The 121,073-nt window shown below is 37.7% G+C and overlaps 4 protein-coding genes and 1 long non-coding RNA gene across 13 annotated transcripts; 2 read left to right on the top strand and 3 right to left on the bottom strand.

Annotated features, from left to right (window-relative positions):
• Positions 1-19: 19 nt before the first annotated feature.
• On the top strand, positions 20-63,204 carry Ca-alpha1t (Ca[2+]-channel protein alpha[[1]] subunit T). Of its 7 annotated transcripts, none has more exons than XM_076445379.1 (28): positions 20-5,617; positions 23,517-23,620; positions 25,076-25,251; positions 25,837-25,929; positions 26,060-26,238; positions 27,531-27,703; positions 28,126-28,469; positions 29,559-29,780; positions 32,424-32,553; positions 32,922-33,226; positions 33,569-33,708; positions 34,149-34,352; positions 51,477-51,633; positions 54,259-54,414; positions 54,580-54,720; positions 55,312-55,653; positions 56,018-56,178; positions 56,263-56,412; positions 56,653-56,818; positions 57,054-57,415; positions 57,734-57,926; positions 58,131-58,280; positions 58,425-58,805; positions 59,100-59,292; positions 59,893-60,154; positions 60,350-60,480; positions 60,589-60,738; positions 60,963-63,204. In XM_076445379.1, exons 2-28 carry the CDS (start codon positions 23,584-23,586, stop codon positions 62,708-62,710), a joined length of 6,846 nt encoding a protein of 2,281 aa, XP_076301494.1. In that variant the 5' UTR covers positions 20-5,617; positions 23,517-23,583; the 3' UTR covers positions 62,711-63,204. The 7 variants fall into 7 exon arrangements, with proteins under 7 accessions (XP_076301494.1, XP_076301492.1, XP_076301493.1 ...); XM_076445377.1 differs by lacking the exon at positions 20-5,617 and adding an exon at positions 12,982-22,829; XM_076445378.1 differs by lacking the exon at positions 20-5,617 and adding an exon at positions 12,982-21,896.
• A 787-nt stretch (positions 63,205-63,991) lies between these two features.
• Positions 63,992-73,767, bottom strand: LOC143219350 (uncharacterized). Its single transcript, XM_076445353.1, has 4 exons — positions 73,325-73,767; positions 73,095-73,244; positions 72,834-73,001; positions 63,992-72,751 (listed from the first exon to the last, which is right to left on the bottom strand). Exons 1-4 carry the CDS (start codon positions 73,457-73,459, stop codon positions 72,041-72,043), a joined length of 1,164 nt encoding a protein of 387 aa, XP_076301468.1. The 5' UTR covers positions 73,460-73,767; the 3' UTR covers positions 63,992-72,040.
• A 13,240-nt stretch (positions 73,768-87,007) lies between these two features.
• On the bottom strand, positions 87,008-88,889 carry LOC143219365 (uncharacterized). The gene is made up of 3 exons (XR_013011303.1): positions 88,285-88,889; positions 87,580-87,670; positions 87,008-87,505 (listed from the first exon to the last, which is right to left on the bottom strand). It is a non-coding gene; the product is annotated as an uncharacterized LOC143219365 (long non-coding RNA).
• Positions 88,890-95,690: 6,801 nt separating this feature from the next.
• Not11 (CCR4-NOT transcription complex subunit 11) lies at positions 95,691-101,117 on the top strand. Its single transcript, XM_076445360.1, has one exon. The coding sequence runs from the start codon at positions 96,256-96,258 to the stop codon at positions 97,672-97,674; it is 1,419 nt and encodes a 472-aa protein (XP_076301475.1). The 5' UTR covers positions 95,691-96,255; the 3' UTR covers positions 97,675-101,117.
• LOC143219353 (carboxypeptidase D) lies at positions 99,721-116,003 on the bottom strand. 3 transcript variants are annotated; one of them, XM_076445358.1, is made up of 10 exons: positions 115,800-116,003; positions 110,783-111,027; positions 109,600-109,733; positions 107,545-107,681; positions 106,314-106,501; positions 105,329-105,358; positions 103,014-103,309; positions 102,489-102,665; positions 102,229-102,321; positions 99,721-101,529 (listed from the first exon to the last, which is right to left on the bottom strand). In XM_076445358.1, the coding sequence occupies exons 2-10, from the start codon at positions 111,024-111,026 to the stop codon at positions 101,344-101,346; spliced, it is 1,485 nt and encodes a 494-aa protein (XP_076301473.1). In that variant the 5' UTR covers position 111,027; positions 115,800-116,003; the 3' UTR covers positions 99,721-101,343. The 3 variants fall into 3 exon arrangements, with proteins under 3 accessions (XP_076301473.1, XP_076301472.1, XP_076301474.1); XM_076445357.1 differs by lacking the exon at positions 115,800-116,003 and adding an exon at positions 115,305-115,789; XM_076445359.1 differs by lacking the exons at positions 105,329-105,358; positions 115,800-116,003 and adding an exon at positions 115,305-115,789.
• Between the last annotated feature and the right edge of the window lie 5,070 nt (positions 116,004-121,073).

Below are 121,073 nucleotides of genomic sequence, written 5' to 3' on the forward strand. Positions count from 1 at the left end.
TCATAAGAACCATCGATATTTCAATATTTCAATATTTCAATATTTCAATAAAGGTCTACGATGAAATTCTTTTAATTATTGTCTAGCATTTGTAATTCCATATTACTTGAAGTTTATTCAATTATATTTATGGATGTAATTTGTCTATCTCTATTAATTTAATTTAACACTACGAGTGCAAAGAGTCGGTTTGTCTGATAATTTCAGTTTTCTGATTTCTAATTGGGCTGCAGCGTTTTCGAAGCTTTTTTCTTCAATTTTTCAGCGAATCGAACGCTTTTTCAATTTTCAAGATTCGACGAGCGTGTACGTCTAGTTTCTTCATCGCTGCATATCCTTTTTCCGATTTCCCTGTTTTATTTTCAGCTTCGCGTGTCGTTGGCATAGTATTTGTCTTCGCGCGGTTTCCCCGCGATTTTTTCGAACGTTCGACGTTTCTCTCTTTGTTATTTTATTTTTCTCCTCCCTCTCTTTCTCTCTTCTCCGTTGAACGCGTCTATTTCCGGGCGCAAAGTTTAAATAGCATCCGTGTATTTCTAGCACCACCTACATGTACCGGTAATTAAAACTTCTTTGCAGCAGCTAAGTGCTTCCACGATTTCCTGATTCTATTTCCAATGGCGCGGCGCTGGGATGCCGAAAAACCAAATATTTGTCTTATATGGTAGCTCCTCCATTATCCGAATGATTTACGGCGAGCCTGCTCTGCTTCCGGAGCATGATCTCGCGAATACTGTAACTGCTGTTCGCGGAACGTTTTTTCGATTTATTTTTCTCCGATAAAGTAGCGCTCGGAGTGGTCCCGCGAAAGTACGGATCTTTTAAACACCGAACCAACAAACGCAGCGGTCTGAAACGCGGTCTCAACTTATTTTGCAATATTTTCCAAGTATACAGGAATTTTTTTAGGCGGGCACAGCGGTTTTCTCCAACGTTGCAGTGATTTCTTCCAGGGAGTTTAACAGAGTTCAAGAGAAACTTGGTTGAATTGTGGTGCAAAAATTGCAAAATGAACATTTTTTTCAACAAAACTGACAAACATACCAACTTGAAAGTTTGCAGTCTTATTTAGTCTTATCTTTGGAGAATATACAGGAATTTTGTTGATGCAGATATGATTTCTTGACACGTCATCCGTTATAGCAATTTGAAACGGAGCACTTTTTCTTTTTTTGAAAAGAAATCTATCACCTCAAATAATCGAAAATCCGCCGCCGTTACGGTTGCACAAATCGACAAATGGGAAAATATTTTTCATTTGCAAGATTATACCAAAAAGCGCGTTCAACGATTTGAATATTAAAGGTTTCGGTGATTAAAGACGATAATGGAGGTTCTATCGGAATTATACAATTTAGCAACAAACAATTTAAATCCACAGCTTTCGCGCAACGCGTACAACAGTCTGTAGAAAATTATTTATCCGCCAGACTGCGGATTTTTATGCACTATCCTGTTTTGACAGTATATTTACAAAAAAAAAAATTGATTTGTGAACGAAAATTGAAGCGAAAATCTTTGTAAAATTATGTTTGGCGAATAAATTTGTTGATGAAAGGGTTCTCGTTTATGAGAAAATATTAACGATAATTTTGCAGCTAATTTTTTCAAGTGATCGATTGAGGGGAGGTACAGATTCAATGTTGCATGGTAGGATAAATAATTTTTTAAAGACCCTGCGCATGTTGCGCGTGCTGCAGCCAACATGGCCGCGGCTACTTAAAGAATGTTTACATATACGGTTCGTACACACGCAATATGCTCAAGTGCATGGTGAAGTAGTAGCTCGTATATGTGTACTCACGTATACGTATACACGAGAGAGAACTGCCGCAAAGTATACCGCTTCGAATAAATATTTATTTTGTCGTGTGTCCCTCCGCTCGGCTCTGTTCACTCAACCTTCCATGTTTCTCACACTGTGGCTATCTTCAATTTGCTGGAATTTTTCACGGAACATGGTTCGTCGATTGTCGATACGAAGCCATTTCGCTTCTATTATACTTATGTACTCTACTGACCCCTGGCAAAAACTGAATTATTGCGTTACATTCAATCATTACCGAATAATTGAATTGTATCGCGAACTGGAGTATCCGAGGTTGAATTGCGTTATCGGCAGACTGTAGATCTTCGGGCAAAATATAAAAATTCTTCAATTCAATGTAATACGAAATCGAAATGAACTATTGATATTTCATACATACATACATGTAGAATAGTAATACAACTTGGCAACAAGTAGGTACACATGTACATACATATTAACAAAGCTTTTACAATATTCGATATAATCATTTATTTATGCAGTCACTGCTTTTACCTCGTTGTATCATCGCCCGCGTTGTACCACGAACGATTTTCATAAGGGAAGTTCAGTCTCGTCGAGGAAATAACTTTTTGCCAGGGGCGAATAAGTATCTCGAGCTCATGAGGCGATAGCGAACTTGGCGACGCGACGCGCGACGCGAGAAGCTTCGCGGGAATTGTTGAGCATCGACGTGAAATTTCACAAGATACTAAATCCGAATGAGTTTGAATCGCCTTCGAATGTTTTTTCTAACCCTTAACTGCGCGCACAATTTTCTAATAGAATCGTGTGCTCTCTGGCGCGTACGGAGTATGTTTTCTTTCGTTTAAACGTTACATACTTGGGACTTGGGAAATATCGAAAAAGGATCATGGCGTGTCAGAGCGAAAAATATACGCTGTGCTGCTCGATCGAATTTTTATTCTGCTGCGTACAGTCGATAGCGGTTTTCGGTTTTCGTATTCTCCTGAATAAGAAGATGATACGCGATTTAACCTGAAATTATAAGTACGGGAATATGTTTAAACAATTTATTAAAAGGCCAAGCCAACTTTAGGCATATCTTTCTAATTTCTAATTGATTTAACAAACTAAATTTGGAAGCGATCATTTTTTTCATCATTATTTATGCAAGAATAGACATAGATCACGACAGTGTTCGATACTTATTTTCCATAAAAATTGCATAGAAATTTCTATTCTATACGACGTATAGTGAAGATTCGAAGATTCTATTGTATTTCAATCACTATAATCATGTAAAGATTAGATAGTCTTCTCTGAAATGTTCTCTTTTTACTTGTTTAATCTCGCATCAGCTTGTTAGCTAGCTAGTAGCAATCACTTGAAATTTTCATTGTGTAGTATACTAAACTATTTCTTACCAAATGTAACACATTCTCTCTTGTATATTCGTCAAGATCTAGTAATCGTGCTAGTATTTCAAAAACATGTGTATACATAAATTATACTTATACATATATCTCTAGACTTTAGGCAATGGTAATTATTATCAACTAGTTTGCGTTGCTATAGCGTGTAACGTAGTTTTGTCTGTTTTTTTTTAGTAGGTTGTGATTCTTCTAGAGTAATTATAGTAATTTGGGTACTCTGTCACGCTCTGTCACGCTTTTTTCGATTATCCGTCTTCTTTTCTCGCATCTTTATTATTTCAATACTTCTCTATCGCGTGTTTCAAAGATAGTTTCTTGATTCTTTGATGCAGCAATTTTCTATTGCTGGAGACAGTGGAGAGTGAAAATACAACAGAAATTCTTAAGCATCCGCAGTCATAACTAATTGGTCACTAAACAATTCTATCATCTTTTAGAAACCGACAAAGTAATTCTGCAAACATCGTTCCACCGTTTTGCGTGATTAGTATATATACAGTATGTACTACGCACGTTATGTGCGCGCAGTTAAGGGTTAATTTTCTTAAAAATAAACGCTCAAGCCTGGTAGAAATCCTTAGATTATGACTGAACGTCGAGAGCCGAGTTCAACTTGAAAACGAAATTTCAAGGAGAGTGATCTATTTGTATTATGGAAAACTCTTTTCGTTCGCTGTTCTCCGTTGCATTTCCGTCGAATCAATTCTCCAATAATAGAAAATCGAAGACAATTATCGCGGCAGCGATTTGAAAGTCGATAGAATAACAATGTACGTGTACATATGTATAGTTTCTAATCGCATCGTGCGCGAAGAAGCTCATTGATATCGAATTAATGTAAATGTTCGAACAGCGGACGCGTTAAAGCGCAACAAATCACGGGTGCCGGTTTCTAGTAAAAATAAACGGGCGAAATAACGGGTCGCATTGAAATCACCGTGATTGTTTGAGTTGATTGTCGGAGTCCGACCCGAGTTTGCCGATACCACGATCCACGATCCACGATCCACGATCCACGATATGTATATATGTACTGTGTACATACCAGCATTAACGACAAACTTGCTCGCTAGTGTACGGGCTGTATAAAAAGCAATGGTCATCCGTCCAAAAACCAACTCCGTGTAAAAAACAGCTTTACCAAAAATTTTCTTCGATAAGTATGGAGTGGGGTAAGTCCGTCTACGCGGGGCAAGTCCGTTAATTGGTTATTTTTATTATTGTATACATAATATCAACGAACTATTCTACATAGTCCAATATTTTATGTCGCCCAAGAATAAAGGCGTTCTCCTCGCTTAAATCAACCAATGTCAAACAATCACGTGCGAGGTACATACAACTCTCTTTCAGGTTACCCAACCCAGGGTTATTTTAAGTTTAGGTAAGTACAACAAATATCGATATGTAGGTTTACATTAAATAAATCGTTTTTATTGTATTTTTTTAAATTTATTGAGAAAAACACTGTGACGATCTTGCCCCCCGTAATTATATTACACACGTATGGGTAACTATAAAACTAAACAATATATTATATTTAATGCAATAAAGTGCTAAAATTTTGTAGCAGGCTTGATATGTAATATGTAATTCTTTTCCTGCCCCGTAGCACTTGAAACAAGGTTCGAGGGCAGGTTTTACATAACTCTCATTGTCAGAGACGGACTTGCCCCATTTTCGGGGCAAAAATAAAATGTCCTATCAAAATGATGATTTTCAAGCAAAATTGGAATCCTACATAATACTAATTTATCGGTAATAACTGTGGCAAGAGTTCGATGCCAAGAACGTTAAGTTTTTACATACCGGACTGAAAATACCCCACTTTACAAGCAATTTTGCGGCGAGTTTCTCTAAACAAATGTCCACCGATCCAGAGGTGTAGATTCACCCCTAGGACGGACGACCATTACTTTTTATACACCCTGTACACAAGTTTTACCACCCAAACGACAAAATATTTATACGTCTCGCATCTCTCGTTACATCGTTGACCCGTGTGTATGGATGGTATACTGTGTCGTGCATACAACGTATTCGACGAAACGACTGTCGATCATTCGCTCGAGCTAATTAAACTTTACTCGGCGGACACTGCGTCGCTTTCGTCCGTCTCTTATGCGCCAATAATGTCAATCACCGGTCCACTATTTTTCGCAATTTAACTTGCTCGTTTATTGGAAGCGTCAGACTAAAAATTATGCCGAATCAATGGCTAACTCTATCCTAAACGACACGTTTATCCGACTAGTCCCATATACTTATTCCCCCAAAGAAAAAACTCGCTAGACCGGCTAGACGATTAAAAATCTAGAAACTAGACGTAAGTACATGACTTTAGGGGGCAGTGACTATTGTTTCGCTGTTGCAGGTTACTCTCGGACGAGTACTCGGTTCGATCACGCATTTAGTAAGCTCTAGTAGAGAACAATGTGCAGTGCATATATATCTCTCTATATACATATATATATGTATATACATATATATCTAAATCTAAACTGCATAGACACAATAATATGGGATAGACGTGCATTCATGTGTGTGCATATTGTATATGTATATACATGCATAGGTCACGTGCGCATATGTATATATCTCTATCTATCTATCTATCTATCTATCTATCTATCCATCTATCTGAATCTGTCTATCTACTTCTATGTATACTTCCATCTATCTTCATTCTATTTCCGTTCGTACTTAATCCTTGGAAGGAGGACGCTTTCGACTAATGTACAGTCGCGGCGATGCCTGGGTCCATTTCGACTCGCTCACTCCTTCTCGAAAAACAGCAATAAATTAATATTATTGGCGCAACTGGTCGTTTTGCGATGGAGGTCTAAACGTGCCCAGGTTAAGCCGTTCGGGGGTTGATCATTGTCCGAGTGTACAAATATGTATTATATAGTGTGTCACGCAACATAGTAGCATGCCACCTTGCGAGAGGGATGATTAAAACTAAAACACCGTTTCGAATCAGGGGACATGTTTCGCAAGGTTCGATCAGTGTTTTAGCTGTCTCTGTGTTTCACCTGTCTCGCGTACTGCCGCACCGCGCTGTTTTCTATTGTATGTACATACCGCGCGCGGTGTCGTCCTCGTTGCCTATCGCGTGCATACATACAGGGTGTCGTCTTCTAAATCGCGATCCGACCCTGTACAGTTGAAAATGATCGCGTCGCAGAATGTTTGCGCTGACGAGTCGAGGATTTCGACGAGGATGTTGCGCAGACAGCCAGCGTTCTTACTCTTACAGAGAGTCTTCTTACACAGCGAACCTTTGATCTTCGCGGCCCCAAATTGGGTGACCTTGACGCGACGCGTACGGGCAGCGTTGCCGCGTCTTTCACACGCTGCTAGCCCCAATACAATTACATATATAACAAGGGGATTTTGATCTTTAATTTTGTCAAGTTGTTGTGTCGTGCAGCAGACGGAGGGATATACAATTATTAGGTAATTTTAGCAACAATACTATTTCCCTGTGTCTAGGATTTTCCGCGTTAACATTTTGCGCGTATGCGAAGCCACACACCAAAGCCAAACTTTGGTTCGTAATAACTAGAACACGGCTGTGTAAACACATTTACACCGTCGTAATCTGAATTTCGTGGTTGAGAGCTTTGGCAATCTGAAAATGAGATAAAAGCACGAAACTTTCGTTGCAACTTTTTAATTTAACATATTCACCCCGGCGCGCGGCGCAGTGCTCTGTCCCACCGCACCGGCGCGTTACATTATAATTTTAGAAATATTCACCCTCACCCTGTCGGAAAGAGAGAGAGAGAGAGAGAGAGAGAGAGAGAGAGCGCAACAGTTTCCTTCAAGACACACAACACATACAAATTTTAGATTTATCATTCCGGGAGAGAAGGGAATTAAACAGCAATGCGATGCGACCTGGAAATAGCAATCAGAAAATCCGGGGAATAAACGTTTTGACCATTATTATACCACCGTCAAACTAACGAGCCCCAATAACTTGAAACAAAATTAATTGCTCCGCGGTGTAAGGGAGATGGAGATGGCGATGAGGGGAGGGGTGGGGAGGGTGGGATGGAGGAATCTCCAAGTGTGATTAATGAATCACGAACGAATTTGTCAAGGTCGTTCGTGGCCCTCAGTTCGCTAATTAATGCGCCAGTTTTTGAGACGCGTAATCGGCTTTACGGATTTCTACCTTATGTGGACAAATACGCGTTCTCTCCTCTCCTATCCGTGCCCCCCTCCCGCCTTGCGCTTATCCACAAGGTAAATTAATATTTATCTCCCGCTGCGCAGTCCGGCATAAGCTCAGGGGGCTTAAGGAGATCCTCCGCAATGTCTCCGTTAAATGTCACGGCTATATCCAACCGATATAAACACGCGACATGTCGTGTATAGTCCGCGGACAAAGTGTCACGAATTCGACAAATCACCGCGCGCGTTCAGGGTTGATCGATCTTTAACCCATTAAAGCGGCAGCGTTCGACGATTTTATGGCTGGATTGCTTCAAACGGTTTTTTATATCTATTCAAATTTTTACGTGTATATCTTTTTGCTGGGTGTCTCAAATAAATGGGATCATCTAACTTCATCTCCCTTATTTATCGTAGTATGACAAAACTTGTGAATTTCTCTCTCTCTCTCTCTCTCTCTCTCTCTCTATCTCTATTCGCACAGCATAATCCAAGAAACAAACAATTCTCAAGCTCTTCAAATTTCAATACGCAACATGGCGACCTTTGCCTGCCTTCTTGAATCACTGCGCAAGCATCCTTGTCGAAATATGCAACTAACAATAAGCAGAGCGAATGCTCTCCGATGTCGAGTATAGATCTTGTGAAACGGTCGGTACAGTGGTGCTCACTTAAATTTCCAAAATTTAGGACACAGAAGTAAAATTCGAGCATCAACGAAGAAAATGTCAAATTTAGATGATATTTGTTCTAACTTTTCAAACACTGGGTACCAGTGGATCGTTGAGATTCTTCTGCTTAAACTGAGACACCAAACACGACGCAAATCGACCTACTTTCGTAGACTTCGTAGATAGCGATCATATGTACGTACATATGCCCTTAATTATGCTATCTGACCAAGTCCATAAAACTAGTCCGATATACGTCTTGTTTGGACTGATTTTATATAATCGGAAAAATCTCGACAATCCACTGGTACTATCATCGGAAGTTTGTCTCCTCTACTGGAAAGTAGTTTTATTCTATTCGCATAGCAGATGTAGCGAATTTAAGCGAGCACTACTGTGTAGAATGCGAGCGTATTATACATACATGCATAGTACGATGCGAACGGGAATTGAATGCGAATGACAGGAACCTTTAACCAGAGGATTGTTGGTCTGCACATGGCACGGTGACGAGCTCGAATGTCTTTCCTCGTGTCTTCGTCGGCATCTTCAGCTCTCTTCGAATCCTTTCGATGCACGAATCGATGTTCTATATTCTCAACATCTCGATATCGTGTTGCTCTCTTCTTGTGTGTCTTCGCATATCTCTCTCTCTCTCTCTCTCTCTTTTTCTTTTAATTTCTCTCTCTCTCTCCCTGACTGTCTCTTTCTATTTCTCTGTATCACCACTCTCTAGATCTACACGCTGATCTCGTTTGTCTCTTATTTGTTCCTGTTCATCAATAATATTCGATCATCCGCGATCTTGGTGCATACTTCGTGCGCACACTATGTGCGAGGTTCATGACTTCTGGACTATAGACTATAGACTATACATAAAGTATAGACTATATCACTATATGTAGACATAGACTATAGATTATAGATCAAGATACCTTGGAGAGAGTATTTTTAATAATAAATACTTACTATAAATACTTTTTAAAAGTTACAGTCATACATATCGTTCCAATTTGAAGGATTTCTACGAGTTGATAAATAATGAAATTTGGTTGTGATACAACAAAATAAAATGAATGAAACTCTATTAGGAAAACAATGGAAGATTGCATGAAGTAGCATATCAGAATTAGAACTTTTAACAGAAGCCATGGAGGAAAATAAAAAGTGAAAAGTATTCAATTTTGCTAGGGAGTTTGCTGGAAACAAAGAGTGTACAGTGTACGGCCCAGCGATGTTGTTTTTAGCGATGGATGTAAATTTAATCCTTTTGAATCGGAACGACGAAGAATAGCGAAGCGAAAGAAAAATGAAGAATTCAAAGTTAAAAGCACGTAGCTCGCACAAAGCCCAGAGACTGAAATATACATACATACATACATACATACATACATACATACATACATACATACATACATACATACATACATACATACATACATACATACATACATACATACATACATACATACATACATACATACATACATACATACATACATACATACATACATACATACATACATACATACATACATACATACATACATAACATACATACATACATACATACATACATACATACATACATACATACATACATACATACATACATACATACATACATACATACATACATACATACATACATACATAACATACATACATACATACATACATACATACATACATACATACATACATACATACATACATACATACATACATACATACATACATACATACATACATACATACATACATACATACATACATACATACATACATACATACATACATACATACATACATACATACATACATACATACATACATACATACATACATACATACATACATACATACATACATACATACATACATACATACATACATACATACATACATACATACATACATACATACATACATACATACATACATACATACATACATACATACATACATACATACATACATACATACATACATACATACATACATACATACATACATACATACATACATACATACATACATACATACATACATACATACATACATACATACATACATACATACATACATACATACATACATACATACATACATACATACATACATACATACATACATACATACATACATACATACATACATACATACATACATACATACATACATACATACATACATACATACATACATACATACATACATACATACATACATACATACATACATACATACATACATACATACATACATACATACATACATACATACATACATACATACATACATACATACATACATACATACATACATACATACATACATACATACATACATACATACATACATACATACATACATACATACATACATACATACATACATACATACATACATACATACATACATACATACATACATACATACATACATACATACATACATACATACATACATACATACATACATACATACATACATACATACATACATACATACATACATACATACATACATACATACATACATACATACATACATACATACATACATACATACATACATACATACATACATACATACATACATACATACATACATACATACATACATACATACATACATACATACATACATACATACATACATACATACATACATACATACATACATACATACATACATACATACATACATACATACATACATACATACATACATACATACATACATACATACATACATACATACATACATACATACATACATACATACATACATACATACATACATACATACATACATACATACATACATACATACATACATACATACATACATACATACATACATACATACATACATACATACATACATACATACATACATACATACATACATACATACATACATACATACATACATACATACATACATACATACATACATACATACATACATACATACATACATACATACATACATACATACATACATACATACATACATACATACATACATACATACATACATACATACATACATACATACATACATACATACATACATACATACATACATACATACATACATACATACATACATACATACATACATACATACATACATACATACATACATACATACATACATACATACATACATACATACATACATACATACATACATACATACATACATACATACATACATACATACATACATACATACATACATACATACATACATACATACATACATACATACATACATACATACATACATACATACATACATACATACATACATACATACATACATACATACATACATACATACATACATACATACATACATACATACATACATACATACATACATACATACATACATACATACATACATACATACATACATACATACATACATACATACATACATACATACATACATACATACATACATACATACATACATACATACATACATACATACATACATACATACATACATACATACATACATACATACATACATACATACATACATACATACATACATACATACATACATACATACATACATACATACATACATACATACATACATACATACATACATACATACATACATACATACATACATACATACATACATACATACATACATACATACATACATACATACATACATACATACATACATACATACATACATACATACATACATACATACATACATACATACATACATACATACATACATACATACATACATACATACATACATACATACATACATACATACATACATACATACATACATACATACATACATACATACATACATACATACATACATACATACATACATACATACATACATACATACATACATACATACATACATACATACATACATACATACATACATACATACATACATACATACATACATACATACATACATACATACATACATACATACATACATACATACATACATACATACATACATACATACATACATACATACATACATACATACATACATACATACATACATACATACATACATACATACATACATACATACATACATACATACATACATACATACATACATACATACATACATACATACATACATACATACATACATACATACATACATACATACATACATACATACATACATACATACATACATACATACATACATACATACATACATACATACATACATACATACATACATACATACATACATACATACATACATACATACATACATACATACATACATACATACATACATACATACATACATACATACATACATACATACATACATACATACATACATACATACATACATACATACATACATACATACATACATACATACATACATACATACATACATACATACATACATACATACATACATACATACATACATACATACATACATACATACATACATACATACATACATACATACATACATACATACATACATACATACATACATACATACATACATACATACATACATACATACATACATACATACATACATACATACATACATACATACATACATACATACATACATACATACATACATACATACATACATACATACATACATACATACATACATACATACATACATACATACATACATACATACATACATACATACATACATACATACATACATACATACATACATACATACATACATACATACATACATACATACATACATACATACATACATACATACATACATACATACATACATACATACATACATACATACATACATACATACATACATACATACATACATACATACATACATACATACATACATACATACATACATACATACATACATACATACATACATACATACATACATACATACATACATACATACATACATACATACATACATACATACATACATACATACATACATACATACATACATACGTGCTCGCATGAGAACCTTTTTCGATATTTAGGAATGGAAAATTAGTTTCCAGCTCATTTTTTATCTCTAATGTTTTTTGACTTGTAAAGGACTAAACTTGATTTCTCAACGTAAAAAATAATTTTTCAAACTGCTGTCATTTTTGCGAATGATCGAATTTCTTAAAAATTCTACATTTTAGGTGATACCTTCCAGTTTCAAAATAAAAAAGAAAGATATTAAAGATAAGAGTAATGTTAACATCGCTGTAAAAAATCGAAATTTTTCACGTATCGAATATCCGAAAAAAGATTCCCGAAGATAGTATGGGGCCCCATGCTGCTTGCACCGATTTCTGCGCCACTGTTTATCGGTGAAAATTAATTGAATCGCAGTCACATGTCCGCGGAAGTCGCGAGTAGAAAAATTCTGGATCTTTTCAAATAAACTTGGTCCCACTCGCGTTTGCTATTGTTCGGTGGTTGAATGACCAGTGCGAATAGAGGACGGCGGGGAACAAAGCGCGCAGGAAAATAAATGGGATTTGGAATTCGCTTGCAGAGAGAGAGAGAGAGGGAGACTAGAGTCGACGTTGCACAGTGAATAACAAGTTTGAAACGTGACCGTGGGGCAATTTCATTATACGGCTAATAATCGAATCTTTTCGAAACTGGACTTCCTCTGTGCAACCTGTTACGTCCAATTTTCCTCAAAATTGATTTGTCCGTTTAGACCGATTCATCCAACTTGTAGATGCCGAAAGTGGGACGAGTATTTATTGTTTTACAAAGAAATAGCGATCTTTTATGGAAAAATCATTGGGTACGTTTTGGATTGTATACTTTTAACTGAGATTTCGCGAGACAGGATTGCTTGGTTCGCTCTTACGTGGAAATCTGACTTTATTTGTAAAGCGCTGTGGGAAATTCCCGACGACGCGACGCGACGGTCAAAATTCGTAGCAAGTACATTGTATGTAGTTTGACTGTTCTTTTGCACGATTGTGGCTTGGCTTCCGGTCAATAACTATGTTGTCTTGGCCGTCGCCAAACGAGGTGTCGCAAACTTTTGATCCGATTTGTTGCAGCGTGGGGAATTTCCACATTTGATTTATTGTATACATAGGGTATACTAGAGTATACAGTATACGCGAGATAGTAGAATACATTATATTTATTCGAGATAATCAATAGTTCGCATCTTCCAAACAATTTTCGAACCTGTGAAACGATAACTTACTCCCACCTTTCCACCCTCTTCCAATTTCACGAGCTGTACATCATATTTCATTTCGAACAAAATCCCAGACATTGACGTCAAAAAGTGATCGATTTAGTTTGAAATGACCCATTTCACCGTGCAGTACAATATTTCCTATTTTCTAATTAGGAGACAAGATTTATTTCGTTATTACTTCTCTCCCCACTCCCCAGTCGCGTTACTTTTGCTCAACTACTATACTTCTACATTTATGTATGTTTGTAGACAAATTTACTTTGCAAACGTTGATTTAGGTTGTCTTACGATTAAATGAAATTGTATTTTAGTATTTTCAAGTAGTACTCGATGCAAGCATCAAGTGATTGGTATTTCGTTCGAACATTTAAAGATTGAAAACATTATTTCAGATGTTGTGCCAATATGGATGGAAATAATTTTTGTGAGTGATGAATATTTTCTCAGAAACTATAGAAAATTTTCCGCGGCCGTGCCACTTCTTCCAGCACACGAATCCTACATGTATCCTTTCAGTTCCCCGTCGTCGTCGTCGTCGTCGTCGTCGTCGTCGTCGTCGTCGTTCACGGTGGCAATAAGTTAAGACGATTTATGATACCACACATCCAAAGAACGAAAGGACTCAGTTCTGCTTCTTCACTTTCTATCGATTTCACTGTCCACATCTGGCTTTTGTCACCAGGGAGGGCTGAATGTTTCAAGCGTCCTTGAATCATTTAAGGATTCTCGAAGCTAGGCTGTTAAGCTGGCGAATACGCTGGACTTGGACTTATCGTTAGACCGACTACTAGACTAGACACTGCGACGAACAAATAAAAGGAAATCCGCGGATCCGTTTACGAGCCTCGGACTTTCGAAATCATTTTTTGACTTTTACGGTGTCGCGCCAGTCCCTGCTCGTTTCGCTAGGTTTCGAATTTTGCCTTTTACGTACACATATGTACATATGTACATAGCTGCGGAAAGCGCCAACAGTGTAACAGAGGACCATTTGTGTGGAGGACCTCCGCGCCACGCCGCAGCTGCGGAGGGCGTGCCGTTTTCTATAAAATCAGCTTCATTTCGAAGTTGGAATTCTAAACATATTTTGGGATGCGTGAGAAGAGTGAGAATATGGTAATACGTTTGTTCCGTTCTGCGACACGTTATGCAGCGAAACCTGACATTTCCACCATTTCGCATCGTTTTTTATTCATTTGTTTCGAGTTGCGTCTACAGCAAGGTCATTAGCAACTTGTGCAACTTCCTGGTTACATTGTGTGTGACGTATAACCATGCTGTGCATTGCGTTATTTATATTACATACATGACACTTCGGAGAATGTGTTACACAGTGTTACTACCGCGTATTTTTGACCGCGAGTACAGACTGTTCAAAAAGTTTGTATATTCCATTTGAATTTTTTACTAGATTCCAAATATACATATATGTATGTATATTCGAGTTATTTTTACTAATTAATACATACTATTGCAGTAAAATATTAGTTGGAATTATTTTTATCAATGGACACTCGCCACTCGGTTAAATTGGTGTGTTAATTATTTCCAAAAACTATTTTCACGTATTAATTGTACGAAGTGTACATCGACTCGTTAAGTGCTAAATTTGATAAATTTTAACGAGCTGTTTCTTCAAGAATTCCGTTCGGTTTCAGCTTCGGTCGATAGGTCCTCAAAAATCTATATTTGCATAAACAACGGCGCTCTTTCAACATTGGTTTTTCGCATCCACACACACACACACACACACACACACACACACACACACACACGTGCATTTAGAGATACCCTATACGAGTTTATAGTCTGTCAATACTCTGTCATAATGATTAACACATACATACCCGGAACGAGTCTATACGTATAGTAGATTGAGGAAAACTCTGATCCGTCGAGAGTTTATATGCACATTGTGTTTGTGGGTTGGTGTGTTGGTAGGATGGTGGTTGTAAATTGTAAACAAAAAAATCTATAAAACGTATCTCTCTCTCTAGAGGCGTTCTGTGACCTATCTATCTATGTATATCTATCTATCTATCTATCTATCTATATCGAGTCCTTCGGCAGTACTGCAAAAAAGAAGATGGTAGTTGGTGACGTCATTGGGAACAGAGCGAAGTGACCTTGAACCGCCAACTAAATCGATGCTGAGAATAGTAACGTTTAAGGGACGCGTTGAATGAATGGAATTTAGAGAAGAGAGTCTCTCTCTCTCTCTCTTCCCCCCAACCCCCTTTCTCCCCACATCGGAATATCCTGGAGGTGCATGTTTTCACCTATGTAACGGCAGATATCATGATTCCTCGAAGCTGTCATGCCGGCGACGCGACGGTTTCTTGCTTACGTGACGACAAAAGTCATTTGCTTTTCTCCGTGTCACTTTACAAACGATTTACTGTCACGTGAAAACGTGATTTAAGGGGCTGTATTCACCACGGGAACAACACTATGCATATACATATGTATACGTTTCTCTTACATTTTTCTGCTTCTTCTTCTATTATGTATCATTATTATACGTTATTTTTGGCGATAGATCAAAACTTTATTAGCAACTCAGAAATTCAGTATAAAAAGGATTATAATTTAAGGCTTTTTTGTGGGTGGAATAGTTTCGAGGACTTTCAGATTACCTTCACTTTTTTTTAGAAGGGAAACTCTTTTTTTACACTAGCGTATCGTCATTAATATTTTTCATAAAGGAGGTATGTATTATGTATGTATGTACCTCGTATTCGATAAAATATTTGAACGAGGAAAGCGAAACAGGGGATTAATTGATATGTACATCGATGCGTCGAAAGAGTGTTAATTCATACATGATTTGTTACTTAAGATTGAGAGGTTGCTTAATTTGACCTGTGAGAACTGTGCTTTTGCCTATTGATTCCGGGCACTGACAACAAGTCGACGAGGGTCGACGACGCTGTCTTTCACGGCGCGGCAGTCAATTGACTTTCGGTGCCATTGATTTATGCGATGCGAACAGGTTCGCCAGAGCGTTGCGTGTCGTAGTGCTTGATTCGAAATACATACATACATACGCTACACACCACATACACACCCAAGGCGGTCGATGGTGTTGTGTCGCGGGCTGTGCGCAACGTGTGCAGACGAAGCTACAGTGAGAACTGTGTCAAGAGGGATGGGAAGGGGGTGGGGTGGGACCATGCCATGAGTCTCAATGGTAGCGGGTGTACACTCCATGCAAGAAACTGTTTGCACGAGCACACAAACACACACACGCACGCACGCACGCACACGCACGCACACGCACGCACGCACGCACACACACACACACACACACACACACACACACACACACACACACACACAAACACCGGGAACCTTCTACGTTTTCGTCCATTAGCATTATTGCGTCAAGCTCATTGGCGATTTTTCCTTCTACCGATGTTCTCCATGGAAAAAATTATATCAACACTTTTTAGGAACATGGTCGCCAACTATTTACCATTTACTTGTGTTATTTTTTAAAAATTAAATTGAGGGAGGTTTTACTAGTTACTACGAAGTAGAGACAGTGATTTGTAAGTGTACGTGATTTATTAAAGATGTTTTACCAATTGATTGGATCGAAATGTAATTCAGCGTTTCAGATTTCCACTCTTTTTATTCATCCATCGCATGACGAATTTCGGACCAAGGAATTTTTTCCTCGGCTTCGAGAAGTCGAAATTGTTGTACCTTGCGAGATACATATGTATTGTATTAGAATGAGCACTAATTCGCACGATTTCGCAATGATTGAGCACTCTCGCATTCCAACAAGAACCTTGTCCATGCGTTCGAGTACATAGATGTTTTACAAACGAGAAGCACGTGCAGCACATCACGAGCATAGAAATAGTCGTATCGCGTTATAGTACCGGGCACTAGTAGCAGTAAAGCAACCGGCAAACTTCACAAGCATTCGGGAGAGTAATTGTAATTCAAATGACAAAACACATTTTGGACGGACTTCTCGGAAAATGTAACAGTAATTAAGGCTAGATGATTAATGATTCACTTAAAATACCGAGCAACTTACAGATTGTCGGAATGAAAAATAACTGAAAAAGACAAATTGTATTACCAATTGAATGGGAAATCCATTGCTCGAATTGATGATAAGATTTGAGATTTTACCCAGCGCTACAACAAAGACGAGCGAAACGAAACGAAACAGAAATGTAAAATCATTATACAAATGCAGTAACGCGCGGTATCATAAAACAATAAAAGCGGTGTTGCAAAGGTGGAAAACTGCCAAGAGAAAGAAGAGGGAACCGTCGTCGTTCCCAGTGGAAAAGAAAAAGGGAATGGGAATGGGAAAAGGAAAGGAAACGGAAAATTGATCGATAAAGAGATTTTCCGAACACGTTTCTCTCGGAATGTTTTTCAAACTGGTAGCACACACGCGCACGCATACATCTGGGAAACCGTTAAACCGATTGACTTCCGCTTTTACACTCGTACGCGTTTTCACGCGCCTTTACACGCTCGGAACAGACGCGACACCGTTGTAGGTGTGTATGTATGTACTGTATGTATTACTACACATATACCGGCGACCATAACCATAAGCATTACGTTTGCATTGGGACGATTATGCATTAATACAAACTAAATTAAATGGATTTTTTCCATTATTATAATGTTACAAGTGTAATTACATACTAGAATGATATTTCACTGAATTATTTCTAATATACATATATTTGTCAATGATACATTTCTCAATAGTGACAAGTTTTAGTTATATTCGCAAAAGTCCTGTTCTCAATATGAAAATAATATTAAACTTTCAATTTGGAAATTTTTGAAGCGTCGCGCGTCGCGTCTCATCGTTCTGTACAGTTTCAAAGATGACCGCGATTGGTTTGCGAAATGGTCGAGAGGGAGAGGGAGAGGGAGAGGGAGAGGGAGAGGGAGAGAGAGAGAGATAGGATCATTAATAAATACTAAACAAGTTGCCACAATTGGACGTAGCCAATTAAGATGGTCGAAAGGTTTGCCCTTAGAGGTTTTTCCGGTGACCATCAGAAATCAGAACCATTCGAAAAACCCCTCCGAGTCAAATATTATCAGCCCTCGAGCTTTCCCGCGAGGGTAGATACAAGGTAAATTAGATTTTGCGGTTTCCGTGCATTTTCCGGTCTCTGCTGTGTTCTGAAATTCTGAAAAAATTTGACATATTTTGGATGTTGACGCCCATTTTAGAGAATTTTTTCAGATTTTTTTGTTGCATACTGTGCTCGTAAACAATGAAAAACTAGGCACATTATCAAACGTATGAAACGTCTCTATTGAAATAGCGCATCTATGTCCTCGGATTTTTTTCTTCTAGAAAATCTAAGGCATTTAGGCGTTCCCGTTCAAATGCCTCGGCCTCGCATAACAATTTCGCAGGCTTGTGTGAGTTAGGTGATATGTACACCGACGCGACGCGCGACGGTAGAGTCCGTGCAGCCATATCAAAATCCTTTGTATGTATCGGATTTTCTAATAAAGAGCAAGAATCCAGCAGAATATTTGCACATACCCAGAGGGAATCGTTGTTTATGTGCGGCCTTTTTGGCGGATATTCGCTGTGCATGTGCGAATATTCCGCACTGGATTCTCGCTGTCTATTAGAAACTCCGATACAAAGGGCTCTGATATGCCCTCTATACGTATATGTATAGGTCCCACTCACTCGGTATGTGGGTCATGCAAGAATTTACCTACGTTTCTTCGCCAAGTATTGCCAAAGTTCCCCTCAGTATGTATCACGGTGCGCGGCGAAATCTCTTGCGACGAGTTTCTACTTTTCTAGTATATGACACAGGACAATTTTCAGAAATAAGGGAATGGTTCAAACAATAATCTCGCATATGCGGGTTCATTTAATGAACCTTCCGTAGAGCATAGTGCAATGTGATATGCAATCGATGATAATAGCACACCAAATGCACACATTTCATTGATCGATAAACAGAATCGATGAACAGAAATAAACGTGTGTACGCGTATATGCACACGCACGTACGCGCACACATTAATATGTCTAATAAAAAAAAACGCAATATGTACATATAATGAATTTTAACGAATATATTACAATAAGAAAGAAAATTTGTGGTCGCAGGGGAAGAAAAATGGCTGCGGGAAGGGCGTCGAAATGACACGATAATTACGAGACAATGGAGGCTCGCGCGGTAACAAGCTGTGTAGAAATACGGGGGGCGTATCGGGCGCATCTCTCTATTAAATGTTTTTGTTACGGTAACCGACATTGTTTGGCGGCGGCACCACACGATGCGAATGAATAGCACGCCGATAAGAGCAGCCCTCGGAACAAAACAAGAGCGTTTACTTTCTTGCGTTCGCTAGAAACGCCGCGAACGTCGCAGCCCTAAACACTAAAGGGGCGTTAGCAGTTTCCTTTCTTATCGTTTCACTTGACTCGTTCGCGTCAACTATGTTCTCTCGAAAATATGTTAGTTATAGTGGATCGCGAAACTGTTCGAACGCTCGCTGTATTAAAACTTTGAACAATCAAAATACATGTACATGTTAGGTTAGACTTGAGAAATTTTAAGCAAATCCGATGAAATTTGTAGAAATTCTAAAATTTGTATTGTGCAAGGACGATAAAAATATTTTTGTATACGAAGCGAAAATTCGCGCGTGCTTTGTCATAAATAATATTAGTTTGTATACCGACTAATGTACGAACTACATACATATACATACTATCGCGCGTACTCGGTTTCGTCGTAAATGCATAAAATCCGCATTCTACTAACAGAGTGTAGAATTTTCCGCATCCGCGTTATACTCGAACAGCCCTATTAAATTGAGACGTGAATGCCAATGCGAGAAAGCATGATTGAACTGGAACCTTCTAGAGAAGCCAATTGACACGATCATGACAGCATAGATTGAAGTGGGTGCAGACACGCGTTCACGGCTGCATTTTGATCGACCAAAACGTGATCGCAAATATCCAACAAGGCCGTTGCTACGTACGGAGTACACGGAGTGTGTACAAGTGTTACGCGGAAGTCTGTCGGTTCAGAGGGCTGTTGTTCACCTCGCACGCCCGAGTTGCGCGCCAAGTATATGTACTACAATACGTATACATACAAGTATTATACAACTACAACTACAACTATACTATACCAATGCCATAGTAGTCGAAGCGCAGCGAGAAGGAGAAGAGGAGCGCACCATGTCGGACAGACAGAATACCGGCGTCGAGTGTCTGACTCGCATCACTTGCAATTAGAATGCAACGCGTGTGCGTATGCGTATGCGTACCATCTCTGTCCGCGTACCGACTTCCTTCGCTGACCAGTGCACCAACATCAAATTCGTATCTCGTATCTCGAACGAAAAAATTACATTAGTATAATTGAAGTGAAAACTTGTTTAGGCGCACCGCGTACACAATTGCTGGGCACTGGGCACTGGGCACCGAATCAGTCTGATTTGATCCAAGATTTGAAGGGCTGTGTAATAAGCTGACTCCCTAAAGGGCTTCTACGATAACCACACCACGTTGAACGATTCAATTTTATAAGGCAGTGTACGCGCGTTTCCACGTCTGTATAAACGACGGTAATCGAATATCGCAATGACTAACAAATAAGTTTAGTAAATTGAATAGCGAAGCAACGTTATGTAGAATGAACTACCATATATGTATACTGTAGAGCATTGTGTATTACTGGAAATAGGTCTCGATTGTCCCCCAGACAACAAATTTCCTCATCGTCAACGCGAATGTAGTAGGCTCATACTCTCTTCTGCATGACACGAATCAACCAAAACTCTGGATTCCAACAGCGAGATCGCCATTTTGGAGTTCGCGATGTATCGTATATATTGTATATTATACAATGACTCGCAATCGGCGGTACAATAAGTCGAAGAATCTTGATCCCTTGTAAGAAAGTTGGCGGAAAGGGTCTAGAGTGAGATTTTTTTCTGCTGTAATTTTCGCTTTCGAGACAATCGAATTTGAATATTCCTGTGTCGGGTACTTGCGCGCGCGCGCTATCGAACAGCAAAATGGCCGACGCACCTCATCGATCATCGTTTTCCCACTCGTTGTCAGCACGAATGCATGCGTGTCGAAGGAATTTGTCGAATTTGGTCTTTTCGACGAACGGAAACTCGTGCACGGAAATGTTATTTTGTGTTTTCCACGGACTTTCGCGTTTAGGATCTCGACAACTCTTCGACTTGTGCGACTGGCTGCGAGCTCTCAGGCGCACTATACATACATACGCATGTACACTTGCCAGATATTAGTACAATTCGGTCTACTCGCGAACGTCCACCAACATCGGAACAATTCTCGATCGTCACGGACAACGGTTTGCAACGGTATACCGTGCCTGTGTTCAAGTATAAATACATACTGTATACGCGTACGTCTTCGGACTCGCTGCATATACATATACATACACGGTGTGCGCATAAACGAAGCATGTGACGAGTGCATCCGTGCATCCGTGCATCCGTGCATACACACGCAACCACTTAACTGTAAGGAACGATATTGTACTCTGTTCGAGTCGCTTCACTGCACCACCTTTTACTCCTGAATTACTTGTACGCGCGTACGCACATACACACACGCGCGCGCGCGCGCACACTTGAAACGAAAGATGTTTGACATTAACCGGGACATACAATGTGATAATTGGTTTTTCCGTGTTTTGCTTTTTTATCGCGCGGAATACGAAGATGAACTTGAGTTTTTGTTCGATTATACAAATATGTAATACTATTGAAATATGTTATTCGAAAGAGTATCGCGAACTCTGAACAAGAAAGTATGTATTAATGTATACGCGAGGGGTCGAAAACTAACAAGTATCAAGATATTTTTTAGTTGATCTTAAGTGGAAGCACAATCGCATAATTAAATGTGACACATTACAATGAAAAAAGAAATCGATAAAAGTTAGAGGAGATCTCGCTGAATACTTTACGAAGACATGAAAAATCGAACGATCTCATTGCACGTCTTACAAGTTGATGTAAAGCAAGTTTTGTTCGAAGCTTTTTGTTATGCAACGAGTAAATCGGTAATATGTAAAAGGTTGTGCGGTTGAGTGACTCACCCCGTGCATACACGCACATTTTTACGTGAGGGGAGAATTGTGGATGCGGGGGCGTTTGAACGGTATTGTTTAAAGCGATATTAATCGTGGTCCATTGGTTTTCCAGCGATCTCGAGAAGTACTTCGAGTATCAGGGTCAGGACTACATTTGCTCGCGGCCGGACGACAACGGAATGCACTCTTGCAGTAACTTGCCGCCGCTCAAGTTCGGTGAGTGCGCACCTTCAACGCCCTTCACAATGGGCCGATTTCCCTTTTTTCCGCGTCTCCCATACACCTTTCTTTCTTCTTTTCTTTTTAACGCCCGCCTGTGCCCCCTGTGCCTACTGCCTACCCTCCCGGCCTCCCGGTTCCATTCGCGGAACGCTTTCGCGCCTATCTATCCATGGATGCTGGAATTCCATCGAAAGAATCGAAAAACATGGCATATCTTTTTTTTATGGTAAACATTAAAAATATGCAATGTTCGAGTCGAAAAGCTTGTCAACCGTTTGAAATATCGACGAAGCGCCGCGCCGCGCCGCGCCGCGCCACGACCATGACTTTAAACAAAATCTGTTAACGCTTATACAAACTACAAATGGATAATATAGCATGTTTATTTGTGTTATTATTTTTCTTATAACGTTTTACCAGAGAATGTGCTGCAAGATACTTGATAATATTTTTCGATGCAGTGGACACGTTTATTCCGTAAAAATTGTACGATACTTTTTAACCTGCACTGTACGACTCGAAAAAAATATTCGATACTTATTTTTCCAGTGACCATCATTCATATTCAGAGGATGAAAATAACCCTGAAAGTTCGACATGCAAACCATATTCTGCTTATATGTATTGGTGTGTGTAGAGAGAAATTTACATTGTAGAGAGCAAGTTTTCACGAACGGGAATTTTTCTCAACGATTACGCTCGCTCGAATCAATTTGTGACAAACTAATCTCATCTCATATCGTATACGGTATACTACGGGGTACACACGGTATACACTATACACTACAATACATCGAAAAATTTTATTAGTTTATCACTTTCGATTAAAACTTGTGTTAGTTTTATTCGTTTATTCTTTTATCACTTTTGGAGATTATGTACACAATTATGCTTTATTGTAATCTTTCTACTATAATTGCATAGTTACAAGTTATAATAGAAAATTGTATACCGATTCAGGTTAAACTACACGATATATTGCATTGTTTATTATAAAGTGTATTTGTCCATATTATTTGTTCGATAGAAATGGTAGTCGAAAGTACCTTTACGAAAATATTACGAACAGATTTCATCGCTGAAATAGATAGCATCGAAAGTAATTATGAGATTGTAACTTTGAAAGATACTGATAGAATATACTATATGTACATAGTTTTTGTTTCTTCGTATTTTTCGTGTCGGATGGAATTTTCAAATTTTCTTCTTACGATTAAAAGTGGATTTATTCGATTACTAGATATTGTGGAATAAAATTGATATTTAATAAATCGTATCGTTTATTTGAAATTGTTCGAAAAATGATTCCATCGAACGCATGTTCCAATAAACGATCGAGAATCTGTGTGTGTGCGTCGAACGATAGAAGAAATGAAATATGTTCGAGTAGTGGTACGAGAGCCTGTGTGGCAGGTGTTACACGCATATACGTTTCTCTCTGTGTTTTAGGGAACACGGTGTGCAACAATACCGCGCTGTCGAACAATAATGCAACGTTTATCACCAACGACACCTGCGTTAATTGGAATTACTATTATACGGAGTGCAAGGGTCAGGGTAACAATCCTTTCCAGGGAACGATATCGTTCGATAATATCGGTCTTGCCTGGGTCGCAATATTTCTTGTGAGTGTCCTACTTCTACCGCATTCAACGATTCCGACTCCATTGCTCGAGCCAAATTTTCAAGATAACGCCGCAGTTTCCAAAACATTTGTCAAACCAAAAACATGTTTTCGAATACGCGCGAGTAGTTGTCTGGATTTTTTTAGCGGAGTTGTTTTTGGCTTTTGGCTGGAAGTCGATTACAAACTATCTCCTGTGCGTGCGCGTGCGCGCGCGTGTGTGTGTGTGTGTTTGTAACATGGGAACGCGATTTTTCATTTAGTAGAGTTGTTGTTTCGAATGTGATAGAACGATGTTATTGCTTTTTGGTTAACGCAATAAAGCATATTATGATTTTTATCCATTTCTTTAACTGTTAACTGTATTAACTGTTAACTGTTCACTGGGAAATTGTTTACACTTGCTACATACCATAAAGACTAAACAAATAAAATTGATGTAAGCTAAAAATTCTGTGTCGCAGTTTTCAAAAGTTTCTCTAGTGATCTCTCGTCTTCCCCGGTTAGCAGGTTAACGAGAAATAATAATCGAAGGTGGTACGGTATACATATACGGTATACGCGTAACAATGAAATTCTGCCGTAGGTAATTAGCCTCGAGGGATGGACAGACATAATGTATTATGTTCAAGATGCTCATTCATTTTGGGACTGGATTTATTTCGTCCTTTTAATTGTGGTATGTTTAAATATACGCATAAACCGGTAGATAAATCCGGTACACTAATAACGAAATTTCGCCAGATACTAATCGAAGGATCTTCTCTGTTTAGCAGAATTTTGAATAGTAACACGTCGTGATTTTTCAGATTGGTTCGTTCTTCATGATTAACCTGTGCTTAGTCGTGATAGCAACTCAATTTTCCGAAACGAAAAAGAGGGAGATGGAACGAATGCGCTTGGAGCGGGCTCGGTTTCATTCCACGTCCACCCTCGCATCGTCAACTAATACGTCCGAACCAACCACGTGTTACGCAGAAATTGTCAAGTAAGTATTTAGTATGTATTTACAAAAATATTCGATTCCGTAAACCTATTCCAGACACATCTAAACATCCTAAACCTAAACGAACGAAAGTATTCCGGCGTGAATCGCATCTTTGTCAATTTTTTCAAATTTATTGTACAGTGGTACACAGTGATTAGAAATTTTTTCTATTCACAAATAATCACGTTTTTCTTTCATAACTAATTTCCGCGCTATTAGTTTTTCTAGACGAGCCCGGCAAAGTGCGAAATCAGACAAGGTATTCGAGTCACGCGTTTCACATTTTAATCGAAGAATTTCAATACAAAGGCTCACGGATAACCGGATATGTAGTTGGATAACACGACGCGTAGAAAATTCCATTGCACACTGCCGAGCGTATATGCACGTACATACTTGTACATACATACATACGTGTATATCGATATACTACATATGTATAGTATACATATGCACATATGTATACATATGCCATGCCCCCCGTGCTAAATGCGATGTTCACAGGTGAAAAGATAAAAGCGAACAAGTACGTAGCTAAAAATTGCACAATTTCCCGTCAATGGAACGGCATAATTTTAGCAAGCTATTGATTTTCTACGGCGTATTTTTACTTTTACACTCTTCTGGCAACGAACGCCAGTCGCGATACACCATTTTACCTTGCCTGTTTACATTTTTTGCTTCGGCTTGGACGATCCGGATCCGAGTGTTATGTTAGAGTTAGAACAGAGCTCGGAACGATTGACTCGCGACAACCGATTTTCGAAAGCCACTCCCCCCCCATCCTGCCGCCGCGTCTCGTTTCTCGTTTCTCGTGGCGGTCCTACTTAAGTCGTTAGTTCTCGAGCCAGTTGAGGTAGCCTTCGAAAATCGGCCGTCGCAAGTCAACAAATTCCGACCCCTGTCTTAGAATTGGAACATTCCATCTGATTATCTATTATCGCGCAATTTATGCGTTCTCCCTCTTCTTCCTCTTCTTCCTCTTCTTCTTGCGATGAAAACAGCTTTGGAATTGGAATTGTGTTTTTATTATACTTTTTCTATTTCCTTTTTTAGCCCAACTGTATTTCTATTAGCAAGGCTAAAGCTCATGCTGTCTCTTTTGTGTGTTGTGTGGTTGTATGTATATAGTGTAATATTTCGGAATTGAAAGTGAAATTAAAAGATGGAGTGTCTGTGTTGGAGCCGCAGTGTGCTCGTGGCTCGTGGGATCAAGTACCGAAGTACATACGTACATAGTTGCCGAGCGGCGCGGCTGATTTTCATGCATCCGAACCGCGTGTTTTCCCCAGATACATTGCACACCTGTGGCGGAGGGGCAAGAGGCGGCTAATGAAGAGGTACCGGCTGTATATATACAAAAGGCAGCAGAAACGCGAGCAAAACTTGCTTAAAGAACAGCAACAGCACGGGCATCCATTTCGAGGAAACGCGCCCACTTCTGCTTCGAATAGATTACCCGGAGGTAAGCAAGCTAGACCACGCTGCGGCCGACTTGGATATTATTTATAGTTATAGGTACGTCTTATCGCACAGTTTCGCGAGCGCAATATATAACAAACTAGCGTAGCGCGCAACGTAAATTCTGCCATGGCAAATACGAGACTTTGGCTTGTTCGCGAACGCGTCACTTACCCGCGATTATTTCCGAAATTTTGCTAAGCGGACACCCTTCGACAACAATGTAACTGTTATACAATTTACATATTTACATATTTACATATTCTTTTTGGAAAAAGATTCCAAGTGTTGATACTGTATAAATGCTGTAACGTGTGATTAGTATACGACGCGCGAACGCGACATACGACATACGAAATACAGAGGCAAAGATGTTCGGTACACGACGTAATGGGGGTAAGCTGTTTGTTGGAATTTTCTTGGTAGACAGAAGACTCCATCACGGGAGATGTCCAAGGCTGCTGGCAGCTCTAGAGTACGCGGAGCAGCATCAGCAACAAGGTGTCGGTGTTGTTAGCGGTGGTGGATCGTTAAACGACTTCGCGGTGAATGGTCCGCCGACTACGCAGGCAGCGATTCTCGGCAATTCGGTCGCCAGCAATGGCGGAAGCAATGGGAATTTGGCAATTGCACCACGCGCCAGCCCCGAAGTTTCCGAGGCGGATGTTTCGTCGAACATCTGCAACCGTTTGGGCATCCATCGGACGTCGTCGGTGTCCTGTAACGGCAGCGATAATGTCGTCTCCAACGCCACCGAAGCCAGCATACAGGTAAAACACTCGCACATTCTCAGCCATGTATACATATGGTATATGTATACATAATATTCAAATATTTAATCCCCGCTATCTCGACATTTCGATATCGCACCTAATGTCATCGATAGATAGAGCGGATCTTGAATAAACATTTTCTACCTGGATTCCAACGAACCGAAAACGCTTGAAAATAACATACCAATATTTTTCGATTCTTCTAATGTTTTTACTTACTGTTTGGGATTCTTATAAATGAATGAACTATCTTCAACAATTATTTTGGATATTTCTTAGAATATTTATTTGCTATAGAATAATTGTACATATGTAATACTGTTTTCAAAGAAAGAGATTCGATATTCGAATTTCGAATTTCTAACCTAACCCGAATACGTGTCGCTCGCTCGGAAAATTCGAAGTATCGATGAGAAAAAGGTGGCGAAGACATTTTCAATCTATGATAAACGAATACGCGAACCCAGCGGAGGTCGCGGCTGATCTGACAGACACATGCCAATATGCGATACAGTACATCTCTGCTACTGATGTTACGTAGGAAATGCTAACAGCGACTCGGACATGGATCGGACTGGACTACCAACGATAAGCGAAAAAAGAGAAATAAAGCTTGCGGTACTCGCTTCGTCTTTGAGAAATGAACGAAAATTTCGAAATATTCGAAAAATATTTTTCTGGATATTTCAGTGTGTACAGTACATACCTCTAATCGGTAATCATTCCAAAGTCTTACTTTAACAAATATTTCTGATAACAAAAGGTATTTTAGAATATTCTTCGATAAATACAAGCTACATTCGCGAGATACGCAAGTACTCGTATGTGTATCTGTATCTGTATCTGTATCTATCTGTAAAATGTTTGAAAAAATAAAAAGCTAAACAATTGTAATTTACAGCAAACCCAAAATGGGTGGTGTACAGTGTGTACGCGGCGTACGGCGTACGGGAAAGTACTCGAGATGACGTGAAATAATCTATAAAATCCGATTGATAGGCTTCAAGTTGAGAATAGAATCGAAAATGTCTGCAGTTTCGATCGATTTGAAACAAATGATTTGGTTTGGTTAATATAATTTTACAGACGAACAACGCGCTGCTCAGCCCACCGTGCATGCATTATAGAAGAAGGAGCAGCGTGATGTTTAGCGATGTCGTGCTGTTGCACGGCAGTCCTGGCGTTGGAAACACTTTGCAACAAAGTTCAACGGTGTCGCCCGGCGAACGTAACGTCTGCTCCAGCGAGAAAATGACACAGACCGGTGACGGCAATGTTTGGTCGAGTCCTCTGGTCGATCCCATACAGGTACATACATACATACATACATACATACATACATACTTACTCTCTACCGATCATACTAATTTCTCAAGATCGCACAGCAGCGATTCATTGGCATCAAATCATTTTCCTTATCGCACTCGCATCCGCTTTGCATTTTCCTGTTGCATACTGATTCTCAAAATACATACATATGTACTCTAATATCGATTTTCAACAAACAAACAAAATTATCATATTGCGAGCATTTTTCAAAATTCTGCATTTAGAAAATTCAATATTCTCGCTGATTTAAAATTGAAAAATATTTAATTGTAAGAGTTTGTTCGTTTCTTGACTAAAATTGATAAAAATCACCCGTTAAGGAAAGAAATTGCTGCGTGAAACGATAAGAATCGGGTGAGTAGTCGGGTGAGTAGAAAAATTGTTTCCGGGGTCGCGAAGAATTGGTGAAAGAGCGTCCCTCGGCATCGGAACATGAAAATTCACGGGATTCCCCGGTGCTGGGAACATGTTTCGAGAGGTAGAAGTACGCGGCGTTAATACGACCGGGTTCTGGGATCCGCGGCTTTGAGTTCTACTTTTTTATTAAATTATTAGGTCGCCCGGAAAGTTCGTGTCACGTTTCCAGAGCGGCGCAGCGCGCCGCGGCGTCTTTATTACCCTTTTTACCCTTTTTACCCTTTTTTCGCGAAGAAATAAAAGCTCGTCCGACCTAACCCCAGCGGTCCCGCAGTCTTCCACTTCCAGAAAGGTTTCACGCGCGAGCTAGATGTCACTTTTTAATTTTTCCTGGGGAATACCAATGCGGAAAACCGTGCATAAGTAAGTACAAAGCAGACTTCGGCCGCGCATTACGCTCAACGTGTTACGAAAAACTCCGCTACTTGGCGGAATCGTGTTGGAACGAGAACTATACTAGACTCGCTCGCGAAATAAAATTTTTTAGTAACTAGAGCTCGTGCGAAAATATTTTTCAGATTTTCACATAGAAACGAGTGTAATGATAAAAATATCGTTGAAAAGTACAATTGGTTGCCAAGTACGCGATGCACATTGTACCGCGAGTACCGAGTACAGTCTAGAGAAATCGCAATTCTACGCGTAGAAACGTCAAGAACTTTCCGCGCGGTGTGTGCCTAATGTACTACATACATTGTACGTATTCGCTGTGCGGGGACACGAAGAAAGCGTACGCCTTCATTTTCTTTTAATGTCCTCATTTTCCGCTTTCATTGTGCCATGTGTGTTCTCGTGTCTCGCTTGCTTAGCTGGTCGATTGTGTAAAGGGTATACGCCAATGTTTAACCGTATCATAAGCCAGGAAGTGTTTAAGTAAAATCTACGACACCTCTTGACTTTTGCGAAACTGCGATCTATCTTCAGCGACGAACGTAACGAGTCTGCTAAATAATCCATCTTATTTTAATGGTTTTATCGTTTAATCATTCTTAAATTTCGAGCTCCTCCACTTCTTGTTACATTGTGTACGTATAAAGTCTTTTGGAACTTTTCAGGGCTCGAGAGAAACCTGGAAAATTCTATACGTACCGTACTCGGTTCTACGTTATTCAGGATTATTCCCGAAGGTTTATTCCGGTTTATTCCGGTTACGGAAAAATTCGAAATCATAGAGAAAAATTGATAAATTTCGATCAATAAGAAAAGAAATCACAAAGATATCAAAGCGATATTTCGAGTATACCATATTGTATTAACAAAGTAAAAAAGAAACTTGTTCAAGTTGGCTTCTCGGGAACATTCCGAAGCTAATAACTTTTCGCCTGGTTTCGCTGCCAGTAAATCCATTTCCTTTCCACCCTATTTCATCACTCTAACGGATGAGTTACCGTTGGCAACGGTCTACACAGTCTACAGTCTACAATGAAACAGTTTGATCAGATCTCGCAGCGACTCGTGTGATAAATGACATCCTTAATGTCCCACCAAATGCACAATATCACCTTTTTGGCATGAACGGTTTCGTTGTCGATGTTTATGCTTGATTAATGTCTAGCCGTGACTTTCTCTGCTTAGGACTGTCGCGCAGACCCATTTCACTTGGGTGGATCGCGATCGTTCATGTATATGCAACATTCAAATGATGGCGCGTTCGATTAATACTTGATACATACGTAGATTTTGAAATTCTTCAAATGATTTCACTTTACTCTGCATTCGATCTACTTATTTTTCTCATAACTGCATAAAAATCCGCAGTCTAATTGTACACCTACTATAGTATAAATAATAACGATTAACATTGACAGTGAAGAAATAGACATTAAAAATAGGCCGATCGGGCAAGAATCATTTTTAAATTAGCGTTTGCCGTGTAGAAAAATTTATAAAAACGCGATGTATTATTTGTCGACATAGAAAGTAGACATTACCGGGCGAAATTCTCGATTTCATGGAAAGAAATACAATTCACTTGACAATGAATCTGCAAACACCTGTTGGACTGTATGGTATGGGGTATGGTATGCGGTATGGTATGATAGGGTAGGGTAGGGTAGGGTAGATACCGAACCGCACGGCACTGTTTGTCGCATCAGCTAATTTACAGCTAGACTATTTCTCTGCTGTCCGTAGTACTATAATGCTTTTGATAAAACGTGTCCAACGTTACACGGGCTATCTGTCATCGGGCACGTGTCGGCACAGTTGCAGGCGGAGCTGAGCAGAAGCGAAGCTATGACCTGTCAAGAGTTGCTGGCGCTGGGCGGTGCTCTAAGCGCTGCACTGCCAACGGGCCAACTAACACTGGACTCCTTCTTGAACTCGCTGACAAAAGGTAACACAGTCCTTGTCTGTTTACGCGATCCGAGCTAACCAGCCGTGGATTTACGACTCTACCGTGCCGCCAGTAGCCTGTGTCGTGTACAGTCTGCCAAAAGAGTTTCGGTACGTCCGCGCCCGCCCCCTAAACGCTGTCACCTCCAAAACAGAATAATTTGTTTAACATTGGTCCAAGTGACTACTCGCGAGCCTTTCGCCGTTTCCGAGATACTATATGTATGTACAGAGTTTATCAGCCACCGTATGCAAATATTGCATTGATTTTGGTCGGGATTGTACGGTGTGTAACGGGATAATCCGAAATCACAGCGGAACGATTACGATCACGATTACGATTACGATAGACGGGAGCATTTGTTTTAGGCATAAGGGATCGACACATTACTTTGGAGGATCGTACACAGTGGCTAACATCGGACATCGATAATTGCTCCTGTTGCTGCGAGCTGCAGGCAGCTGGTGATCAATGGCCGGACGAGGCTGACAAATGGGCGAAATCCTCGCGGGCGAAAAGGCTCCTCAGGTCCTGCGGAAGCTGCTGTATCTGCGTGATACGGTGCATCAGACAGTCGATCAAGAAGCTGGTCGAGCATAAATACTTTCAACAGGGTATACTAGTCGCGATTCTGATCAATACGCTGAGCATGGGCATCGAGTACCATAATCAGGTTAGCATGTCCCTTCTCGAAATGCAAACACGATCTACAGCGATGTCTCTCTCTCTCTCTCTCTCTCTCTCTCTCTCTCTCTGTCTCTGTCTGTCTTCACTGTACACAATACAAAAGTAATACATATTTCGGTCCTGATATATTCAGTCAGTCGGCACATATTCGAGACATTGCTGTATATACGGTACACAGGGTAAGTCACCTGACATTCAAATCACTTTGCGGCGACTTACCCTGCTTGCATTAATTATATCAGTGTAATTAGCATTAGGCTAGCAGGTACACTACGATTTTAAACACACGCACCAAACTTGCTATATTTTTCTGTTCGTCGGTCAACAGCCAGAGCAATTAACCATAGTGGTTGAAATAAGCAATATTGTGTTTTCGGCCGTTTTGTTACTCAAGATAATAGCGGAGGGCCCGTTTGGCTATATTAGCAACGGATTCAACGTGTTTGACGGGGTTGTCGTCGTGCTAAGGTATGTAGTACTCCATCAAATTAGATTCTTCGAGGATTTTCGAGTAACCTCCATACTTTCGTCCATACTATTTGAGAAAATTCGCTTGAACAACTACTACTTCAGAAACAACGTAATCGTCACATTTTTCTGATTAAAACGAATCGAAACACGAAATAATTCGGGGATTAATTATATTCGAATATGTACACACAGGACACAGGGTTTGGAATTATTGACTCGCGCGACGACTGATTTTCGAAGGCTATGGGCCCCTCGATCCGGTCGCGCGTATCGCGAGTCAATCATTCCGAGCCCTGTGTCCTGACACAGGTACATGCGATCGAAACACGCGACAGGAGGTATCGTCGCGGCACGCGGAACGCTACAAGCTACGATCAACCGAGCAGAACGTCACAGTTGACGAGACTAACGTGTTGTCCTATCATTGTTGTGTTCAGTGTGGTCGAGATCTTCCAAGCATTCGTGGAGGAACGAAGCGGAAGCTCAGGTCTGAGCGTGTTGCGCACCTTCCGCCTCCTGCGGATTCTGAAGCTGGTTCGATTCCTGCCGAACCTACGCCGCCAGCTGTTCGTCATGCTGCGCACCATGGATAACGTTGCCGTATTCTTTTCCCTTTTAGTACTATTCATCTTTATATTCAGGTAAGTCGTTCCCTTTCGTTGGACCAACAACGGTCAGCGTGTAACGCGGTCAATCGTGTGTGTGTGTGTTTTATACGTCGTCGTCGTCGTCGTCGTCGTCGTCGTCGTCGTCGTCGTCGTCGTCGTCGTCGTCGTCGTCGTCGTCGTCGTCGTCGTCGTCGTCGTCGTCGTCGTCGTCGTCGTCGTCGTCGTCGTCGTCGTCGTCGTCGTCGTCGTCGTCGTCGTCGTCGTCGTCGTCGTCGTCGTCGTCGTCGTCGTCGTCGTCGTCGTCGTCGTCGTCGTCGTCGTCGTCGTCGTCGTCGTCGTCGTCGTCGTCGTCGTCGTCGTCGTCGTCGTCGTCGTCGTCGTCGTCGTCGTCGTCGTCGTCGTCGTCGTCGTCGTCGTCGTCGTCGTCGTCGTCGTCGTCGTCGTCGTCGTCGTCGTCGTCGTCGTCGTCGTCGTCGTCGTCGTCGTCGTCGTCGTCGTCGTCGTCGTCGTCGTCGTCGTCGTCGTCGTCGTCGTCGTCGTCGTCGTCGTCGTCGTCGTCGTCGTCGTCGTCGTCGTCGTCGTCGTCGTCGTCGTCGTCGTCGTCGTCGTCGTCGTCGTCGTCGTCGTCGTCGTCGTCGTCGTCGTCGTCGTCGTCGTCGTCGTCGTCGTCGTCGTCGTCGTCGTCGTCGTCGTCGTCGTCGTCGTCGTCGTCGTCGTCGTCGTCGTCGTCGTCGTCGTCGTCGTCGTCGTCGTCGTCGTCGTCGTCGTCGTCGTCGTCGTCGTCGTCGTCGTCGTCGTCGTCGTCGTCGTCGTCGTCGTCGTCGTCGTCGTCGTCGTCGTCGTCGTCGTCGTCGTCGTCGTCGTCGTCGTCGTCGTCGTCGTCGTCGTCGTCGTCGTCGTCGTCGTCGTCGTCGTCGTCGTCGTCGATCGATATCGAACGGAGGTGCACGGTTTCCCGGTTCGCGATTTAGCCCTCCAAGGTACCATCGCACACGCGATCGCGTCGTGGATCAAACTCGGGTCCCGTAGATCGTTCGCTACCTCGGTTCAGATGATCACACCACGTCGCCCCCTCCCCCCCCCCCCCTCTTTGTCCTTCATCAGCCTAAACGTGCGTTTTGTATAATCGCCGAAGCAGTTCGAGTCGATCCTCCGCGGATGTCCTCACGCCGCCGTGGAAAGAAATCGTGATCTTGATCACGGCTGAACGATAGAAGATTTTCGTGAACAAGCGAGCTTCGATTGTTTCTCCATCCTAACCGTGTTTAATCCCTCGGAATCATTTGACATCCGTGGTCATTACCTTGGGAAAGAGCTTGTTGTTTTTCTATGCTTCCGAGCTTCCACAGGAGCCTGGAGCTTTCTCTCGTTTCGAAATTTTCACCGCCCCAACCAATCCACCCACTCTACCACTGACCAACCACCCGCCCGCCCCACCCCCCTCTTTTTCGAGCCGCGATATGCGCCATTTAGGTGACTACATCTTCCGTTTTGTATACCTCTTGTCTTTTCTTGTTTATGCGCTTGTCACTTTGTCTCACGGCATTTGGATCGTAACCGCGCGTGATTGCATCGTCACCATTTACATAGATGATCAAGTCGCAGCCAGTTCTACTGTCTACTACGCGTATGCGTACACGGGCCGAGTTGTAGATTCGATAATAGGGTGCGTTTGCGGGATTATGGTTGCCGGTACAGATGGAAAAGCTGAATACAAGCGTTCGAACTTGGAACGCGTGTTGACGATTTTTATGATTTTTACAAGGATAGAATTCAGTCATCTTAAGGTCACAGCTATAATTCTATGAACTGCAAAGTAAATATATTTTATCCTGTCATCAGGGTATAAATGAAATGATTTAGGATCATGACCTGGACAACGCATTCGAAGATCATTGAGATCAGTGAGATGCGTTCCGATTGACATAATCATCTATGTACAATATCGTAATCGGAAAGATCTATTTTCTTTTTACTATTTTGCTTTCTTTATGATTCGCCCGTTGTTTAATATGTATGTATTAACGAGAAACGTAACGGTTTGTTCAAATGTTTCGAAATGAATAGTTTTTGCTAAAAATAATAGTAACTCGAATGTCAAGTGAATCAAGTAGAAAATATTTGAATGTATGTATTAATTAAAAATGAATTGTTAATTGAAGAACTACTGTCATTAAATTAAAAAGAAATGTGATAAAATAATATAGAATACGGAAAGTTTTTGTCGCGCGCGCGATATTTCTCTCTGCAAAGATTTTCCAAGTTTGTCTAATTCGCAACCCCGTCTCGGTGACACGACCCAGCCCGTGTACGTGCTACCGGACTCTGTATATTATTTTGTTTTTGAAATATATATTGATTTTCTAAGCGTTCATCGGCAGCGTTCATCTGAACGTTGTTAATGGTAATGGCGATATGGGTGTTTTGTTGGCACGTCTACGAGGGATGTCTTGTTGGCTCTTTCTCATGGCTTGAGGCATCGAACGTGTATTACTTTGACCGTTTTCTTTAGAGGACACCTGTTATACATATATATATGAATTATCAATATAATATATCAATATATACATATATATATACGTATATATACCAGAAATTGTCTCATGTGTGCATGATGCTTTTTATCTAGCGACCAAGTATGAGAGCTATATGTATATATATATATCTCTATCTATTACCTATTGATTATATTCGTGTATTCGTACTTTCTCTCACTGTCGCTACCAATCTATTCTTCTATTATATTTCGTTTATTATTTTATTTACTTTCTGCTATACTACTTTTCCTTCTACTTTGTTTATCCTTTTTCGTTCAGAAGTTTCATTTCGGTTTTCTCTACTTTTACTTTTACTTTTACTACTACTTCTACTTCTACCACTTTTTCTTCTTCTTCTGGTTTTAGTTTTGTTCTCTGGTTCTTTCAAATACCTACAAAGTGCGTGCGCCTCGGTGTGGTCATCGATAGTCGTTAGTCAGCTTGCGAATGAACGATATGTGATCCTTTTCCGACCCCGGTTCTCTGATCATGCTGCGCACAAGGCCTCTCGCTAAACCGGGGTTCACCCAGAGTTCGATTCGATTGGCCGCTCGCCACAATCGCCCTTACCGCGTCGATCTTCTTGCGACCGATTTTCTATTGCTAACAGGGGATCCTGCGAGTAATGCCATGGTCCGCAACGGAATAGTAGAGAAAGAGTACTCTCCTTTAACCTTGCTCGAAAATATTGTGTCGTATCGTCGCGTAACATAAAATCATTCGATTACGTAGCATCCGATTGTAATCTGGTCGACTTGAATTGATAATAATTAGCGAATAAAAGCATTTGCAAACAAGTTTAAAAAAAGACAGCTGTCGCTCTGGAATATTTAAATGGACAAACTATCTATCTCGCATTGTGGCTGGCAATTTCTGCGCTTACCCAACACTTCTAGAAACTAATTGCCTGGATTTGACACGTGCACACAGCTTGCACTGTGAAGAGCTGCGCTAACTCGGCTAAAATCAAAGACCGTAACGCGCAGCTGTATCGAAAATGTTTCCAAGAAATACGTAGTCAATCGCAGAAACTCAATCGCGGAAAGTAAATATTTCATAAAAAGAAATCTCCGTGGCTTCAGGGTTAATTACAAAGCGTACAGAACAAATTGGTAGATTTATAATGAATATTCGTAGCCAGAGGCGTTTCAAAATAGAAATAGTAACTCTTTTTCTGTTTCGACCTTTGAACATTTTGGGGATACGTAGTAGCAGTTATGGTCCCTGATTGAAATTGATAAAACCACAGCCACTCGGATCATCCAATCGGTTAACTCGTATGGCGTTCTTCGACATAATTTGTCCTCGGCCGCGCAGTTCCTCAGCAAATCCAAATTCGGCTTCGAGAGCAGAAAGCGCTTATTCACCATATACATACAACCTGTTCTGGACACGTGTCTAGGATTATGTACTATGGATCCCGCTACGATCGAGGGGGGATACCGCTTGCTACAATCTGTCGCGACAGAGTGTGCTTTCGCGATATCTGGATAGAAAATTCAACATACAACATTTCGAGACATAATCAATTTCGAAAAATGTTTTAACGATAATACATACATGCACATATGATTTTCACGCTTTATATCCTTATTAACCGTGACTGGGGATTTTCAAATTGTTCGCATCGATAGATCTCGTTGACTATGTACCTTGAACCACGGTGCATTATACAGGTGTGCCGACTTAGCATCTCTGTAATGCTGAAATTTGGAGGCAGATGAGTCGTAATTCTCTGGCCGCCGCCAGACGGCGCATGGTTCCAGGTACCGTACTTGTGCGAATGAGTGTGATTGTGTGTATTCAGCGTATGTTCAACGTCTGAATACACACACAATCTCATTCGCACATGTACAGTACCTGGGACCATGCGCCGTTGGCGGCGGCCAGAGAATTACGACTCATCTGCCTCAGTTTTTTGAGGGAAGTCGGCACACCTGTATAATGCACCGTGCCTTGAACGTATGTATAAAGTTTTTTAGCCAACAGACTGTGGAATCGAACAATACTTATCAAATATAATCGAAGGAGAAAATTTTGTTGGAGAACGGAGCGCATAACCAAAAACGACATTACTTACAGGATAACCGCTGATATTCGCAATACTTGAATAATAGTCCGATGCTTATTGAAATTAGGCGATCTAAGCGCGGCTTTCCATAGGTTTCTGTTCAGAGTGTATTTCGCTTTATTTACAAACTCTTCTTTCAATCTATCCCTCTGTGATTTCTATTCTCTCATTGTTAGAAAAATATACCTAAATATACATATACAATAATAAATATACCCACAACGTCCAAAAAAAGACAAAAATAATAATTCCCAACATTTAGGCACCGCAAAATGAATAACAACTAATTACCGAAATATTTTTACCAATTCCATTTCCCATAAAATTTCTATAATATCTCTCTGTCCAAACCGAGTCATAAATTGCGCGCGCGCGTCACCATTTAAATAATAAATAGTGTCTGCTTTAATTCCCCGTTTTAATTAAATCACATATTGTTATTTACCAATCCCAATAAAACTGCCTGTATCCGCTAAACCGTGGATACGATTTTACGATTTTATATACCATAAAATTTCAATAATTTTTCTATCTAAATTGGACCATATCGCGCGTCATAGATTAAACAATAAATATTGAAATGATCCCACAGTTTAAATTGATAGGTGTATCTCGATGAATTCGTGGCCCTCGCAATCAATCGGTAGCCATTTTATTTTAAATCTAAATCGTTTATTCAACGAACCGAGGCGTCGCTACTGTGGCTCCATTTTGTTATCCGAAAGCACCGAAAGATTTTTGTTTTGAACGAAAGTTGTTCAATTCTCTGTACGAGTAACGAAGTCGTATTGACTTTGAAACGAAACTTGATTACGCGAGACCGTTCTGTTCCGTTCCGTTTCGTTTCGTTTCGTTCCCGAACGGAATCGATAACTATTTTATTCAAAACGTGCCCTCGGTGGTACACAGCGCCATTTTGTTCGATTGTGCACCGTCGAGCAGACAGTTTTTGTAAGCCATCGGTTTTTAAACAATTTCGAAACTTTGACTGCCGTTTGTGCGCGCGTACGCGCGTACATGTGTCATCTCCGCGGCCATTCGAACCGTAATCAACTCGACTAGACCCGCAGAAAATGGTCGAAAAAGTACGAAAAAAATATTCTCTTTGCAATTACGTTCGCGACAAAAATTCACTTTGCGGAGCTTTAATTTTGTGAGAAAAAAAACCGGCCTCGATTCGGTCGAACCCGCACGCGAGCTAGCTGGTAGTCAACTGGTGGTAACTTGTTATAACACGGTTAAATTTTTAGACTTACAATTCCTTTCAAAAACGTTTATTTTCGATGCTCCGAACAGAACGTCTAGGTTATTTGGTCATGTAATTATGGGGTTTCTCGAGAAGTCTTTTTGTTTTTGGAGAACTTTAGATGTGTGTGAGAATTGCATTTTGCCGTATATTCCATTCAATTCAAATTATAATGAATTTCAATTAAATTGTATGCGATGATCTTTCGATCTTCCGCCGGTATGACGAGACTCTTTTTGTCTCACTTTTACAAACTATCTATGCACATCGACTGAACACAGTCAACAAGCCTACGTAAATGTAACCCTTCGATTTTTCTTAATCTAAAAACCAAAAAATAATTCCAATTAAATTCCCAAAATTCAATTTCCCCACCTCTCTGTCTGTCGCTCTACATACATACACATTCCACAGCTCTGTCTCTCTGTCTCCTTTATCCTCTATCTAAAACTGTTCTCTGCTACCCACAAACACGGACACCCACACACTCCCCCCCCCCTACCACATACACACACACACGTATCTCTACCTATCTATCTACATATGTATTTACGGATAAGGAAGTACATTGCACGTTTCGTTGTGTTGTAGTATTCTCGGGATGAACCTGTTTGGTTGCAAATTCTGTGAAACGATGAAAGGCAGCTCTGACGTCGAGTGTGATAGAAAAAACTTTGACTCGTTACTCTGGGCTATTGTGACGGTGTTTCAGGTACCTAAAAAAAAAACAAACAAACAAACGCAAAAAAAAACTAAATACAGTAAAAGACAAATCCAAAAACCAAACCGATAAAATGAACAAAAGAGGAAAGCATTACAAAAATGATGAACACAGATTTACCTTTTTCATCTCTCTCTCGACGGTTTTTTTATGCTCCTACATATTACCGTAGTGCGTATATGTATATGCGTATACATATATGCGTTATTGGACGTTCGCACACGGCGTTATGTACGTTAACAAAATTGCTATACTATAGTCAAGGCAGCCAGACGCACCCTATATTACACGGTGACTCCAATTGTGTATACAGTATACAGTATACAGTACATATGTATACGCTTTGACTTACGACATCGCGAGACCGTTTCGCTCGCTATACGGTGGATCCTGACTTTAATCTCTTTTTATTCGTACCGTAGATGTTAAATGGTGAATTTATTAAAGTTACAAATAGTCTAGTCCGATGGCATAATTTAAGAATTTTCAGTTTATAAATATTCGCGAACGTCTAAACGGCTGAAAACGGTAAAGATGTATTCGAAAATTGAATAGCGACGTGAATTAATCGCGCGATTAGGATCAGAATGTAGAGAGTATAGTGTCTGCAAAAGTTGTCGTCGCAGGGTGCCGTCGCGCGTCGGCTGCCTCGAGAATTAGTATAGCGCGTACGATCAACGTTTGCCAACGTACGAGCGCAGACCCGTCTGTTTTTATGTGATTTCTTGAGGCCTGAAGGTAACGTATGACAGAAACGAAAAGAGAGTGTGTGGATGAATTAGACAGAGAGAGAGAAAGAGAGAAAGGTACATAATCTCGCTCCTATGGCATGTCGCCGTATCGAGGTAGGAGGAGGCCACGGGTCATTCGAATTGTTTCCTAATGTTTCTTCGCTTTTCTACACGCAGACCAACCGCAATTCGCTTGCCAGGAGCTAAGCGGATTAACCCCTTAACCGTGGACCGTGACCGTGCACATGCTCTATGAAATGTCTATGTATATAGTTTATAGTCTATAGTCTATGTATATGTAGACTATGGACTCTGCATAATAGCTGGACTAGAGGCTACGCGCTATACATTGTATATTCGGTGACCGGTGACCGGGTTCGATTCTCTTACTATTCTTCGAATGTTACACGGTTGCTCGAGTTCATGCGACTTGGCTGGTTAAGGTTAGTCAAGGAAAGAAATTTCCTGTGTATGAAAAGAAATCTTCTGGATAATTGAAGAGAAAGTTCAAGAATGAATATCTGGATTATGAATTTCTATTGGAACACTTATCATTTCCGGCATCAGATTATTGATTTATGTAAATCAGTTGCAATAGATGTGCCGCCGACACCTGCTGCAGATGATATACAGGCTGTTACGAATATTGTATGTACATAGTGGAATAGTCGGGGACTATGTATCGAGGACTAAACGTAAACATCTCTTAACACGACGCAGTATGTAATACAATAAAACTGTAATCATTTTGTTAACATGCGACGCATGAATACCAGCAGTCTAATCGTTTCAATCGACTCGATGCAGTTCACTGTAGCTATACACAGTACACAGTACACTGTGGACACTGTATACGCGTGAACTTTACTCTGTGAGACGGTTCTGGGGTGAGTGCCGTGGGGTCTGACACAGTCCTCTCGCCAAAAGGCATAATAATAAGCACCAGAAGCACCAGATCCTTTTCGTACAAAGTCCCACCACTCGTTACAACCTCATGAAACATGACCTTTCCGAACGATAGCTGAATAGCCCAAAGTGGCCCACCTGCCATCGCCCGACGACGGTTTTGTTCATTTTCATGCATCCCTATTCAAGACGCCACGTACGACCAGACGACCAGGTACCATAAATCTTTACAATCTTAGGGTCGTCTTTACAACAGCCTTTGACTCGGCTTAAACACGTGGACGCTAACATACGTAACGAGAACACGATAGAGATATAGGAAGTTAATGCTCGTTCACATTAGTGAAATTATCCGAATCTCCAGTCTAACTAGAAACTGCTCCGTCTGTATGTGTATGTAGTACATAGTATGTACCTCTTATTCGCTTCGCTTGAAAGTTGAAAGAAACTTGAGTGTATACTCTCCTGCTCCAGCTCCAGCTCCAGCTCCAGCGAATAACAGGTTCACGATGATGCTAAAACAGTTTCCAATTACTTACTAAAATCAAGTAACCGAACCAACGCAAACAAGACTTTCGGCGGCGAACTTTCGTAACACCGATTCAGGGCCAGTTTACTTCCGTTTTATTCCTTTCGAGTTTCGATATCTGCCTTGCGCAACATATTAACAAGAATAGTATAGATTAACAGAAGAATAGTATAGAGAATCGGGGAATGAAGACTGTCGATGAATGAGAGGATCAGGTGGATAGAGAGGATAGAAGCATCTAGGTCAGCAATAGTAGACAATAAAAAACAGATGGTAGAGGATAAACCAAAGCAACTAGAGCAAAGAGACAAAAGGAAGAAACTGCAATAAATGGAAAGCTAATCGATATCGCAGAGGAACAGGAGGAAAAAAATTTGGAGCTTTGTAGGATATCCTAGGAAATTGGAAAAACTGGGCACGGGCTAACGAAGAGTGGGGACAGGTTTATAGAGAAGGTGATAAAAAACAACGAAAAAGAGGAAAACGTCAAACTCTAAACAGAAAAGCGTTGATTCCAATTTGCCGAGACGCATCGAAATAGAGTACATAGACGCAAATATAATAATTTCCGATCGAAAGATCGGAAAGATTTTCTTTTTTTTGCTCACAATCAGCATTGATGGAGAATACAACATATGTACAACTGTTCACGAGCATAATACAAGACAGGGAAATTCGCGTGAATAGTATCCTGGGACTGTGATGACCCGAACAACTGGCTGGCGCAAACTCCATTGAAAAGTTAAGGGGATCCGCGTGAATCCGCAGCTTCGAAAGGCGGATGCAGGTAGATTGAAATAATTGATTCGCGAAATTCGATCGATATGGCGGCCCTTATCGCAAGAATTATACGTACTGGCGCTAGTGCCAGAGAATATGTAGTAAGCCGGATGGCTGAATTATATGTACACGGTAACGCAGGGATGATTCGAAATTCGAATAAGTGTAAGTGATTTTACTTCATTATGTTAAGCGGTCGTGAAATTATAATGGATGCGTTCGAATGGACAGAGCTTCACTGCATATTATACGATAATATGTATCTACATAATAGCGGGGGGGGGGGGGTTCGGAGGGGGTTTAACAGTCTAACCAGCCGAAACCGATGAACTCGAGTACGATACATAGTTGCACTATTTCAGACGAAATAGAGCAATGTCAGGTGTATACAATGTATGTATAAAGAAATTTCTAAGAAAAAAAGTATTTCCTTATCAAGAAAGATAGAAATGTGAAAGATCGACATTTGTGTAAGCCAACATATTTCTATAGAAGGTGTATGAACAGGAAATCGGAATTTATTTCACAAAAAATTAGTAAACTACGCACATGTGTACGCATATAATATACCAAGTATTAAATGATATATATTTGTCCTAAGTGAAATTAAGTTAAGGGGTTAAACAACCGCCCTTTTGCTACAATTTTTCTTGTATGTAATGTCTTTTGTGCTTTCCGTCGCCATTTTCCCCTCGGTTTCTACTTGTTCCTTATTATTTTAGAATGATTCTCCGATTAAATTTTACTGGTTCGACAATAATAACTATTACTATTATTATTCTACAATAACAATTACGTCCGAAGACATAATACATATACGTATTACGTATACAGTATACAGTATACAGACATATATGTGCAATAGTATTCCCGCGTTTCAAGTATACAATAGAGTAGCTCATTATGCTTTTCGTATTATTGATTGAAGGAAATCCATTGAAGGAAAAATTGAGTTAGGTGAATGGATTAAAGAATTTGTTGATTGGCAGTCACAATATGTACATACACATATGTATGTACGTATGTATTACGTTTGAAAAATCGAAATTCAATATATTACATTCTAAAAATTTAAACTTGATACATAGGTACACATTATATTGAAAAGAAAAAAACGATTAATACATATATGGGTTCGATACATCGTGTATGTTTTCCGTAGAACCAGTAAAATTGAACTCGAAACATATCTCGAAACAGTGTGGCACACACAATTCAATATTTCAATATTTCACGCCCTAATTCTTCTATTCCTAAAAGATCTTTTGAAATCGCGCGGAAAATGTGTCGCGAATGTAGATCCCCGAATAAGAAAGATCTTACATCACACACTGTTTAAAACTGTATATTTTCACCTCTTAACCCTCGGTCGGTCGAGATTCGGTCAGTTTTCTGACCTATTCTCAAACACCCTAAATTAAACCTAAAAACATGAAAAATTTCAAATATCGAATACATCGATATCTCTGATACTCGTAAATAGTAAAAATTAAATTATTTTACAACAATACTTGGCTATAGTTGATTGCGTTATATTGACCGTTAATTACTCGACAGTACGAGGATTAAGAAACGAAATCACAGTACATACAATGTTTCCACACACTCCACTTTCCAGCCAATTGAAACAAATCTTTATCGATTCGATCAAATCTGTGATATAAGTTCTTAGATGTGGAGGCTTATGTATCGCGTGAAACTGCATTGAAGCTTCGCATTTGCTTCGTTACGGGCCTGTTGTTGTTGTTGTGTTGTTACTCTCGAAGTCTGCAAGTGGTCGTCGCAAGTCGCAAGTTGCATTTTTGATTTTCGCTTGCTGCTGCATCAACAATTTATCTCCGAGATGGATTACAGTATTATTATTCCGGATTAAACATACATACATATATTCTCGTTATCGTTGTTACTGTTGTTGTTGTTGTTGTTGTGGTTGTTTAGAATTTTCTACACTGGTATTCGATTTGTCGCATCAACAACTAGATAGGTGAAACACTTGACTATTTTTTCGGATGTTCTCATTGCTTTTTCTTTTTTAGTCTTGATCGCTTCTTTTTCAGTCGGACACATACTTAGGCTCGATCCGTGCATGGTGATTGTCCTTTTCTGTGTATACATATATCGATGTTACAATCGTTCTTAATTATTTATAACGCTTCTGCATGCTGACATGTCTCCCGGAGTGTTCGTTGTTGCTTCTCATTTCAATATGCACACGAATTCTTACAATATCTACATTCGATCATACGTATTTCCGTTACACTGTAAAAAACGGCACTGAAATTGACCCGAAGCTCGGGAGTCGGTATACATACATTTACTATTGTAGTATAATGATATACGATATGTCGGAGAAGCCGCGGGCGGACATTTTTGCAAAGGAAAATGTCGCTTGAAATGACCACGGGAACCGCTCATTTCAAGGAAGCGAACGAGGTTTGGGGCACCCTGTACGCGCGTTCTACATACAGTATATGACTCTGTTTGCGGATCTGTCATTGATTCGTTGTCAGGGACCGATGTCAGGGACCTCTGACCTTACTCTATTATTGTTTTACATACGTCGCATCAACTGCTAATGGTGACTGGGGCGACGACGGGACCTACAGTTTATTTTAAGGTGGGCTCCGAACCACACCTTGTGCACCATACTTTTTAGATATCACATGGAAATCTTTTTCCAATGAGAAGACTGCATGGGAAATGCATATCCAGCCGAGTACACTGCGCGCCCGCGCGCTCTCTAACCTAAACACCATGATTTTTAATAAAACCACGCGGTTATATTATTGTATATTTAAATAATAATAGTGGGGTTTACGGTTATCGTTGAATTAAAATACGAGTTGATTAAATACAATTGAAAGTGAGATGTAGTAGAAATTGTAACGTTGAAAAAATTCGAGATTTTTGTTAAAAATGTTATGAAAATGAATACTTGAACTTCGCTTATCTAATAATAAACGTTCTTCGATAAACGGTTTTTATATGTTTTTATTAAATGAAAATCTGATTTCAACAAATTGGTACTTCTTTGGTTGAGAAAGAGAGCTTGCAGCAAGAGACTCGCTGTAGTAGAAGACTTGCGCGAAGACAGTAAAAAAGAAAAAATGAGATCAATTTATCATATTATCCCTCGATGATATTTTTAAACATTCTGAAAGAATCATTTGAAATTTTTTTTAACCGTTCTGTTTTTTCAAATTGTGCCTACACGTGTTTGCCACATAAATGCAAAAATCTCTAACTTAACGAGGAGAGACGAAGCTAAAACAATAAACTGCAAGAAAATTTAATTAAAGCGTCGCGCGACAGTTTAATTAAAAAAGAGTCGCGTTCCGTATACCGAATTCGGGTAAAAACATTCGATTATGGTTTCGATCGATCCAATTTTAAATCGCACAATCGGAATCCGATACCGAAAACGGTCAGAGGTCCCTGTTCGCCGAAATCAAACCTAATAACGTACTAGTATACGATCCATAAACAAGATACGGTAAAAATGTGATTTTCGACAATAATACGATCCCCATTCCCGCGCGCGCGAAACAGAATTGCGAACATTCATTTCTCGGGCTGCGCCATGAATTTTTAACAGTGTAGCAGCGTAGCACATACGGTGTGTATCGGCGACATCGGCGAACATCCGTGCAATCCGTAATCACATGATTCCACGCTAAAAAACGTGTCGATATTATCGAATAAAATATTTTCGTTGACAGATCCCCCCCATTGTTGAAACGATTAAACTTGATTGTTTGTCGAAACCACGTTTATTTCACCATATTCTAACTCTAAATATGAGCAGTATTATTTTCGCAATTGAATATTTATTCGAAAAATCCTAAAAACGTTGACCAGAAACAAGAACATGTTGAATTTCTTAGTTTTCTTGAAATTATCATGAGAAGTGTGTTATAGAACGTAATTACGCGCGCGAAAACAACGGCGGTATCTGTATGTAAGTAAATACGTAAAATCGAATTTTTATTATTAGTTCAAATCGGAAGTTTCCTTCAGCCAGCGTGCTCGGCAAACATCCAAGCCTTGACTTCCTGTGAACGTAAACGTAAACGTAAACATAAACAAGTTTTATCGTCGAGTTTTCGCGTAGAATGGCTTTCGTCTCGATTGGACGTTCACTGTGTCGTTGTCGTTGCGCCCCGTGTGTGTATTCTTTATCTCGATCCTTCCGTGTCATTTATTCAGCATCTACGGTGTCATTAATTTGAACGATTTTCTACACGCATATCCGTTTATCTCGTCTGAACTGTTTGGTCTTCATGTTTGGTCGTGTCCACAGTCTCGTGTCACTTTGCCATCTGTTTCTGTTTCTCTCTACAATCTCTCCGAGCTCGTCATCGCTATCTCGATCGACGCGCGACGTGCACCAACGCGTAACGCGTAACGCGCAACGCAACGTTTCGACACCGAAAACGAAAACGAAAATGAGAATAGGGAAAAAAGAAAATTGAGTTGGCGCGAGTAAATCGGAGCAAATCCCGTTCGAATCACTCCGTGTAAATAAGTGAATACCGTTGACCCATCAACTATAATAGAATGAACAAGCAAACCGCGTGACAGATAAACAAAAGTAGAATTGCAACATTGTAATGATACGCCCAACACAGAAACCGCGACTAGTTACCTGTTTCGAAGTTCGAAGTGTTCGAACGTTACAACAACCGTCTCCCACACGTAATTGCGTACGATTTTTACGTACATACCTTGATTACCTATTCTATTTCTACTCGTATTATTATTATTATTATTATTATTATTATTATTATTATTATTATTATTATTATTATTATTATTATAGTACCGTCGTTGTTGTTATATTATTATTACTATTTTCTTATTGTTAACATTATTATTATCTCATCATCTTTATTCTTATTATTATTATCATCATCATTCATTATTATTATTATGCGTATTAGTCGCTGTAGATAGACATCTTTGATTTCTACCGACACCTTTGTACCTTAGACCTTAGGTATTCGATTCCAATTCAGGTAGAGATTTTCTTAGAGACATAATTGTATAAGATAACGTGAAAATTACACAGATACCGCTATTATGTACCGATAGATAGCGAGTACTCGCGCAACCAGTTGCTGAACGATCCTTCAAGATTCTTTTTATTTTGACATTTTTCGAGATACGTGTATCGTGCATCAGCAGATTCTCGTGTATCTGAACCGATAGAGAAAAATTTAGGCATTTCTTTTTGCAAGTGTACATACAGTCACTTTTCATTGAAACGCGTATCGACCGTAAGCCGTAAGCCGTAAGATCTCGTACATTGATTCATCGATTATGTGACAAATAATAAGAGACATTTTGCTTTTCTTCAGAAAAGATATCTGTGCAAAATGTATACCATGTATTCAAGTTTGTAGCCTTCGAACGATAAACGATGATCACATTTTAGAATCGCGCGTTACGATCGCAATGTTTTTGGAAAATAAATTTTTGTCGAAATTTCAGAATTGTTTTTGAAAATTTGAAAAGATTTTTAAGGAGACACATTTTAGCGATTGAATGTTTAAATATGTATAATTAGTTCAGATACGAGAGGCTCTGCCGCGTACACGCGCATCGCCATTTTCTTTCAGTTTCAGTTTCCGATTTTGAATTTCGTTTGCCGGTTGAGAACGTTGCCACGTGACATTCTGCAACGACTGGGGGGTCCTCTTTGCCGCACTTTTCTCGTTTTCTCATTTTCCTAGACAGGAAGTCGGCAGCAGGTCCAACCGAAATAAAGGAGCATCGCGTGTGCATACACACTTGTACATACTGTTTCTGTTTTCCTCAGTCATTTTCCTGGAGGCTGAGACGTGTCGAGCATTACCAAAAAGTTTCTCTTGTACATACATTGTACGGTTGAACGAGAAAAATGAATTTCAGAAAGTTTGAAATGATTTTCTTCTGTTCGTTGTAAAAGGTTGATTTTTGCAACCTGAATCGACAGGGATGATTTAAAGAAACTATTTTGAAATTTCAAACTAGTTTTCGGTGACATGCGTATTCGACACGCGAGAGACGCGGATAATTGTGTTCGGTATACACCTGAATCGTAGAGATTTTCCAGTCGCTTTGATCGGAGCTACTCGGGTTGCTGCAAATATTGATTTTTTAACGAACACTCGGTGGTAATAGCCCTTCGGTAATTATAATTATATATAGCACCGCGTGCCGCGTCGTACCGTTTCTTACAGTTACACCACAGCTTATGTAACATTCGCTTGATAACAACATTACGAGTATATGTATAGTTCTATTATACAGTTATACACGACTGCCTATTTGTTTCTTGTCTGTGAATACGAGACACATACATACATATGTATTTGTATAAGTGGAACGGACACGCCGATCTTGCAGAATGTGACTGTATATTTACAAGCTTCGAGTGAGACAGTTGTTCTCGCTGTCAACCCGACCCACCCGCTCAATTGCTGCAAAGAAGCGTCTTCCCCCTTCGATTTTTATTTTATTTTGTTTTATTTACCGTATGTACATATTAAGAAAGCATCCACGTTTATTAGTATGTAACAGTGTAACAGAGAGAGTTAGTTGTATTCAGTGATATTATTTATGCAGGAATAAAACCTTGTAAGAGGACGATGATCGTGCGTATTACGCTGCTGTCAACAAGTTGGTAAAATCAAATCTAATCGACCTCGATCAGCGAAATAATAAATCGAGTCTTGCTCGCCGATGCAAGGACACCGGCGGCGGTCGTCCTTTAAACTAGTTTAAACTTTAAACAGGATTTGATTCGCCGCGCAACTGTAGTCATCCGTGAGGAATAACCATTTCCAAGCCGATGAATAATATCGCGATGATTACCGCGAACGGGGACGGGGACACACAATTCCAGCTCGCGGAATTACCGTTTAAAGTATTCAAATCCATGTTCGGGCTGACATCGATGATGCCGTTACGTAACCGAAACGCGCACGTTTTCGAATCGAATCGACGCGCCGCGCCTAGCTGGTATGTAACATGAATCCAATAAGTCTTATGACCTGTTTTGATCTATTAGATGATGCGAACAAGTACACGATACGAAAAACGAGCTGAACGCGAAACGATCGGTGATGGAAGAGGTGGTTTGTGTGACTAAGGCACCAAACACAGTGTTTGCAAAATATAAGAATAATATACATATAATATTTTTCAAAATTTTCCTACTTTATCCAGGATTTAAGGAAAAATCATTTATTCGTTTTCATAACGGTGAATTGTGTGTGGATTATCGTCGTCGTTGCGATATCGATGTGCGAGCAACGTTTCAGTCCCGAAATGTTCGCATCGGAGAGAGATTAGAAGGAGAGCTCTCTCGCGTAGGTGCAGTATGTAGAATCCTACTTGATTCGATTGATCAAGATGAGCTAGCGCGATGCTCGCACGGACATCTCCGTCTCTCGCAGCCAGCTGCTGCTGCTGCGTAATTGCTGCCTAATGAAAACAAGCTTGCCGAGGGGAAGACGCTTCGCGTGGCACGCGCGGTATCGGTTCTGTCTCCCCGGTTCCGGTTCCGGTTCCGGTTCCGGTTCCCTAATCCCCCAAAAAACCGCCAATCTGAGTCGCGGTGATACTTTAGGCCAGCGGATTGTCTCGGTTGCAGCATCCTAGGAATGTACCTGTTCGGGGGTAAGTTTTGCATGTGGGCGGACCGGAGTCGGCCCTGCACCTGTGCCGAGGTGGTCTCGCGGCACCCAATGTGTCGCTGTGATCGCAAACATTTCAACGACATCGTCTGGGCACTTGTCACGGTCTTTCAGGTACCACTGTTCCTCCCTCTTACAGTCTCTAATTACAGCGAAAACAAAAAAATAATACATAATAATGACATTTCGAAAGAAAAATCAATCAATCAATAGAACACTCTCTGTATGTGCACTAAGTAATCATGAGCACTACACACACAAGGTATTTTCTCTTCTCTTTCACACTGTATCTCTGTATTCTATATGTCTATTTTATCTGTGCTTGTATATCTACGCCTATGTATTCTATATCTATTACTCTGTGTACTCTATGTCTATATTTCTACGTCTATGTACCACCAGCTGTATATCTCTGTGTCTCTATGTCTATTTCTTTCTTTCTTTCTTTCTTTCTTTCTTTCTTTCTGTGTATCTGCATCTGTATCTGTATCTATATCTGTATCTGTATCTGTATCTGTATGTATCTACGTCTTTCGGTATTTAGATTTCTCGGATCGTAAATAATTTTCCGGGTTTTATACAGATACGCGTGCGTATACAAGGTGTTCCTCGCGATGCTACATTTCTGTAGATATGTACATCGATCTGTTTTAGATGCTTTTAGCGTCAAGTGAAAAGAAAAATGACAATGCGAAGATCAAAAGCTTTTGGACATATATCGAATTATTTTTAGCATTCTTATTTAACGAGACTTGTGTAATGATCGCGATATAATGTAGCATAATGAAGATAATGTTAAAATCGTATCGGTCACTACTTGCAAAAATCAAACGGAAATATTATTAAATATAAAATTGTGCTAGTTTTTCTACCGTGTATTTAATATTTGATTTGCGTGTAGTTTAACATTAAATGTCAAATATAATTTAGCGTTAAATGCTTAATTTCTATATAAGATGTTCACACAGTCTAATTGGGTCTAATCTAGTATCGTTATTTTTTTCGAACGAGTTGTCACAAGTTCCCGAAAAATCACTTGCAAAGAACATCGCAAGCGAGCAGCCGGTATGAATTTTGCATTTGCATCGATACTTGTATATCTCTGGCTACGGTTTTACATCTTCAGCGAATAAAAGGTGTGCTCGCGTTACCCATTTTCCCGCAATAATGTTAAATGAAACGGAAGTACGCCGCGCCGCATAAATCAACCAAAAGGTTGTACATTGTACATTATACATACAACCGATTCTGGTCCGCGAGTATTCGCTGTTATTACTTTTTGTACAGGGTATCTTAACATTGTAAACTACGTCGAAGCAGCACTAGAAAAGTATACACGCAAGTGTTGCTTCAAAAAAGTTTACTTGAATCGCGAATACATGCACTTGTAACAATTTGAAACCATTGAAAAGATTCCGACATCGTTTCCGACATTGACTTCGAGCGACTCTTGCAATCTCATTCCAACTCTTTTTAATAAAACAGCGTCCAACAAATTTTTGCTAGATTGTTGCACTGCCTTCCGCCTATTTGATTCGACATTATCCAGAAAATGGGTCACGCGAGTACCGTAAAATCGCAGCAAATTCCAAACGATACTCGAATATTTTTCTGCTTTTTCGCGTTTTCCTGTCTCAATTCATTTTCTCTACGATTTCTCTCTCTCTCTCTCTCTCTGTCTCTGTCTCTGTCTCTGTCTCTATCCACAGCATCTATCTCACACTCATTCATTCATGCTCTACATACGGCTTTTTGAGCGCCACGACAGATAATGAACGTGCCGACGAGTTTCTCTCTCTCTTTCCCCCGTCGATGTTTTCTTGCGTAGACATTTGCCAGGTGCCAAGAAAACGATTCGTTTATCACAGCCCCGTTGTGTCGATCGACAATGTAAATCGATCACACGGGTCACAGACGCTTCTCTACAGTGCAACACCTCGATTATCCGAACATCCGACGACGTTCAAAGTCGGTCTGGCATCGAAAGGCGATCCCCGTAAACAACGCTATCTATCGCACAAATAAATGGAAATTGTATTAAATGATCTATTATACGAACTCTCGTGTTATTACGTGTCGTTCGGCTCGGATAATCGAGGCTCCACTGAATTTAAATAACTGCAACTCGTTTGTCGCGGGTCGAACTGCGACCCTTCGTGCAACCGAAAATAAAAATGAAAATGAAAATGAAAATGAAAAAAAATGAAATTTCTTCAGGAAATGTTTGAAGAAATTATTGGATAAATTATGAAACGATAAGGAGTGTGTACGAAGATCGCAGTTCGGTCACGTTTGCTGCTATCATGTTTGATGCAAAGAACAATGAGTTCGCAAAAATTGTATTGTTCGTTCGGAGAATAACGCTTTCGTTGTGCAGAGAGAAATTCGTGGTGAGATTGGTGCAAGTATCAAGTATGAAAAAAGGAAAATCAGTATCGAGTACGAGGCGACACCGATCGGCACTGTATCGTTTCTAACCGGGGCATTGTTTTCCGAAACATAGACGAGCTGATGGATGAAATAATGTAGCTTGTTCTTGTGTAATTAGATTTGCGGCGTATCAGCCGACAGTAATTACACTGGACGTCTCGTTTCGAGATCGTTGGGAATTAGTATATGTATAATCTCTGCCTATCGTTCGTCTCGTGATTCATTCATTCCGACGAGGATGTTGATTCGTTGGTAGTTCCGTTTCACAGCGGCGACCTTTTTTTCTTTTTGTTCGCTCCGACAATGTAGATCCTGACGCAAGAAGATTGGAACGTTGTGCTCTTCAACGGCATGCAGAAGACCTCCCATTGGGCAGCACTATATTTCGTCGCGTTGATGACATTCGGAAACTACGTCCTCTTCAATCTGCTGGTCGCCATTCTTGTCGAGGGCTTCTCCTCGGAGGTATGATCTCTAGCAGTCTCTAAGTCTCTAGTCTCTAGCATCCGCCTCTTCGCTTGACGTGTATACTTGATACTTGATACTTGATACCGAGTTAGTTGCATGTAAAACACGAAAACTGCCACTAAATTCTAAAAATTAATATGTTTATATCTTTTTCGCACACAGAGAAACGAGAGGAGAGAACGAGAGCAGAGAGAAATGGCGCGGCTCGCCGCGAAAGAAGCTGGAATGGGAAGCGACGACGACGACGGTTCCTCAAGAATATCGAGATCGCATTCGATCACCGATAGCGATACTTACACTCAGGTAATTGTTGCGAACAAATTTGTGACGAACGCGTCTGCTTGCTAAATGAATTTTCGCGTTCACCTGTAGCACGGAGCAGTCGGATTTCACGTAATTACGCTACCCCGTGCGATCGCGCGTTTTGTCCGATCAGACAAATACAACGACTTGTTGCGAATTGTGGACGTTCAAGGCCACTTTGCCAATTAATCCGTTGTGTATGCGCAACGAACGGATTGCTCTTATGCTTGTTACTCTCGACGGTTCTGTACAATCAGGCTAAATGCAAACTGTGCTGTACGTTACGGTACGGTACGGTACGGTGTTGACGCGTGCGAATAGCAGGCGCTTTTATTTTATTTTTAGCTGTCTGCGCATTTTTGTTCGATGCGCTCTAACCAAGTCTTTCCAACTTTTTATTTCTCGTGTCGAATGCTTTTTTTATCGATCGCGAGTTTCTTTGCAATTTATTTTCCGTTTTCTCTCTCTCTCTCTCTCTCTCTCTCTCTCTCTCTCTCTCTCTCTCTGTCGTTATATCAAAATAATTAGTAGGTATTAGCATTAATTTTGATGATAGCGTGAATTATGAAGGATACGATTTTGAAAATACAGGATCGGAAGAACTCGTGGCAAAGCTGCGAAGAGTTGCGCAAATACAAAGACAACAACAGCAGGGAGAAACAGAACACGGTGTGGAGGCATCATCGGCAGATAGACGAGCCGAAATGCAACATTCAGAAGGAGAACAAGATGTTGGGTGGTGCGGGGGGACAACCACCGATAATTACACACACGGCGGCCACCCCTCAGGACTCGCCTAATACCACCCTAGATGTCGGATACAGGGACTTGAACTGCCACCAGGCTGTTTATCCAACGGCGGCACTGTCGATCGAATCTATCGATCGTTCAGGCGTACGTACAACACCTCGTTATACAGCGCTGTACACACTGGTAGATCACAAACTACAATATGTACATTACTATACACTATATATGCTACCCTGAAAATTATCGATAAACGTATAAAGGTTTAAAACAGTGCTTTCATACTATAATACGAGTATACATACGTACGTACGACCCTTATTTCAATCAGGGTTGGCCACTTCTTCTTCTTTCTATAATATGTATTAAGCGTTCACGATTCAACAGTGAATTATTATTTTCATTTTTGAAACAAGGTTTAACACGTATTTGGTTTAACATTGCTGTTGCTGTTTCGCGTATCGATCGATTGAACGGTATTGATATGTATGTATAAAGTAAGTGCCATAGAATTCTCTGAATATTCATGAAAGTGTTGTTCCGATTGCAGAGTCAATGTAGCATTCCTTCAGGATTGTTAAAATTACCGGACGTTTCTAACAACAAAATACCAACCAAGAATCTGATCGCCGGACAATTTCCTCGACGAATAAGCCTCGTCGCGGCGGCTACCGTCGTCAATCCGTCGAGGGAACCATCCAGCAGTTCCAGGTAAAACCTAATTTACATTTAAAGAAGAAGACATTAACCAAAGACATTCGACCGTGTACGGGGGTGTCTTTACATTATTTACAGCCCGCCTAGGATACAAAGAGGTTACTCGTGGAAATTGTCTCGTCCTTCTCTGAGAAGGAAGCATTGGACGCAAAACGAGGAGGACGAACCCCTTGGAAGAGCCACTGTTTTAAACAACGGTCGGAGCACTTTGCTCGGCTCCAATTCCACGTGAGCTTTCGATAAACAATAATCTATTACTCGGAAGTTTGCCCTCCTGATAGATTTCGATTTCGATTTCGATTTCGAGTACCTTCAAATATTTTGCATTATTCGTTTGAATGATCTCACAAATAAATATGTATTCCGAAATATTTAATTATACGTATAATCAAAATATTCTGTTGTGTACTCTCGAACAACATATTGTTCATGTGATCGTGAAAATGTCTAGTTTAATGATATTTGCAGCTTCAATGGCGGTTATTTGCACGGTTCGATAAGGAACGACACGCAATGCGACACGCCGAATAATCGTACGGCCGTCCTAACAAGCAATAATAGTAGCCTCAGCCCTAATAATTCGATTTGCAGTCGTAGCTCCTCCATACGACGTTACACGGCGACTCCTAATCAGGTTAGTGGACCAAATACGCGACAAACTTTCATTTTACATTTCGTATTTTCAAATTCTTTTTTTCAAAATCCATCCATCTTCTCCAAAAAACAATTAGGTACATACCGCCGCGAAACTGAGAACTCCTTATGTCGAATTTTCGCAAAGATATTTTAATCGCGATGCGCCCATGCGATTAATCTAATAAGCAAGTTTTTATCAAATAAAATTTCTGATGATTATGTTTTCGGAAAAGATGCGTTGGATCGACGACCTGTCGCGAAGAACGTCGCTGCGCGGATACGAGAACGTTCAATCGCCGATGAGAAAAACATTGCCTCTGGACGAGGTGGTGCACGCTGTGCTGCAATGTCCAACGGCGCGTACAATCAATAATTTGTCAACGGAGACTGCTGGTGGTCCACTGCCCAGAATCAAGCAACTTCCCGATCAAGATGACGAGAATCCGCGCACCGACGAACAGTCGCCTCCTTTAAACGGTCACGGAAGCGCCAGCAGCATCGAGAGGATCAAGAAGATCTTCATGTTCTTCGAACCTAAAGGTTGCCTTAAAGAACGCGATGATTATTCGCTGTATCTCTTTCCGCCGAATAACAGGTATTCCTCATTCATTCCTCTTGCGAACAACGAAGCGTTTTAGACGTTTTAGACGTGATTTTTAGCGCAGTGCATGCAGCGTAGTTTTATGCAGCGTCTTTCACACAAGATTACCATGTCCTTTCCGAAGAGGATAAAGAATCGACTTTTTTATTTTTTTAAATTTAGAAATATATATTCTTCGACAAAAAATTGATCTCTAAATTCGCATTTCGCGGAGATGCTCGTGTGACGTGACATAGTATAAAACGTGAAAAATGATATATTTGGTTTGTCGTTGGGATTTTTATCGAAGACGGCGCGTTTTTGAATTTTCAGGTTTCGAGTTTTCTGCCGAGAGTTGGTTGATCGGAAATGGTTCGACAACGTGGTCCTCTTTTTCATTGGTCTGAATTGTATCACCTTGGCGATGGAACGGCCAAACATACCGCCCGACAGTGGAGAAAGACTTTTTTTATCAACAGCGAACTACATTTTTACCGGAGTGTTTGCCATCGAAATGTTCATTAAGGTACACACGGTACACACATTACTTCGCAAGCATTGCTTTTCTCTGACAAAATACATGTATACGTACACGTACCTGTTGTATGTATGTATTTTGTATACACGTTCTTCCTGAAAATGATGTAGTACATGCGAAGCAACAAGCAACATATCCACTCCACATTCGTACGCATCGTTATAATAAATGACATTGTTGTTGTTGTTGTAGGTCGTTGCATCCAGCATGCTGTACGGTTCGGACGCTTACTTCACTTCTGGCTGGAACATCATGGACGGAGTCCTTGTGATAATTTCCATCATCGATTTATCAATGTCCCTACTTTCGTCTAGTAGTCCAAGAATATTTGGAATATTGAGGGTACGCGTGTGCCTGCTCGGAGGAACCATCATCTTTTCTTATCTGTTCCAACTATCAATTAGGAGAATAGTGTGAACTGAACTGAAACTGAAAACACTAATTTCAGAAACACAAAAGAAAGATAATTATTTTATTTGTTTGCAGGTTTTTAGACTTTTAAGGTCACTCAGGCCGTTACGCGTTATCAACCGAGCTCCTGGTTTGAAACTGGTTGTTCAGACATTGTTGTCCTCTTTACGACCTATCGGCAACATCGTTTTGATATGCTGTACTTTTTTCGTAATCTTCGGTATCTTGGGCGTGCAGCTCTTCAAGGGTGCCTTTTATTATTGCGATGGGCCTGACATAAAAAACGTACGCAATAAGACCGACTGCCAGGCCGACAAACGGAACGTTTGGCTGAATAGGAAATATAATTTCGACGACCTCGGCAAAGCTTTAATGTCGTTGTTTGTTCTATCGTCGCGGGACGGATGGGTGAACATCATGTACACCGGCCTTGACGCCGTTGGCGTTGATCAACAGGTATAATAAACATAAACCGATCCACACGTTTTCCTTTCATTTTTATCAATTCCGCCCGTGTGCGTTTCTATCTCTTCCGCGTGTTGTCTAAAACCGCGTGTTAAATAAACTTTGCTTTAAATCATAATCAACCAACGCGCGGCGCTATTTTTATTTTTTATTTTCTCAATTTGTATAAATGTCGTTTCATTCGCGAATACCTGTTTCGATCGAAATTTCATTTGAAAATATTTTTACTTATTTCGTTTTATTCGATCTTTTTTCTGTTGCATCGCAACCGTTTTCTCATTGCAGCCGATCGAGAACTATTCGGAATGGCGTCTGCTGTACTTCATAGCGTTCATCCTGCTCGTCGGTTTCTTCGTACTCAATATGTTCGTCGGGGTTGTGGTGGAGAACTTCCATAGGTGTCGCGAAGAACAAGAGAAGGAAGAACGTGTGCGAAGAGCTGCGAAACGGGCCCTTCAAATGGAAAAGAAACGGCGAAGTAAGGAGCAAAGCTGAGGCTGAGGATAATACGATTATCGTCCATTTTATACACCGTGTCTCATTGTCAGCTAAATAGAATCACCCGAATATCCGACGTGCATACATATTTACTGTTGTATGAAAAAGCTTTTTTCAGATCAAAGTACACGGTAAAATACGTGTAATAGAGTGCTTTGAGATTCTATAGTATACAGTATACAGTATACATATGTACTGTTACGAACCGAGGTTCAGGCAGCGAGGTTCAGTGAACCGAGGGGAGTTTGGATTTAGAGATTTTTTGGTCTAGGTAGGAAGGGTACACACGTAGGACTCTAGCCAATGTCTTGTGTGGAACATAGGAGTGGACTAGCCGGTGTGTCTATTATCTCATTGTCAATCAGCACCGGGTCGTCTCGTGCGTGGAATATGGAAAAGTGGAGTGTAGCCGATGTTTATTTCACCTTCGGGTCTCCACGGTCGCGTCCGCATACCACGTAACAGTGTATCTTTTATTCGCCAATGTTTTCATTTAATAATTTTGGGGAATATTTGGAAATTGTTAGGTGACGAAAATATCGGCATGGGGTTTTTACCATATAATTCTGTTGGTTTTCAGAAATGCACGAGCCACCTTATTACACCAACTACTCAAAGTCCAGATTGTTCGTTCACAACGTTGTCACCTCCAAGTATTTCGACCTAGCAATCGCTGCGGTGATCGGCCTGAACGTTGTCACGATGGCGATGGAGTTCTACATGATGCCGAAGGCTCTGACTTATGCCCTGAAAATATTCAATTATTTCTTCACCGCTGTTTTCATCCTCGAATCCTTCATGAAACTCCTTGCTCTGGGTCTGCACTTGTACTTGAAAGACAAGTACGCAATGATATTTCATTCGAAACAGAATTCTTAAAAATAACTAGAATCCACTGTGTAGTTGATCGATTATGTAAACAACTAAATCAGAATTGTTTTTCTTGTGAAAATTCAATATCACGATACATACATATAGTATTACTAAATCATATTACTCGCATCGATCGATTGAAACGAATAAACGAATAATTTCAGATGGAATCAGTTAGACATCGGTATAGTGATTCTCTCGGTGGTCGGCATAGTTCTCGAGGAAGTTGAATCGAAAATCATACCGATTAATCCTACGATCATACGAGTGATGCGAGTTCTACGAATCGCCAGAGGTAAGCAAGTCGGCAAATGTTAGAGAATACATATACATACATAATTTGAGTATAATGCTGCAAATCATTTCATCAACCGTTCCAACGAATGCGTTTTTGTCTTTGCAGTTCTGAAGCTGCTAAAAATGGCGAAGGGAATACGAGCCCTTTTAGATACCGTGATGCAGGCGTTACCGCAGGTCGGAAACTTGGGACTATTATTTTTTCTGCTGTTCTTCATATTCGCAGCACTTGGTGTGGAACTGTTCGGCCGCTTAGGTGAGATATCTGCTATTTCCGGAACAATATACAATAACAATATAATTTTTTCGAGTTATTTTACTTGATTTCGCTTGGTCAGGGAGTACTAAACGCGACGATTCTCAGCAATATACAACAAACGCGATCAGACATTATCGGATTATACATATATATTATGCATGTACAACTGTACTGTATATGTAATAGAATTCGGAACACTCGGAAAATTCTGATTGTTCCAGAATGCAATGACGAAATGCCATGTCAAGGACTCGGCGAACACGCCCACTTCAGCAACTTCGGTATGGCGTTTCTGACACTTTTTCGGGTGGCCACGGGCGACAATTGGAACGGTATCATGAAGGACACGCTAAGAGACGACTGCGACGAGGCAGCTGATTGCGTCAAGAACTGTTGCGTGAGCACTATCATCGCGCCGATTTTTTTTGTTATTTTCGTATTGATGGCACAATTCGTTCTCGTGAACGTTGTCGTCGCGGTGCTGATGAAACACCTCGAGGAGAGTCACAAACAGATGGAAGACGAACTGGATATGGAAACGCAGCTGGAAAGAGAACTGGCTGCCGAACAAGAGGAACTGTTGGAAGTCGAAGAAGAAGATGACGAAGATGACAGTCCAAGAAGAGAGAGGGGCGGCGACGACGGCGTTGGGGAGGACGACGACGACGCGAGAGAACGCGAGTCCATTCCGGTGACGAACGATAAAATTCCTATCGGCAGACCTGGCCTCGCCAAAGTCCGTTCCTTGCCTGCGAACTTTATTTATAATCCGCCGCGAGAGAGGAGCGGAGACGATGATGGATCAGTTTCCGTGTCGCTGTCTCGTCGCAGCTCGTATCATCGACCCAATTCAAGGCCGTCCAAGTTCAAGTCGAAGCGTCGACAAACGTTCCATTCGGGGCATCACCAGAGAAAGTCCTTACTGCCGATGCACTTCGAAGTCGCCGAAGTTTTCGAGAAGCCTGTCAGCAATCTAAGCGTGCCTCGAATCATTTCGCAACACAGTTATGGACCAGCTGCACGCGACGCTACCAGTGGTCTGCCGCAACGTCAACGGTTACAGGCGACCAGCGACGCGCGAGACAACAAGCCCCCCCTGCTGAGCGTGACCCGGCCTTCGGCGGCAGCGAGTTCGTCGTCCCCGGTGACTCCGCCGACTGGCTCGGTGACAGCTCTGGCGGGCCCGAAGCCAACCAGCGAGCGTTACCTTCTGCCAACGGCGACCATTTACTACCCGTCCAAGGCAACCTTGACTCGCAGACCGTCTAGCGACTCGCAAACCCAACAGTCCGACGCGCACGGTAGCTCGGCGGGGACCGGAAGCGGTGGTGGCGCGTCTAAAACCATCAACGGCGGTTACAGCACGGGTAACAGCAACGAGCACGCGTCCAAGATCACCATCGGCAAGCCGGCGGAAACAGACGGAACGAGGATCACGGACGAGAGACGCGTGCCTGCTCCTCCGACGACGGACGACTTCGACGTGCAGTCAATCATAAACGAAAGGAGACCGTCCAAGCTGAAGGCCGGAGGCTCGACAGCGGTGCTGGCTAGCGTCCCCGATCGGTATAGCTCTGCGATTCGAGCCGGTAGCTACGGACGCATCTACGTCGCCGAGGAAACCGGCAACGCCAGCGACAGCATGATCGGCAGTGGAAACGGCAGCAGCGGAAGCGGCAGCGTCAGCAGAACCGGTAGCGGTGTCCTCTACATACCGGCGGACAGTGTTTGTCAGAGCATCGGCACCGATGTCAGGATCTACGTCGACGAGACCGACTCGACGAGCAGCAATGGACTCCGTCGCCGTCGTCAGAGCGACGAGACACCGGACGTCTCCTCGACCATGGTCTCGTCGGCGGTGACCCCCGTACAGGAGGACGTCGACGAACCCGACGACACCGAGGCCAACACGAACAGGCCCGAGGAGAGACCGTCGTCCTCGGACGACGGCCCCGTCGATCCTTCTTAGGGCCTCGGGACTGGGGCCAATTCGAAACCGATTTCCCAGTTTTCAAGGCTGGCCGCGTGAAGCCCGCGGCGATGCGTCTCGGCCAGCTGTCCCCTGGGGTCTCCAGGGTCTAGAGCATTGTTGTTCGGATCAGGCTGCTATGCGGCGGGTCTCTAAGAAAGACTGTAGTGCATGACAATATAGTCGTTACGTATTCTAGTCACCATTCGTCGCCGTGAACTTGCCAAAACCAACCACAAAATGGAATCGAGAAAATGGTAAAAAAAAAATAATGAAGAGAAGTCGGGAGCTTCGGTGGATCCTTGCGGGGCGGGGCGGAGGGGGTAATTCAGGGTGGGGAAAGGATAGAGGAAACGCAAGGACGATGAATAACGCGAGAGAGGATGATGGAAGAGAACCTATGACAATCTACTATTGCCAGCGGAACTGTTTTTACGTTCCGGACAACAAAAAAAAACAAAAAGAAGAAAAAAAGGAAAGAAAACGGTAAACAAGAGATACTTCGCGGAGAAGATGATCCGTTAGGAATTGGGTAGGACGACGAACGACGTAGACCTTCTCGCGCCGATAAACAATTAGAAGAGTTCAGTAGCTGTTAGATAGATTATTTAACCGTCAACGTCTACGCGACGACCATCGCAATTAATCGGACCACACTTTCTCGCCTTTCCTTTTTCTGCAGCTTGTCGGGAAATGAAAGATCTTGTGTGTGTGTGTGTGTGTGTGTGTGTGAGTGAGTGAGTGAGTGAGAGTGTGAGTGAGTGAGTGAGTGAGTGAGTGAGTGAGTGAGTGAGTGAGTGAGTGAGTGAGTGAGTGAGTGAGTGAGTGAGTGAGTGAGTGAGTGAGTGAGTGAGTGAGTGAGTGAGTGAGTGAGTGAGTGAGTGAGTGAGTGAGTGAGTGAGTGAGTGAGTGAGTGAGTGAGTGAGTGAGTGAGTGAGTGAGTGAGTGAGTGAGTGAGTGAGTGAGTGAGTGAGTGAGTGAGTGAGTGAGTGAGTGAGTGAGTGAGTGAGTGAGTGAGTGAGTGAGTGAGTGAGTGAGTGAGTGAGTGAGTGAGTGAGTGAGTGAGTGAGTGAGTGAGTGAGTGAGTGAGTGAGTGAGTGAGTGAGTGAGTGAGTGAGTGAGTGAGTGAGTGAGTGAGTGAGTGAGTGAGTGAGTGAGTGAGTGAGTGAGTGAGTGAGTGAGTGAGTGAGTGAGTGAGTGAGTGAGTGAGTGAGTGAGTGAGTGAGTGAGTGAGTGAGTGAGTGAGTGAGTGAGTGAGTGAGTGAGTGAGTGAGTGAGTGAGTGAGTGAGTGAGTGAGTGAGTGAGTGAGTGAGTGAGTGAGTGAGTGAGTGAGTGAGTGAGTGAGTGAGTGAGTGAGTGAGTGAGAGAGAGAGAGAGAGAGAGAGAGAGAGAGAGAGAGCACGATGCCACAAGGACGAAACGATGAGAGAGATAAGCGCTCGATATAGCGAAGAGGAAAGGGGACGACGACGCGCGCTCTGTCGTCGAAGAGAACGATGCCGAGACAAAAAAACGAAAAAAAAAGAAAGAAACGGGGGACGGTCGTTACCGAAGTGCCAGATTATAAAACAAATCTAGTTAAACAAAGAGAAAAAGAGATAAACATAAAAAACTCGATGATACTTTCGGGGTAGACGTGTAGCGCCGTAGCCTTTTCGCGAAACACTCACAAATACACGGACACACACGCGCGCACAGACACACACACACGCACACGTTCTTAGATGTAAAAGAAAAAAGCAAAGGAAGAGAAAACGGGAAATAATAGAGCAAAAAGATGGGAATCGTTACGTAAGACGTACCTTCGTAATCGAGATATTTTCAGAACCAACGTACAGTCGACGGAGGAGGTAGGGCTGATCGAGAAAAATATATTGTTACTATATTGGCTGAACACACAATCGAGATATTGTATATCGCGCGCAGCCGGTTCATATATTATTATAACATAACTCTTATAGTCGATGATACATAACGATGGTATTTTTTTGTCTCTTTCGCTACCGACGTGTAATAATATTCTAGTCGAGCCTCATCTCGAGGTGAGTGTAATTATTGTATAAATGTGATTAGGCATATATCTTAAGACTTGAACAAAAAGAAAAAGGAAAAAAAACAAAAACGACACCCGACGTTGTGATAATCTTGAATACAAATTGAAACTCGTACAATCTTTAATCCTCGATGTCAATTGGGGGTACACGCTCGACGAGTTCACGTGGACAGCTAATCGCGTAATTAGCCGAGGGACAGCTGCCGTGCAACTCTTTCGGATCGATGATCCTGCGGCGAACAACGCTCGTGGAATATTCACCCTCCCGTAATTATACTCTTCAGTTGGAACTGAAGCCTCTCGGGACATCCCCTAATCTTCTTCTTCTTCTTCTTCTTCTTCTTCATCCCTCTGTGGTCCTGTTTCTGAGAAACGCCATTTCACGCCCCTTTAGCCGTTATACCCCCGTAAAATCTCTCTCTTAATCTTTTCCCTTTCTCTCTCTCTCTCTCTCTCTCTCTCTCTCTCTCTCTCTCTCTCTCTCTCTCTCTCTTACTCGCTCGCGCGCGCGTTTCTAGAATGTTCTTCTCGTTAACATCTGTGATATACTTTAATCGTAGTGTACTTTCCTGTAAAACGGCTAAAAATAGTCAACATCGGAGATGTAGCGACAAGTTTCATGAAAACACGATGATACAAGTGAAACCGTTGAGATGTTTAAACGTAGAAAATGAGGGGAAAAAATGACGAGTATGAACACAATTAGAGGTGTAGCCGCCGACTTTTTAACGAAAACGATGGTGCGAGGTGACTCTGCGGGGGATGGATGTATACCGCGTGTTGGGTGAAAGTTCAGTACAACAAGTAGCGTACAAGAGTTGCGATGGAACTCGTTTATAGTTTTCAGAATACACGCGCGATAGGAGTCCCTTCTTCCCTTCATTCCGTTTTCTGCAAACAGTCTGCCAGTCCAACGAAATAGTGTACTAGATATTATTTAAAAAATGAAACTGCACAATGACGATACTTTTAATACAACAAATGAAACGACAATCTTATCGGGCATCAATGGAATAGTTATTCCATAAAAATAAAAAATGGTTATTTTCTATAAAATTTAGCAAATTTTACCGTTTCTTCGAGCGAGTTCTATCGTTCTCTCCACACACACAGTGTCTGTACTCGATTTACACCTGGGCTGTATGTATTATACGTATATGCGTATATTGTCGGTAGAAGAGGTATAATAAATTCCACAAGGAACGCTTAAGTGGCACACGAAGTGCTAACAATGTGGCTGCGAACGACTATAAATAATGTATTACAGGGCCTCCACAACGGGCCTACACTTGGGCTCTTAATCAACTACGATCGGATCGAAACTAACAAACATATCCGAGCCACTCCCTTAACACTGCTCTCTTAACACAAATCCTCTGAAAAATTGTATATATATGTAGAGTAGAGACTATTTTGAAATTGTTCTATCGCTGGAAAAATACTTTTGATTCTTCACATACATATTTCATTTCCCAAGTAACTGGAAAGCAAATAAATTACATCGAAACCTGAAGAAAACATGCAGTTACAACATAAGTTTGTTAACTTTGGGCTATCCTGTATATGTATTAGTTGGTTAATAATTACGTGAAAGAATGTAGGTATGTACATTGTGTGTGTGTACAAGTATACCTGTATGTACCATATACACCTAACAAGTTGTCGCGTGAACAGTTATAGGCTTATGCAGTTTTGTTCTGAAGGTAAATGGCTTTGAATGTTCCAGTGGCTTAGCTCCGATTGTAGTGCGCCAATGAATCGAATTTGGCCCTGGGATGTTAACTCCCCATATACAAACTACAAACGCTACGTACCTCTTCTATCGATGAGAAATACGTACGTACGGTGAGCGTGACTGGAAACTGTATAACGCGATGCCCCGTGAAAAAAAATACCATATTTCTTACATATTTTCACTATTTTCAGACTGAAATATTACTAAAAAAATTACTGAAAAGAATCAAATATGCATGAAATATTTGTCTATGTCTATAAACAAAGAATATTATACAATATAACATATGTACACCTATGTACGCACGAAAGAAGAAAGAAGAAATAAAAGTGATCGTATCGAAGTTACGGGATCTTGACTGAATTTGGATGTTAAAAATTAGTTTGACAGAAAATTTCTTAGAAATTGAAAAATTTCGTACCGCTGAAATTCAGAGATAACTAATGAAACATTCGAGTTGAAACATTCGAATGCGATATATTCTCCAAGCCCTCTAAGGTCCAAAGGAAAATGATCGTAATAAAGATCGCGGTACACAGTTTCGAGTAACCGTCGTCCTCGTGCAAGTATAATAGAGCTGTACTGTACATACATACACTTACGAATATTCTACATCTACATACATACTCTACACTTGGTGTGGTTTATTTTGATACTACCGTGTGCGGTAATATTTTGACGATTGTCGGAATAAATCCAACAACAACAAGAAGATGATAAAGAAAAGTAAGAACAAGTATATAAGTAAACAAATACATCTAAAGTGTCTAAAGTAAATATAAACTCTATATGCCTTCTACTACTAACGTTGACGAACGTTGACGAAATCTTTGCGCGGTGGTGGTGCCCGCGCTTCGGACGAACGATTTGCCGAAAACTCCTCTTCGTTGATTCGAAGCAATAGGCTGTTGAATATATTTAATCAGCGCTATGCGCTTCGTTATACGGATTACGGATCGGTTCGAAAGTTTCGCGAATCGAGAATATGGTCATAGGTCTATTCGCATAGAAATGCTGCTTCAGCTTGGAAATTTTTGCGAATTTTTATTGGAAAATTTTCCTCTAAAATTTGAACCAAGTCGTTCAAGCAGAAGTCTTTGAACTTGGCGTTAATTTTCTTTTTCATTGTCATACTTTCTTTTAAACGAATTCGTACACTTGAGTACACGAGTGTTTTTATATAGTGACTTATTTTTCATTGATTATTGGAAATTTTCATCCTGTAATAATCGCAGGGATGTCCGACTCGAAGCGATGCGACGCGACGCCCGGTCCAGGGCCCCGGGTCCTGAGCTGGTCGGTAACAGTTCCCTTTCCATATACGTCCGAGCTGGATTTCGATTCGTGACTCGTGATTCGTGACTGACTCTTTTAACCACCACGAGCACGAGTTGGGCATGCCTGCGCGTAATCGAAGCGATCTCGACGCAGACGGGGTTCACGGTTCACGCAGTGCCTCGTGCCTCGTGATCATGATCGATTGTACTCGAACGTTATAATATTGTATGAAAATATGTACGTACACTTTATAAACATATAAAATAAATCAATCAGTTTATTTACTATGTATATTTAATACCGTGATGCATATTATTCACATTTTGTAATGGTTCGGCTTGTTTGTTAAAAGGTGAGATCGTATCTATATGTATTTGATACCGTTTTAATGAAAAATTTCGAATATTTATTCCATTTATCCATGCCATTTATTATTGTATTGTACCGTGTATCGCGCACTGTTCGCAAGTCTTGTAGTCATTTAACAAAGAAATTTTCATCGAACGAAACTTTCGAACGATCCTCGTACGCGTTAATGTTAATCGTGATTGGCGTGTGTATTCCGCGCGGATCCGTTGACCGATCGCGAGAATCAATCGATATTCGCATCGCCATTCTGTTGCCATTTAGAAAATCGATGGACAGCTCTACACACCAGTGTAAAATATATTACATCGATCGCTGTTACTATACACCTAGATTCGTAGCAATAGTTTCTCCGTGTAACGCGCGTTAAATCGTTGATCGAGACAACTGTCGATCGACAATTTAACTTTTAACAGTGGCGGCATTTTATTATACATACGATCGATGACAAATGGTATTAACGAATAAGAAGTAAGAGCCGACGAATGATTTTCCATTGAAAATGTTTATATTCTTTAGTTTTTTCTCAGTTAATTATTCCTAGCGAAGTGACTACACGATATATGTTTACCATAATGAATTTCAAACAAGTCAAGTTCAGCGTTAACCGTTTTACATACACAGTTAACACTGTGAAAAATTCTTTTTGGTTTTGACTTTTGCGCAAAAGTAATCTATCGAAAATCTATATTTAAATAAATATGCAAAGTCGAGTCATCTCCAAAGAACTTTTAATTGGAAATTCGATTTTTTTTTATTCTATTGAACAATGCGATATTTGATTGATTTTCGTCTCGGTCGATCGATCGCTCTTCTTCGACTATATCGTGGACGGGGGGTTGGGGTTAAAGCTGTTAACTATATGAATAGTTGAAATTACTCTAATCGAAAGGTCTAAAGTCATGCCACGGTGGCACGCTCGAAACTCGGCTCCAAAAATATCATTCGTTCCGTATACCTTCAAACATGCCGCCGCGTCTTTAGTTCGCCGCTCATCGCCACGAAGCTTCAAACACACCGAATCTCAATCACACCGTGTCTCGCACTCTCTCTCTCTCATACATACACATTGCTCACATGATCACATCCTACAATAGTTTGCGATACAAATGTCTTTAGATTGAAACTATATAGCAAAACCATAAAAGAAAAAATACTAAAACCATTCTGGACTGCTTTAGACCTTTGAATCGGACAACCCCTGTATATATATATTCTAATCTAATACATAATATAATCGCGTGTACTACAGTAAGAATTTAAGAAGTGTCCGTGGCACCACGGCCGACTCTCGATAGCGTTAGACGACTGATCTCCGAATTATCGTAGTGTACTACATATATAGCCACGGGATGATCGTGTGTAATCGCGAGCGAGATTGTTCGCCGATCAGGTACACTGTGTATCATTAATGAGATCGAGAGTGGTGAAGGGGGAGGGGGGAGAAGGGGTTGGAAAATATTTAAAAAAGAGATGCAAAAGTGAGTACATAAAGGGTAGAGCGCAATCGCGTTAGCATAATCGCATAATCGAGCGGAGATCCTAATTAATTGGATTTATTCTATCCACAGGATGCTAAACGCGAACACAAGCAAAACATGTAAGAAACTAAACGATATACAATCACGCGTGTATATGTTATGGTAAATGTAATAAATTGGTGATTATGTATAATAACCGGTTATTATGCATAATCACCATAGCGGTGATTATATATATATATATATATATATATATATATATATATATATGTGTGTGTGTGTGTGTGTGTGTGTGTATAATAATAATAATAATAATAATAATAATAATAACCGGAAAACTTAGTGGTGATTATACATATATGTATAATAACCGCGGTTATTATGCATAATCGCCGTAACATATATATGTATACATACATATATGTATTTATAGCTGTGTATACGTGTGCACTCTCGATGGCAACGATACTTTATTTTGTTTGCGGAGACGTGGATCTTTTTAACTTGTAATAAATTATATATTATCTGGCTATATGTATCGAGTAAAGTTGACAGACGAGTTTCGAATCAATTCGATAAATATTCCAAGTAAAACCTGTTGTCCGAAAAATCGTGAGAGTTTAGAAAGACTTTAGTCTTGGTAAATATACATACTACAATTTAGTCCCGAAGGTCTTAAAAGTTTTCAAATTCTAAAAGTTTCGAAAGTATCGATGTTGTACGTAACTTACAATTATGGCTATTGCTCGTTCAACCTTAAGCATTAAGCCTGTTCGTTACAGGATCAGTTCTTGCGAACTTTCAAGATTTTCCGAGTTCGAGTTCGGTCCAAAATGGTTTGAAACTCTCTCTCTCTATATTTCTACAAAATCAATGCTTTCCTTTTCTTTTTTCTTCCTTCCACATGAAAATACGGTTCAATTGAATTTTTATAATTCAGTGTACCGTGAAAAAGGTCTAAACCAACAATTCAACATACCAAACGTTAACGTTAATTCTCTAAATTCGCTGTGTTTCGCTAAAGAGCGAAATGTATGTATGTCTGTTCGAAGAAATCAAAGATCCATAGTCCCATTGTAGTACACTGTACACTACACACGACACACATGCATATATCGTTGCCTGTAGGTGTACGCGCTTGTATAGTTACGTGACCATATAATGTACAAGAAACGTAATTAGAATTATAACGTGTTATTCAGTGTACTTGTTGCCGCGTGCCTCTCGAGTCTGTTCTTCGCCCCTGGAAGAGTCAGTACGTAGTCGTCTATTGGGAAAAATACCGAACAAAGCGTAAATAAAAAGAAACATAAAACAAGGAAGAAGAGAAGATAAATCACCCTGAGAAGAACTTGAGAGAAATAGAACAAGTGCTATTTCGAATTACAGCGTAAGTACGTGTTTCGAAAAAAAAAAGAAAAAACAACGCGTATGCAGTTTCGAGGGTTCCAGTCGAAATCAGTCAGATTATCAGAGCAGGGCGGGGAGGGAGAGGGACAGAGAAAGAATATAGGTGTATGTATGCCAATGTATGGTATGTAAATATGCATAATTTACGTGTGCACAAGAGTCCGAAAGAGTGAGACGGAGCACGACGATAGAGACGTAGAACAAGACTAAATAATATATATGTACAAATGTAATAAATTGAATGACGATTACGTTGAATCGAGACGTTGAGAGTATTTCTTTTTCCACTTGATAAATGCGCACCATTGGCAGGAATTAGCCAATTAGGAATACAATAACAATACTTTTTGCTTCTATAGGCGCTATGTAGGCGATCCTTGGAAAATCGCTGCCGCAGATTAGTCGATGGTCGAGTTCCTGCCAAGGCCACGAATCTTCTCGTCGTTTCCATGAAAACACGCGATACATACATGTGTATATGTATATATCTGTTTAATTTCTCTTGAATTCGGTTTTCGATCTACTCTGTATAGTAGTAGTAATATAGATTAAACAAGTATAATATACGCGATACATGTAAGTATAATATAATTATGTATATTACATATATTTGCATAAAAATACAAAATGTCTGATTATTTAAAAATGTTTAATTCTTTTAATATGCGGAAGATGAAAGCTTCGACTACGGGTAGAGCTACATTTTTAAATGTAATATTCTATTTATAATGGAAAAATTTACCTATAAATATGTAACATGTATTACATAAAAATTCGTTTTACTATTTTGTTAGCATCGGCTAAATTTGTAATATTGAAAAATTTTAGTACCGCTTTCTATGATTATACATGTAAAGCTACGCGTTAATTTAACAGTTTTCGGAATATTAATATATTCTATTTTGAACGATTCATTCGTATAAGCCATAAGCATAAGCGGTAAGCTTCGAGTAAATTCCGCGCGAATATTAAACGTAGATGTTCGATAACATTTGAGTAATTAAAACTATCCATCGTCATATAGTAAACTATGTAATAATTCTGGTGTCTCTGGTTGTTTCAAACAAAGAGACACTTTGTCCTGCAAGTTTGTAGAATATTTGCTTCGACCCAGTTGGTCGAGATCGCGGTCTAAAATTGTTTCAATTTCATCATCGATGTACAAAGGATTTTCATAAATTTTCGACACGTATGAACCGCTTTGTTCCGTAGAATTGATGGTCTCGTTTATCGTGTTTTGTAACTCGGTCTCCGACATATCGACCGTATTGTAACCGTTCAGTGTTGCAGGTACATCGCAATCAACTATCTGGTCGCTATATTGAATCTGGCCTCTCGGTTCGGTCAGAGAATTAGGCAGTCGATGATACTTGACTTGGTGCACTTTTAAATTACTAGTTTGCGAGAATGTTTTCATGCAGAAATCGCAATGATACGGTCTTTCGCCGGTATGACACCTTGAATGTCTTTGTAATTTATATTTCGTTACAAATTGTTTTCCACAGTCCGAACAAGCGAAACAACTGTTTTCTATATGCAAATTTTGGCTATCACCAGATTTTTCCGTGTCCATATGAAAGTTCATCATATGAGACTTTAGCGATACCTTATAACGAAACGATTGATGACAATTTGCACACTGAAATTGCTTTTTCCCTTGGTGCCTTTCTATATGTTTCATTAATATCTCCTGTTGATTAAACGACATTCTACAAATCTAAAAACATTATTGTAACATTAATGCAGCGGATCTTTGGCTTATTCGAGTTATAACAGAGAAATACCATTGTCTTACGAACATTGCAAACAAACGGTCGTTGTCCAGTATGAATTCGTTTGTGCCTGTTTAAATGCGCCTGACATCTAAAGCTCTTTGCACATATCGGACATACGCTCTTCCTCGGACCTTGCTTCCCTAAGGCATTTTTCGACGCCGTATCATTTTCTTTCAACTGACATAACATACTCTGAAAATGTAGTAAATGTAGTACTACAGTTCATGTTTTCAAGAAAAAATCAATCAATCTAATCAACAGATTATATTAATAATCATGAAATACCTCGGCAAAATCAATTTCCAAAGATGGAGCTGTCAGTTGCTTTTGTACATTTGCTACCATAATATAAAACTCGTCGAATGTACAAATCTTATGTTCGCAATCGATACAAACATATTTAGAAAATCTATCAGAATTTGAAATATCGATCACCTGTGTAAAGAAATCCGTTAAAATCACTAACGTTATGTATAATAGAAGCTTATCGTGTGCTATGCACCGGTGTAACGTACCTCCTTAGAGAAGTATTTGTTTACGATAGAAATTAAAACCGTTCCTTTAATCTTGTCTGTAAATAATTCTGTGCCTCGTAATTTTTCTTTGCCACAAAGACGGCATAGTTTTAAACTTGCGCTATGTAGCATCATCGTTATCAATTACTTTAGTCACCTAACAACTTTAATGAAATCAGAATCAAATTTTCTGCCAGGTCTTTCCGCGCACTGGTACCCACTGGTACTCGACAAAACTGACACAAGATAATTCTAGAGAAATGTAGAGGAACGCGTAATGTTAATCGACGATATAGATTCATCCATTCCGCAATATTCGGAATTTGGAACCAATAGTAAATACACAGTACACGATCAACGACATGGTAAGATGGTAAGGTTATGACCAGGAGGGGGTCACGTCAGAATGTCAGCCAGCGGCCAGGGGGTGCAACTCAGGGAGTGCAAGCTGTAATGGAAATATTTCAACCACTATGTTGCCCCCCCGGTTCATAGGCGGCGTTGGTGTCGCTGCAGTGTAGGAGCAAGCATAGCCATGGGCAACTATGATACATAGCTCGACCAGAGAGTATATGAGAGTGCTCACGCCCGGGTTTTGGCCGTGCCGCTTTTGTCTCCACATCATGTTTAGCCTGGAACAGCTCCTACATCATCTTTAGCATGGAACAGAACCTACATCATCTTTAGCAAGAAACAGAACCCACTTTACTGTTAGCACATCTGACGACATCTGTGACAATCTGTGTCGCTCGAATATTTCTCTTACGCCCTCTAGGATATATTCTGACTGGAGTGAGAAACAGGAGGCCACCAGAGGCCACCGACGGCATTTCGTCGGTGCAGAAAACACTGTATCGTGTTAGCAACGCGCCCGCGCGCTACACTCACCAACGTACCTTTACTATATCCGTGTGCGCTGCTTGTGCGCTTATGCCAGCCACAATCTATTTTTAGCACTTGCCATGTTGCCATGTTCTATTGCTTTACGGCGGAAGCGAAACTGAAATTCGGCTGTCGAGCCGTCGAGCGTATGAATCGCAATCTGGAGCTAGCATTCGAGTCCCCGTGCAGCGGGGATTTTTTTTTAATTTTTATTTTTCATTACTTTTTTAATTACATTTTTTAACCTTCCAAAAAATTAAAAATGTAAAAACTATGTTCAAAATATGTATTCATTTTAAATAGAAACGTTTTGTTACTGTCATAATTGCATTAATAAAAATTGGTATATGATCGAGAACAGGTTGATGGTATTTATTTGGACTGATTGGAGAATACGAAAATGCAGGAAGTATTTTTTAGTTTATGAAACAATTTGTAGATTTATTAGTTGTCAAACAAATAATAAAATAAATTGTATAATATATATAAATTGATTTTATACTAGCATACACAAGTTTATTTATTAAAAAATACAGTCATAACTATAATTATAATAGAATTTCATAAAATGTATATTGAGGTTATTGCAAACTCATCTTTTTTCGCAATGATGCTCTAATTTCATTGCTACTCTCGAATGTCCATTTCCTTCCGAGACAGTGGCGTTTCTAGCAGGTGTAAATAAAAAATGTTGATATAAAATGTATCATAATTAAACTACAATTATTCTAATAACGTGGAATGTAGTACATATTAAGTTTTAGTTACCCGGATTTTCTTCTTCGACGTTAAGCACTCTTTACTGCTTCTCGTAATTTACGTATATGCAACATTAGGGTGGACCTTATTTTTCGACCATGAAATTTTTTTGGTCCCGTAAACCAGAATTGTGACAAATGTTGAGAAAATGGTCTGGAAAAATTTTGGGGCCGTTTGAATAATGGGAAAATGAGTTTTTAATGGAAAATGGGAATTTTTTAAATCTTGACATAAATAGACGTTATGATATATCGTTGAATTTGTCTTTTTTCTCTTTAAGAATCCATATATAGCATAAACAGTTGTTGATAGAAAAAACATCCGTGACCTTGAAAACTTTAAATAATGACTTTGAAAAAATTTTTTTCCTTTGATACTATATCCACCTCCTTATATACTACAACTTTTGTTTGAAGAGTTTTTTCATATATACATAACTGGCAGAGATATTACATATAAATAAATTCATTAATACGCTCCAATCTACAAAAGAACAAGAAAGCGAGCTAATAAAAACGTGGTAAGAATAGTTCTAATATCGGAAAAAGAAGTTATTATGAATAATAAGTAGTCTGACTGAAACATGGACTGAAGGTGGTCAATGATACCGCTGAACGGGGCGTTAAACTAATGGAGGATCATAATAAAATTTTATCTAGAAACAAAGAGGAGAAATAATATATGTATACTATACAAACTGTGATGGAAAGCAGTATCCTGACGCCACAAAGCAGAATTTGTCAAAGGATTTGTAAATATTTTTTAATATAGCGAGAAACACCTGATCAATCCCTACATGATTAATTGCATTTTTAAGAGGCATTGAAGACAGCTTATTAACTGAGAGTTATTAAATTTTTCATTTTCCTCAGAGTCAGTAAGTTCTTTATTTTTCTCGGAGTCATTAAGTTTTCCATTTTTCTTGGAGTTATTAAATTTTTCATTTTCTTCAGTGTCGTCAAGTTTTTTCATAGAGTCATTGAAGTTTCCATTTTTCTTGGAGTCATTCAATTTTTCATTTTCTTCAGAGTCATTAAGTTCTTTATTTTTCTCGGAGTCATTAAGTTTTTCATTTTTCTTGGAGTCATTGAAAAGTCCCTCTTTGTCGTTTACGCGCTGTCGTTAAAAAAGTTCTGGTATGTTGCTAGTCTAAAAATATGATCAATGCTATTTTTCAGTTTCTCTAAAAAATCTGCATTTGTCTAATTTTTGCGTGTTTTTCAGTTTGTGTAATTAACATTTTGAACCAAAAAATCGGGAAAAAATCTCAAATATCAATTTCAATTAAATGCAGTTATATGATTAAATTAATGCAAGTAAATAGGAAAAATTGACCGAAAATTGAATGGCGCAACGGCTGTTTTAATAATTCGAAGGACTACCTCGTCCGGCTAGAACCTTCATTCCAAATTGTAATATTCCAATATTTCAGTATCATTTTAAATATTTCAAGTACTATTTAAAACTATTAATGAGTTTTAACAACAAAATATTTTAAATGAAAAACTAAATTTTGACAAATAAAATACGATTATAGCAAGCTTGCTATAAATGTCGAAAACTCGAGTCTGGCCAGAGACATTATTTTCAGGAAACACTATTCTATGATGACGAACGGAAAAAAGGGAAGTGAAGCTCGAGGGCTTCGGTTGCCGCGGAGTGGAGTGAAACATTGTAACATGATACGGGTCGGGTCGGGTATATCGATGTAAAATAACACAATATTTTTTAAGAATTATTATTTTATATTAAAACGTTTGTAGCTTATTGCAACGTTGACCGATTTTGACGAAATTTTCAGAATATGTTTAATTGACACATATCTATAAAACGTATTTTTTAAATTTTCAATGTAGGCCCATATAAAGATGTTGTAAAATGCAACTTTTAGTAAGTAAGTAAATACGTATTTATTTATTTATTTCAGCCTCGTGGCCCAGAAATTGGACTTGGATTATAATTCTCGAAGCCATTCATCCCTCTATTTATCCATTCATCCGTTCCTCCACCCATCCATCCATATCGCATGCCACATCAAATACCTTATTGTCTATGTTGATCTATCCCAATCCCAATGTCTCCCCGCTAATCCCGCCTCTCTCTTGATTATCTCTTGTGATTAATTCTTTCCTTTTTTCTCTATACTCCTAACCCATTCTACAATTTCTCCCACTCTTTTCTCCTGTACTATCTTTTCTATACTTATGTTAATTTTTTCTACCCCTTCACAGTCTTCTGCCAGGTGTTTTAGTTTCCCCAAGTGTCTCTCATTTTTTCTACAATTCCGATCAGTTGCTATTTTTGAAAAAATTATTTTCACATCCTGTACTAAACTAATTATTCTAGCTTCCCAAAAAGTTCAAATCGTATAGTACAATATTAAAGAAGTTATCATTTTTAGAGCGTCCGAAAATTTTTGCGAGTCACAGTATGTACATATATCGCACAGAACACAATTCTTCTTTCTATTAAATCGCATTTCTTAGGTCAAACAATTGCATTTTGTAATGTATAATAACATGTAATAATAATGTAAAATGTAATAACGTTAAAAATTACTTAATATACACCCGCGGTAAAATCAGTAAGTATAACTTTCGTCCTCACAGCAGAAACGTCGAAAAAATTTTGACAATGATGTCCCACAATAAAAAAAATCTGAAAAAACTTGACGACACTGCCTGCTGTAGTACTTTATCAAGGAACCAAACAGTAGAATAGCATGTTTTCATATTTTCTAGAAATCTGCATTTTTCCGATTTTTGGGGGTTTTTCATTGTTTACGACTACAGTTTGCAACCAAAAAATCTGAAGAAATTCTATAAAATGCGTCTTAGGATCCAAAATATGTAACATTTTTTTTAGAATTTTAGAACGTATTTGAGACCGGAAAATTGCGCTCGACTGTGCAACAGGCCTAACGGTTCTGGAGAACCGATTACACTGTCCAACACCAAATTTGTTTTCAATATACTGTTGGGTCCTTCTTATAGAGTTTTTTGCGCTGATTCCGAATCTGTCCTTAATTTTTCTCCTATACGCACAGTTTTTGAAAAACATGGCTTTGAAAAAAAACATATTTTTCAACTTTAAACAAATATTGTGGTTATTATAAAAGATATTGAATTGTTCTTTACAGCAAAAGATTCTGTAGACTTTCCCGAATACAGTGATATCCATATTAATACATTATGATTGTTTAAACATGTTTAAACAATGATTAAAGACGGAGAGACACTACTTTTGCACCAATTTTTGAGGATATTTTTCAATTTATCTCAAAAAATTAGGGTCCAGCGGAAAATCGAACTATACCACGCGATAGAGCAGACTTTTATCTTGAGAAACCACCCTTTCAAGTTTGTAACGTCGACGTTTTTTTCGAACCAGAAAACAAAATAACTAATATAGAATATTAGAATGTAATGGAGAAGCGTTTGAGCATCTTCTTCAATAAAGACATTTTTTGAAAATATCTCGAGATCTAATAATTTTTTGCCATGTGTACCCCAATCATTTTTTACGTAGAATGAACAGAAGAATCGATCTGTGTAAAAAACAATATGCATTTCTATATAAAGAAATGATGCAATTGTTAATTGCACATGCACTGCTGCATCCAAAAAAAGTTAAAGACCTACAGATGTAGTTTTCTTCGAACCATTTATCTTTCTCCTTTTGCATTTTTTTGTAAATGCAATAATAACCGAGTTATGACTTGTAACAATTGCGTGAATCACCCTGTATACTTAAAATTTAAAAAATACGTTTTATAGATTTGTGTCAATTAAACATATTCTGAAAATTTCAGGGTAACCCTAAAGTTATTCTTCTAAATTTTCGTAGAAAAAATTGGTTTTCAATTTGGTTTAATTAATAATAACTGTGCCTAAAAATATGAAAAAAATTGGAGACAGTATTGATGACAGTAAGTATTTCATCATTAAATTAATTTCCAAGATGGTGGCTTTTAAACTTCGATATAAAATCTGTGTTTCTTCGAAATCTTCCGGCTTTTCTATTTTTTAAAACTAGAGTTTGCAACAAAGGCTCGGGAAAAATTAAAATACTTCTATGAATATAATTTATATTATTAGAGATTTGTATATTAGTTACATATTTGATATAAAACAATATAAACTGTATGTCCTAATCCTGGCCAATGATGATGTACGATCTGATCCAGTCTAAAGATGATGTAGGATCTGTTCTAGGCTAAAGATGATGTAGGATCTGATCCAGGCTAAAGATGATGTAGGATCTGATCCAGGCTAAAGATGATGTAGGATCTGTTCTAGGCTAAAGATGATGTAGGATCTTGTCCATGCTAAAGATGATGTAGGATCTTGTCCATGCTAAAGATGATGTAGGAGCTGATCCAGGCTAAGTACTAGACTAGGGGGCAGCACTATATGGGCACGGCCAAAACCCGGGCGTGAGCACTCTCATATACTCTCTGGCTCGACTACTTGGTAAGGAGAGGAGGAAAAAGGAAGGAGGCGTTTCGTCCCAGGCCCGCCAGAGGACTCATCAGTAAGGCTGACTGGCGGACCTTAAATTGCCTTAGACGTGGGGATAGTGATGGGCACCATCGACTAAAAACTATCGACTAAATCGATAGTATTCAACTACTATTTTCATTCGACTGATTTTTTAAAACTATCGACTGAATTTAGTAGTGGTGGGGTTACTATTTTCAGTCGACTGTTTACACGTCGCCATCTTGAAATTTCAAATGTCAGTGTCAGACGATGAAACGACTAGGTTAGAAATACATAATTATGACAGGACGTGCAAATATGCAAGTAATGAAATATGTAATAGATATTTCAATACTTTAATTCATATTGGATGTTAAAATCTTATTGCTATTTATGCAATATAAACTATATATGTGATATAAATAAATTGTGTACATTTATATTTATAACGTAGTGTATGAATTTATTATTAAATAAAGACAAAATCATTCAATCACGAAATTTAATATCTCTGTACTGTCCCATACTGTCCTACTATTCATTTAACTAGCGAACATCGAGAATAAGAGTAAATACGAGAATAACCTGTAAACGACTGAAAACTATCGACTAAAGTCAGTTACTGAATCAGTCGCTTAAACTATCGAGCTATTGGTTGAATTTTAACGGCGGATGTTTTGAATAAATTTTATAAGATTTACTATCAAATACATTCACTCATTAGCGATATCGAATTATTAAAAATTATAAAAAAATTATTTCTATTATTATTAATTATTTAATTATTGTCTGGTATATTTACCCCAATTTACTCTTACTGTGCCTATAATAGTAAGTGAGCACTGCAGTACAATGCTGTAAGAGTGAGTGAGAAATGAGATCTATACGTAGGCATAGACTATAGCCCGCAATCTAGACGTATAACCACTAAAACGAAATTTCAGTCGACTAAAAACTATCGACTAAATATTCGATAGTATGTAGTAACTAAATAGTAATTAGTCGATAGTTGAATTTAGTCGATAATGCCCATCACTACGTGGGGATGTCGGAAGGCGATTGAGGACGGTATATATGCTAATCGTTGAGGAACGAGTACTTGCGGGAAAGGCCTAGTCGAGTGCCTGTCCCTCTTGTGGCGCATGTCTGAAGTTCGGCCTCCACACGTCGTGTAGTCCCTACATACTCCCCCCCTAATGAGGGTATCGAATGATAGGTTTTTGTGTGAGAAGGCGTGTTGCTCGGGATGTGTATGAATCACCGATGGCGAGGTGGTCAGCGCATGTATCACGATGGCGAGTCGGTCAGCGAATGTATCACGATGGCGAGTCGGTCAGCGCATGTATCACGATGGCGAGTCGGTCAGCGCATGTATCACGATGGCGAGTCGGTCAGCGCATGTATCACGATGGCGAGTCGGTCAGCCGCTCGAGCCATCGGGGTTGTGGCGAGCCAGTGCTCAAGCCCGCCGAGCAATGCCAACTTGATTGACGTGTGTGGTAGTTTCCTCTGGTAGTTTCCAGTAGTTTCCTCTGGGCTCCGTGTCGTCTGACTCCAATCAGAGAGAAGGTTGCGTGTTCGAACGTCGGGGTCACCATTGTAGGAGCTAGCATAGCCATGGGCAACTATGATACATAGCTCGACTACTTGGGATGGAGAGGAGGAAAAAGGAAGGAGGCGTTTCGTCCCAGGCCCGCCAGAAGACTCATCAGTAAGGCTGACTGGCGGACCTTGCCTTAGACGTGGGGATGTCGGAAGGCGATTGAGGACGGTATATATGCTAATCGTTGAGGAACGAGTACTTGCGGGAAAGGCCTAGTCGAGTGCCTGTCCCTCTTGTGGCGCATGTCTGAAGTTCGGCCTCCACACGTCGTGTAGTCCTACAGCAGTTTTTGCGTGCGTATGCCTATCGCCCAGAAGCTATACGCAGAGAGCAGAGAGTATATGAGAGTGCTCACGCCCGGGTTTTGGCCGTGCCCATATAGTGCTGCCCCCTAGTCTAGTACTTAGCCTGGATCAGCTCCTACATCATCTTTAGCATGGACAAGATCCTACATCATCTTTAGCATGGACAAGATCCTACATCATCTTTAGCCTAGAACAGATCCTACATCATCTTTAGCCTGGATCAGATCCTACATCATCTTTAGCCTGGATCAGATCCTACATCATCTTTAGCCTAGAACAGATCCTACATCATCTTTAGCCTGGATCAGATCCTACATCATCTTTAGACTGGATCAGATCGTACATCATCATTGGTCAGGATTAGGACATACAGTTTATATTGTTTTATATCAAATATGTAACTAATATACAAATCTCTAATAATATAAATTATATTCATAGAAGTATTTTAATTTTTCCCGAGCCTTTGTTGCAAACTCTAGTTTTAAAAAATAGAAAAGCCGGAAGATTTCGAAGAAACACAGATTTTATATCGAAGTTTAAAAGCCACCATCTTGGAAATTAATTTAATGATGAAATACTTACTGTCATCAATACTGTCTCCAATTTTTTTCATATTTTTAGGCACAGTTATTATTAATTAAACCAAATTGAAAACCAATTTTTTCTACGAAAATTTAGAAGAATAACTTTAGGGTTACCCTGAAATTTTCAGAATATGTTTAATTGACACAAATCTATAAAACGTATTTTTTAAATTTTAAGTATACAGGGTGATTCACGCAATTGTTACAAGTCATAACTCGGTTATTATTGCATTTACAAAAAAATGCAAAAGGAGAAAGATAAATGGTTCGAAGAAAACTACATCTGTAGGTCTTTAACTTTTTTTGGATGCAGCAGTGCATGTGCAATTAACAATTGCATCATTTCTTTATATAGAAATGCATATTGTTTTTTACACAGATCGATTCTTCTGTTCATTCTACGTAAAAAATGATTGGGGTACACATGGCAAAAAATTATTAGATCTCGAGATATTTTCAAAAAATGTCTTTATTGAAGAAGATGCTCAAACGCTTCTCCATTACATTCTAATATTCTATATTAGTTATTTTGTTTTCTGGTTCGAAAAAAACGTCGACGTTACAAACTTGAAAGGGTGGTTTCTCAAGATAAAAGTCTGCTCTATCGCGTGGTATAGTTCGATTTTCCGCTGGACCCTAATTTTTTGAGATAAATTGAAAAATATCCTCAAAAATTGGTGCAAAAGTAGTGTCTCTCCGTCTTTAATCATTGTTTAAACATGTTTAAACAATCATAATGTATTAATATGGATATCACTGTATTCGGGAAAGTCTACAGAATCTTTTGCTGTAAAGAACAATTCAATATCTTTTATAATAACCACAATATTTGTTTAATGTTGAAAAATATGTTTTTTTTCAAAGCCATGTTTTTCAAAAACTGTGCGTATAGGAGAAAAATTAAGGACAGATTCGGAATCAGCGCAAAAAACTCTATAAGAAGGACCCAACAGTATATTGAAAACAAATTTGGTGTTGGACAGTGTAATCGGTTCTCCAGAACCGTTAGGCCTGTTGCACAGTCGAGCGCAATTTTCCGGTCTCAAATACGTTCTAAAATTCTAAAAAAAATGTTACATATTTTGGATCCTAAGACGCATTTTATAGAATTTTTTCAGATTTTTTGGTTTCAAACTGTAGTCGTAAACAATGAAAAACCCCCAAAAATCGGAAAAATGCAGATTTCTAGAAAATATGAAAATATGCTATTCTACTGTTTGGTTCCTTGATAAAGTACTACAGCAGGCAGTGTCGTCAAGTTTTTTCAGATTTTTTTTATTGTGGGACATCATTGTCAAAATTTTTTCGACGTTTCTGCTGTGAGGACGAAAGTTATACTTACTGATTTTACCGCGGGTGTATATTAAGTAATTTTTAACGTTATTACATTTTACATTATTATTACATGTTATTATACATTACAAAATGCAATTGTTTGACCTAAGAAATGCGATTTAATAGAAAGAAGAATTGTGTTCTGTGCGATATATGTACATACTGTGACTCGCAAAAATTTTCGGACGCTCTAAAAATGATAACTTCTTTAATATTGTACTATACGATTTGAACTTTTTGGGAAGCTAGAACAATTAGTTTAGTACAGGATGTGAAAATAATTTTTTCAAAAATAGCAACTGATCGGAATTGTAGAAAAAATGAGAGACACTTGGGGAAACTAAAACACCTGGCAGAAGACTGTGAAGGGGTAGAAAAAATTAACATAAGAATAGAAAAGATAGTACAGGAGAAAAGAGTGGGAGAAATTGTAGAATGGGTTAGGAGTATAGAGAAAAAAGGAAAGAATTAATCACAAGAGATAATCAAGAGAGAGGCGGGATTAGCGGGGAGACATTGGGATTGGGATAGATCAACATAGACAATAAGGTATTTGATGTGGCATGCGATATGGATGGATGGGTGGAGGAACGGATGAATGGATAAATAGAGGGATGAATGGCTTCGAGAATTATAATCCAAGTCCAATTTCTGGGCCACGAGGCTGAAATAAATAAATAAATACGTATTTACTTACTTACTAAAAGTTGCATTTTACAACATCTTTATATGGGCCTACATTGAAAATTTAAAAAATACGTTTTATAGATATGTGTCAATTAAACATATTCTGAAAATTTCGTCAAAATCGGTCAACGTTGCAATAAGCTACAAACGTTTTAATATAAAATAATAATTCTTAAAAAATATTGTGTTATTTTACATCGATATACCCGACCCGACCCGTATCATGTTACAATGTTTCACTCCACTCCGCGGCAACCGAAGCCCTCGAGCTTCACTTCCCTTTTTTCCGTTCGTCATCATAGACTAGTGTTTCCTGAAAATAATGTCTCTGGCCAGACTCGAGTTTTCGACATTTATAGCAAGCTTGCTATAATCGTATTTTATTTGTCAAAATTTAGTTTTTCATTTAAAATATTTTGTTGTTAAAACTCATTAATAGTTTTAAATAGTACTTGAAATATTTAAAATGATACTGAAATATTGGAATATTACAATTTGGAATGAAGGTTCTAGCCGGACGAGGTAGTCCTTCGAATGATTAAAACAGCCGTTGCGCCATTCAATTTTCGGTCAATTTTTCCTATTTACTTGCATTAATTTAATCATATAACTGCATTTAATTGAAATTGATATTTGAGATTTTTTCCCGATTTTTTGGTTCAAAATGTTAATTACACAAACTGAAAAACACGCAAAAATTAGACAAATGCAGATTTTTTAGAGAAACTGAAAAATAGCATTGATCATATTTTTAGACTAGCAACATACCAGAACTTTTTTAACGACAGCGCGTAAACGACAAAGAGGGACTTTTCAATGACTCCAAGAAAAATGAAAAACTTAATGACTCCGAGAAAAATAAAGAACTTAATGACTCTGAAGAAAATGAAAAATTGAATGACTCCAAGAAAAATGGAAACTTCAATGACTCTATGAAAAAACTTGACGACACTGAAGAAAATGAAAAATTTAATAACTCCAAGAAAAATGGAAAACTTAATGACTCCGAGAAAAATAAAGAACTTACTGACTCTGAGGAAAATGAAAAATTTAATAACTCTCAGTTAATAAGCTGTCTTCAATGCCTCTTAAAAATGCAATTAATCATGTAGGGATTGATCAGGTGTTTCTCGCTATATTAAAAAATATTTACAAATCCTTTGACAAATTCTGCTTTGTGGCGTCAGGATACTGCTTTCCATCACAGTTTGTATAGTATACATATATTATTTCTCCTCTTTGTTTCTAGATAAAATTTTATTATGATCCTCCATTAGTTTAACGCCCCGTTCAGCGGTATCATTGACCACCTTCAGTCCATGTTTCAGTCAGACTACTTATTATTCATAATAACTTCTTTTTCCGATATTAGAACTATTCTTACCACGTTTTTATTAGCTCGCTTTCTTGTTCTTTTGTAGATTGGAGCGTATTAATGAATTTATTTATATGTAATATCTCTGCCAGTTATGTATATATGAAAAAACTCTTCAAACAAAAGTTGTAGTATATAAGGAGGTGGATATAGTATCAAAGGAAAAAAATTTTTTCAAAGTCATTATTTAAAGTTTTCAAGGTCACGGATGTTTTTTCTATCAACAACTGTTTATGCTATATATGGATTCTTAAAGAGAAAAAAGACAAATTCAACGATATATCATAACGTCTATTTATGTCAAGATTTAAAAAATTCCCATTTTCCATTAAAAACTCATTTTCCCATTATTCAAACGGCCCCAAAATTTTTCCAGACCATTTTCTCAACATTTGTCACAATTCTGGTTTACGGGACCAAAAAAATTTCATGGTCGAAAAATAAGGTCCACCCTAATGTTGCATATACGTAAATTACGAGAAGCAGTAAAGAGTGCTTAACGTCGAAGAAGAAAATCCGGGTAACTAAAACTTAATATGTACTACATTCCACGTTATTAGAATAATTGTAGTTTAATTATGATACATTTTATATCAACATTTTTTATTTACACCTGCTAGAAACGCCACTGTCTCGGAAGGAAATGGACATTCGAGAGAAGCAATGAAATTAGAGCATCATTGCGAAAAAAGATGAGTTTGCAATAACCTCAATATACATTTTATGAAATTCTATTATAATTATAGTTATGACTGTATTTTTTAATAAATAAACTTGTGTATGCTAGTATAAAATCAATTTATATATATTATACAATTTATTTTATTATTTGTTTGACAACTAATAAATCTACAAATTGTTTCATAAACTAAAAAATACTTCCTGCATTTTCGTATTCTCCAATCAGTCCAAATAAATACCATCAACCTGTTCTCGATCATATACCAATTTTTATTAATGCAATTATGACAGTAACAAAACGTTTCTATTTAAAATGAATACATATTTTGAACATAGTTTTTACATTTTTAATTTTTTGGAAGGTTAAAAAATGTAATTAAAAAAGTAACGAAAAATAAAAATTAAAAAAAAATCCCCGCTGCACGGGGACTCGAATGCTAGCTCCAGATTGCGATTCATACGCTCGACGGCTCGACAGCCGAATTTCAGTTTCGCTTCCGCCGTAAAGCAATAGAACATGGCAACATGGCAAGTGCTAAAAATAGATTGTGGCTGGCATAAGCGCACAAGCAGCGCACACGGATTTAGTAAAGGTACGTTGGTGAGTGTAGCGCGCGGGCGCGTTGCTAACACGATACAGTGTTTTCTGCACCGACCCTGATAGCACAACGGACTCCACGGGGAGTGACGAAAACGATTACAGGTAGACTCCACCTGGAACCAGTCCACGCGGAATGCAGCTTTCTGCAGTCCAGCTGGAACGCCACTCTATCCTGGATTCCGCTTCCCCGCAAGATGGCAGCACGGTCGCACTGATTAATGCGGCGAATGCCGTTATACAGGGCAGCGCCGTCGGTAAGGGCAGATCGCTCTAATGTGGCAGATGTCGATAAAGTAAATTTCTATTGTACAAATATGTAGCAGTTTTCCTTTTTACCGACAATACTGATTTTGAATGAATATTCAGTCACATGCAAGGAGAGAAAACGAAAAAAAAAATAATCTGTGCAAAATAAAAATTCTCTGCATCGATTGCAAGAGATGGAAGCTAAGATTAAAATGTCAACATGCAAAAAAAGACAAAGTGTCGTACAAGGGACAAGAAAATTTACTTTTTCTTATTTTTTAATACACCGCAGGGAGTTGGTAAAGACACATGGACAATGACACAAGGAATATATATATAATAAATATTATAATTTTTTATTATTACTATGCTTTATTATTGGACGAACACCTAAATATCTCTTCAGGTTATTGTGATGCAAAAAATATTTGTTACGTAACGTGCACGGTGTGCCAGATATTTGGTCCATTGACACCATGCGCATTACGTAACAAATATTTTTTGCATCACAATAACCTGAAGAGATATTTAGGTGTTCGTATTTAAACGGAACACCCTGTATATTGTGATTATTACACGTTGTTGCCTCTGCTTCCCGAAACTTGTGGCCCGTAGCACGTTCTGGCATAGGTGGGATACCTAAAAAATACAAAGAAAATCAGTAATGTACAATATATGCATGTGTGTTGAATGGCATAATTAGATATACGTACCACGTGAAAAATTAGAGGTCTTCCTCTTCCCCGGTTGCCGCAGCTTAATTCTCCTCCTTCCCTGGATAGCACATTATATTTATCCTCCGTTCTGTAAATTAGATTTTCAATTACACAGTGAGTAAAGGTGAGTATTTAATCTTCTTCGCTTATTGCTCATCTCAACGAATTTTCTAATTTCTGGTGCTACAATTACAAAAGGTCTTCTGACGTTTTTCATCAACTAATATACCTAACTGATTCAAACATTGCAATGATATTTATAAAAAATCGATTAAAGTTGAACTACAAACAAAAGAATGTACTACCAGAAATAAAAAAATTCAATGATGAGAAGCAAGTGAAGAAGATTAAATACTTGGCTTACTGAATTGGTTTAAGCCATCATTTTGCCGATTTAGAATATTGCTAAGCTAATTCTAATCTGAATGGGCCAAAGCTGAATTGTGTTGGATTTGTTTAAAGTGATAAATGATAATAATGATAATGAAAAGAGAGTGATAAAGTGATAAAGAAACAAACAATTTACTATTTTGGACTCTACATTGAAGTGAACATACTCGCCCCGTAGCACCTCATACGTGATGGCAAATGGCACTGTCGCGTGGTGTGCCGACAAGCGTTCTCACGCTCTTTCACGCGAAGATTCTGGGAGACATTTGAGCAAAATGAAACCGATCAACCAATATAAATATGTACAAATACCTTCCGTTCTTCCTTCCTTCCACGTAGTGCACGTAATCCAAGTAATCCACGTAATCACATAATCCAAGCAAGTCAATCTAATAAATAGTCAAATAGTCAAATGCCGCAACGCAGACCGCACTCGCGAGTGTAACCACAGAGCGAAGCTATGTAAATATATCTGTGATTGTGTCAAGAAAAACGCTGCATGTCACAATTTCAAAAAATTTCAGTTTATGCATTTATTGAACTTTATAGTGTAGGATTAGGTATTTACCAGAAAAAACGTAACGAAAATCAATTCAAAAGGCTCGAAAAAATAATACAATTTAACCAATGTCCTTGTCAAAGCATTAGTGATCAAAACTTTAAACGACAATATCTCGAAAGTGAAAGTACAATGTGACATGCGGCGGCGTCCTCCTGACAACCACAGATATTACGACCGAGCTAAGCGAACGAGAACTTGCGAACTGTTGAGAGTTGAGAGAATAACTGAAAACTGCTGAAAACTGAACGGCAGTTTCCCCTTCCCTGACGTATCGTCGTATCCGTGAGCGGTGTCGACCGCGCTTGCCCGTGTTGGTGCATGTTCGATTGCACGCGCGCTACACAACAAACGTACCTCTACCATGTCCGTGTGACTACCTGCTGCTACCTGCTCGACTGATCGACGCCGACGCGTTCCTTCGATTTTCACGTTGCCGAAGTTTCGGAAGCATGAGGCGAAAAGTCGGAATCTGGAGACGGCGCGCATTTGAATCTCGGGCACAGCACGCGGCGCGACGCACATTTTGCTATAACTTTTGATCTAAAAGAGATATCGAAGAGAAATTATGTAGGCCTAATTTTTTTTGAAAAATCGGGTTTAACGATGTAAAAAGAAATATATTTTGTATTTTTTAAATAATGTTTTCGTTGATTCTTAAGGTATAGCCGGAAAAGATGGTCAGAAGTATCAAACCAAATTTGTTTTTAGTCACGTCATGTTCAACAGAAAATTATGAAAAAATTCATGAATATTCTACCGAATAGCATACACTACTGAGATTTTTTTCAAAATTTTTGGTTGCAAAATCGATTTTTAAACAAATCGGAAAACATAAAATTGCCGATTTTATGTATATACATACATCAAAGTCTTCAGTTGACCACATTTATATTATTACGTTAGTTGTGTCTCATCCTGATTATTAATGTGTATTTTTTCAGATTTTTCGGATTACGGAAACATGTTTTAAAAAATTGAAAACCTCCAAAAATTCCAAGAAAATGCATGTTTTGTATTGAAGTGTTAGAGACTCCAGTTTTATAAGAATTCAGTACTTGGATATTATTGAAGCAACCGTTCTTAATTTTTTTATAATTTTTTAGAGGTTGGGTAGTCGTTAACAAAACAAGTACATATATACGGCTGGGAATCTTCTGGCCCCGAATCGAATCCCGCATCTATAATCGTTTTGTTCGGTAAATACTTATTGCTTCGAGTCTTAATGAAAAGTTTAACCAAAAACATTTTTTAATTGTCTACATTTATTTTCAACTTAAAGAATTGATGCAATTCGCGCTGTCGACTTTCGCTGTCCACTTTTTGTAATTGAAAAAAAAGAAACACAATTTAAGTTATGATTGCGAAGTGCAGAATGGTTTCGAGGTATTCGAAAATACCGCTACAGGTGGTCCCCTGTCTATCTATATCTTCGAGTAACTAATTACAAATTTTGTATCTATTATTCGTGATCCGAAATTTGTATCTAGGAGAAAAATTAAGGGCAGATTCGGAATCAGCGCAAAAAACTCTATAAGAATCATCCAACAGTAATTGTTGAAGAAATTTGGTGTTGCGGAGACTGTAAATCAAATGGGAAACTTTCTTCCAGCAGATCTATTAATGGGTCTATTAACTTTTTTCCGTGTAACATTTTGTTTATTTTCTCGTTTCTTTGTTATAATAAATGGAAGCTTATGTTAATTTGTTGTTCTTCATTCTTTAATAAGCCCCTTTTAATTTCCCATCAGTTTCAACTCCATAAAGTAATAGTTTTCTGTAAAATCCGTATCAATGCCTCCGGATCGGAACCTTTCTGCCAGGGGTTGTATTAATTCGAGTAACTGTAACTTTTTTAATGTTGGACTATATGGATTTGGACTTTTCGTAAGAAGTTGGAGAAATTAGTTTACTGCACGATGTGAAAAGATATGTAGTGGACATGGCGCGTTGGAAAGAGGGACTTTCCGGACGCGGAAATTTCATCCTTCTCAAGTGCGCGCTGTGGACGGTTGCATTGAGGGTTCGGTCGTAAAAGTGACGATTACCAGAACCCTGACTCAACCGTTGCAATGTCCTTGGCAGCGACGACTTTGAATTGTTTTGGGGAAGGACACTTTCTCCTTACTCTTGAGGAACGGGGAATTCCTCCCCTTATTTTAACGGTCTTTCTCACGTTGCTAATCCTCCCACCAAAAAGGATTTTTACCAGTGGAAAAAAAGCTTGTGGCACTCGTTGAGAACGCATCGCTCTAGAGTTGCCCGCGCTACGTGAATTTATATCTCTGTACTTTGTTAGTACTCGATAGTCATTAACGTTTATAATCTAGTTTTCTCGTTATTGTTATTATTATTACATCTTGTTTTGTTTTGTTATTGTTACGTGTTATTGTTTTAATAAATATCTATATCGTTGTCTGTTAACCACGCGAAACATCATAGACACTGAATTACCCGTCATCCTAAAGATATTTTTCCAGAAATTGCAGTTGGCCGGAATTGTAGAGAAAATAGGTACTAAATGTTGCATTTCACAACTTTTTTATGTGGGGCCTATATTGAAAATTTAAAAGATAGTTATAATAATTAACCATTTGCAGCTGTTTTAATTTCGGAGCTATTTTAACTCGAAAATGAAACATCTCGTTCTAGGTAGAATAATTTCGTTCTACATATACGATTCTTTTCATTTGATGGATATGAAATTGATTGTAATACCTCATACAATAATTAAAGGTTTAGTAATTGATTAGCTACCAACATGTTTAACAATGTAAACAATATTTTGCATAATGGGACAGCAATTTTTAGTGGTGATTTCGAGTCACCACTTGAGTGCTAAGGGTTAAAGATGGTAGAAATTGCAGGATATTACAACAATGACAAATATTATAAAGCAGATACGCTAACGTTACCGTTATCGCGTCAGAAGGAATAGCTGCAAGCTGCAAGTACAATTGTATAGAGTATAGAATTTCGGGGAAAACTGGGAAGAGAGGCAGGGTTGCCGGAGGATTAATTATGGCGTGGAAGAACCGACGCGACGGTGCCCGTAAGGATAATTACGGTCGCTTAGAGTGGCCGGACTATGGCAGGGTAAGACGTGGTTTCCCTCGGGTCTCAATTATCCATCAGGCCTTAATTTGTCCAGGCTGTTTGTCTCTCGATCAAGCCGGTTGGTCGAGGTCCTGGTACTGTACTTTGGAAATGAAATGGATGATTATGTGAAAATTTGCTTGTCAAACGAACATTCCGGGAAAAGGTTCAGGTAATTTCGTGCAGAAAATCCAGAGTTGTTTTGGTAACTACCCAGGACTTATTGGCCTGAGTTTTTCGCGCTGATTCCGAATCTGTTTTCAATTTTTTTCCTATTCGCACAGTTTTTCAGGAACAAGGCTTTGAAAAAAAAACATATTTTTCAACTTCAAACAAATATTGTGATGTTATTATAAAAGATATTGAATTGTTCTTTCTGGCAAAAGATTCTGTAGACTTTCCCGAATACAGTGATATCCAATATTAATACATTATGATTGATTAAACATGTTTAATCAATGATTAAATACGGAGAGATTTCGTCGTGTCGGCGCACAGTGGAAAATTTGGACCAGACTCGATTCAAAATCAAAGAACTTTCGATAGAAATGAGGTAGAGCGATGAAATTTTTTTTTAATGAAAGCTGAAACTTTGCAGAATATGGGAAAAATAGGGAAGTTATGGTACGAACGTTTTTTAACCGAGAAAATTCGTTAAACATGTAGAATTTAAAGAAATCGATTTTGCAATATCCTGAGGTCGTAGACAAATTTTGAGACCAGATTTGAAATCGGCGTGAAAAAATCTACGGGAAATGATATATAGCAAAAATTTAAAAAAAAATTTCCGCGCGTGGTATTGGAAAAACCACAATTTTCTCGAAATTGTGCAAGTTTAACGAATTTTCTCAACGTTAAAAAACGTTCTTACCATAATCTCCCTATTTTTCCCATATTCTGTAATGTTTCAGCTTTAATTTTTAAAAAATTTCATCGCTCTACCTTATTTCTATCAAAAGTTCTTCGATTTTGTCTCCGATTTGGACGAAAGGTCACACTGTGCGCCGTCTCCAGACTCTGACTTTTCGCCTCATGCTTTCGAAACTTCCGTAACGTGAAAACTCAGCCCGTCTGAGTGCCTGTTCAATTGCTTGCGCGCTACACACAAGCGTACCTCTACTCTGTCTGTGTGAACTACCTGCTCGACTGATCGACGCCGACGCGTTCCTTCGATTTTTACGTTGCCGAAGTTTCGGAAGCATGAGTCAGAAAGTCGGAATCTGGAGACGGCGCGCATTTGAATCCCGGCACAGCGAGCGACGCGGCGATAACAGAACATACGGACAATAGGACGTCCTTATATTCAATCTAATCCTCTTTGCTTATATTAGGGTATGTATTCGGATAATGGGGGTACGGATACGGGAGTCTCTACTGTATTCAAAGAACAAGTAGACATAATTGAAATCGTAATTCTAATTGCAATATTTTGTAGGACTCAATATAAATAGTACCGTATACTCATCTTTTTTTATCGATGAATATGATCACTAACTAAAATAAATTCCTAATAAGATAAAAAAATGTTAACAACCCATTAAAAAGTGTTAAAAACGCGACTGAACATGTTGGTGAAAGTCCCATTTGGGGGTGAACGGAACCTTGAAGCAGGCCCTAGGATTCGGCAAGATCGCACATGTGGCGACCAGACCTTTGGGTTTCCCAGCCATCTGGAAACTATCGAAACGGTGTAGCTTCGAATAATTTTCTGCCAGGGCGGCGAAGACTTCGGTCACCGTGGCCAAGTGGTGCAATAAACACGGCCAGGTAACCCGACGCGCGTCGGCCAGCCAGACATATTGGCATGAAACCACTAACAAGTTAATTGCAGACCTTGTTTATTTTTCGTAATTGTTTCATGTAAATGACGCTAGCTGCTTCGTGTGGCGTTCTTCCGATTAAAAAAAGACTAATCTCAAGATAGAATTTGGACTGTGGATAGTGGATTTATTCAAAGTCTTCGAATAACGGCACAATCAATTTTCTACCGAAACCGAAATAATACCGGTATTCTTTCGGTTTTTCCAATGCTTAGGTTGTTCCAAATGAAAAAGGAAAACCCTCCGCGCGAAGGAACAAGCGCGAGTCCGAATTCACAGGCGAGGCCGTCATAAAACATTCAGCTAAAGACCTTCCAGATGTACCTCCCAACAAAGTGATTTTTAGCCAGCCGAAAGAAGCACAGCCGATGTAGCCAGATGTATTTGGACCTTTTATACCGTTAATGTACTAAACTTTATACCGTAGCTACCTGCAACCGAACATACTCTTTGGTTTCAAATCCTTGCTTTAGTTTATTAAAAGGAAGTAGACTCGTTTTCAGGATTGCAAGGGTGCGGGATTCGCCTCTTATTCTCATCTCTCGATAATAATACAAACACGGGGTTTTTCACTAGTCAAAAACGCTAGATAAAAGAACGATCTAGAACACTATCTGCCTCAAAAGTTCTATTTTTTCGTTTACGAGGCGTAATTGGCATTATTCGGCAGCATGTAGCTATGAAAATAGCTTGTATGCTCCCGAATAATACAAATTACGGTGACGACTAATGCAAATTTCGCCTCGTAAACGGAAAATAGGACCTTTGAGGGAGATGGGGCCCTAGATCGATCTTTTATCTAGCGTTTTTAACTAGTGAGAAACCCCGTGTTTGTATTATTATCGAGAGATGAGAAGAGGCGAATCCCGCATCCTTGCAATCCTGGAAAAAGGCTATACGGGAACTGCAATTACTCGAATTAATATTCGGACGTTCTAAAAAAGACGAGAACTTTTTTAATACTGTACTAAACGATTTGAACTTTTTTGGGGAGCTACAGCAATTAGTTTACTACAGGATGTGAAAAGAAATTTTTTCAAAAATTGCAATTGATCGGGATTGTATGAAAAAATACTAAGAGTTGCATTTTACAACTTTTTTATGTGAGCCCATATTGAAAAATTGAAAAATACGCTTTGTAGATCTGTGTCGACTAAACATATTTTGAAAATTTCGTCAAAATCGGTTGACGTTGCAATGAGCTACAAACGTTTAAAGATGGTAAAAATCGCAGATTTTCAGCCTACATCGAAGAATTCTTACATCTTTCAAGGCCTGTCGTTTTTTCCCGCATCAACCGATTTCGATGAAACTTTCACAGTGCACATTATTTACGCAGGCCTACAAAACGTACTTTTTAAATTTTCAATATAGGCCCGCGCGAAAAAGTTGTAAAATGTAACTTTTAGTATTTTCTCTGCAATTCCGACCAAATGCAATTTTTGAAAAAATTTCTTTTCACATCCTGCAGTAAACTAATTGTTCCAGCTCCCCCAAAAAATTCAAATCGTATAGTACAATATTTAAAAAGTTATCATCTTCTTTAGATCGTCCGAATATTAATTCGTGTAACTGTACGTATTAGGGGATAATTAATGTATTACTAGTTTATTGATTTATGTGTAGGTTTACTCTTAATGTAACTGTAAAGAAAATTACGGCAAGGGGGGAAGAACGTAACATTCAATTTGTACATATAGTTTCCATCTCTCTTGCGATCGATGCAGACAATTTTTATTTTGCACAAAGATCCGCAGTCTAGGAAAAATAATATAGATATAATAGAAATAAATAAAATTTAATATTTTTTTATATCGGGTTTATTATTTCGTTTTCATTCAGAATCGGTATTTGGAATTGTCGGTAAAAAGGAAGACTGCTACATATTTGTACAATGTGTAGAAATTCATTTCACCGACATTACCAACATTACTGACATAACCTCACCGACGGTGCTGCCCTGTATAACGGCATCCGCCGTTCCACACAGACTCCACGAGCTGCCTTCCATCTGGACGGAAGAAGCTGCCCTCTAGATGCTGTGACGGCGGACTTTGTACACCTGTAATCGTTTTCGGAAGCCCACTGGCATGCAACTCCACACTCTTTCTAGATGTACTCCAACCATTGGTCCGAGCAGCCAATAAGCGGCGTCTGGAACCATACTGCCCTCCAAATTCACTCCACGCTCTGGACTATTCCTGGCAGTTCCAAACTGTGCTATCAGGGTGGCAGTTCCAAACTGTGCTATCAGGGTTGTTACATGAGCAGCCAATAAGCGGCGTCTGGAACGATACTGCCCTCCAAATTCACTCCACGCTCTGGACTATTCCTGGCAGTTCCAAACTGTGCTATCAGGGTGTAGTTTACCCATCTTTGTACTAAATACACATTGTGCGAGGAGTTACACTGAGTTACACCAAGTTGCACCAAGTTACACCCTCATTCGTAATTGTTCGTAATATTCTGTTTACTTCATGTTTACCGATCATGCACTTTATTAACGAAATAAACATTATTCAACGTGGTTAACAGAAATTTCAAGACCATTTGTTGTAATGGAGATAAGTCGAAGTGTAAATAGTAATAATCTGTAAAGTATCACTTTGAAATATAACAGCCATCTACATATGCACGTGTATTTGGAATTACAAGTTAACATGTTACATACAATGGATGATTTTGAAAGCAAAACATTACACTGGAGTCGAAACGTCAATGAATATAATTATGAAAAACGACAACCAAGGTGCAACAACATAGTATAATGTGTTACGTAACTAAGGATGCCAGAAGTTTGTTAGGTTAATGTGCTACTGTATATCTGTTTTGGCAACTCTGAACGTAACAAACATGACACTTAGGCCGAACGGTTTAACAAAATTGTTGGATATCCTTGAAGAGGAAAATCTTGACACAAGCTTGGAAACGCTATGTAATCAGCTACATCAAGTATTTCGAAAAGAGGACCGATTTAATGTAGGAACAACATTGGTTCTTTTCTTGCAACACATAGATTTATTGCCAAAAAGTGTACAACGTGTGATAGCAGTGGCATTGTTGTTTGACCTTTATAGAGGAGAACCATTGGCTTCAACACCATTCGCACCTGTTTTCGTTCAGGTTCTAAAGTCGCAGAAGGATATAAACAATGGTGTTTCGAAAACTAATTTCACAGGACATATACCAGTTTTATCTCAATGCGAGAAGAACCTGTTAATCAATTTATTGGGAAATAATCAAAAAGACATCTTAAAGAAAACTCCAAGGCAGATCGTGGAAGAGTTGTCTTTTACCTCTATACAGCCTATCGATTTGACTATCTTGCAAGCACAATTAACGGAGCGACATTCAGAATTACCAGCTATAGCAAAATGTGGACATCCAGTGATATTACCTGACATGGATCATTCGAAAGTCACACAAAATTATATTCCCAGAAATGTAACAAAATCTATGGCAGAGACGTTCATGTACAACGACAATCCTCCGTTATCCTACGAAAGTTATCGACCAGAGTTTCTACGATTAGCACCTCCTCTTTATCGATCTTTTGATGAATTGGCATGGTTTAACGTCACAGAACCTTCGCAATTTACAATTGAGTATGATAGTAATATGTGTGTCTCAAATTGTGCTGGCGCAGAAGCTCGGAGATTAATGGGCAAGGCTTTTGAAACTTCGGTGACGCTGCAACAACAGCAACATGTTCTGGATGAACTAGACAGAGATCCAAAATTAGTGTATCATATCAGCCTTACCCCAATGAAACTTCCAGATTTGGTGGAAAATAATCCTATGATTGCAATCGAAGTGTTATTGAAGCTTATGCAATCCAGCCAGATAACAGAATATTTAAGCGTTTTGGTAAATATGGAAATGTCTCTCCATTCAATGGAAGTAGTTAATAGGTTGACTACTACTGTGGATTTACCTACAGAATTTGTTCATTTGTACATTAGCAACTGTATTTCCACTTGTGAAACTATAAAGGATCGTTACATGCAGAATCGTTTAGTACGTTTGGTTTGTGTCTTTTTGCAATCCTTGATAAGGAATAAGATTATAAATGTAAAAGAACTTTTTATCGAAGTACAAGCCTTCTGTATTGAATTCAGTCGTATCAGAGAAGCAGCAGCTCTGTTTCGGCTACTGAAACAACTTGAAAATGGCGATACCGGTGGACTTAATGCTCCTACTGTTAATAGTAAGTTGGATATGTGTTAGTGTAATCAATATCAAATTCTTTTTACCACTTTGCCATAGATTCATAAACCGTTAATTGTTTTTAACTATTTTTCTGATAAGTTAAATTTCAATGAATTGAGATTTAATGTATTGCTGTGAAGCTTTTTTTTGAAAATGTGAGCATTGTAAATTTAATGAAATTTTATATATAGTTTTATTATATGTAAATAAACGATTGACTGTAACTCATTTATTTTTTACTAATTAAGAAATACCAGTACAATAATATTTTCAGTCAAAGAAATATATATATATATATATATATATTCATTTATATATCATGATTATCCATTATTTTTTTTTAATGGTAATTAAACATAATGATTAAATATATTTTGTACAAAATTATGTAAGTTATATATTCTACTCTCTCTAATCATGATAAATTAGGAAATTTATTCACAAACAGAAATAAAATAAATATTATTTACATTTTAACTACATGTCGTTAGTAGTATTCAAATGTATGTTATGTTATAATACTATCAATCTCTTTATTTAAATTAAAATATTTTGCATATGAACACGTTCAAGCATACTGTAATTTCATATGTAAATTATATGTTTTGTATTCTAACAATCATAGAAGAAAATAAATAACATGTTTTATACTTTGCCATAAACATTTACACATTATTTATTTCAATATAAATATAAGTTAGCGCTATATACTATAGGAGAAATGATATGTAGCAGGACTTACATGTACAATGAAAATTGTATTGTACAAGTTGTTTTTTTGACGTTTTAAATTATTAAGTAAAAATTATACATTTATGAACAATACTTAAAGTCTGAAAATTTTAAACAATTACTAGAGGTGTAAAAATTAAATTTTACTCCAATTAATTACTGCTTCTGAACAGATGTTGGATTTGCTTGCATCTTAATTATTTATCTTTTCTCTAATATTCAATTTTTATTTTATTATTATTATTTGTATAGATTTTAATCATTTGAAACAATAACTTAAATACAAGTTTGCAGGATATTTATATTTTATAAATAGGTTTTATACAAAATAACAGATGTAATATTGTACCTGGAACAATTTTACAGGCATATTAATTGTTATTAATTATTGCTGTTACTATTACTGTTGCCTCTGGAATTGAATAAAGGCAGCGCTTATGCAATACATTATTGCAGACTAACTAGAAATTAGTTACTATTAGTTAATTTTGCTAAATTCATTCCTTAATTATTTATTTCATATATACGTGTATATTATCGCCAACGTTTACACTACGCAGAAAAAATCGTACTAAATTTTGTTGGAGAGATACGTCTTCCATTTTCTTATAAATAGTATAACAATAACCATAAATTATGCATTATTTATAAAGAAATATTCTTGCTCACGTTTTAACGTTTTGTAATCCATATGTATTTAACAAAACAAAAATTTTTCTTTTTGAGTAATAGAAAACGTAGTTTTTATAAAGAAACAGATGAAATATTTTATCTGCGAAAAAATATTGTTTACGCAGTAATATGAAAAACTTTTACATAGCACTGCATTTTCTGCAATTAATATTAAACAATCGGATTGAACACATACTGATCTTATTTTAATATTTCTTAACGATTTATATTAATGAACTTTGTTTTTATGAACTTCGTTTTTATCATAGCACGCTTCCTTTTTTTAATATATTTGTTATATTTCCTATTTGAAGTATTTAAATACTTTATAATAATACAACGTTCCTCAGACTTCTATATAAGGCTACTAAAATAATTTGAGTATATATGAGAGTAATATATGTATAAAAAAATTCACATATATAATACATTTGTGTATTATTATTTACGCCGTAGTACCATCTATTGAGTTTGAAAAATGTAGTGTATCATCTATTGAATCTGAAAAAATCTGTAAGTAAATATTTATTTACTATATATGCATTCTGATCAATTGGTATGGTAATTTCACTGTGAAAGGTACAATCGCTTTTTAAATACACCCTGTACGCATATGTATACATATAATTATATAGTGAATTGGTACCTTTGCACACTAGATGATCTACAAAAATATGTAGCCGTTTCATAATCACCATAAGATCCAATTATGAGATTTATGGTTTTTACTAATTACTATATATATATCTATATATTATAATTCTAATTTCATATCTATATATTGTTATAATTTCTTTTTGAACTTTACTTTAGTTCTACAAAATATATTTATTTAATGTAAAAAATATAATTTTATTAACAATTTCGATATTGAACACTATATATTTCGTTCAGTTGCTTTCAATTCACGACAGAACTGTAAGTGGAAGTTTTCATAAATTCAAGACAACTGCATGAATACAAAAAGTTAATTTTGAATTACAAAATAACAATATACTTAATAAAAATATGGTTTATTTAAGAGTCAATAAAAAGGAATGACGTGTTACTAAAATAAAATCGACGGTTTGTAATGAATATAAACAAAAAAAATTCATATATGTAGAGTCTATATGTATTGTGAACACTTTTTTAAAAAATCTTTTACCTTTAGATTAATTTTCGTAATATTCAAACAATAATAAGTTAAATTCAAATAGTACATAGTAATGTATAATAATTAAATTTAAATAATTCATTACAAATATGTGCATAAAAAAATAAAACAAATAATTTATACTTCGCGATTATTAATTCCTGCTCGCATCTTCTTTTAATATTAGTGATCTATAAGTATTTTGACTTACGTATTAAACATATACGTATTAAGGCAGTGGGATCTCTATTTAAAAGCTAAGAAGAAGATCGAGTACATTAAAATAACAAACGGATAACTTCTGGTTGGAATTTTTGTTAATAAATAGATGTACACTTTGTAAATATCTGATTTCCTCAATGAAGATAAACAAATTTTTAGATCATTTTGCGTTCCATTTTTAAGAAATAATTTTGTAAGTAACAAATATATGTAATTAGTTTTCGAATTAATTATATAGCTTGTGTGCAATATATCTTCATTAAAATTCTTAAGTATTATATTTTAATAAAAAAATTGAAGTTTATTGTATTTTAACATAAGTTGTCAACAACAAAAAATATCACACCAAATTAATATTCTTTTCATAATTTTTTTACACACAACGTAGAATATAAAAAGTAAATACATTTCCTGATTCTACAATATTTAAAGTGTAATAAACAAAATAATGAAATAATACTAATCGCATTGTTTTAAATAAATAATAAATAATTTAAAATCATTTCTTTACATAAAAGAAACAATGAAAATATTATATTAAAAAGTATCTACAAAATAAACGGCGCTGTTATTCGAACAGTTTTCTAAATATGTGAATTCTCTTTTTAATATTCTTACAATTTAAAAAATCTCGCAACTGCGTCAGCATAGATACATATTGAAAAACTATAAAAAGATGAAGCAATAAATAAGCATAACATTTTCATTAATACAATATTTAAATACTGCACACACATTAAAATATTAAAATATTTAAATATATTCAACAGCTTGCTACTCCGTAACCCTTCTCAATATATGTAATAGTTTGCCCTCAATAATCTTCGTTCCAATTCCTGTACGCTCACAAATGTGTCAAGTGTGTTGTTTGCGTCAAACGAGAATGATTTATACGATCCAGCCTTAGATCAATAACTTACAATTAATCACCCGAACCAATTACTGACGAAAGAATTAAATCCGTTACTGAGAGACGAGAATATTCCACTGTTTGCATCGGAAGCTGTGTTGGTTCCAGGATGTGGCCGAAAATGTATCACATGATCATGATGAATATGATCTCTGTTTCCGGCATAGAAGTTGGACCCATTTTCCTCTTCACTCGGATATCTCTTTAATGAATAATGAAACGTGCTGTATCGGTGCAGTTAATAAACGCTATTGCTTCACTAATCGAGCAACACGCCCGAACGATTGAATTATTACTTTAAGCAATATTCTATTATCAGTCTGCTGTGTATTATTCTTTTCTTAATAATAAAAATAATAAGAAATTCTGATTATATTCAATATATATTAATCTTTTACACTCGAAACTATTTTAACACGAAAACTAAACATTTCTTCTGACCTAGAATATTTCCATTCTATATGATTTTGTTTATTTTACGCATATTGAACTGATGCAATCTACTCATGCAATACCCAAATGTTTAATAATTTATTTGATATAAAATAATTTAATAACGTAACAATTATTTTACATTACTGATATAATATTTAGCGGTGCCTTAGAGTTGCCACTCGAGTGCAAGGGGTTAAAATTATTAGTGGAAAACACAAATTTATATTTATCTCCTGTGTCTTGCGATTGTTGCACAAACTTTTTATTTTGCATAAAGATCCGGAGTCTAGTTATAACATTGTTCCGCCGCCCGAGGTTTAATAAATAAAATGTAATTGCGAAAATCAATAACGCGGAACGTATTACAATAATATGCGATTGTTAAAAAAAATTGTTCTCGGTATTGAGAAGCTCAAAAACTTTGTTTTAAAAGTTTTCAAACGTGCAGTTTTTATGTTGTACTCACATTTGCCTTGTATAATGTTACGTTGAAAGACGTTGGATGTTGTTCCATTACTTTAAATTCTACATCACGTGGAAGGTATCCGTTTGCGTATACCTAGGGAAGAAGTAGAATTATTTCGAAATGTTAATACTGATTATTATTAAATAAAAGTAACTTTTACTTGTTGGCAATACATTTCCTTCCAACGCAAATGACATAGAAAACGTAGGAAGTACGATTCTTTTACGAAATTAAAACTAAAACATTAATATATACACTACCTCGAGTTTATACACTCCCGGTAATAAAATTCTCCAAAATTCTCCATATTTCGTAGTTAAGAAACTAACATCGCGAGATTTCACTTTAATAGACGCTCTTTCGATAGGATTACCATTCTCGTCGACCACGAATCCACGTACACCTCTATGAGCCTCTGCTAAGAATTTTATAAGGGCCTAGAAAAATCAACATTTTATTATAAATTTTGAGAATATGGTAATCGTAAACTGTAGTAAAATCATTTATAAGAATCATTTATAGAGAACGTCTCAGTAACTATTGGTTTTTTACCCCATATACCCTTATAGTTTTTTATTCGGAATTCAATTCTCTCCTCAGCCACAAGATTAAAATTTACGGTTTACGTTAAATAAGAAACTCAAGGTGAGTTTTATATTTGGATAAAAAAAACAAAATAGAAAAAACCAATAATAATTATTAATAACATTATTATATGCCCTCTTGAAACCGTACAACTTTTGTTTCAACCATATTTCTTTCATATACCAAATAGTTTAACTTACCCCGCGATTTTCATCCCAGTAGAATTGCAAGTCCGAAGCTGGCGGATATTTGCAACACGAGAGTTCCAATGTGATTTCCATGCACCCGTTCCATACGTAATTGAAGTCTTGCATTCCTCCAGTTAACGGGTACCATTGCGCGCCATTGGTGATACCGTTCTTAAATCCAGGTTGCGATTGGGAACAAGGAAGCCCTTGGTACATAGACCCGTGGTTTCGGGAATACACTAGCGATAAGTGTTGGAACACATCGTCGTCCGGCGAAATGCTTGGCGCCGAAGTGTAGCTCTGAAACACTGAATTGCTTGTATAGATCTTGGATCAGATTCCACTTCCGGAAATTCTTTTAACGCAACAAAACCAAAACTGCAAAGCACGAGTTTCGCAAAATCAATGGGAAATGCAATATGACACTCTAAAATATTTATATGTTTTTATTAGGCGTACCAATAAGAACTCTATTATTTTTCATAAAATTCCACGTTCGCCTCGAAATACTTTTTTCAATGCTACAGTAACAGCACATCTCATCTGTCACAATCATTGGCTGCGATATGAACGAACAAAAGTTTGGATAGGCATTAGGTGTTCAAATTAAGTATGTAGTTTAGTAAATATAGTTTAAATTTAAACCATTATTTAGCCGTCACATATATTTGTCAAACAAAGTAAATGCATAGCAAATTGTTTATATTACATTCGAGAGTAGAGTGCATTTTGGTTGTTCGCGTGTGATCAACAAATTGATGAACAAAAGGCACCGAATTAATTCGAAATTATATTGGATCGATTTTATTATTGGTGCACCTAATAAAATATTGTTTATCGTTAAGTGTGTGAGTGATACAGTAAACAGTGTTCAAGTACCTATTAGATATACTAATGCGTAATCCGCTCATTTGTTAATAACATGGCAGTGTTGTGTAAAGTGGCGTATTATTTTTAAAATAGCGTATTATTAATTGAACGATTAAACTAAATTAATGTAACAAGTATTAAACGAATAACGTGTATTTCTTGATTTCTTTTAGACGATCATTGAATTTGATAAGAGGTACAGTAAAGTCTTGATCTAAACCGGACGGAGTTGTACGATCTTACTCAATTCGCTTACCCCCTCCACTGAGAGGCATACCCAGCGAGGGGCCTAGAAGCTTGAGCTCCCTCGGTTGCCGAGCAGTATAAAGGGTGAACGATAGTAAACATGCCGCGAAATCCGATACGGGGTCGGATATATCGTTGTGAACTAGAGATCGCTGTTTTGAATGTGTCCTGAAATACACTACTGTGCAAAAGAAAGAAGCACCCAGTATAATTATAAGATATAATTACAAACAATATCTTTCTGTAGAAATTGTATTGTACAATGATTGATTTATTGCATTTAAAAAAAAAGTATTAGATAATCCGTAATAACACATATTCTCAGAACTGTTCAATTAAACAGCGGAATCCTTTTTCAAAACTTACTGTGTTCTTATTTAATTTTTTACACTATTTATATGAAATATGGCCGGCTGCTTCTTTCTTTTGCACAGTAGTGTACGTTCGTAGTAAGAAATTAGAGTCCGTGAATGAATACGAATCCGTGTTGTGTACACGGATCGGTGTGATCCGTTCAACACGTTCAAGTCCGGTGACTGATGCGTTTATGTTTTTCGATCGAATTCTTTTCGACTCTCTCAAACGAAAAACATAAACGCCATTTGAACGTGCCGAATGGATCTGTGATGTATTAAACTATTAAACATTACACGGATTGAGATCCGGATTCGCTTACTACACGTGTACACGTTTATATTTAGATACACGTGAAATAGGGACCTCTAGAGTGAACCACTACTAATATAATTACAAAACCTCTTTATTTTTCATTATTTCTTTATGGGACTTTCACCAACTTATTTATGACATCTTTCTGATTAAAATGACTGATATTTGTAATACTGTATTCATACATTTGTATTATGTGAGGTCACAAAAAATAGTAGCCATGCACGACCCATGTCAGAGTACGGACACGAGAATCCGGTTTGTTAGATCAAGACTTTACTGTAGTGGTTTACTCATTGCTCATTGGTACTGAAATATGTGTTGTAAATATAATTTCAAATAAATACGTGAACTGCTTAATTCAGTCTTTATTCGTGTTATTAAAATAGCAGTAATGCAAATGATATAATTATGCGATAGCTTCAGGCTCAATATGTAGGCAAATTAAAATTCGTTTCGAATTCAAGCCCGAGAGAAATTAATTGGCAACTGTTATAAAAAGGCTTTCAACAGATGAATCAGTTAGCAAATACACCATATACCTGCACACAATGGCGCTGACCGGCATATTCCTGACAGCATGAAAAGTTATACAATAGGATGAGATTGCTTTTAATTGTCGTTAAGTTACGTAATATAATCTATCTTTATGTTCTCGATTTTTCCAAAATAGTTCACATTATTTTCAAGGCATTCGTTTACCAACGATTTTATCGTACTTGAAGTATGTTGACCTAAATGGAATTGTTTCTTCAAACTATTGTAATATGTATACGTATACAATGTACATTTTCCAAATACTAAAAAAATATTTAGATACACATTGCCAAATACATGTTTTTATACACAAAAACATTTGAATTGTTGGTGACATTGTTACCGCGAAAGATTCTGAATGATTCCTTCATTTTTTAGAAATGGAACAACATTTGATTTTCGATTCTATTGAAATAACGGATCTGCTCTTTTTACAACATAATCACTGATTACTGGCTTTTTATCTCGTCTTTCCAATTTATTATTTTTATTATTGTTATGCTACAATTATGACTGAAGAAGAAAATCAATTAATTTTATATTTTATTTATAACTTTGGTTCAGGATGTTATTTTGTTAGTCGAAAAGTAAAAGTTTCCGAGAAGGTGGCTTTTGCATAAACTTGTTGCCGAATGTTAATTTTACCATAATTTGCAACTGATGATGAAAGAACGTCTGAACGAAACTTAAAATCCTAATTTATAGTATATCTACATAAAAGATTTGAAGAGACGCCACTAAAATCTCAGCGAGCAATAATTTCACACAAAAATTCAAGAACAATGTAAAATATTTTTTATCCATCATTTTTCGTTCTTAACGAAAATAGTGATCATTTTGAACACTGCTAATCTTTCTCTTATAGTGGTAGATATTTCATTCTAATTCTAAAAGATATTTAAACCCGTTATCATGAAACAATGAAAAGAAATTAACTTTCCCATAACATAAAACAAAGAAATTGCTAATTGCGTACGAAAACAAACTTACGCGAATTCGGCGTATTGTCAAATGGGTAACTGGCAACTAAGGCACCACCGTGCAAGCTCCCAGATAGAACAAACTGAATTTTGGACACCCATTCTTTAACAGCCTCGGTTTCCGGCTGACTTTTAATTTTGTTTTGCTTAAAGTAGTCGGGGAAGTTGCGGTTCAAATCAAAACCACGAGCGTTGTATCTATAAAAAACAAATATTTCGTACTGAACTCGTACTTGGGAATATTTCAACCAATAAAAAATTTTCAATAGACATCGACATTTCTGAGTGACAACACAGGAAGTTTCTGTTAGGTTGGGACGAAAGTTCGTAGCGTTTTTGAATTAACATTCATAGATATTCATAGGTTTCTTCAATAACATATACTTTCCATCCTGTTCTATTACTTTTTGTGATTTTTGAGGTAACTTTTATCAGGTTATAGCTTAACTTAACCTTTAATAAGACCTTTAAAGAACTTAAGAAATATTGGAAACAGTTCGAGATGAGCAAATTAGATAACAATTTGCATTTTTCGAGACATGCGAAGTACGACTTCTAATAACTGTTCGTCCTTCGTAAGAGCGTGTATTCTGCTTTTTATTCGCTCTGACAGCAATATGAAGCTGGGAAATTTAAATTAGTCTTATTCAGATCTGGCAGACTCGGCAGATACAGTGGATCAAAAAAATTAAACGCTTCTCCGATTTGTGAAAAATCGTCGATTTTTAAATCGTGACAGTTTCGTTAAAAAAGTACTACAATGAACTTGGTCTCACTTTAAAGCTTGATACCTCTATTTTCACAAACTATCATTCGTTTTTACCCAAGTTAAAGCCCACTTATGACTAACCTAATTGAATTTTGTGAACATTTAAAACACATTTCAATCGTTTTATACTTAACTATACAAAGTATACAATTATGCATTAATTCTTTCATCCCATCACGTAGGTTTAATTGAAAAAAAACAAATTCCTCTATTTTTTTATTGTTTCTCATGTTTAATTCTCCAGTAATTTGAATAGATCATTGAAATATTAATGAAGTAATTAAATGAATTAAACCTTAAGAATAGATCTTGATGAAGAAATCGTATTGTAATGTCTCTGTACTGGCAAGATTACGACTTGAAATTAAAATCTGTTATTGCTTCGAATTATTTGGTGGAAAATGTAAAATTACTTGATAAATTTATAGTACGAATATTGTTTCTAATTTGATGTTATAGCTTAAAGTCTTACCTTCCTTGTCCGCCTTCGCAGTATCCTTCCTTTGAAACTTCGAAACCGTCAGGATTCATCGACGGGAGAATATGTATTCTAGTATTATCCAAAAGCCATGTAATATATGGATCTGATCCATAATTGGTTACGAAATGCTGCAAATATAAAAAAAATGTACTAATTTTACAAATAAATACATTAGAACCTCTATAATTGCAGTAAAGCCGGATTAAAAACACTTGTCAGTATCAAAGTTCATGGAATAAACAAGGTGATCAATTAGCCATGTAAGATTTCCCACTTCCTGCTGCAGTTTCAAGAAAACACGAGTTTTCCCTCTCTACACGCTTCCCCCTCTATTAGTGCTTATTGTTTCGTTTATTTGCAACTAATTCTGAGTAGAGTTGAGTAATAGTGAATTTTCTATTATAATAGATTATAATTATAATTTGAATTATATACTTATAACGTAATTATAATATTTTATAAATAGACTATTTGAAACAGTTAATAGAACGTAGAATAGACTTAGAATAGAACTTTATTTGAAGAGTACACAAAATACTGAGAATTATATTTGAAATATTGTATTTATTTTAATGGATTTTATCCTGTAAAATGTTAATGTAAATTCAATATTTCGTTAATTAACATTTCGGGATCGGCGCAAACTTTATTAGAAGGCATAGAAAGATGTATACATATAGTAGACGCGGGAATTTAGAATATCACGAAGCATAAATACATTAAACAATTATTTTAAAAATTGAATACGCTAAGTCTGTCGCCTGCTCCAGTTAAAGGACAGTGCAGTTTTACTGAATTAATTTTATGTCTACGAAGAAGTAGCACAAGTGGTGAAAACAGTAGTGAAACCGTGGTGAAAATGAGAAAATGAATTTACTTTGAATATATCATAGATTTCTGAATTTGAATATGAACTCTCTCCCTGTATCTACAGTTAGGAGCAAAACTGATCACACACACACTTTAAATCAGAATAGCTTTTTTATGAATGGACCAAACGACTTCAATTTCTTTGTAAGGTTAGAAGAATTAGTTTAGTAATCGACAACTGAAAAATATGTTGAAAAAATTGATTTTTACGACATTTTTAGCTGGGCCAATAACGAAAATTTAAAAGATGTATTTGGTCAACTCGTATAAATTATATACCATCCGAAAATTTCATTGAAATTGGTTAATTGGTTCACGAGTTATAGTTATAAACGATCAAAAGTGGTAAAAAGGCTGAAAATCTGGAAAAATTGCAATTTTTACCACTTTTGATCGTTTATAACTCGTAAACCAATTAACCAATTTTAATGAAATTTTCGGAGCGTATATAATTTATACATAAAAATCGTAAAAATCAATTTTTACTATTGTTTTTCACAATTCCGACCGAACGCATTTTTTCAACATATTTTTTAATTGCGAGTGATCAGTTTTGCTTCTAACTGTATTTTCATTGTCAAGAAAAATTTTAAACACTGTTTATAAATAAAATGTATAATGTTAAAGTATTTTATCTTATAGATTTGTTTAGATGTCAGAGAGTGGAGGCAGGCTGAAAAATAAACTTGTATTCTATTCTATCCTATCAGAGCAACAGTTTATATTGAGAACGGTAGATGTCAAATATGGAAGAGTGACGTAAAAGCAGCAGTATTATTAGTAAATCGAGGATCTATATTATCATATTGAAAGGTCTGTTTTACGACCGAATACATTACGAAGGTATTAGAAACAGAATGAAGTATTTATACCGAGCACCTGATTAATCGTTACATTAATAAGTTTCAAACGGATACAATATGCATGACATCGAACACGGCACTGGCCGATGATCATTTCACGAGAGAAGACATATTCGTTCTAATTAAAACCTCTTGCATATATTAAAGGCTGCTCTAGATCCACATATTACAGAAAGAATTTCTCTAAATATTTCTGATGAACGTTTCCAATAAATTTCTGAGAAATCGACGATTTAGTTAATAGTATTTCCCTTGAGTACGAATATAAACTCGGGGTCAATGGCGGTACAAAGGGTATCATATGACTACTTACATGAATCAGATGTAACATTAACTCACGACCCACGGCTTCATTCCCATGTATATTAGCTACGTACTTCACATCAGGTTTGCCAATCATATGTTCATATGGCGAGGAAGAAACAACCATTACCCATAAGTCGCGTCCTATAATATGGAATATATATTCAGTTACCGTTTTGTTCTTACCTTTCCTTATTTCATTTGCCTAGTACCAAAATGGCGCTTTTAAAATGCTATTAAAATCATGCTAATAAAGGAAAATGACTAATAACGATGGTTATCATTAGACTCCGGATCTTTGTGCAAAATAAAAAATTTACCATTTGGTTCTTACATTTCCTTATTGCATTTACCGCGTACCAAATGGTGCTTTTAAAATGCTATTAAAATCATGCTAATAAAGGAAAATGACTAATAACGATGGTTATCATTAGACTCCGTATCTTTATGCAAAATAAAAAGTTACCATTCTGTTCGTACGTTTCCTTATTGCATTCGTAAGAGTATCAAAATGGTGCTTTTAAAATGCTATTAAAATCATGCTAATAAAGGAAATAATTAATAACGATGGTTATATCATTAGACTCCGGATCTTTATGCAAATTAAAAAATGTATGCATCAATTTCGAAACACAGGAGCTACGTATATAAGTTTATATTTTTCACTAATAATTTTAATGTAGTGAAAATAATATATTAACATTAGAATCTTTTAATCTTCGCGCTGTTTTAAATTGCACCTACTCATTGTTGTCAAAAGTGCATAAAATCCGGAGTCGACTTATTATACTACTAATGTTTTTAATCGAAAAGAAAATCAAACAACGCGATGAAGTAACAGAAAGTAACGAACAATATTAAACGTAATTACGTTAAAAACATATTGCATCAATGGAAGAAAATAAAGTTTATGAATGGTTAGCTGTACCAATGAATACCACTATTCTTTTTTAATGATTAAGAAGAATTTTTATCTTTCTCAAGTCTGTTTCCATAAAAAATAGTCCATAATTAATTTTTGTTTAATTCTTTACTGTTATTAAACATAAAGTGCCATCAAAATGAAAAATATCTCTTCTCATTTGATAAAAATGATGTAGAATGTTGGGTAATTGAGAATAAATACTAATTTTACAAAGATTAGTAAATGATTCAGTGGTACACCGGATAAAGCAGTATCTCAAGAAACGTACCTTTCACAGACTTTCCTATAGAGTATAAGGCAGTTAGGTTTTGGAAACGGAGCGACGTCGCTCGTAGAAAACGACTCATTTGCTCGTAATTATGATATGTGAAGTCAATACTGTACGGTTCCTCGTAAGCGTGAAAACGTGCATTGTAGTGGTTGGTTAGGTCTTTGTTGATATGCTGTGAAGCTGCCGTAGCCTCGTAAAAGGATCCGGAAATGGAGGCGATGAGGAGAACTAATCGAAGCATTCTGCGAATCAGAAAATAATTTATACAATTAGAAGAATGTTGAAAGGAAATCATTATACCATCATGTGTTCCGCGAATTAACACTAACCGTACCGGGCACAAAATATGGTACTGGCATGCACATTGTTTTATAAAAATTGGAAGCTCAGTTTCTTTCGATTGCTCATGATGTTTATAATAATATGTGCTCGAGTAAAGAAATTCTTTTAATAATTTCTATTGGAAATATATTTTTGTATTATCTTATAAAAATAATAAGTCTATTCTTCTTGAATACGCCTAAATTAATTTATCCCACTCTTCCCCACAAAAATGTGTCTACTTCAATTTAATGAGTATGATAGTCTGGTGTTAATATCCTCGAGCAGACATTGGAATTAACATGGTTCATAAAATAATAGAAGATGAATTATACATAAGATATAAATCATGTAAATATAAAAATATGCACGTCCATACATAATTATAAATAAGACCATTGCATTATACAATATTAATCACCATTGCTATATTTGCAAGTGCAAGTACGAACAGAAACAAGAGCACACGTATAGCGAATAGCGAATTACGCGGAGTCGACACGCGGTTGAGTGCACGTGTACCAGGCAAATTTTCCGAATCGATTTTCGTGAAAACGGAGCATCAGACAAGAAAATTTTATTCTGCATTTTCTACGCATTTTTCCACACAGAATTATTCCCTCGCAGGTAGATAATTTATCATTAAACTTATTTAATAGCCATAGATAAGTTTACATACGAGTCTGTAAAATGTCTTGACCCCATTCATCTTTCATTTTTATTTTATTTTCAATGTAACAAGATTTTTAACAACACTAGCAAATATTGGGTTGGAACGACAATTCATAACACATAACATGATAAGTGTGGCAAAAAATAATAGAACCGAATGGAAAATATATGTAACTGAATAAATATCTTAATTTTATCTTCGAATTTAAAAACGCTACGAACTTTCGTTCCAACCCAATATCTGTTTTATATTTGTTTCGTGTAAAGCAGCTTTGGATTTTTAAATCATGTATAGTTTACTTAGTATTTATTTAACTTTTATCGATTACGATTGAATAGATTTCTAACTCGAGCTCATATTTCTTTACGTATGTTAAAATGTAATCGTAGTACATATTAATAAGGTATTATCTGTTTCATTTCAAATCACATTTTAGTTTGCGTAATGTATACATATATCTTCCTATGACATAGGTTTCATCGCGGAAAAATTAGTTAATAAACTGATTACAAAGATAGGAACATAATGCAGATGTATCATGGGGAAAACCGAGATCGAGTGTTCGATAAATAGCAATTATTTCGTGAGAATGATAGATGTGTTCCTCGCTATTGTGGAGAATGATTTATCTGATTGCGAGATTGAGATAAAAATATTTGTCTTCGTCGTTTTTAGGAAGCATGATAACTATTGCTGTTCTTCCCCTTGTATTATCAAAACCAAAATCAAAGTTTGTATGTAACTTTACTTTGCAGTACGAGAAATTAAGGTTTACAAAACATAATTATACTATTGAATTACGACTAATTATACAAATTGAGACGATGAAAGTCACAGAAGACATTAATGAAAGAGTAACTTTGATTTCAAAAAATTCCTTCTTTTATTATATTATTATTATAAGTGCGTAAATATTTGCAGAACAATTGGGTTACGGACATTATTGTTGCAAAAGGAACTGAAACAAAATTCAATGTACCGTGGCTGACCATATTTTCAGCATGTACTGTCAGTTTGCTTTAACTACACGTGGAACACTTTGAAATGTGAACATTATAAATTAACCAAAGAAGTCTGCTTTCATAATTTATGAATGCAGATGCGACACTTCTACGATAACGATGTGTGGAAATTAAAAAATATATAGTTTTTTTTTTATATTGAAGAAGAACAAATTATAAAAATACTAGATTATTCATTATATTGTTAACAAAAAGGTTCTAATAGGACACGTTAAAGGATATTCTAACGTTAATAAATTAATATATAAATTATTACACTTGTGTGTTACTTGGTAGAAGATTGAAATCGATCCTGAATTAAAAGTATTAATTACGTACTAAACGAATTCAGCGTATTGCTAAATATGTCGTTGCCAAAAAAAGAATTAGGTTATAATTACTGGCCTGGTACTGAATTAGTCGGCGATCAATCAGCGCATACCTACATATTGTATAAGATTCCTGAAGGGGTTAGCATATTCGTAAGAAAATTCAAAAACATGTCTTTGATTTCTCAAAAGAGTAAAAATAAATTATCAATTTCCATAGCAACAATTTTCTTAGCAATGCTTCGGTATAGATATTTTACTTATTTTTGAAAAAATGGCGATCTATTCTTTAGATTAATTAATAAATAATGTGAAACTTTTACAAAAAGTTCTACATTTGAATACCACATAACTTTATACAACGTAATATACTTCTGGTAACTGTAAATTCTAGTTATGTTTTCTACTAAACAAATATAAAAAGACTATTAATCTTTTTGAGATATTGTTTGAGTTCGTTGTAATGATATTTAGAGATACATAGCATAATAAATGAAATATGTAAAATTGAAAGTTTTGTTCGGATCCATTTAAACGTTTTTTATTACTAATTGTTATATATCATATAAGAACAACATAATAGCACAATAGACTTTCGTGGTAGTAAAAAAATTGAAGGCTAAATATCTTGAATCGATAAATAATAATTATAATATAAGCGAACCCATTCGAACGTTTAACAATTAAAACATGTTAATTTTTGTAACACTAAAATATTCTTAAATGTAACTTTTACTTGTAACGATTTACGCTTCTCTTTCTCCTACAGTATAATCTTCTTTCTAATGATAGTTGTTATTGCATTATTATTGCTCTCAGTAAACTATTGACTCAGTAAAAAATTGACTGGGCTAAAACAATAAAAAATCTTAAAAATCTGAAAATATTAAGAACATTACTGTTTTCCAAAATCGACGCAGAATATTTTTATTTTGTATAGAAAACCGCAGTCTAATTATCATGTATAGTTTTCAGATCTTTTATTAATTTAAACGGTGCTGCGGATTTATCTTTCCAGAAAAGCTATTTGTTTTTGCATGAAAATAAATAATAAAAAGAAAATGTATTTGTTATTTTTGTGTTCCTTATTCATTCATCGTTGTGGTCCTAATTAATCGTCAAGTTGTTAACATTTCTACTCATTAAAACGCAACCCATTAAGAATATGGAACAATTCAGTTCAAAGTCAAAAACGCTGCGTACAGTACACTGCATTAAAATGTGCTATCTGAATCCGCTTTCTTCGTGTGTCAACTTGACCGTGTACTTTCTCCTACATTTTTAAAACTCATCCGCTACTCGAGATCTACTTTACTCTTTTAGAACAGGCTTTTTATCCTCAGACTAAAAGAATCGCGCTGACATAATTATGCAGGTCTCTCGCGGAAATGGAACAATTTTTGTATAGTAATCGGGCAAATAGATCATTGATCGATTACTAGTTCTAGCCTACTTTTTTCCCGGCCGCATCGGCATAGAAACTAGAGCGCGGAGAAACAAATTTTCACAGGCAATCGGTACTAAACAAAATTCCTCGTCAATCTACTCTCACATTTATAGATCAAAATTAAAATGAAAATTAAACAGATTTTCTCGGAAGCTGTGACTCGAAAACTGTCTCGACTCGACTAATTCTTAAATAAACTTTTAGGAAACTTAGAAGCAAATAGTACTAGTATAACGCTGAGTAAAGCTATAGAAAAAACTTCTATTTGTTATTCTTACGTTCAACACTTTAACTGCCACGTCAGTCATATATGACACAATTTTTTGAATAGATTTCAACGTGGTAGGCAGAGTAAATGAAAATTTCGTCAGGACCTACGAGATGTAAGAAAGTTGAAATAGCAGTATAACAGTATAACAAATCATTCAGTTACGGATTCATTTTAAAAGATCGATTAAATTTCTTGGAACTTTGGTACGTGATGGCGTGGCACTTAATTAATTAATACAATATTTTGATGAAACATTAAAGTACCGTTAAGAGCTACGATTTTTTGTATTACAACAATATCGCACGTGATTGCAGTTGTTAGTTGAATTCTTTATGTTCAGGTACGTTAAATAGAAATAGCGATTAACTATGCTCGGCATGCTTCATCCTCGGTTCGAAGGTTTTCGCTGGAATACGTGCACTCGTCTCCGCTCTAGAGTCGAGCAGCGTGACGTTTATCGAAAGAAGAATAGTTTACCTGATTTGTTAAAGACTGGCGCAGCCACAGAACACCGGCACGAGACGAGACGCGAGAGAGTTTGAGAGATTCGATGGAAATTCGAAGAGCGTAACGAAGAGAAGAAGATGACGAGGAGTAAGAAAAAGAAGAACAAGAAGAAGAAGAAGAAGAAAAGGGAAAAACTGGCTGACGTCGAACAGGGTCGCGAAGCACGTGGCGGAACGGAACACGAATGGTACCCTGGTTCTTCCTTCAGAGAAATCCTCTCAAAGACATGGTGCACTGGTAACAACAGTCGCAAGGCCGAGGCCGTCTCTGTCGATTGAACACATCGGTTGTGGGTTCGATCACAGACGAAACAGAAAAAAAGAAAAGAAAAATAAAAAAAACAAGATCCGTGGAACAACGAAACGACTTTTCGGAGGCAGTGTGCACGGCGTTGTCGGATAGTGGTGAACGGTTTGCTTCACCTGCGAGAGTAACCCGAGGTGCGTGATACTGTGAGGAACTTACAAAGAGAAGCGCGAAGTGTGCCGCGCGCTCACTACCACCACCACCACCACTACTAATGAAAGCCACTTCCTTCGTCACTAGCATCTGACGTCTGGTACACGAGCCACCACCACATGTTCCACGTTTAGTAAATACGCAGTTAACACCATTACGCCCCTACTACCACTACTTTCGGCAAAACAATGAGTAACACACGAACGGTGTCATTCTGACCCCTTCTCTTCTTTTCTCTTCTCTTCTTTCCTCCCTCCTCGCCAACGAGAGAGCCGCCGCCTCTCCGCTCTCTTCGCCGCGTCTCTCGGTCACCTCATCAACTCCTCTTCTTCGCCTACCCCCACCACCGACTTCTCCCTCGTTCGCCAAAAATCTCAGGTGAGCATGCACGGATATCATTGCACCCACGCACGCTGCTCCCGAATCGCCAAAATCTCTCAAAACCTAATCCATTACAGTATTCGGCATTGTTTGAATAAAATCAAATTCATTAATGCAAAACTAACATGTACGGTGCATTTTCAAATTTAGTATCGATACTGTTGCCTGAAATTATAGTCATAATTATATTATAATAAAAATTATAAAAAAATATGGGGTTTAGTAATGACATTCTATATATTTCAATACAGTTAAAAATTGTTATACTTACTCTCTGTAGTTTGGTGAAAAATATATGAATATAACTATACGAGAATCACCTAAAATGTGAAATCTAAATATGTGTAGAACTTGTATAAATGAGCCGTTTACTGCAAAAATGGGGTATGTCTATATAAAATTAAATTACAATTATTTTATTTAACACTAGGCTCATATTAATAATATTTTTACTAATATCTTTAATTCACGGTTACTGTGATTGTGTAAAGATGCATTCTCGTGAGGAATTATTCAACAAATTTATTTCTTTGAATATATATATTATTTAAAAGATGGTTAAAAAATTGGATTTTGAAAATAGTCACTTTTAGTGCTCTGTGAACCTAGTGTTAAGAGTCTGCAAATAATAAAGTCGCAACTACAGCTCAATGTAGAGACTGTTAATTGTAAATGTTGACTGAGAATGTTAAGTTTAAAACCAAATATTACAGCTTGCCTTTATGTCTTCACTTTCCTAGAATATTGTAATTTACTTATACAGGGTGTAGAGCTAATTATATACTTGGTTGTTATTGAAGATAAAGATAAATTATACAGGAAAATTTGTCATGGTTTAACAGACTGCGACATTTTACGGAAGTCACTGTAGACACACTGAAAACAAAGAAAAATAGAAAGTAAATATTTCGAAAAATATTCAGTTTTTCACGATCGTACCCTAACAATTCCTTATGAAGAATCGATTCATGCAAACAAAAATTATGGAGCAGAATTCAGAAAAGGAGTGTGGTTGCACATCCGCAAAAAATTGAATTACAGGATGATACATTCTCTACAATGGCAGAGAGAGGGTAACTTTTCTCCCCTCATCTGTCGACACTGTCTTTTCTTCTGACAAGTCTCTAATTGTGAAATTCCGCTTTTCTTGGAGAACGGCTCCGGTACCTTCCTTCTTCTCTTCGGTAGTGCAGGTTGACGGTCTTCCTGCTCTTGGATCATCTTCAACGGAAGTTCGACCATTTTTAAATCTGTTGTACCATTCATAAATCTTCGAACGACTCGTAAAACTATCACCGAAAGTTTCAGGATCTCCATCGTTTCAGATGCCGATTATTTTAAGATTAAGGAAATCGCTCATCTTTAAGAATCGCCCTTTGTTGCATATTGGTTTAAAGATTATTTCTTTTGGCAAACCTGAAATAAACAAATATGTATATACTATGCTGTCTACCAACGACAGTTTATTGTACATAGATACCCAGCTTCCTGTTTTTCACTCTTAATACTATACAAACTCATGATTTTATCCTTAACTAATTCTCATCCTCGACCTCTGTCCTTGCTCCATCATATCCGAACCCTTGCTTGGCCACGTCATCTTCAAAACTCTGACCTTACCATTCTGGCCCTTACTTAGAAGCTATACAGGGTGTCTCAAAATTCCTTCAACATCCGGAAATGGGAGGTTCCTGAGATTATTTGAAGCAACATTTTCCTTTGCAAAAATGGCTTCCGCGGCTTTGTTAAGAAGTTATTAACGAAAAACACAGACCAATCAGAGCGCGGCTACAGTGAACGGAGTCCGACTCGACGACAGGTCCTGCTTAGCGTGGCGTCGCCGTTGGTCCAGCCAGAATCAATCCGCTGTAGCCGCGCTTTGATTGGTCTGTGTTTTTCGTTGATAACTCCTAAACAAAGCCGCGGACGACATTATTGCAAAGGAAAATGTCGCTTCAAATGATCTCAGGAACTTCCCATTTCCGGATGTTGAAGGAATTTTGAGACACCCTGTATGTATTTATATGTATACCCCGTTTTTCCTCAACCGGGTAGATTCTCTGTTCTCCGAAGCACATATGTACTCATACAATACAGTCGGTGTACAAAGTATTCGTACATCTTTTAAAAACGAATAAATTTTTCAAAATTGGACTCAGCAGCTTGAGTTTTTTTGAGACATTAGAAGGGTTTGTTTACTAGCTAATGTGTAAATAATTTTTTTTTGTAATTGTTATTGGCCGCAATTACGAAGGGAACAATAAAGACCACGATTTTTTAAATTTTTTATCTGTGCCTGTAATGAAAATTTAATACATGTATTTTGTAAATCTAAGTGAGTTATATATATGTACAAAGTTTCATTGAAATTGGCTGATGGATAAATAAGCTATGTGCATTGTAAGATGTAAAAATCTTTGAATTTACGGTTTGCGATTCATTTAAATCGCAGATTCTTACGACTTTTGCTATTTTCAATCAATTATATTTCGTAACATCCTTGATCGATTTCGATAACTGACTTAAAGGCGTCTTCTAAATTTTCATTACAGGTTCAGATAAAAAATTTAAAAATCGTGACCCTTACTATTTCCTTCGCAATTGCGACCAATAACAATTTTAAAAAAAAGTTATTTACACATTAGCTAGTAAACTAATCCGTCTAACGTCTGAAAAGAAACTCAACCTGTTGGGTCCAATTTTGAAAAAGTAATTCGTTTTTTTAATGTGTACGAATACTTTGTACACCGACTGTATATAATATTGTCAACGCGTTTCAGATTAGGGTCGGTTGTATCTTACAATACAACAACTATTTGAAATTGCTATTATTTCAAATGAATCCACATTATTTTTATTTCAAAATAGCAGCATCGCAAATAATAATTGACAAACTCGAATTAAAGAAATTTGGAAATGCTAATAATGGAAATTGCTAATATTTCGAATGAATCCATATTATATTTATTTTCAAATAACAGTATTAAAACTCAGTATGTGTTTCTTATTTTCATTTCAAATAAAATTAGCCCAGGACTGAATTTCGCATTCGAAAAGAAATAAATTACAAATTGACTCGTATTTGTCATTCGGATGGTACTGAAACGCATTTTGCGCGTCACTATTTCGAAAGTTTTTTCCCCGGTCGCAAAAGTTCGTACAGGATCCACCTACGGTGACCGTCTCGGTCTGGCGAGCGCGATAAACCGTCCGATGAAAACAAAAAATGCCGTCGACCGGTTACCGGTACAGGAAATCCATTCGTAGACCTACATTTCCGAAAACGTGTGCCTCTCCCAGGCCTCTCTGGCACATGCTTTCTTCCTCTTCCTGCGATCCGTTACCGCACGCTCTTCGTCCGTCCGCTTTGAATGTTACGTTGACGCGACGGTCTCTTATAGTGTTTCACTATAACGAGAATTGCAAATACAATGGATACTCCGTTTAGATCAACTAAATTTTAGTTAACCGAGCTCTAGCTGAGCGAAATCCTCTCGTGTGAACTTCTATTAAATGAACCAGAAATCATAGTCAGCAGTGGAAGACAGGTAGACTCCTATCATACGAACCACTCGATTATGTGATCCAACTTGTCTCCTGACAGGTTCATATAAATGGAGTTCCACTGTATCGCTAGAGTTTATGCAACTTTGTGTTTTCGTAGGCTATATTTACTTCGCGGAAATTGGATCAAATTGTGAGCGCACCGATCGAGTAACTGTGATACGAAAGCAATGTCCACACTGGAACAACGTGGAGCACCTTTTGGTATTTCTTTTGTTACCTTCTTCTACTTCTTTCATTCAGTCGAAGTGGCGACTTTTTCGAGATACATGCAACATCAATGTCGCTCGTTCTTGCTTCAGTGTGGACACAGCTTAACGCTATAACTACTAGACATAATGACCCGTTTCAAATTCTCTGTTTCACGGTTTTTGAAACCGCGAAGACGTCTTTGTAAAATGTTATTGAATAAATTGATTCACTCCGTGCATGTTACAATAAAAATGAACTGAAGTTATAGTTTTTGGGATCGTGTTTTATAAAACATTTTAGAAACTCCAGCTTCAGTGCTCGGTAGTTACTGATCTTTCGTATATTTTCTAATAAATTGCGGTTTCATCTTTCGTTAAAAAGCGTTAGAATAACATTCGTATAAATGGGACCAAACGATTTCAGTTTTCCTGTCAGGCTAGACGAATTAGTTTACTAGATGATATATAATGAAAATTTTTGGAGTGATTTTGTTTAGTCTGAATTGCGGAGAAAAAAATTAACAAAAATGCGTTTCGTAGATTCATATGTTATATGTATGCTGGAAATTTCATCGAAATTGAGTGACTGGTTAATAAACGGTTAAAAATTGTTTAAATAATTAATTTATTAAAAGATAGTCACGCCTCGCATTTAATTATTTGTCGGATTGTGTGTCTACAACCCGATTCGAACATACATGTATAAGCCACGTGATATGAAATCAATTTATAAGTATATTAATATGTTAAGGGAATATCTCTAATTAAGAGCACAGGTTGTTTTTCAGTTCAATAGACTCGCACAACAAAAGGGTTAAAGGATCTCTTTTTGTAATGTTCACGGTTGCGCGGTCTGCAGTAATTAGTATGTAGTACATAAATCTAATGGTTCACGTCGTCATAAGTAAAGTTTTGTTTTCACTGGTTTTCTTTTCACACGATTGTCTGCTGATGTTCTACTGCATATTTCTAATTATGTATTATTAAATTTAAAAAGTGTATTTTAATTATCAGCACATTAATTGTAATTATAAATGGAAGTTATTTATGAATCAATCCAGTACACATACAAAGTAAATAAAATATTACACACTGATTAGTAGAGCTAATAATATATATATACATAAATAAATTAATTGCAAAT

Source organism: Lasioglossum baleicum, unplaced genomic scaffold (assembly GCF_051020765.1).
Source record: "Lasioglossum baleicum unplaced genomic scaffold, iyLasBale1 scaffold0025, whole genome shotgun sequence".
NCBI lineage: Eukaryota > Metazoa > Arthropoda > Insecta > Hymenoptera > Halictidae > Lasioglossum > Lasioglossum baleicum.

What these genes read in the sequence shown, in the direction of transcription:
- Ca-alpha1t (XM_076445379.1), top strand. Translation starts at nt 23,584, where the DNA reads ATGCACTCTTGCAGTAACTTGCCGCCGCTCAAGTTCG. An exon ending in CACTTGTACTTGAAAGACAA is followed by an intron (nt 60,155 to 60,349) that starts GTACGCAATGAT and finishes GAATAATTTCAG; the next exon opens with ATGGAATCAGTTAGACATCG. An exon ending in GGAACTGTTCGGCCGCTTAG is followed by an intron (nt 60,739 to 60,962) that starts GTGAGATATCTG and finishes TGATTGTTCCAG; the next exon opens with AATGCAATGACGAAATGCCA.
- LOC143219350 (XM_076445353.1), bottom strand. Translation starts at nt 73,459, where the DNA reads ATGATGCTACATAGCGCAAGTTTAAAACTATGCCGTCTTTGTGGCAAA. An exon ending in ACAAATACTTCTCTAAGGAG is followed by an intron (nt 73,245 to 73,324) that starts GTACGTTACACC and finishes TTCTTTACACAG; the next exon opens with GTGATCGATATTTCAAATTC. An exon ending in AACGACCGTTTGTTTGCAAT is followed by an intron (nt 72,752 to 72,833) that starts GTTCGTAAGACA and finishes TAATGTTTTTAG; the next exon opens with ATTTGTAGAATGTCGTTTAA.
- Not11 (XM_076445360.1), top strand. Translation starts at nt 96,256, where the DNA reads ATGTGCTACTGTATATCTGTTTTGGCAACTCTGAACGTAACAAACATG.
- LOC143219353 (XM_076445358.1), bottom strand. Translation starts at nt 111,026, where the DNA reads ATGCTTCGATTAGTTCTCCTCATCGCCTCCATTTCCGGATCCTTTTAC. An exon ending in TAATGTTACATCTGATTCAT is followed by an intron (nt 107,682 to 109,599) that starts GTAAGTAGTCAT and finishes TTATATTTGCAG; the next exon opens with CATTTCGTAACCAATTATGG. An exon ending in ACTGGGATGAAAATCGCGGG is followed by an intron (nt 102,666 to 103,013) that starts GTAAGTTAAACT and finishes TGATTTTTCTAG; the next exon opens with GCCCTTATAAAATTCTTAGC.